We start from the raw sequence: 123,924 nt of genomic DNA, 5'->3' as shown, positions 1-123,924 counted from the left end.
ACACACCCTTTTTTAAAAAAACAAAAAACTCCTTTCCAGTGCAATAGGTGAGACATTCTAGTTTATTTCCTACTACTCGCATGGTCTGCAGAAGAAATCCACTGTGCTACGGTTTTGTAAAAAAAAAAAAAAAGGGAGGATGGGTTAATCCAGCAAGTTTCCATTTTTTTTGTAAGCTATTTTTCCTATGATACGAAAAAACTGGAAACTCGCTGGATAAAGTGTGTAGCCTTCAATGGAGACTATGTTGTGTAACTTGCTTTTTTACCAAACTTTTAAAACCACCCTCATACATCATTCTCAAATGTCATCAAGTCTTAGAATGATACTCATCATAGCAGGTGCCTCACACAAAAACATCTCTATCTATATGCTTCCTATGCACCCACATCTACCCAAACCTTACACATTTACTAACCCACAAACACCCATAATCAACTTCTCCCCAATAATACAACTTTTATCCCATATATCCCAATTCTTATACTCCCCCATCCTTTACACATTCCTGCAACACACACTGACTACAAATTCTGCAGTTCAGTAAGATAGCTAAGAAGTCAATTAGAGGAGGGGGGAGTTGTAAGAATATATACCTGCTGTCCTCAGAGAACACCTGCTACAGGTGAGTAACTTAGCTTTCTCTGAGGACAAGCAGTCATTATATTCTCATATATGGGACTCCTAAGCTGCCAGGATCTTGCCCTGAGAAAAATATTATTGAGAACTACCATGAGTCCAGCAAAACCAAAAAGGTTAGAGACTTTGTACTAGGCAGGGAGGGGGGAATTTTTAAGAAGTGGGAGGCAAAAGGATTAAGATGCTTTGGCCAAATAATTGAGGAAGTGGAGGTAAAAGCTTTTATTGACATGCAGGGTCGATATCAATTAGAAGCGAGGGATCTTTTTCCTTATTTACAGATAAGAAATTATATATTGACATATAAGGGGAAGAGAAATGGAATCCTAAAGAAATCTGAATTTGAAAAAAGACTAGGGGAACCAGTAGTAAAAGGGTGCATTTCCTGGTTATATAAAATTATAAATGAAGACAAAGTAATCAAAACCTCATATATGAAAGCATGGGAAAAAGACCTGGGGAAGGAATGGTCTATAGACGAATGGGGGTAATTGTATCACATCTTTTTCAGATAACTAGAGCTGCTACTTTGGTGGAAAAAGCTTTTAAAATTTTAACATGCTGGTATACTACTACGGTTTTAATTAGTAAATGCAATAAGCAGAGTGATGCTACTCTGCTGGAAAGGATGTGGCAGAAGAGGTACTTTCTATCATATGTGGTGGGAATGCCAAAGGGTACAGAGGTTTTGGGTACAAGTATTTGGCTACCTGAGCAGATTAATCCAGATTCCACTTAAGTTGAATGCTGAAATGGCACTGTTGGGAATAAAAATAGAAGGCTTATCATGTTCTCAATCTAAACTTTTGGATTTGGCATTTATAGCCGCTAGATTAACATTGGCTCAGCAATGGCGCATGCGAGATGTACCAATGTTAAAAGATATGAGGGAACGTCTGGAAATAGTCTGTGAGAAATATAGACTGTCGGCCCTATTAACAAATCAATGGGCAAAGTTTAATGATATATGGGAAAGTTACATTCAAATGGAAAAAGAAGTTTAATGAAATAATTGAAAGGTATATTGTCTTATTCTTATAGACTGGGGAGCCAGGTCTCCGGGGAGGGGGGGAAAGTAGGGGGTTAGGATTGTTTTAATAGTAGGATAGATAAGTTGCATTATCTTCATTAGTGTATTAAGATTGTGAATCACATTCAATGATGATTATGTGTTGCAGCGATATAGGATTCCTTTAATAATGAGATAGATAAGCTGCATTATCTTTACCCTTATTAGTTTACTAAGATTGTGAATCACATTCTTTGTTGATTTGTTTTGTGATGAGATCACTGTATTAAAATAAAAATTATTAAATAAAGAATTTAAAAAAAATCACTCAAAACCAAAAGGGTTGAAGGTAATTTGGCATTTAAGTATAGAATACATTTTGTAGAACTGCTTGGCTAAATCGACTATCCCATCTGAAATAATAATCCAAACAGTAATGGGATGTGAAGGTATGAACTGAGAACTAGGTGGCTGCTTTATATATGTCCTTAATAGGTGTGAACGTAGATGGGCTACTGAAGTCACCATTGCTCTTACTTTATGTATAGTGACACGGCCTTCAAGTGGGGGAAGACAGGTAGAAATACAGATTGGTTCAGATGAAATTCCCAAGACAATCTTCAGGAGGAACTTGGGATGTGTGTGAAGAACCACTCAGTCTTGTGTAAAGTGTGGATCTGACACAAGTACTTGAAGTTCACTGACCCGGCATGCAGATGTAAGAGCTATGAGGAAGACCACATTCCAAGTGAGATTTTTGAGGGATAAAGTTGAGAGATTCCAAGAGAGACTTCATTAGAATGGAAAGCACAACAGTAAGGTCCCAGGCAACAGCAGAAGGCTTGAAAGTAGGCTTGGTATGGTAAAGATCTTTTATAAATCTGGAAATCAAAGGATGTACAGGTAATGCTTTCATGTCTAATGGTAGATAAAAAGCACTTACTGAACCAAGATGAATGCAACTGAAGTAGTTTTGAGACTAGATTTGGAAAAGTGTAGGTGATAATCTAATCAGGTATTTATGGGTTGCGCTATGCCTACATAGGTTCAAGGCAACTTACAAAATGGAATAAGGAAAACTGAAAGGAGCGGTAAAAGGAATCTTAAGAATACATTACAGCATAAATAAACATAGGATAAGAAGATTATTGGGAGTTGAAGACATAGAGAAGACGTATTGTACAATTAAGGTGATGCATTAAAAGAACATAAGGGGAGGAGCACGTGCAACAGGAGAGCTAGTATAGTTAGAAGCAAGTCTTGAGGTAGGTAGAGTCTGTTTCATTGTGGAGTCTGACAAGGAAGGACGCTGGAAAAGAGCTTCTCTATGAACCCTTGAGAAAGCTCTTGTGGGCGAAACGGGTCCCGTCGGGGCATGCTAGAGACACTGCATTAAAAACTATAAGTAAAAAGAAACTGTGCTGTCAATTAGTTTTTATTTCTGAAAAAATAATACAGAAGTACATAAATAAGCTGCATTTGACAAAGGAGGCAATGATAAGAGCCAAGTCAAAACATCTACACTGGATTTTTGTATTGATGTAAATGACTTTGGGAACCTTGTTGCCATCCTATATTTTGATCCTGTTGAGTGAGAATTGCTGCATTGTGGGTGGAACTGGAGTATCCCAGCCAGTTCTTGCTGCAACAGTGCTCAAAGCTGTTCTTGCAGTGATGGTGCCAGTACCCATGTTGGGTACTGACTACATTGGGTGACTACATTGGGTGTTGAGGCATTGGGTATCTCTATGTCAAGGCACATTTCAGAAGAGACACCAATTGAAGCAATAGTAGCACTGTGTAGAAGGTTTTCTAGAAGCAGATAGTGCAAAAGCATCTACTTGCTGAGAGATACCTTACTGTGAGTATTAGTGAATGTAGATTTGGATGATGGAGAGAACCTTCATTCTGTTGGCAACACTTCACATGTGACATGTTTCCATATACTGAGTTTTAGAAAGAGAGAGAACCATGGCTGATGTGGCCACCGAGGTGGCCTGTTTTTGGTGAAGTTTTAGTAGAGTCTTCTCAACTAGAGGAAATGGAAAGAAAGCATATAGAAATGTGCTCTGCCAGTTGAGGAAGGCATCTGACTGCAGACGACTGGGAGTGTAGAGTCTGGAATAGAAGAGCAGAAGACTGTGGTTGAGAAATAAAGATGCCTACCTTGGGGGTCCACCAATCCAAGAATGTTTGTTGCAAAATGGTGGCATTGAATATCCACTTGTGAGGTAGGAGTCTGCTCAGCTTGTCTGCTAAAACGTTTTGTATTCTTGCCAGATAAACTACTTTGAGGCGACTTACAAAATGGAATAAGGAAAACTGAAAGGAGCGGTAAAAGGAATTGCCCAAGTCCAGATTTGTTATGTTATGTTAATCAGGTTTTCTATTATGCCTTTACCTTTTCAGTTCAAAGTTGGATTACATTAGAAGAGGTTGGGTCAGTTACCGAAGAAGTTACAATGGACAGTTTGACACAGACATTCAATAGGGTTGCTAGTACATCAAAATAATATAACATACTAAACAGAATAGTATTTGAAATGTTGAAGAAGCATGTGGCCTGATACCAATGGAAGCAGGGAAGATTCTGGTCCATGGTCTTCACTTCCCAACCTCCCCCCAGGCTACCAGTTGTACTTTATTATAATTTTTTTTACCACATGACTTTATTATAATTTTTTATAATTTATTATAATTTTTTTACCACATGACTTTATTATAATTTTAATTAATACCACATGACAAAATATCAAAGAATCAAAAAACTGCAATACCACGCAATATTGTATTACACAAGAACAATACGACGGTGTACTTTTGTTTTATATGTCCTTCAATCATATCCAGACCAAAATAATGATGATTGCAGGTTTATCCTTCTCTGCAATCACCAACTTATGTACAGGAGTAAACATCTATGTCCCACCATCCATTCCTCCCCCACTCTACCAATGGTATTTTAATATTTAACTCCCAGTCAGCCCTAGTTTTCCACTCCAGCATCGTTCTGTTGGCCATGTAAACAGTAGTGCTGCCCAATTTGCTGATTTGAATCGATCTGTTTTCTTAAAAAAAATCGGGCTTTCCGATTCACTGACCAACCATCCTCCCCGCATACCTTCGGGCCTTCTAAAGCAGGAGCAGCAGTGCTCTGGCAGCGAAAAGCCTGTCCTAAGCACTGCCTCTTGCTGGCTGTCTACTGCCTTTGCTGCTCCTGCTTTAGGAGGCCTGGTGTCAGAGCTCTTAGTGGGGGAGGGGGGGTGGAGGGCCAGTCAGGAAGTGCTGCATAAGCACCAGTTTATTCAGTATGCATAAAACCATCATTAACAGAGGTACTAGGGAGAGGCAGCTCAGAATGATCAGATCTTTAGCAACCATTCTTGACCCTCACTCTCTCAACATTCTAATTCACTCCCTTATTATTTCTAAGCTCAACTATTGTAATTCCTTATATAAAGGTGTCTGTCAAAAACACATCTGAGATCTACAATTAATATAAAACACTGCCATAAAAATTATAACAAAGAAGAAGAAATTTGATCGTTACCCCCTTGCTAAAGAGTACTCACTGGTTACCAATCCCTCATCGAATTACATATAAAATTGCTTTAATTTCCTTTAAAACCATGAACACCAAAGAACCTGCCTTCATTCATAAACTTCTTATCTCTCATTATCCTTTGAGAACCTTAAGATCAGCATCTCAGCACCTTCACGTTCCATCTTTAAAAATCATTGGTACTCGTAGGGCTTCTTCATTTGCAAATATAGCCCCTATAATTTAGAACTTGTTACCTTCACATTTAGATAAATTTAAGGGAAACCTTAAAAGTTTCCTCTTTAAAGATGCCTATAAATGCTAAATGATCTCTGGGTCCACCCTTGCCGATTTATGTATTGATCCCATTCAACATTAATATGATTTCTTCCACTGCCCTCTTGTTTTTAACCTTAACTGTACTCTTTTCTTTTTAAAATTGCATTTTCCCCTACTATCCTCTTGTTTTCATGTACGTTACGTCTTGCCAACACCCTCATAACCTCAGGCTCCTCCGCACTTTTTAGTTGGGCGGTCTGTGGGGATATTCAGCAGCACTCTGGTTAACTTCCACTTAATATCCCCACTTAGGGAGCAAGCAATGATTTAAACAGGCGGAAGAGGCTTCTTCCTAGTTAAATCACTTTGAATTTCAGCCCAAAGTGCTAACACTTATTTATCAGATTCAATACACTTCTGCGCCTTGGTTTTTCTCTCAGATGTAATAAGTTTATAGTCCAGCATGTTCTGGATATAGCCACCGCCTTATCACTATTACAAATCTTGGTATCATCCACAAAGAGGCTAACCTTACTTTCTAACTCTTCAGCATGGTCAGTTCCATCGCGTTGCTTATGTAATTTCATCAATTTTATTTACACATATTACGGTAATAAAGAAACTATTCTTAGCCTATATCCCATCAATTTTAACATTTTTTAATAAAGAAACTGTTTTTAGCTCTTATATGTTTATTTTAAATTGATGTATATATATGTTTATGAATGGTTTTCTCTATTTTAGTTTATTATCTATTTGAATTGCGGTTTATTTCAAAACCTTATGAACCTTGGTAGGTCTCTTTTTCTTATCCCAATTTTACTCATTCTTTTTTCTTACTATTTCATTTTTTATTATTTTGTATCATATCATTTTGCTTATTTTGTTTTACTTATTAGCTATCCATATATATTCTTCATGTTCATTATATAGCATTTTGCACATATGCACTTTCACCTCACATGTATGCACCGCTTTACGTCAACTTTCTTATATGCACTTTGGTTGGTCTTGCAGTTTCATGAATCAGCACTTATAATGCATTCTTATTATGTTTTTCTCACCATGTTGTTTTTATCTATCTTTGATCACATCACATACAGCCTCTTTTACAAAGCTGTGCGGCAACAGCCCCGAAGCCCTTTAAATCTCTATGGGCTTCGGGGCCGTTAGCGCAGCGCAGCCACTAGCACAGCTTTGTAAAAGAGGCCGATAGTTTATCATCTTTGATTGTCGGTCTCTATTTCACCAACACACCACATGTCTAGTTTTTATGTTTTTATATTCATATATTTGTTACAGTATTTCTTTAGCTATCTTTAATTACATTTGTTAGGACCCCTGAAGAAGTTTTTATCGAAACACGGATCATGTCGGGTCCTTTGGTTTGCTGTAAGGTGGTATTATTAACCGCATTTAATATTTGATATAATAAACATAGCCTGCATCTTGTACATTTTGTCTGCAGTTTTCTCTTGTTTTTTGTAGAAATTATCTGTGGCCATGTAATGCTTCCAGTTTACATAAAATTCTTAGGTGTCTGATTAGACTCAACTTTATCTATGAGAGAGCAAGTATTAACTGTTGTTAAGTCTGCTTTTTTTCACATGCAGCTTCTAAGTACAGTAGAGTCTCATTTAACCAGGACTCACACAACTGGCAAAAAAAAGCCATTTAAAAAAAAATGTCCTCCAAAGCACCAGTGGCAGCATCCTGAGCTGCAAATCCTCCCTCCCTCAAGCCCCCAAACTACTAAGAACCCCCCTCCCTCCTGCCCTGAAGCTCCAGCATAGCAGCGGTCCTAAGCCACAAAGCCCTCCTCCCTCAAGCCTCAAAGTGCAGAAGCAGGCGGCGGTCCTGAGCTGCAAACTCCCTCCCTCCCTCGCTCTCTCTTCCTTACCCAAAGCACAGCAGTCAGCAGGAGGCACAGGCTGCTTGCGGCCATCCCTGGCAGGGCTTTTCCTCTGACGTGTCACTTCTGACACATTAGAGCAAAGGCCCTGCCAGGGCTGGCCATGAGTAGCCTGTTTTGAAGCTGCCTCCTGCTGACCACTGCACTTTGGGTAAGGAAGAGAGAGAGGGAGGGGGGTTTGTGACTCAGGACCACTGCTGTGCTGGTTCTTTGGGGTGGGAAGGAGGGGGTGGAATTGAGAGTATGTTACACAAGGTTTCTAACACACTCTCAATTAAGCAGAAAAACAGTTATCCGGTATCCACCAATCCCCTTGGGTGCTGGATTACTGAGATTCTACAGTGTAGATTGAAACCAATATTATCACCTTATGATTTTTGGCTTGTAGTCCAAAGTACAGTATTACAGGGACTAGATTATTGTAATGCCTTATATTTGGGGATAGTGTCGTCCAGGTGCAGAGCACTTCATGTGATTCAGAATGCTGTTGAGCATTTAATCTATGTCACCCCATTTTACAATGACTGCATGGCTACCTATTAGATCTCACATAACATTTATAGTGCTGGTGTTCATTTTTCAGGCTATCCATCAAGGGATGCCTTGATATTTGTCAGTTGTTATGACCTCGTATCATCCACATTGATCATTGAGATCTGAGGTACCAATGTGGATAGGATGCAGCATATTAAAACCAGAGCCAATGCCATTTCAGTGGTGGGGTGAGTTTGTGAAACAATCTGGTTGGACAGCTATGACTTGATCAAAGATTTACAGACATTTAAAAAGCTTTTAAAAATATCTCTATTTGTAGAAGCTTTATGTTTAGACGGGTGAGAAGCAGTGACTAAAAGGATGAAGTTGATGCAGGATGAGTAGTTATTATACTGTCTAGTATTTTTATGTCATGGATTTTATTTTGTTGTGTTTTTAATTTTGTATATATTTTTGGAACCTGCTTAGGTTTAGGTGGGCTAAAAGCTTTTCAAATAAATAAATAAAAAAAAATTGTTCTATGTATATATATTCTATAAGATCTTTAGCTCCTGACTCCATGATGTACAGTTTCCAATACATAAGTTCCTACAGATCAGCTATTGAGCATGGAGGCATTTTCTTGTTTTTACTTAAAATGGGTAGAGCTCTTGCTGAGGGTTATAACTAAGACTGCCAACTGGATCCAGATTCATAGGACAGGGTTGATTCAGTCCTGGTTTACCCCAGTGTATTCTGGGACTTGTAATCTTGCTTTTCTTAAGGAATGCAATGGGAAAATCAGAACTACAGTGCAATGGCATAAATCCAGGACTGGATCAACCCTATTTTATTAATATGTTTCCAGTTAGCAGCTTTATACATAACCTACTTGTAGGAACTGGTTCCTTATTTGAGATAGAAATAACTCTGCATCTCATTTATTAATGTTTTTATTCCTGGATAATTTATCTCTATCCTTCTTAAAGTGGATAACTGCCATAGTCATTAGCTCTAGCACATTAAATAGCTATTTCAGGTTTCTGGTTTACATATATCTGCGAACTGTGGGGCTGTAGTTCTGATAACAGTAAGTATCCTTTTACTCATTAATATAAGCATAACTGAGAGATCTGCACTGAAAAATTTTATTCCAAAACTATAAGTGTGGGGACTGCACATTGATGGTTTGTATCTCATTCCATTTTCAGTATGAGTTTCAGTTTCTTGTAATATACCTTGCTGATCTTTTCACTCACTGATTTGTGCTAAATATTTATACATACCATCCTATACAAGGTCCTTATATTATTTCTGTTTATGAGATTTTTGTTATACCGGCTTTCTGTGGTACAACCAAAGTGGTCTGATGGCAACTGGTGTTGTGTGTCTTTACACTAGAACACTAAGGTTGTGGGTCTGAGCACTATTTAAATTATTAATTAATTCTTTTAAATTGTGATATGAATATTGTCATTTAAGTTATTATCACAATTGAAAAAAATATATATATCCCTATATTTATTTATTTAATATAATAATTTGGGATAATATGGCCTCCATAGGATGGCAATCTAAATCTGGTCTATCAGATGATCATATAGCCAATTTAATGGCAGGCAGCAGACTGCTGGGAGATGGGACTGATCTCCCTCCAGTGAGTTGGAATGAAATTAAGAACATTAATAGAGCCTTAATTAGAGCCCAGCTACATTCAGCAACATTGGTTGAATATTGCCATTATCAAAGAATCCCACGGGGGTTAAGAATACGTAAGGAACCCATATTTATGGATAATGAGACATATGATGTAAAAAATTGGAATGAAACACTATCCCGTTGTTCTTTAGACTTGATGTTGCTAACAGTGGATGCATTAGCACCAATTATTGATGAACATCAATAGGATTTACAAAATAAATTAGATCAAATGAAGCAATTTCAAGAGGGGGAGGAGTTTCAACAAGCACTACAGGAACATGAATCACAAATGGAGACATATATGAAGGAACAATGTGGGCTTAAAATCAAGAAATTTCAAAGGGACGAAAATGATTACACTAAAGAGTATGTGTACAGCTGGATGAATAAAAAGGCCAAAGTCTGTAAAAGCGGACAGATGGGCAAAAAAGTGGCATTTAATATGTCCACTAGTGAATCCTCGAGTGAAGAAGGTTCAGGAGCGGTTAAACAGAATAAACCAATGGAAGTTTTACCGGTGTTGCTATCGTCTTTTTTAAGGATAAAATCAACGGACAAGGAAGAATTAGCAGTATCATGCAAACCCAAAGAAACCAGGGCAACCAAACCCAAGAAAATGAATATGCGCAAGTAAATAAAGGAGTGTTTAACTTGTCCTCTCGTTTGTTAACTTTTGAGGAGGAACAAGTTTTATTTAAAGGATTGTCATTTGTTCCTACCAATAGATATGACAAATTTGACACCCGTGTAGCTTTGCATCGTTTTTGTCGTACCTGCAATTGAGATCATTTTTTCAGATTAAAGATGGTGATGAACATACGTTATATTTGAAATCTAAATGGATTCCTTCGGGTCCTCCAGATGTGTCAGTGGCTGCATTCGAACGATTGGTTATGTCAGACTTACATAGGATGGAGCAACAAATATCACGTACCAAGTTTAATTTGTCTAAACAACAGCTTCATATTCTGAATTCATTGAGAGATGACCAGTCCATTATCATTCATAGAGCGGACAATGGGGGAGGCATAGTTCTTCAAGATTATATACGATACAAACAGGAGGCTTAAAATCAGTTAGATAATGAGACCTTTTATTTAAAATTAGATAGCGATCCAACACAAGAGTTAAGGGTAAAGGTAGAAGGTATATTAATATCTGCAAGGAATAATAATCTGATTAGTCTCAAGGAATTTAGGTATCTTAGCAAGGAATATCCCATTGCTCCTTTTATTTATTTTATTCCTAAGATACACAAATCACTATGCAACCCCCCCGTGCCAACCAATTGTGGATGGTATTGGTTCTATTATGGAGCCGCTTTCTAAATATATTGACAGTTTTCTTAAAAAATATGTATCTGAAGCTGAATCGTATGTCCAGGATTCCTCTCATTTTTTACAGCTAATTGAGGATATGGGTCAAATTAGAGAAGACACAGTGATGTGGCCGTGCTATATACGAACATTCCCCAGCAAGCAGCCATTGAGGTGGCCAGCTACTATTTGGACTTGTTAGGTATAGCTAGAGATAAAGTATCATTCATTAAACAGCTAGTAGACATCATAATTCAATGTAACTACTTTAGCTTTGAACGACTGTTTTATGTTCAAATAAAGGGGGTAGCTATGGGGTCAGCAGCTGCCCCATCAATAGCCTGTTTATATATGACCCAATTTGAAAAAAAAGTATGTATACCAGTCTGCTTTGTACGAGGGGGTTTTATTATGGAAAAGGTATATTGATGATGTGATATTTTTTGGACGAGAACTCAGGATAATTTACATCTATTTATGCAGGAGTTGAATGGGTTCGATAGTAATATCAAATTTTCATTTAACAGCAGTAAAGAAAATATATCTTTTTTAGATCTTAGGCTGATTAAACATCAGGGAGCATTAAAAACTACCCTGTATAGTAAGCAGTCGGATAGAAAGTCTTTGTTACAATTTCAGAGTTTCCATCCGAAGCCCCTCCGTCAAGGCATAGCGGTGGGGCAGTTTCTCCGATTACGGAGAATTTGCTCAGAAGATAAGGAATTTCATAATCAAGCTAAAAAAATGTATTACAGGTTTATACAAAGAGGATATCCTCATAAAGTAGTTAAAAAAGCATGGAAGAGTGCTAGCAATTGTCATCATGAGTGGTTACTACAGCCTAACATGAAAGGGGGAAATGGTAACTCTACGGTATGCGTCCTCCCTTTTTCAGTAGATAGCTATAGGATTTGCCAGATAATTAAACGGCATTGGTCAGTGTTGCAAGTTATCCCTAATCTAATTGAACCCCCTAAGTTTGCTTACTGTCGTGGCCGTAATGTAGGTGAAATGTTGCGGCATAGGGGTAACCCGTGGGAAACCAGAGGAACAGACAGAACTGGAAGTGAACATAAGCCATGTGACCGCTGTGTATATTGTAACTATATTAAGTTAGGTCAGGAATTGGAGATCCCAAATGGAGGTAGATATAAGAAAAAGTTTAAATTGCTTACGGACACCAATTGTATGTCTAAGGTAGTGGTATATTGTATTATATGCCCCTGTGATAAATATTACATTGGTCACACTAAAAGAAGTATTAAAATCAATACTTCTGTTCTGTGTTCACAGAAGAAAATCCTGGAGAAGGACCGAGATTGTCTGGCAAAGTTACACGAGAAAATGGAGTAGATTCTGCGCCGTTCACGGAGGAGGGTGTTTATGAGCAACTTGAAAAACTGAAGGTGGACAAAGCGATGGGACCAGACGGGATCCATCCCAGGATACTAAGGGAGCTCAGAGAGGTTCTGGCGAGTCCTATTAAAGACTTGTTCAACAAATCTCTGGAGACGGGAGTGATTCCTGGGGATTGGAGGAGAGCGGATGTGGTCCCTATTCATAAAAGTGGTCACAGGGATGAAGCAGGAAACTACAGGCCGGTGAGCCTCACTTCAGTTGTTGGAAAAATAATGGAAGTGTTGCTGAAAGAAAGGATAGTGTATTTCCTTGAATCTAATGGGTTACAGGATCCGAGGCAACATGGCTTTACAAAAGGTAAATCGTGCCAAACGAACCTGATTGAATTTTTTGATTGGGTAACCAGAGAGCTGGATCGAGGACATATGCTAGATGTAATTTACTTGGATTTCAGCAAAGCCTTTGATACAGTTCCTCATAGGAGGCTGTTGAACAAACTTGAAGGGCTGAAGTTAGGACCCAAAGTGGTGAACTGGGTCAGAAACTGGCTGTCGGACAGACGCCAGAGGGTGGTGATTACTGGAAGTCGCTCGAAGGAAGGAAAGGTGACTAGTGGAGTCCCTCAGGGTTCGGTGCTGGGGCCAATCCTGTTCAATATGTATGTAAGTGACATTGCTGAAGGGTTAGAAGGAAAAGTGTGCCTTTTTGCAGATGATACCAAGATTTGTAACAGAGTAGACACCGAAGAGGGAGTGGAGAATATGAAAAAGGATCTGCAAAAGTTAGAGGAATGGTCTAATGCCTGGCAACTAAAATTCAATGCAAAGAAATGCAGAGTAATGCATTTGGGGATTAATAATAGGAAGGAACCGTATATGCTGGGAGGAGAGAAGCTGATATGCACGGACGGGGAGAGGGACCTTGGGGTGATAGTGTCCGAAGATCTAAAGGCGAAAAAACAGTGTGACAAGGCAGTGGCTGCTGCCAGAAGGATCCTGGGCTGTATAAAGAGAGGCGTAGTCAGTAGAAGGAAGAAGGTGTTGATGCCCCTGTACAGGTCATTGGTGAGGCCCCACTTGGAGTATTGTGTTCAGTTTTGGAGACCGTATCTGACGAAAGACGTAAGAAGACTTGAGGCGGTCCAGAGGAGGGCGACGAAAATGATAGGAGGCTTGCGCCAGAAGACGTATGAGGAGAGACTGGAAGCCCTGAATATGTATACCCTAGAGGAAAGGAGAGACAGGGGAGATATGATTCAGACGTTCAAATACTTAAAGGGTATTAACGTAGAACAAAATCTTTTCCAGAGAAAGGAAAATGGTAAAACCAGAGGACATAATTTGAGGTTGAGGGGTGGTAGATTCAGGGGCAATGTTAGGAAATTCTATTTTACGGAGAGGGTGGTGGATGCCTGGAATGCGCTCCCGAGAGAGGTGGTGGAGAGTAAAACTGTGACTGAGTTCAAAGAAGCGTGGGATGAACACAGAAGATTTAGAATCAGAAAATAATATTAAATATTGAACTAAGGCCAGTTACTGGGCAGACTTGCACGGTCTGTGTCTGTGTATGGCCGTTTGGTGGAGGATGGGCAGGGGAGGGCTTCAATGGCTGGGAGGGTGTTGATGGGCTGGAGTAAGTCTTAACAGAGATTTCGGCAGTTGGAACCCAAGCATAGTACCGGGTAAAGCTTTGGATTCTTGCCCAGAAATAGCTAAGAAGAAAAAAAAAAAAAAGAATAGCGGAACATTTAAGTAACATCCGATGTGGTCGGCTGTCAGCTCCTCTGGTTTCCCACTGGCTAGATATGGGACATGGGAGTGAAGAATTACGATATACAGTGTTGTTACATTTACCTACATATAAGGGAGATGTTACACAGATTTTAATGGAGAAAGAACACAGGTTTATTTTTAACTGGCAGACCATAGGCGGCTCAATAATGAGATTGATTGGTTTCAGATGTAGAGTACCGTATCTCTCTTTCACAAGGCAGTAAGATTGCTGACTAGTAATGAGTTAGAGGGAGGGGTTTGGACATGTGACTCAGAACTCCCTATTTAAGTTGAGGTAGGAGGTCAGCAGCTTGATGTCAGTTAGTAGCCTGTTCTGATGGAGCAGGTCGGATGGGTCCTTCTTTGGAGGCTGTTTCTAGGTAATTTATGGAAATTTGTATTATGTATTGATATATTTTATAAACTGCATTAGTGTTAATGTTTTTGTAGTGAGATGTTAAATTATATTATATTATATGTTTTTTGATAGATAATCCCTTCCTGACGAAGCACAAGGCGAAACTCAAGTAAAAGGGAAAATATTTGTAATTTTTGGCTTCCAGAAGTTATTTATTAGCACATGCACAAGCACTTTATGACACCAGCTGCTTATTAAATGACCATCGGAGAAGCAGTAACCACCATAAAGATAAGTTTATTTTATAGTAAATGGATGTTGGATTGTTATATGGTGGTACAGACATTAATAGTGCCATGATGGTCTGATGGCAACTGGTGTTGTGTGTCTTTACACTAGAACACTAAGGTTGTGGGTCTGAGCACTATTTAAATTATTAATTAATTATTTTAAATTGTGATATGAATATTGCCATTTAAGTTATTATCACAATTGAAAAAATATATTTATTCCTATATTTATTTACTTCAGGGGTGCCCACACTTTTTGGGCTTGAGAGCTACTTTTAAAATGACCAAGTCAAAATGATCTACCAACAATAAAAATGCTAAACATATATATAAATATATATACACACACCGAGTGTACTTTGTATTTATGTTCAAATATTTTTTTATTATACAGCCCCCCTCCCCTGAAGGCCTGACCCCCCCTGAAGGTCTGCACATTCCCCCTCAAAGGTTGACTCCCCCCCTGAAGGCCTGCACTACCCCTTTTAAGGACTGCACCCCCCCCCCCGAAGGCCTACCCTCCCCACATCCATTTACCTAATTCCAGCAGAGAGCAGTCTGCAGAGAGGATCGCTGGTACTTTAGCGATCCTTGCAGGTTGCCATAGGCCTCAGGAGCTGTCTTCCCTCTGTCCCAAGCCTGTCTCTGACTTAGAGAAGGGGCAGGACCACGGCAGAGGGAAGACAGCTCCTGAGGCCTATGGCAACCTGTAAGAATTGCTAAAGTACCACCTGCCACCGGCCGTCTCCCATTCGTCCCCTTTGGAGATCCCCACAGGAATAAGGAAGTTAAATTAATAGAATACTTAGGCACAGAAAAACAAAGAAATACTTCCAAGAACTGCCCCATAAGAACTGCCTGTCACAATGCTCATTAGTGGAACTGAATAAAAGACAAATACAATGGATTTAGAAGGGGGACGATCCGCCCGGGTGCACGGCTTGGAGGGGTGCACAGCCGGCCAGGTCCGGGTCATCCTGCCTTTCTTTTCCCCCAGTCCGCGCTCGGGACTCGCGCCTGCCTGGTCCCGCGCCGACGCTCGAATGGTGCCGTCAACTCCCGCGAGTCTCGCGATAACCAACAGCACCATTTGGGCGGCGGGTGCGAGCCCCGTGCGCAGACCGGTGGAAAGGAAGGGCAGGAGGACCCGGACGGCTGTGCATCCCTCCAAGCCGTGCACCCGGGGCGGGGGCGGACCGCCCCACCTCGGTACACCACTGATTGGGAGGCCGATTTTGGGGTTTTTAAAATTGTATATCGGGCAGCATTAAGCCTCGCTCTTACCTCAATCATTACAGGCGCTTCTATTTCTTGTGATGCGCTGAGCTCCGTCCCCCACCGACCTTCACCCCGCCCTTCTAGCACTCTGATTGGCCAGCGTTCTTTAAGAGGCGGGCCAGTCAGGAGGGGAAAAAAAGAGAAGGGAAGAAGGGAACCTGCTGTGCGATCGACTGGGGTCACCTGAGCGAACGACCTGTCGATCGCGATCGACGCGTTGGGCACCCCTGATTTACTTATTATATACAGGAACAATAAATATTTTTCTTATACGTTTCAGTCAGAGTGCTTATTCGTTCTGCTTAGTTTTCTTTAAACAAAAGTCCTACTAGCACCTTTGTCTAACTCACAGATCATCCTAATGTTATCTGAGAAGCTCTTTACTACTCAGAATTGTTCTGCTCAATGAGCAAATGAATGTTAAAGCTTCAGATCATCTCCAAATAATATATGCTATGAAGAATAAGATGAAGACAAAAATCCATAGCTCAAGAAGTTAACAGTCTCACCAGTATGGAGTTTATAGTGCTTTGTGAGGCATACTTTTTGATTGAAGCTTTTGCCACATTCAGAACATGAAAACGGTCTCTCACCCGTGTGTATTTTCTGATGTCTTATGAGATGTGTTTTCTGACTAAAGCTTTTCCCACACTCAATACATGAAAATGGTTTCTCACCTGTGTGGATTTTCTGATGTTCTGTAAGGCTTATCTTACGTCTGAAGCTTTTATCACACACACTGCATGAAAATGGTCTCTCACCAGTGTGTATTTTTTGATGTCTTGTGAGATTTATCTTGTTTTGGAAGCTTTTGCCACACTCATTACATGAATATGGTCTTTCACCATTGTGAATTTTCTGATGTCTTGTAAGGTGTGTGTTTCGACTAAAGCTTTTTCCACACTCAGCACATAAAAATGATCTCTCACCGGTGTGGATTTTTTGGTGCATTATGAGGATTATCTTCAGACGAAAGCTTTTGCCACACTCATTACATGAAAATGGTCTCTCACCAGTGTGAATTTTTTGGTGTGTTGTGAGGTGAGTTTTCCGACTAAAACTTTTGCCACACTCATTACATAAAAATGGCCTCTCACTACTGTGGCTATTCTGGTGTTTTGTGAGATCCATCTTTTCAGAAAAGCTTTTATCGTATTTAGAATATGAATACGGTCTCTCTTCTGGGTTAAATATCTGGCATGTTTTAAGGATTTCCTTATTTGTAAAGCTTTTCTTATACTTTGTACATGCAAACAGTTTCTCTCCTTTGTTAGTTTTTTGATGTTGCATTAGATCTCCTTCCCTACTGAAACCTTTTCCACATTCAGAACAAGAATAAGGCACCTGTCCTGTGTACATTTTTTCTTGTCCCAGCAACTCTTCCTTCTGACTGAATGATTCCCTGGAGCTTGTACATTTAGGTAAGTCTCCTTTTGAATTCTTTCCTCTCTTTTCTGAGATGCATTGATTTATGCAATTTCCTCTCCAATCAGAACATGCCGTATTTTCTTCATCTATTTCTGTGAACCTTTTGTTTTCTTCTGGATTTTCAACAAGCTCCCAGTGATATGTTTCTGTATTGTTTACAATACGAGTTCTTTGGTGCTGCATGAACTGGTTTTCATTGCTTATGCTCTTCTCAAAGTCTGTACCTGCATCTTGCCTCCCTTCTTTAGGGGCTTTGTGCTGAACAAAAGGGACAAGCTCTTTCTGGAGGTCTTGAGGAAGTCCAGCATACTGAGGCAAGTTTGATTCTAAAAGATTCTCCAGGCTTATGTTTGCATTTCGCCAGTGACTGGAAATTCCTTTCTTTTCAGACCAATGAAAGACTTCAATCTCGCCTTCCTTTGACAGTGTCTCAAGCAGCTTCGGATTCTCAGGAGGCATATCTTTCTCATTGTCCAAGGCTGCTGTATTAAGAGGAAAGTGCAATCAATATATGTACTATATATTCTCAATGCCCCCAATGCATTTCACATTCAGCAATTTTAGAAGTAGGATTACATTTTAACAAACTTGGGAAGTCATGTTAAAAGAGTCTCCTTATGGAAGCAGCAATGTTTACAGGTGTAGATTGGCTTTACATGTAAATGGTAATTTCAGAAAGCTGATGTTCACAAGGAGGAATGGGTGGGACATAGAGATTTAGGCCCGGATTCTATTAATGGCGTCCCGATTGTAGGCGACCAACTGCTGCCTAACCAGCCAATCGGGATGCACATTTTCTAAAAAAAAAACAAAAACCAAAAACTTTCCTAAGCAGGCCGCCTACATTGGAGGAGCCTCCGGGAGCCTAGGGAGGCGTGCAAGCCCGCCTAAGCTCACCTAAGGCTAAGTGTGAGTGTGACTTAGGCCGGAAGTAGCCTTAGACAGACCTAAGCAGCCATACGCGTCTCCCTAGGCCAGCGGTAGACGCATACAGTGTAGGCATGCAAAATGCTGGCCTACATTGTAAGCAGACGCGGCCACTGAGCTTATCGCGGCAAGGGATCTCTCTACAGGAATCCCCTCCCCCCTTGAATGTTTGCAGCAAGAGGAATGTTCTGTTTCTGTGGATAACGCTCTCATCATCCCTGTCTCGTCAGCTCGCAACATCAGGGTCATCTCGCCTTCTTGTCACATATCCAACAGACTGCAAAATCATGTCATTTCTTTCTGTTCAATGTTGCTAAAATCTGATCTTTCCTTTCTAAGCACACTGCTGAGACCCTCATCCACACTCTCATCACCTGTTGCTTAGACTACTGCAATTTGCTTCTCACAGATCTTACACTAAATCATCTCTCTCCCCTTCAATCTGTTCAGAATTCTGCTGCACACCTTGTATTCCACCTTTATCCCAGGACAAGCAGGCAGCATATTCTTTACGCATGGGTGACGTCACCGACGGAGCCCCGGTACGGACCTTTTTAACTAGAAAGTTCTAGTTGGCCGCACCGCGCATGCGCGAGTGCCTTCCCGCCCGACGGAGGAGTGCGTGGTCCCCAGTTTCTTCGTTTCCGCGGAGCGAAGAAGACGCATGTATTTCAACGATCGTTGAATCCAACTTTTTGCCTTCCCGCTCGCGATTTTCTCTTATTTTTTCTCATCTGCCCTTCGGGTTTTTTCTTATTTCATTTTTCAAAAAAAAAAAAAAATTTTTTTTGCTTTTTTTACTTTGTTTTCGATCCAGCCCCGGCGGGGCCTGTTGTCACCATACAGGCCTCCGGGTTTGATTTTGCCGAGGCCGTGTTTCCATTCATGCCCCCGCAGCTGGGTTTTAAGAAGTGCCAGCGGTGTGCATGATCCCACCTCATTAGCGGTGGAAACTGTACTGGACTATTTGCTCTCTCTGTCCGACGCTGGCCTCAAGTCTACCTCAATCAGAGTCCACCTCAGTGCCATCACTGCGTTTCATGAGCCTATCCTCGGAAAACCTCTCACGGCTCATCCACTGGTTTCCCGGTTCATGAGAGGCCTCTTCAATGTCAAACCACCTCTGAAGCCTCCTCCTGTCGTCTGGGACCTGAATGTGGTTTTATCAGCCCTCATGAAACCCCCTTTTGAGCCTCTTGCCACAACTTCGCTCAAACTTCTAACATGGAAGGTGCTTTTCCTCATTGCCATCACCTCTGCCAGGAGAGTTAGTGAGATGCATGCACTGGTCGCCGATCCACCGTTCACTGTTTTTCACCATGACAAGGTGGTTCTGCGTACCCATCCTAAATTCCTTCCCAAGGTGGTCTCGGCTTTTCACCTCAACCAGTCCATTGTGTTGCCTGTCTTTTTCCCTAAACCCCATTCTCATCCTGGGGAACAGGCATTGCACACGCTGGATTGTAAGCGTGCCCTGGCATACTACCTTGACCGTACCAGGGCTCACCGCTTGTCCCCTCAGCTCTTTCTGACCTTCGATCCTAACCGTCTGGGCCGTCCTGTCTCTAAACAGACGCTTTCCAACTGGCTTGCTGCCTGTATTGCGTTCTGTTATACTCGGGCCGGTCTCTCACTGGAAGGTGCTGTCACGGCCCACAGGGTCAGAGCTATGGCTGCTTCTGTGGCTTTCCTCCGTTCCACGCCCATCGAGGAAATCTGCAAGGCTGCCACTTGGTCCTCAGTTCACACGTTCACTACTCACTACTGTCTGGATGCCTTCTCCAGACGGGATGGACACTTCGGCCAATATGTGTTACGAAATTTATTTTCCTAATGGCCAACCATCCCTCCTTCCCCTCTGTTAGCTTGGAGGTCACCCATGCGTAAAGAATATGCTGCCTGCTTGTCCTGGGATAAAGCACAGTTACTTACCGTAACAGGTGTTATCCAGGGACAGCAGGCAGATATTCTTACGTCCCACCTGCCTCCCCAGGTTGGCTTCTTAGCTGGCTTATCTTAACTGGGGACCACGTACTCCTCCGTCGGGCGGGAAGGCACTCGCGCATGTGCGGTGCGGCCAACTAGAACTTTCTAGTTAAAAAGGTCCGTACCGGGGCTCCGTCGGTGACATCACCCATGCGTAAAGAATATCTGCCTGCTGTCCCTGGATAACACCTGTTACGGTAAGTAACTGTGCTGTGTTGTTATGCTCACATTACCCTCATTGGCTCCCTGTTTCTGCATACAGTTCAAACACCTCTTATTGACCTACAAGTGTATTCACTATGCAGCTCCTCAATATCTCTCCTCTCTTGTCTCTCCCTATACGCCTCCCTGGAAACTCCATTCATCAGGTAAGTCTCTTGCCTGTACCCTTCTCCTCTACTGCCAACTCCTGACCGTCCCTTCTACTTTGCTTCACCATATGCCTGGAGCAAACAGCCTAACTCAGTATGTCAGGCTTCATCTCTGGCAGTATTCAAATCCATGCTAAAAGCCCTTTTTTGAAGCTGCTTTTAAGTCCTAACTCCAAGCTACTTGTAAAGCACTCATATCTGTTTTCATTCCCTCTACAGTTCCCCACCGCATCTGCCTTATCATTCCCTCTGTATTCCCTATCTGAGCAGTGTGAATAGATTCATCCTTTGTTGACCTGTTTGTCTGTTACAATTAGATTGTAAGCTCTTTTGAACAGGGACTATCTCTTGCATGCTAATGTACAGCACTGCGTGCGTTTGGTAAAACTATAGAAATGATAAGTAGTAGTAAGGCAACCCCAGACTCTAAATATGCCACTGAGGAATCAGAGCTGCTTTAGCCAATGCAGGATGTCTTGGGACACATAGTCACCACAGATGGCAGCTTGAATTAAAACTACCATTGAAGAGAATGTCTGTTTAAGAGGGTGTTTAACCTTATATGCCTCCTTGAGGGGTGATTTTCTCTCTTTTACGGGGATTGCAGTCTTAGTCATAGTAGTGATGAGAGTGTATACTTTGGGAAGCTGCTGATATTTGTCAATATCCTTAACTAGTAGGTAATATAGCTTCTAAAGGTTCTTTGTTCTCCTAAAGTCCCCCTCTGGGGACTTCTACTCCACCAGCATCTTGCATGTGAGCACTTTGTGGAGAGGACAAGCCTTTGGAGGTCCAGAAGTGGTTCCCGTTCATCTGGCTCCAGCACAGAGACAGAAGACAGCCACAATGTCTCCCTGATGGCATCAAATAGGGTGGAAAGCTCTTCCTTCCTAAATAGTCAAATGACCAGGTAATGTGCCTCTCCCTCCACCCGAGGAGGTTTAGGTCCAAACTCATATCTGACCCCTAATCATTTTAGACAAGAGGAAGTGTCTAGGCTGTCCAGTGCCCTCCCTTCCAGGGATGCTTTGCCCAAATAGCACTGATCCCCCAAAGACCCTTCATCTCCACCGTCTTGAAAGGGGGGAGGGAGTAATGCCAGCAACTGTTCAGGAGGAGGAACTGAGGACAAACTTTTTAACGCTCCTACCCTTAATCTCCTTCATGTACCCCGGAGCTGTTTCTAATAAGGGAAATGACCCATTGCAAGTTGGGTAAAGGAAACCAACAGCTGTATGCCCCTGCTTGCCTAAGTGAGACTTGGCATTCCCTGGACCCTTGTGGTCCCCTGTACTTTCAAGACAGCTTAGCACTGCTTTTGTGATTGCTCTTTTTTTGTTAAAAGCTTTAAACAGGTTTGCTCTCTCCTTTTTTTTTTTTTAAACTCTACTTCCCTGATCAAGCTGGGAGGGAGGGAAGGAGAGCAAGGGGGGAGGAAGGGGACCCACACCTCTGCAGGAACCAAGCCAGAATGTCACCTAGCAAGTACTGGCAAGTACCTAGCAAGAACTACATCTCCACACTTGACTGGCCAGCTGATGGACTGGGGGCCAGGAGTGAGGCCATTAGGCACCAGGGAGCTAGGCCTGGGACCAACACCAGGCTAAACAACTTTACCATCTGCTGGAGGTAGAGAAAAACTGGAAAGTTCCAGCACAGCATCAGCCTATAGCCAGTGATAATACTGGAAAACTCAGCTCTCTACTTCCATCTACTGGCAGGAAAGAGATAGAACCCAATTGTACAGATTCATGTGGCTAGGATTCTACAGAAGAGTTTTGTAATTTTGCAGATTGGCTGAGCAGCTCATGTTTTCTGAATAACAACAAAGGGCTGGGCAAGATTATGCTATGTTCTGCCTCAGGTCTTCCAAGCGTCTTAATGAGGTTTATACTCACTTGCAGGGTTGTCAATTAATCCTCCAATTCTCCCCAATACATTTTGCTCCCCAAAAGAGATTTCTTCCTCTTCCTTTATTGGGAGTAAACCATCAGGGTTGGCAGTGGAAATACCTATTAGTGAAAGAATATGTGTCAATATTCAGTGGGCAAGCCACAGGGTACCAGGTTTTACACTAATGCAGAGAAAACCAAAAAAAACTGTGGAGTGACGATGTTCCTAAATGGACTTTATTTGAAAGTATCAAAGTTCCAAAGATACACTAAAATCATCCACCTAAAATAATTCCATCCACATAAAAGTAAATCATCCACATAAGAGCCTTAAAGGACCTAGTCTGCTAGGGATACAGGACCCAACACGGTCCGCGTTTCGACAAAAAGTCTTCTTCAGGGGTCCCTGGGGGTCCTATAAAGGTGAGTACGTGAGAAACAATTGTGTGGTGAGCCAGAAGTGAGACACTGCTTGCAACCAGATGTCAGGGTTTATAATCAGGATTTGGGATTCTGTACAGATTGACTGATGAGAACATTCTAAGATACTATACAAAGTTTGTGTTTTGAATTAAGGTGTCTTAAAAATGAACCCACATCATATGGTAACATTTATAATCTGCTTTTGGTTGTTGTAAAGAGATTGGTTGATGACAGTAAAGTCAGATGTTACACCCTTAGTGACAGGCAGGACAAACTACCAGCATAAAAATAGTAGACGTTCCTTAAGGGAAAAACCTCACAGAATCTTAAAAGTCTATAGGCACATCAACTTTTAATTCTCAAGACAAGACAATCTGAAAACTCTCAGGCCTAAGACACTGTTTTTCATTTATTTACATGACAGCTAATGAATAGGGGGATGAAGACGTTACAGATAAACCCCACTAACATGCATGTTCAAAATATAAACATGTATGAAGTTTGGAGAGAGGCAAATCATAGTGCACAGTAGCTCCTTCTCTATTTTAAAATATTGGAATCTTTTCTGAATATAATAATGTATGTTTCATTTCCTTATTTCCCATTATGGCAAATCAAACGCACCTTGGGAGGATTTAAACAACTAGTTTTTAACTGCTCTAATATGTCCTCATTTTTCTGCATCCGCATGAACAACTGTATATACAGTAGATCCAAAAATACTTACAGTACTAGATCCTGAAGATGAAAGTCAAGAAATCATTAGAACTTTAGGCTTAATAGAATGGAATCAACGCTCTCCCCTCTATCACAACCCCACTGGCGGCATATGAGAAAATAGCAACCAACTGACTCTTCAGCATTTTGGATATCATAAACTGATGAATCAATACAGATGGGCTCCCTGAAAATGTGTTTTTCATTAGTGGGTTTTTTTTTTTTTTTTCATTTTTCAAATGAATGTTGTTAAAAGTATGCACTATGTATACCCCCAGCTTCTGTATAGGTTACCCAAATTTGTGCACAGACCACAGATCCACACATTAGTCAATTATGTGCTAACAATCAATTTTTGGCATTAACAAGCACTTAATTGGCAGTGATTAGTTACATGTGGATCTGCCCTACACCCTACTCTATAAAAAGCACACCTAAATTACATGCAGTGCAGCTCAAAAGAGGATGTGGCCATGGGTGGATCATGGGTGGGTCAAAGGCATTCCCAAATTATGCACAATGTTATAGAATACCTGGATTTGGGTGCCTAACTGCCATCAGTTGTGTATTAGCATTTATACCAGCTTTTGGCAGGCATAAGTGTTCACACCCTTTACAGAATACTTTCTTAGGGTAGATCATAACTGTGTCTAACTTTGGGCACCATTTACTGAATCTGGCCCATAGGGCACACTCTTCTTAAAGTAGGTGCACTATTTGCACATAGTGTGAGCTCTTTTCCCAGACATGTCAAAAGAACAGGAGACCCTGAAGAAAAGTAGAAGAGAAACACTAAGGGCTCCTTTTACTAAGGTGCGCTAGCGTTTTTAGCACGCGCTAACCCCGCTATGCGGCTAGAACTAACGCTAGCTCAATGCTGATGTTAGTGTCTAGAGTGCGCGGGAGTGTAGCGCGCACTATTCCGTGTGTTAATGCCCTAATTCAGCTTGGTAAAAGGAGCCCTAAGACCAAAGCAATGCTCAGACAACAAAGGTAGAAGAAAAGTATGTTTTTAAAATTTATTAATTGTAATATATCAGTTTTGGGAAATGTGCATCCTCCTCCCCCCCCTTCTCCCTACTACCTTGGGATCAGTGGTGTTATAATAATAATAATAATCAGTTTATATACCGCAAGGCCGTAAAGTTCTATGCAGTTTACAAAAGTTTTTTAAAAACCCAATAAAAGAAATGGAATAGAACTAAAAAAGTTACAAGCCAATAATTAGAGAACTAAAATGATCAAAATAGTGCATAATAAAATTTTTACGAATTAGCTGCCTAAATACTTCAAAAACAAACATGTTTTTAGATGTCTCCTAAATTCCCCATAAGTGTCTCAATTTTTCTGCCCAGGGCCCATTCAGTCCTGCAACTGTTAGAGTATGTCTATGTTTTCTGGATCTCTTACACACATAACCTGATTTGTGAACCTATACAGTTGCAATGAGAAGCTAAAATGAGGTGGCAGGACCCAACAAAAGTGCCACAAAACACTAGTGATGTCAGACTTTTGTCTCTCCTAAATAATCTTATTAGAATACTGAGAAAATCACTGTCAAAAATAGGAACTCCCTACACACACCTAAGCTCTTCTTATAGACTACAAAATGGGTTGTTTTTTTTCAGGTTTAATGTTCAGTTTTGTAATTTTGTAGATGGGTCAGGTAACTCAAATTGTCTGAATAACAGCAGAGAAAGGCTTCATAGGAATAATCTATTCCATCCCAGATCTTCCAAACCTAAAGCAGTTCATACTCACCCAAAGGGTTGTCAATCACCCCGCCTTCTCCCTCTGATACCTGTTGCTTCCCAAAAGAGATTTCTTCCTCTTCCTTAATTGTAAATAAACTATAAGGACTGGCAGTGGGAATGCCTATTAGTGAAAGAATATAATGTGTGTTTAAATATCCAGTGGACAATCCACAGGATTGACATCAAGATCTGACATCAAGAGTTAGATCAGTATTAAACACAGTTAAATAAACGTTGCTACTAAAGTATCTCAACAGCATTTGACATGGTGAACCATACTCTACTGCTAAATAGACTAGTTGAAATAGGAATCTCAGAAATGGTATTACAATGGATCCAGGGCTTCCTGATGCCAAGATTTATATACCAGTGTAATCAGATAAGGTTTCAAATCAGGTTCTGGGTACAGTAGTGCATGATAAACACATCCTTGGTAACAGGCTGGTTAAATTGCAGTAAATTACACATCACATTTTGATTTGAGGTGTCTTATTATACTAAATAAAACTAGATTTTTGCTGACACAACAGGACATATCTAAAAGAAAAACAAGCAATAAACTTAGGGCTCCTTTTACTAAGGTGCGCTAGCGTTCTTAGCGCGCGCTGAAGATTAGCGTGCGCAAACCCCGCGCTACACGAAAAATACTAACGCAAGCTCTATGGAGGCATTAGGGTCTAGTGCACGCGGCAATGTAGCACACACTAAAACCACTAGCACACCTCAGTAAAAGGAGCCCTTAGAGGCAGAAGATATTTGGCTGTTCTTGGATATAGATATATATATATTTTTTTTAGAAATCAGTTTCCACATATCTATGTTTGTCAATTCAGTTCTTAAGCACTGTTGGTTTTATTTTATTTTATGATGTTTTACTCTATGCTGTTTTACTTCATGCAATTTTATTGATCTATTGATGTTTTTTTATATTATTTATATACCTTTGAGTTCATTTTGCTTTGTATTTTATCTATGCAGACATTTTTTTCATGTAAAGTGTACAGTACTCCCCCGAAATTCACAGGGGTTACATTCCAGGAACCCCCGCGAATTTTGAAAAACCATGAATATGGTTTTTAGGCAGGAGAGAGCAGCTGGAGTGCCGAGCTGCGTGTCAAAGCTGCCCTCTCCTGCCTGGTCATTCAGGGTCGGAAAATACCACGAATGATCAGGACCACGAACCGCCGACCACGAATTTGCAGGGGAGCACTGTATTTCTTTTAGACCCATAACCATACCCCTGAGGCCAAAACACGGACCATGTCAGGTCATCAACTGGATCCTTCCAAAATAAGGACATTTCATTTATGGGACCTTTTATTTATGTGGTTTTATATGTATTATATTTTGAGTTCATAGAAATAAAGATTGTTTGCCTCAAGGTTGACGTGGTCTATCTCACTCCCCACTTGTTTTTCTTTCATAAGATATTTTTCACCTTCACTCTGGGGATCTCCAGGGATCTATTCTTACACCCACCCTCTTTAATATTTTTCTCACTCCTCTTTTACTGTTATCCAAGAACAGGGCTACTGCACCCCCTATTGCTATGTTGACAATATTCAAATTCTCTGCCAAGTTTCTGACCCATCAACATCACTAAACTCCTTTGAATACCTGTCTCAACCATGTTTCTAAGTGGCTGAAGGATAATCCCTTCCTGAAGTCATCCAAATGCAAATCTATCCTCTTTCCTAACCCCTACTTGTCCCTATGTTGATGGTCACTCTCTCTTCCTTTCAAAGACTTCATTAAAATTGTGGGTGTCATCTTTGATGCAAGACATTGATACTGTTGCTTGGTCTTCCTTCTTACAATGCATTGCATTCACTCTGTTCACCCTTTCCTCTTTTCATCTCTTCTTCACATCCTTCTTCTTGCTCTAGTCATATCCCACCTCAACTACTATAACTCTCTATATGCAGGACATCCCCTCTTTTACCTCATGTCTACAATCTACCACAGTCAGGCTATGTCATCTTGCCCACTGCATTTATTTATTTATTCACTTTTCTATTCCGTTCTCCCAGGGGAGCTCAGAACGGTTTACGTTAATTCATTCAGGGATTTAAGCATTTTTCCCTGTCTGTCTCTGTTCCAAATGCTGGCTACCCATGGCTCCACTCATGTCAAACTCAAAATCCTTCTTCTTGTCTACAAAGGCTGCCTACCAATTGCCCCAGCCTACATCAATAACTTGCTCATTCCATACACCCCCCTCCCGTACTCTGATCAGCTGATAATCGCTTCATTCTCCTGTCCTAAGCCTTCTGTTTAAACATTTCACGTGAAACATAATTTAATTATAGACCCCAAACTTTGGAACTCCCTTCCCCTCTCCTGAGGAAAACAACCCTCTGTGCATACATTCAAAGTATTGCTTAATATTTAAGATATTTCTGAAACTTTTGACCGATTCTTCTCCAATCCTATACCCAGAGCTATTCCTCCCTGCTATCCTCTTTTTTTTATTATTATGGCATAAACCACATAGATGCCTTTAAAAGGCCCCTTTGTGGTATATCAAGTGCAGTAAATAATTATAGAACAAACCTAATTTGCTAAAGAAGAAGTCTTCTTATACTGAATATATTTGACAATTTGTGATTTTTTGATTTTCTGAATAGCTCAATATATATATTAATTTAGAAAGTGCAAAACTGCAAGCCCATTATCCTATATAATAAAAGACTAAGCGCACATGCGCACTTAGGATTTCGTGTTGCCTGCCGCTGTGGTGTGTGATCCGTGGCAGCCAACCCAGCGGCAGGGAACATTCTGGCCATTCCCCTCCTCCCGCCCTCACTCACCCTGGAAGCCAGGCAAGCTGTCTCCCTGCCCGCGTCCTCGGTAGGGAACACACCTCGGCCCTCACTCGCCACTGCAGCCGCCGCTGCTGCTGCTGATCCTCCTGTAAAGAGCAGCCTGCGATGGTGGCTGGCTTTAGCGAACCTCACAGGCCGCTCTCCAACTCGGTAGCACGTTCCCTCTGACGCTCCCATGCGTCAGAGGGAATGTGTTACCGAGGCTGGAGAGCGGCCTGCGAGGTTCGCTAAAGCCGGCCACCATCGCAGGCAGCTCTTTACAGGAGGATCAGCAGCGTGAGAGGAGCCGCCGCCGGCACTTTTAAAACTTAAAACAAAAACCTTCGGCTGCAGCAGGCCAGCCCGTGGAAAGGGAAGGGGGAGGGGCCGAACAGAGCAGGCCAGATCGCAGGGAGGGGCCGAACGGAGCAGGACAGCTCAGGTAAGAGAAGGGAATTGCTTCAGCAGGGACCTGGAGGGGAAGGGAAATATCACTGCTGCTTCTGCAAAGGAAAGTGGGGGGGGGGGGGGGAGAGAAGGGAATGGGGGGTGGGGGGAAATACTGCTACTACTTCACAGGGACCTGGAGGGGAAGGGAAATATCACTGCTGCTTCTGCAAAGGAAAGTGGGGGGGGAGAGAAGGGAATGGGGGGTGGGGGAAATTGCTGCTACCACTTCACAGGGACCTGGAGGGGAAGGTAAATACCGCTGCTGCTTCTGCAAAGGAAAGTGGGGGGGGGGAGAGACAGAAAGAAATACAGACAGACAAAGAAGGCCAGGGAGAGAGACAGACAGAAATAATGACAGTCAGGGGACCAGAGAGACAGACAGAAAGAAAGACAGACAAAGGGTGCCAGGGAGAGAGAGAAAAAAATAGCAGGAGGGAGAGAGACAGAAAGAAAGGAAGAAAAAGACAGGAGCAGGGAGAGAGACATAAATAAAGAAAGACAGACAGGCATATATTCTAGCACCCGTTAATGTAACGGGCTTAAACACTAGTAACTTGGTATAAACAAACAGAAAAATAATTTTAAATCTTGAGCCTGTCAGATATATTTTTGATTTGTCCAGAATGAAGGTATATCCAGATAATGTTCCACGGTGCTGTAACAGTGCAAATCCATTTGTATGGGCCAAATACATTAAAATGTTATTAATGTAAAACGATTTTATGGGAAACTTACTAGCACCTGAAATCAAATATCATAATAAACTTGAAACTTCATACATAGTCTGAGTCAATAGTTCAACTGACAAATGAATTAGTATTGATCATCCCTGCTTAATGCCACTCTAAATCAAAACAGATGCATATTTGAGCTCGATGGCATGAATATAAGAATGACAAAACAAAAATAAAGAGGAAATGGAGAGCAATGAACAAATCAACAACTATATAATCTCCAGCATTTAAAGTGGAGATTATATAGTTGTTGATGAATATAAAAATTGCACACATTTTATAAAAACAAGCTGTAAGCAAAACCTTCTCAATTCATCAAGTAGATATGACCAAAATATATTGTCAAATACCTTAATAGCATCAAGGGCCAAAATATAACCTGGAATTCTGTTTTTTGTTTGCTATATTTATTAGTATAAATAATTTCCTAGCTTTTCTACTAAAGTTTAAAAACCTCCTCTTCATCCTGAGTTGTACAAGTTTTGCTTTGATGCACTTGTATTGATCAAAGTAGTTAGCGTCCCTGGGTTTAAAAAAGGTTTGGACAAATTCCTGGAGGAAATATCCATAGTCTGCTATTGAGACAGACATAGGGGAAACCACTGCTTACTCAAATAGTAGCAACATTCCTTGCTACCAATCCCAGGGTTTCTGCCAGATACTCATTACCTGGACTGAACGCTATGGAAACAAGATACTGGACTAGACAGACCATTGGTCTGACCCAGTATGGATATTCATATGTTCTTATGGGTCTATACAACTTAAAGTTTAGCATCCTTACCCCACTACCTTATCTACTGTGAATCAGGGTAAAAATAGTTATTTAACCAATAATAAAAAAACAGGTTTTCTTTCTAAAAATTAGAAAGAAACTGCCCCAAAACAGATACAGTGGCCTTGAGCATGCGCAGATGCTCAAGGCCCAGCGCGAAGGAGGCAGATCTTCGGGCACCGGCACCAGCATGTCCTGTGCGTTGGTGCCGGTGCCAGTGCCAAACGGGGGTAAGACTACTTACCTGAACATAACGACTACTATACCTGACAAACGGCCCAGACGCTGAAACACTGTCAGTGTCGAGTCCTTGAGCTCTTGCAGCATATACATCAATAAAGTGACTCCTGTACTATTTTACCTGTGGCTGATCTTTTGACATCTGATCCTCACGACTCCATTGTTTTGTGTGCTCTCTTCATCGTTGAGGCCTTCTTGGGCTTCTTCTTCAGTGACAAATATGATTATCCCAGAATTGGAAAGACACTTATCTCCATTGATTAAAGAATGTCTTAAAATGATATGTTAATGGGACTTCCGGTGGAAGCATGGAGCTGTGAGCAGCAGGGGTTTACAGCTCTGATATGCCAGACACAGATCTGCAATTTATCGGCATTTTAGTCCAACTGGCATGCATGAAAATATGGCTTTGGAGCCATATGGCAGCCAAGATAGTGAGAAAAGATTGAGAAAAGTCTAGGCCAGCCGACCTTAAAATGGTGACTCCTAGCTCGGTGTGGGTGGTCAAGGTGACAGCAGATGTGCAGGCTGCCTTGGAGAGTACGATAGAAGATAAGCCTTTCTTACACTTTGCCTCTAACTTCCAAAGTGTAAGAAACTCAGTAGTGCATTAGTAACATTGAGGATACAGTATAGTGACTTTCCCAGGAGCAAAGAGCTCATACTGCAACATTGGCGGACCTGAAGGCGAAGCTGGAGGACTTAGAAAATAGGCCCCACCGGAATAACCTACGATTTGCTGGTCTCCCGGAATCAGTGGATGAAAAATCTCTGGGAGACTTTTTGGAAAACTGGCTGACAGAATCATTACAGCTACCAGATACAGTGGGCCTGCTCTGCATTGTGCGGGCACATCGACTAGGCCAAAAACGGGAGCCTTCAGGGAAGCCAAGAGTGGTCATTTGCTGACTCATGAACTACCGGCACAAAATGGATGTGCTAAGAGTGCTGAGACTAGGTCGCAAGCTGCAATATGACAAGCAGCTCTTATGCTTTTAGGATTACTTGGCGGAGGTGTCTCAAACTCGTCACCACTTTTCTCCACTTTGTTCTCGACTGATACAACGTCAAATTTCCTTTTCTCTACTATACCTGGCACGACTCAAACTGTTTCATCAAGAGAGAGCGCACCAATTTGATTCAATGGAAACTGCTCTTAAATTTGTGGATGAATATTTGCCTGAAGCCACTGCATGAGACTTAAGTGTAGATCACACGAGTTGGGTAAAAAATCTCTCTAGAGGAGTCTGCTTGATTGCAGCTCTCTGCCATCAAGCCCTGAGCATTGAGGCTGTGGGAGTTTCACCATTGCTCTGGCTCCATGTGCAATGAACTGTTTGTGTTCTTTTTGGACTTGGTTTTGGGGCCAGTGTTGTGCTATTTTTTTTTTGTACATAATCAAAACTCAAGTGTGGTAGGAGTGTGTGTCACCGAGTATGAATGAGATATTTGGAATGTGGAGGAAGAGGACGATAGTGGGAGCCCTAGCTATGGTGCACAACAGTTATATCTAGTCTGTATTGATTGATAGATGTTTGGGGCTGTCACAATACCTGGAAAGATATCTGGACAACACTGATGGGGTCTCTGTGGAGGGCATACACTGTTTCCAGGAAGTGACACCCAAACGGGTGAATTGTTCCTATGGGAAGGGGGAATTGGGAGGGGGAAGGGGGGATTCACTAGGAGGGCAGGTAGGAGTGAAGAAACGATATAAGGGGGGCGGAGGCTGGGACGCTCCTTAGGCGACACTATAGGTGACATGTTTTACAGAAAACCTTCTTGTACCTTGATATCTCTGGAGTTTAAATTGACATCTTGGAATGTGGGGGGTATACACTCCCCTATTAAACACTATAAGATCCTGCAGCTCTTGAACCGTATCCAAATGACTCTAGCTTTTTTGCAGGAAACCCGATTAACCTCAGTGGAACATGCTAAGCTCTATACTTGGTGGGTGGGCTGGTATTTTGAGGCTCCTGAACGGACTTTCCAAAACCTGGCATTTGTCCGGGTTTTGGAAAGCCCTGACAAGCACCATCCGCATCTGGAGGGCCTCTGAGCATGCACAGATGATATCACACATATCCACGCATGCTCCAGGCCCCCCAGACGCAGCTGGAGTTCATCTGGAAGAAGAGAGGAGACTTTGTGGGTGTGGAACAGGGCAGGTTTGGAGGCAGAACTGGGCAGGGCTGGGGTAGAATGGGGTGGGGGTCGGGCCTGGGTCATGTGTCCAGGGTTTCCCGGAGAAAAATATAGTAACCCTACCTATTCTCATTTGTTTTCTATGATAAATGAATTAATTTCATAGAGGTAGAATATTCAACTTGTCAGGTTTTTTATTTTCTTTTGGGGGGGAGGGGGTGTTCTAGAAAAAAAGATGCTGGTACTCTGTTGCAAGCCTATCCTAGGGTGGGAGAGGGAGAGTTTGGGCAACTGCTTACTGCCCTGTTCATCCTCCTAGTAATGCCCTACAAATTGTTGCAGAGCTCAGTCACAATAAATCCTCCCTCTTGTCCTTCCCTTCCTGCTGATTGGAGGCATACCAGTGCTTTTCTCAGATTCAGGGATTTTTATCAGCAGAACAAAATGTGTAGATGTGTTGCCAAAGTAATACATAATTAAAAATACATACTAGTACCGATAACAGTAATTAACATTACAGGGAACAGAAATGGAACATACAGTAGTATGGACAATTAGCAGTTTCTGGAGCTGTTCTGCATTGTCTGTGGCAGGGCCGCCATCAGAAATTTCTGGGCCCCTTACTGAGTAATCCTATTGGGCCCCCCACGCACTCCTTCCCCCCCTTGACACCCCCCCTTTCTTCCATGGGCCGAATACACACATACTTATTTCTGTCGCCGCACTCTGACCAAAAGATTTGTAAGCCTGGAACCACGTCAAGGTAGACTCTTTCAGCAGCTCCCCTCCCTCCCCCTTATCTTTGTGGCCAAGTCAAAATGATCTACCAACAATAAAATTTTAAAAACACAAAGCACGCTGTACGCAGAGAAAATGTTAATTATCATTTATATTCCGCGGGTTTTCAAAGAGGTCAAGGCAGATGACTTTATGCAATGTCACCTCAGTAACAACTATACAAAAATAGACAAATATTCCCCCTCCCTTTTTACTAAACCGTGATAGCGGTTTTTAGCGCAGGGACCTGCGCTGAATGCCCCACGCTGCTCTTGAAGCTCATAGGCTCCCTGTGCTAAAAAACGCTATTGCGGTTTAGTAAAAGGGGACCATAGTGCAAAATATAGACAGCATATATAAATTCTCAAAACGGAGACATTTTGATCACTAAATTGAAAATAAAATCATTTTCCTATCTTTGGTAATTTCATCAGTCTCTGGTTGCACTTTATTCTTCTGACTGTGCATCCAATATTTCTTCCCTTCTTTCAGCCTCCTGTATGCTTCCTCTCCTCCAGACCTCATTCCCTCCCCAAACTTTTTCTTTGTTTCACCCTGCCCCCTTCTTTCTTTTTCTCTCTCTTCATACCCCCTTTCATTCTGTATGTCTGTCTTTCTCTCTCTCTCCGTGCCCCATTTTCCTTTGTTTCACCCAGCCCCCTTTCTTTTTTTTTTTTTTTCTGGCTCCCTGTCCCCCCCTTTCTTTCTTTCTCCTTGCCCTCCCCTATGCCACCACCATTGGGAAAATGCTGCCACCGCCACTGGGGAATAGGCTGCCACTGCCGCTATCGGGAACAGGCCGGTGCCGAGTTCGTCCTGCTTCTCTTCCCTGCGGGGCCGACCAACTCTCGCCACTCGACGTCAATTCTAACGTCGGAGAGGACGTTCTGGGCCAGCCAGGCAGCGATTGGCTGGCCCAGAACGTCCTCTCCGACGTCAGAATTGACGCGGGTGGCAAGAGTTGGTCGGCCCCACAGGGAAAAGCAAGGAGAACTTGGCACCGGCCTGTTCCCAATGGCGGCGGTGGCACTCAAGTGGCTAAAGAGACGCAGTTTGCCAGCCTAGGGAGAACACTGGAGGGTGGCCAGCTGTGCACCCCCTTGGGGCGTAAACCCGGGGCAGACCGCCCCCACCCCCGCCTTGGTATGCCACTGTCTGTACCTCACTCCCTCCCTATGACCAAAAATTCTCTTTTCTTCTATTCCCCGTGTACACAACCATCTTTTTCCCTCCCTTCCTCTCTCCCAAGTCCTTGCCTTCTGTGTCCAAAAACACATTCCCTCCCCCACCTCAGCATCTCTTTCCCTCCCTTCCTCTCTCCTAAGTCCATGCCTTCTGTGTCCAAAAATGCATTCCCTCCCCCACCTCAGCATCTTTCCCTCCCTTCCTCTCTCCCAAGTCCATGCCTTCTGTGTCCAAAAACCCATTCCCTCCTCCACCTCAGCATCTATTTCCCTCCCTTCCTCTCTCCCAAGTCCATGCCTTCTGTGTCCAAAAACCCATTCCCTCCCCCACCTTAGCATCTCTTTCCCTCCTTTCCTCTCTCCCAAGTCCATGCCTTCTGTGTCCAAAAACCCATTCCATTCCCCACCTCAGCATCTCTTTCCCTGCCTTCCTCTCTCCCAAGTTCATGCCTTCTGTGTCCAAAAATGCATTCCCTCCCATACCTCAGCATCTCTTTCCCTCCCTTCCTCTCTCCCAAGTTCATGCTAGGAGGAAAAGGTGATAGATTGGAGCAGACAGAATAGAGCACTAATACAGTCCCTCCCCCCCCCGTCATTTTTTAGGGGCTGAAAGATTTTATTTATTAAAAAGGTGCCTCTCTAATACCATCAAGTACATGCAAGAAAAAGTGCTACAACTTATATGCATTTTCTTTTAATCTAAGGCACCCTTATCAGGCAAGAAGAGACTATGGTAACTTCATTCATGGTAGGATAAGTGGAGGAGGTTAAATGGGTGGATTTTTAAAAGGAGTAAAGGAGGAGAAACTCATGATTGGCTGATGCCTTTAGCTTTACATAAGACAGAAAAGTATTATTTCTGGGGAAGCAAAACACAAATTCAAAAGTATCAGCATTTTGTCATCTCCAAAAATGTTCTTGCATTTAAGCACTACTTACTTACTTGTTATACAACTATTTGGCTGTTCTCTTCTTTCTATGTCACAGTACTGTGTGGGATGGATCTCTTCCTCTTGTTTAATGCTGAATGGATCTGAAGGTTGGAAAAACAAAAGTAAATCACCATATTAAATGATACTGCAGCTTATTACATCAGGCCCTGCATCTCCTTTCATCGTCTAATGTTTAATGCAACAGGTTTTGATCCTGGTAAACTGGGTTCAATGCCCTCTGCAGCTCCTTGTGATGATGGGTGAGTCACCTAACCCTCCATTGCTCCAGGTAAAATACTTAGATTGTGAGCCACTAGGGACACAGAAAGTACCGACATATATTCCTCTAATTCTATAAAAAGTGCCAAAAATTGCATGTGCAATTTTGGTCACTACCGACATTGCATGTACAATTTAACTGAACAAGCTAATTAGCACCAATAAGTGGCATTTTAACAAATTATCGGCATCAATTAGTATCAATTAATTAGTATTGGCATTAATTAGTATCAATTAACTAGTACCAATGTTCTTTCTAGGCAGCGCAGCTGCGCACCTTTCAGCAGGAGGCTGCATAGCTGTTCAGCCCCACCACATAGCTGGAGAAGTTGGGACCAGCATCCCTCTGGTACCACTCTTCCATCTTGTGCCGTTGCTACTGCTTTCCCAAAGCAGCAGCAAATTGAAACAAACCGGCTGCAGGACCTTCCCATACATACCTGTGGCTGCTGGCCCGCCCTCTCCAACGTTAGCTCTTCTTCCGGGGCAAAGCTGGCAGCTTTGTATATTTATGGGAAGGTTCCACAGCCAGTTTATTTCAGTTTGCCACTGCTGGTTTGGGAAAGCAGCAGCAGCAGCAGCAGTGGGGATGCTAGGGGGCAAATGCTGGTGAATGTGGGATGGGGGGAGAGAGAGGGGTCAGGTGCTGGTGGAAGTGGGTTAGGTGGGAGAGAGGGGCAGATGCTTGTGAAAAAGGGGTGGGGAGAGAGGGAGTAGTCACTGATGGAAGTGGATTGGGAGGATAGAAAGGGGTCAGAAGCTGATGGAAATGGGTTGGGGAGAGAAAGGGGGGTATATTTTGTATAGAGATGGGAATACAGATTCTAGTTAGAAAAGGAGAGAGAGGGCAGATGTTGGGGGAGGGGGGTAGAGAGGAGGGAGATGATGGAATGGAGAAGTGAAAAGGGAGATGCTGGATTGAAGGTAATGGGGAGAGAGTTAGCAGACTTAAGGAAAGGGGAGAGATACAAAAAGGATGGAAATATTGATGGGAGAGAGGGGAGATGCTGTATGGAAGGGGAGGGGGAAATAAGCTGTATAGAAAGCCTGGATGGAAGAGGGGAGGGAGTTACCGATGGAAGGGGAGAGAAGGTGTGGAGATGCTGGATGGAAAGGGGGAGAAAAGGCATATGCTGTATAGAAGGGGTAGATGCTGGATGAAAGAGGGGAGAGAAATGAGCAGATTTTTTTTTGAGGGGGAGACAGAAAGGAAAGCGATGATGAAGAATTTTAGGTGAATGTTTAGTTTTGTATTGTTATTTTGATTGTGTATGTATTATGTGAACCGCTTAGATTTAAGCAGGGTACAAGTTTAAATAAAATAAATACACTTCTCCCTCCGTATTTGCAGGGGATGTGGGCGCAAATAACTTTTTATATGTTATTCGCGTTTTTTTGTGACAGCCAGCGTTTTAGCTATTGAAACCGCAGAGACTCTGCAGCTGAAGGTACCTGGTACGTGAGCAGCTCTCTCTCTCTCTTGCTGGTTGGGCTGGCTGGGCTTTGTGCAAGCTCTGCTTCCGCTCCGTGTCACAACGAGAGGGGGCGGGGCAGAGGCCTGCATGAAGGACGCATCAATTTTCAAAGCGCTCAGCACTTGCGTTTCCTGCGCTGTCTTCTTCAGTTCTGTGCTGTGAGAGGCGAGAGAGGCTGGCGGAGGAGATGATGCACTTATTGCTGTCAGGTGAGCCCTCCAAAAGGCATTGTTTTTTCTTTAATTGCTCTTTGATTAAGAAAAGGAACTAATCATGATGTAATTTGGGGAGGCGGAGTCAACATCAGAAAAATCACGAATAAGCGAATCCGCAGATATGGAAACCGTGGATATGGAGGGAGAAGTGTAAGGGGAAAGGGCAGATATAGGTGGCAAACACAGTATAGAAGGGGAAGAGAAAGAGAAAGACAACTGCCAGTAGACCATAAAAAAGAGGGAACTTGAAGACTAGATAGTAAAAATGAGTTATATGTGGCCATAGAGGTAGAAAAATAAATTGAAGAAAATCTTGAAAAGAGACTTAGACTGAGGAAAGCAGAAACCAGAGAAGTGAATGGCCAGAATATAAAGGTAGAAAAAGAATTTTATTTTTAATTCAGGATATGTGGTACCTATATTTATAAAGGTTAATAAATATAAAATAGAATTAAAATGATATCTTTTCACTGAACTAATTTTAATATATTTTTGACCAACTGTCAGAGATCAAAACCTCCTTTCTCAGGTGAGGATAGCTTACTTTCTTGACCTGGGAAAGGAGATATTGGCTTCTGAGAGCTAACTGAAAAATATTTTAATCTTATTTTCAATTTTTTCAATTTATATTTTTAATTCTTACCCACCCCCCTTTCTTACTAAGCTGCGGTAGAGGTTTCTATCATGGCTCAGAGCGCTAAATGTTGATGCTGCTCTGACACTCAGAATTCCTCTTCTGTGGCTTAGTAAAAGAGGGCCTTAATTTGTAATGTACAGTGTGTATGTAACACCATCAAGGTAATGTAATGGAAAATTTTTGCTCACATCAATACCCAATAATTCCATAGTGAAATGGTAAAACCAAAAACAAAGGGATACTGTGAGAGTAGATGTTCTTGATTCAGGTTTTTATTCAGTCAACAAAATGATGCAGTCAACAATTCCAAACAAAGGAATTTACATGTGCAATTGGTGTTGTGAACCCAACATGATTCGTGTTTCGACTTAACCGCCTTCTTCAGAGATCCAAAGATGTGTGGTTACACTACAAAAACAAGCAAATGTGGGTCTTCTCTAAGTTTAAGAGATCAATGTGCTGTCTGAGTATCCCACTCACATCCCCTATGGGGCACGTCGATCTCTTGAAAACACTGGCCTACATTTCCAGCATCTACATTTGGTGGAGGTGCGATTCTCTAAACGGCGCCATCGTGTAATTGGTGGACGCTAACAATGGCACCATTTACAGAATCCAAGCTTTTTTTAAATCTGAAACAATATAACACAAGATAAATTGTAATATTCTGGCCATATGATTGAGACTCACTGTGTGGGCATTTATGTTAATGTTGACAAGTATTCGTACTGGCACATTTGCTCCGCCTTTTTCAGAATGTGTCATGGACAGTGCAGCAACTGAATGGCTTGTTGAAGTGCATCCTGGTTCTGGGATTTTATCATTGCAATGAGTCAGTGTAATATATGATTGGATAAGTTAGCTGTGGTACATATGTGTGTTTATTATCAGTGTATAACGTATCAAAAACATAGATCTATAGGAATAGAAAAAAATTACAAGAAATTCCAGAAAAGCATGGGAAAACGTTCATTGTACAGAAGTGGAAAGGACAACATGCAGAAAAAAAAGGAGAATGGGGAATGATGCAGCTAAGCAAGGGAGATAGACTTGGGTTGAGTTCCACTGAAGAGAAATCTCATGCAGCATTCACATCTGTTTACAAGTGTTCACTTTTTTCTTTATATATTGAGAGAAGGCCCACTGATATACTGGTAGTGTTACTGAATAAGAGATAAGGATAGTATTCATTGTCCCTTCCGAGTCATTCAAGAGCTCTTCTGCATCTCTCACCTTCCGCTGCAATGGGACAATTATTCACATTCCATCCCTCAGATATATGCTGAGATGTGTAATATTCATTGTTCTCTTCCTTAATCCTCAACAAAACATCAGGAATGACACCTGGATAACCTTACATTAAAAAAGTACAGTTACCCAATGCACACATCAAGGCTGATTTTATAATACAGGGAATAAAACAGAATGCCTACATTCGTTCCCCCCTCCCCCCTGTTTTTTTACCACAATGTGATCTACAGATTATCTACAGCAGGAGAGAGAGATAGGCACCAAAGTGTTAGGGCAGGCTAGCCAGGCAGGTTCCTTATAAGAGGGTGCCCTCCCGGCTACAGACTTCTGACCACAGTCTGTGTCTTCTCCCAAGCACAGCTGTCTCAGTCCTATTGGGAACCTCTAGAGCACCACAAGCCTCACAGTTCGGATGAAGATCCAAATATTAAAAAAATCTAAATTAGAGCAGATCAGAAAGACACCTTCCAACTTGCTTGCAGAAGGAAAAACTGAGGAGATGGGGCACAAACTCACTAGTAAAGGAGACTAGCCCACTGGTTATAGACTCACATGTCTTTTGCTCTAGAAGTGCCTGTTAATGGCAATTTTTAGTATTGATTGCCAATTTAGTGTCAATTAGTTAATTATTTTACATGCACAATTGGTCCTGTTCTATAACTGCTCACCCAATTACATGCCTAACTTTGACCACCATTTACAGGTTAGTAGAGATATTGTATGTTTTTCTGCCCAAGACAGTGGTCTACAAAGGGGGAAGACAAACAACTGTTCTGGATGAGGAGAAATCATGCACGTTGCCATGCTTTGTGACTCAGTAACAAAATTGTAGGCAAAATCATGCTAGTGCCTATGGGATTTCAGACCCCCTCCCCCAAGTATCATAACTCGCTGGGTTCAATTCCTCATTCTTCCCAATGTGGCAAAAGCTTACTTATATTTTAATTTAGTTTTCTTATTTCATAATTTAAATAGTTTTTAAATAACTTAGCTTTTCAACATTTCAGCAAAATTCTCCCCTCTACCAATGCGTTTCGCTTTGTCTTTATCAAGGTTGGGGAAACTAAGCGTAATGTGGATGCTGGCAGCACAAGAAATGAAATAAAGTTACACTTAGGGCTCCTTTTACGAAGCCGCGTTAGCGGTTTAACGCGCGTAATAGTGCACACTAATTTGCCGGCCATGCTAGCCGCTACCACCTCCTCTTGAGCAGGCAGTAGTTTTTCAGCTAGCGCGCGCTAAAAAGGTGTGTGTGATAAAGCTGCTAACGCGGTTTCGTAAAAGGAGCCTTTAGTTTCCCCGACCTTGATAAAGACAAAGCGAAACGCGTTGGTAGAGAGGAGAATTTTGCTGAACAGCTAAGTTATTTAAAAACTATTTAAACTATTTAAATTTTGAAATAAGAAAAATAAATTATAATATAAGTAAGCTTTTGCCACATTGGGAAGAATGAGGAATTGAACCCCAGCGAGTTATGATAACTCAGGGGGTGGTCTGAAATCCCATAGGCACTAGCATGATTTATTCCAGCTTATGATTTATCTTTAATCTTATCTATTGTTTTGCCTTTTGTCTTTGTTTTGTTCTATTTCTATCATTTAAATTTCTCCAGAATTCTACTGTTCAACGGCTCCCCCTTCTGCTTCTATTCCTTTCTCTCCTCTCTTCTACCTTCCAAAGTATTTAGATCAATGCTGTCTTGTTAAAATGTTTATTTTATTTTTATTTTTCCTCTAACTCTACTTTTCACTTCTCTATTACCCTCCAGGTACTTTAGTTAGATTGTGAGCCTTCGGGACAGTAAGGGAATTTTTCAAGTACCTTTCCTATTTCTAATCTTAATGTATATTTTCTGTAAACCGCTTAGAACCTAACGGATGTAGCGGTATATAAGAAATAAATTACATTACATTACATTACATGATTTTGCCTGCAATTTTGTTACCGAGTCACAAAGCTTGGCAACGTGCATGATTTCTCCTCATCCAGAACAGTTGTTTGTCTGCGTTACTGAAAATTGTTACTGTGTTACATTGACTAGAATGTGAACTAATTAAGGGAAGATGGCTCAGATGCTTTGTGACTGACAGCTGGGATGTATGCTTCGTGGGTGCACCATAACTGGGGAGAATGAATGGGCTGGCTGGGTCTTTGTTGCCATTTCTTACTTTTTAACAATGAAAAGCAGCCCCTGTAGTTAATAAGTTATTCACTTATACACTGGAGTAAAGCGTAACTTGGACAGTCAGTTTTGTTTATGTTTATTTGTCCATTTAATATTTGCATTTATGCCAGGACAACCAAAATGGTTCACAATAAAAAGGCAATAGAGAAAACCAATCAAAATAGCTCTCTATAAAAATGCAAAAATAGGGAAGAAAACGACAAAGACAAAAAGAATACAACCAACAATCATAAAAACCATCTATAACACAGATCACACGTGCTTTATAAACTATGCACAAACTGAGACTTAACGAGAAATGAATAGCAACCATCAGACAATATTTAAAGCCAGGAATGGCTGCCAAGCAGTAACTCACTTGAATGCGGCTATCCAGTCTTTTTCAGTGGCAATTAGTGAAGTGTTAGGGCTGAACTGGAAACTACATTGGGGTGTTCTGGAGGCATTTCAGAGGCGGTTAGCTCTCAATATTTAGAGCCAGCCAGCCATGTTTAGTCCATAAATAGCTGTCCTGTCTTTATGTGCTAGCCCAATGTTTCTCAATCTTTTCAAGCCAAGTACCCCCTAAGCCTAATAAATACCAACCGAGCTCCACCCCAGACCCGCCCAAACTCCACCCCCCATAATAATAGCACTAATTGTAATGTCATTTCTTCTATTTATTTTTATAAACAACCAATCTCAGCCAAGGTCTTGGGAATGCTAATTAAACTTTTCATACAACATTAGATACATAAAAAGTACTTGTACTGATTAGTCACTATGGGCAAGTTCTCTCACACACATCCCCTCCCCCTTCCAGAGGTCTGACATCTCCCCTTCCATCCTCCTTTCTGGCCCCCCTCCCAGTCCAATATTTCTCCCTCTCTCATCCCCTGGATCATGTGCATTTTTCACCACTGCCCACCGACCCCATATCCATTCCTATCACCCCTCTCCAGCACCATTTCACATTTCTCCCTCCATTACTATGTTCAATATTCCCCCACCTTGCATCCCTTTCAATCTGTCCCTCTGTTCACCACCAGATCTAACTCAATAAACAATTAATCTGTGGAATTTCTTGTCAAATTATCCACCCGTGTCATGCCCGCTAACATAAAAGGCACTTAAACCACAGCAGAACCAGGTTTGATTTCCATTGTGGCTCCTTGTGACTTTGGGCAAGACACTTAACCCTCCACTGCCCCAGATATAAAACTTGGATTTAGAGGAAGTACCTGCATGTAATATAAATATGCAAATCACGTCAGCTGCAATGTAACACAAAGCTCTGTTTCTAGTAGTACTACGTTAATGAACCCCAAACGGTTGCAAAACATCATGTCCCCCTTACTTATCTGAACTGCACTCGCTCCTCCTTTGGTCCTCAGCCCCCAGCAGCACGTCCGCAATGGATGGCGCAAGCAGCAACCTACACGCTGCTCGTGGCTGACCCAGAAGCCTTCTCTCCGACGTCAGAGTTGACGTCGGAGAGAAGGCTTCTGGGTCAGCCATTTACGTGCAGCGTTTGAATCGCTGCATGCACCGCCCACCTCAAGGAGTGCTGCCAAAGGCTGAAGACTGAAGGAGTGAGTGCATCTCCAAGAAGGTTGTCGCGGGAGTGGTGGTGGTGGTTGGGGAGTAGGAACATGAGATCCCGGGCAGTGGCAGCTGCAGCAGAGGATGGACGGGCGGGAATTGGCAGCCAAGCCGTGTACCCCCTAGGGTAAGCGCACCGCGGGTTGAAAAACACTGTGCTAGCCCATGGCTGGTTGAGTGAGTATTGACTTAACTGGGCATGTGGCTTTTATAAAACTGAAAATTCAATGCCAAAGATCACACTCAGCACTGAATTTCTGGTTTTAGTGCTGGCAGTGAACAAGAAAAAAAAAAAACACGCAGTCTGCTGCCGGCTGAATATCGGCCAGACAAACTATAAATGCCTCAACATTCAGGAATCCTGCCTAAATTCAGCCGCTAGATACCTGGTACATATTTTTTCATAAATCCCTCTGTACATACTTGTGGTACATTCTTTGATGCCTTTACTTCTCTCCGAGTCATCAGCCTTGAAACACATTCCACTTTCTTCTCTTATTCTGAAATAAACCTCTGAATTGAGGATAGTATAGCCTGTGTTGAAGATAAACACACCTGCATTGTGAATATTTGCTCCAGAAATATTTTCTTTCTTGTTATTTTTTTATATGAAATGGGCTTCATTCCCTGGCAGTTTCTGCATGCACCAATGCACCAATGTCTGTAGATTTAAACAATTTTCTGAACTTGTAGCAGTGTGACTTTAAATAGCTATGAGACATGCAGAATACTAGTGAAAGGATAATTCTCGCAAGAGTATACTGGGATGCAGTTCCAGTAAAGAGGTAGCTCTTCTGATAATGCTACAGAAATATACTTAAATAAAGGTGATTGGAGGCAGGACAGTGCCAAAACACTAAAGAGCATTTTGGAATTGCTCAGATGCAAGCAAAAATAGAGATAGTAAAATTTTAAGACTTTCTTGAGCAGCACAGACTGAAATATCATGCAGCAGCCCAGGTGGACTGAGAGTCTTTCACACATCAAAAGGATCAGACTGCGGAAACAGGACCAACCAGAGTTCTCTGACAGTCTCAGCAATTTTCTAATTATTCCCTTAACAGAAGGAAAGCAGATTCACCAAAGGAGCCAACTTTTCAAAATGATTGGGGAAGCTAAACCCTCTGGAAATGAACCTCCCTGGACACCGTCAGTGAGTTTGCTCAATATTGGGGGTGCTCAAACGCCCACAGAGCCAGCTCCTATGAAATGTACATCTTTAAGTGTGGATGTTGTTATTGGCACTCTGAACTGCTGGTAGGGAAAGAGTGTGCATCTATACAGCTTGTGAATGAATTCCAATTAACCAACATATTTTTGAACATTGACCTTCCCCTGTAGTTACTAGCCCACTACGTAATTCTATAAAGTTTACCACAAGTTGAGCATCAGTTAACTTTAGGAACTCAGATGGAAGTTAGGTACCTAATTGCACTTAAGTGCTATTTTACAAAGGGGTGCTGAAAAGTTCTCGGCCCAGCCAACAAGAGGATGACGTAAATATGGTCTGAAACAATGTCAAAAACATAGGATTTCATTTCTGCAAATTGGCACTTAACGAAATAAGATAACACTCTTTTTCAGCTACAGTGGCAAGATAATGCTCAGAATTTAGGAAGTTGGTTGGTTGAGCTGAGAACTTTTCAGCACTCCCTTGTAAGTTTGGCACCTAAGTGTGTGACCTGACTATGCTCTGCCATATGCATTCCTCCTGTGCAGTTAGGCACTCACTTATACAGGGGGGGGAATGCTATAAAGTTTTCAGCCCACCCAACCAACCAACTTCCTAAATTCTGAGCATTATTTGGCCACTGTAGATGAAAAGAGTGTTATTTTATTTCATTAAGTGCCAATTTGCAGAAACAAAATTCTATGTTTTGACATTGTTTCAGATCATTAATTGAACCATATCCATGTCATCAGTGGCGTAGCGAGGAAGGTTGGTGCCTGGGTCGGTGGCGCCCAGCATCGCTGCACCTTGTGCCCCCTCTCTTCCCCATTGGACACCCCTGTGTACCTCTTGAAGTGTGAGCAGCATCTTCCACCCTGCTCGTGCTGGCCTTGGCACCCTTCTGACATCACATCCTGACACCCCGACCAGGAAGGGATATCAGAAGGGAGGTGAGCAGCAAGTGGAAGATGCTGCTTATGCCAATGAACATTTAAAGAGGTAAGCGGGGGCGGAGAGGCACTGTTGCCAGCGCCCCCCATGAAAATGGCACTCGAGGCAGTGCGCGCCTTACCACGCCACAGCACATCATTCTCTTCTTAGTTGGGCTGAGAACTTTTCAGCACCCACTCGTATAGTACACCAAAAGTTGCACATCTAGGTGCCAGTATTTAGCACTAACATTCACACCTGCCTTTTACGCGGTATAAGTGTCGGCACCTGTGGCGTAGCGAGGGTGTGAGGTGCCCCTCCCCCACCTTCTTCCCCGTACCTTTTTAATTTTCTCGGCGCAAGCAGCTTTACCAACGTGCTGCCCGCGTTGGCATCGGCTCTCCCTATGATGTCACTTTCTTGGCGTGGGACCCAGAAGTGGAGTCAGACAGCCAACAGCGAGCAGCAGATAGGCGTTGGTGCTCATGCCAGTGAAGAGCTAGAGGTACGGTGTGGGGGGGGAGTAGAGATGTGCACACGGTGGGGAGAAGCATGGGAAGGAAGGGGGGTGGAGAGGAGGACAGGTGCCAGCACCCCCACCAAGAGAGTGCCCGGAGCAGACTGCCCCCCCATTACTATGCCACTGGTCGGCACCTAAATATTAGCTCAAATGCCATCGTGGGCTCTATTCTGTAACAGAAACTGGGAGTCTAGTTGTTATCACAGGAAACTACCTTAGCACACAGATGATGGGCACTTAATTTTGGCACCTTTTATAGAATTGCCCCCTACTTGTCTATACTATAATAAATGCAAGTGTGAAAGCCAAAGCAGCGGCCTTACCCAATGAGATCAAGGCTCCATGTATCTCCTTCATCACGTTCCTGTACAGCTCCTTCTGCCATTCTTCTAACAGCTGCCACTCCTCTTCAGAGAAATAGACTGCAACATCATGGAATGTGACTGACATCTGAAGCAGCAAGAGGGACAGGCTCAGGGCTCCCTATTCCAACTGCACCACCATAGCAAAAGTACTCACATTCCATTTTTATTCACATCTCTCTTCACGTTTCAGATCACAGTAGCCAACTATGCACAGAAGAAAACCAACAAAAGTTGTTGAGCAGGGATCTCAAAGTCCCTCCTTGAGGGCCGCAATCCAATCGGGTTTTCAGGATTTCCCCAATGAATATGCATTGAAAGCAGTGCATGCAAATAAATCTCATGCATATTCATGTGGGAAATCCTGAAAACCCAACTGGTTTGCGGCCCTCAAGGAGGGACTTTGAGACCTCTGTTGTTGAGTAAAGAATTATCAGTAAAGGGATGGAAAACAAAGATGAGAATGTTATAACCATTTATGTTTTTACTAGTTTTAGAAAACTAGTAAAAACAAACTTGTACAACCGATTTGTAACCTAAATTTTGTACCCATCTTCGCTGATTGTCCAGCTCCTCTTATTGTAAACCGCCTCGAACCACTACTGCTTTGGCGGTATATAAGAATAAAATTATTATTATTATTATTTGTATCGGTCCATGGTGTGGCTGCACCTCAAATACTGTGTGCAATTCTGGTCACTGCATCTCAAAAAAGATATGGCAGAATTAGAAAAGGTACAGAGAAGGGCAACAAAAATGATAAAGGGGATAAGACGATTTCACTATGAGGAAAGGCTAAAGCGGCTAGGGCTCTTCATCCTGGAGAAGAGAAGGCTCAGGGGAAATATGATAGAAGTCTATAAAATGATGAGTGGAGTGGAGTGGAACGCGTAGATATGAACTGCTTGTTTACTCCTTCCAAAAATGCTAGGACTAGGGGGCATGCAAAGAAAACCACTAAGTGGTAAATCTAAAACAAAGAAAATTATCTCTTCACTCAACATGTAGTTAAAGTCTGAAATTCGTTGCCAGAGAATGTGGTGAATGCAGTTAGCTTAGAAGGGTTTAAAAAAGGTTGTTCTGGTCGCCTATCGACATCTCATACACAAAAACACATTGACAGGGCGGATGCCTTGATTAGAGAAGACCAACGAATAACCGTGTCTCAATTGGCTGCAAATTTGGATATCAGCTTTGGATCTGCATTTACCACAATGCATGATGACTTGAGATACTGGAAAGTCTGCAAAAGATGGGTTCCCAAAAAGCTTACAGATCTGCACAAGCATGTGGAGTTTGCAACCCAGTTCCTGAGACAGTATGAAGAAGATCTGAGTATTCTGGAGAGAATTGTCACCAGCAATGAGACACGGGTGCATCACTGCAATCCGGAGAGCAAAGACAAAGCATGATGAAGTAAAGGAAGCAGCCATTCTACAGGAATGCAGAAGCTAGTTGAACGATACAGCAAATGCATCGTCTTGCATGGGGACTATGTGGAAAAATGATATGTTCAAATTGCTCACAGTTATTTCTATTAAAGCCTTTAAATGTATTTTGCCTTTACTTTTTTTTTTTACACACTACACAACTCCAAAGAAAAACTGCCACGGATACTTTAAAAGACATGACTATCAGGCAGAACCAGTCTATGGGTTCTGAGAGTGATAACTACAAGTAGAGTACACCTGTGCAAAGTTAACACACTTTCAAAAACAAAGTGAACAATGCATATATTAAATATTAATGATGTGGGTAACCTTAGTGTGGAGGGTCAGCGAAGGGAGAATTTCTCCAGCGCTTCACACAGCAAGGCAAAGGCAAACATACCCCGCCTGCACACCATCATCGGGTACCTCACGTGTGCTTAAATCAAAATATGTGATAAACCACAGTGAAATAACTAATAACACACAGGTGTAAATCAATCATAGAAATTACTCTGAGAAACCCCCCCCCCCCAGCCAACTCCCCAGAAAATTAAATACAGCCGACTTATCTTCAAAAAGTCTTCATGAGTCTTGCTATGAGAACACAGGGGCCGTGGTGATCCAGTACCCCAATGCATGAAGACTTTTTGAAGATAAGTCGGCTGTATTTCATTTTCTGGGGAGTCATCTGCTGTGACCTCTTTGAAAAAATCTTGGACTAGGAATGATAATAAACATTTTCTATGCGTACAGTGTGCTTTGTGGTTTCTTAAAAATTTTATTGTTGGTAGATCATTTTGACTTGGTCATTTTAAAAGTAGCTCGCAAGCCCAAAAAGTGTGGGCGCCCCTAGCCTAATAGTTAGTGAAGTGGCCTGAGGGGACCAGGTTCAATTTCCACTGTAGCTCCATGAGACTCTCCAATGGCTCAGGTACAAAATAAGTATGTAAGAACATAAGAATAGCCACACTGGGTCAGACCAATACTCCATCTAGCCCAGTATCCTGTTTCCACAGTGACCAATTCAGGCAAAAATCTGATGCTACCAATCCCAGGACAAGCAGTAGCTTCCTCATGTCTGTCCCAATAGGAGATTATGGACTTTTCTTCCAAGAAATTCTCCAAACTTTTTTTAAACCCAGCTATACTAGCTGCTATTACCACATCTTCCAGCAATGAGTTCCAGAGCTTAACTATTTTTTGAGTGAAAAAATATTTCCTCCTAATTGTTTTAATGGTATTTCCTTCTAGTGTCCTCTATAATTTTTGAAAGAGTAAAAAACTGATTCAGTTTTACCTGTTCTACACCACTTAGGGTTTTGTAGACTTCAATCATATCTCCCCTCAGATATCACTTTTACCAAACTGAATAGCCCTAACCTCTTTAGGCTTTCCTCATAAGAGAGGAGTTCCATCCCCTTTATCATTTTGGTCACTCTTCTTCGAACCTTTTCTAATTCTGCTATATCTTTTTTTAAGATATGGCAACCAGAACTGAATGCAATATTGAAGGTAAAGTTGCAACTTGGAGTGATACAGAAGCATTATAACATTCTTAGTCTTGTTTATCATCTCTTTTCTAATAATTCCTAGTATTGTTTGCTTTTTTGGCTGCTGACACACATTAGACAGATGGTAAAAACAGTGCAAATATGTTTTGCACAGATACATTTATTGTACCAATGCTATCACCATCTGACTTTCGTGCTGTTGTACAAGCAATGGTCTTGTTATGTCTGGACCACTGCAATGTCCTGTACCTGGGAATAACATTGCATTGCAGGTGGTTCGGAATGCCGGGGCGTTACTTGGAGAGAGACTTGGGAGTGCTGGTCGACAGGTCGATGAAGCCATCCACGCAATGTGCATCAGCGGCGAAAAGGGCGAATAGGATGCTAGGAATGATTAAGAAAGGGATCACAAACAGATCGGAGATCCCTCACCTGGAATACTGCGTCCAGCACTGGTCGCCATACATGAAGTACACGGTCCTACTCAAAAGGGTCCAGAGAAGAGTGACTAAAATGGTTAAGGGGCTGGAGGAGTTGCCGTACAGTGAGAGATTAGAGAAAGTGGGCCTCTTCTTTCTTAAAAAAGAGGAGACTGAGAGGGGACATGATTGAAACATTCAAGATACTGAAGGGAATAGACTTAGTAGATAAAGAAAGGTTGTTCACCCTCTCCAAGGTAGAGAGAATGAGAGGGCACTCTCTAAAGTTAAAAGGGGATAGATTCCGTACAAACGTAAGGAAATTCTTCTTCACCCAGAGAGTGATGGAAAATGAACGCTCTTCCGGAGTCTGTTATAGGGGAAAACACCCTCCAGGGATTCAAGACAAAGTTAGACAAATTCCTGCTGAACCAGAACATACGCAGGTAGGGCTGGTCTCAGTTAGGGCACTGGTCTTTGACCTATGGGCCGCCGACAGAGCGGCCTCTGGGCACGATGGACCCAGAAGCGGCAATTCTTATAACTGGAACATCAAGATATGAGCATATTACCCCATATCTTCGACAATTGCATTGGTTGCCAGTTGTGTTTCAAATTCATTACAAAGCAATTAGGTTATGTCATCAATTTTTATATGATACTATGCCTGAAATTTTTAAGAATATGATCTCTTGTTATCAACCACAAAGATCCCTGTGTTGTGAAAGTGCCACATTGCTTAAAACAAAGGCTAATGCTAAATATTTGGAAACAAATGTCATGACTTTCACATGTGCAGGAGTCAAGCTATGGAATGGCCTTGTTGGCCAGATTTTAAAATGTGGAGAGAGGAATTCATTTAGGAAAATGTTAAAGACTCAACTATTTGTAGATGCATTTCTTTGAGCGACTGATTTTATGTAAGACTGAATTTGTCTGTTTTTTATTTTTATTTTGTATAGACTCATAATATTTTATGTATGTAACTCCTTGTAAACCGTTTTGGAAAACAAAGGTATAGAAATTTTAAAAATAAATAAATAATGTACTGTATATGCTCCTGACTGCACAGGATTACCCGTGTTATTTGTTTTTCAATAAGGTTCTCTACATTTATGTACCATAACATCTCAGACCACTGAGGAAGGAGTGTTTTCCGAAACACAGACCATGTCGGGTCCTGTGCTTTCACATGAGAAACCATTATTTGGATTGCTACATTGTATTTTTTCCAATAAAGATTTTAAACCTTATACATCACATCTGCAGTTTTTTTCATCTTCTGGCTTTTTACTGCAGATTTGTTGGATTGTTCTTTTGTGAGAAATAGGGTCAAAGAGAATGAGTGAGATAGAGTTACCAGATTTCTTCTTAAAAAAAAAAAAGGCAAGTGGCCCCACCCCATTTCACCCCAGCCCTGCCCCATTCAACCCTACCCTACCCTGTTCTGCCTCCAGCCCCGCCCCCTCTTATCCTTTCCTGAGCTTGGGGCTGCGTCTGGAAAGCCTCTGAGCATGTGTAGATGCGATGCAATGATGTCACACATATCATGTCACAAACGAGCATGCTTGGAGGCCCTCCAGATGCAGTGCCGAGCTCAGGAAACCTGGACAAACTACCAGGGTTTGATAATCCGTCCAAGCACTAGAACAGTCCTCTAAAAAGAAGAGATGTCTGAGTTTTTCGGGACATCTGGTAACCCTAGAGTGAGAGAGCTTGCAAATCTTTTTTTTTTTTTTAATATCAATAAAATATCAATATCAAGAAATCAAAGACCATTTAGAGTCACAATCAGGATCAACAGTCAATAAACAATAGACACAATCAAAATACAAGGTCCATCCCTCACACCAAACCCACCAATTAATCCCCAACAAATGTCAAGTCGGCTTGTATCACAGAAACCCCCCCACCCCCCGAACAATACTGCCAACATGTTTCACCCGAAGGGGTTTTATCAAGGCTCATATCCCTTTCTCAAGCTTACCACTGCTATAACCGACCACTGAACTGTTAATTCAATTTTTTTTTTTTTTTTTAATTAACAGTTCAGTGGTCAATTATAGCGGCGGTAAGCTTGAGAAAGGGATATGAGTCTTAATAAAACCCATTCGGGTGAAACATGTTGGCAGTAAATATCCCTGAAAGCATGACCACAATTTTAAGCTAAGTATTTCAACTATTTATACACTAAGGTCCGGATTCTGTATAGGACGCCGATCCTGGGCGTCCTATACAGAATTGGGCCTACACCCGCCCAAAGTTAACCCGATTCTGTAACTGACGTCCATGTTGCAGATGCTGGTTACAAAATCAGGTTTAACATGCCCAACCCCCCTCACTGGACCCCCCCAACGGCCCCTCTGAAGATCGCCGGCAAGAGGGTGCCTAACTCCTCCTGCCGGACCCCCAATGCCCCCCCTAAGATCGCCGGCAGGAAGGTATTCAACCCTTCCTGCCGGCAGAATCCACCCCCACATCGCCAGCAGGAAGGTGCTCAGCCCTTCCTGCCGACAGAACCCGCCCCCCGACGATCGCAGCTGGAGGGTACCCAACCCCTCCTGCCAAACCCCCCAATGGCCCACCCGACAATCACAGCAGGAGGGTACCCAACTCCTCCTGCCAGCCCCCCCAACGGCCCTCCCAACAATCGCGGCAGGAGGGTACCCAACCCCTCCTGCTGGTCCCCCCAATGCCACCCCCCTAAGATCGCCAGCAGGATGGTGCCCAACCCCTCCTGCCGGACCCCCCTAACAAACCCCCCCACCCCGGAACCCCCCTTGGTCTTACTTTCAAGTTGGACCGGATGGCTCCTCGCACATCCGGCCATCAGGCCCGCCTCCGTCCAAATGAGGTGGGCCCGCCCCTCCCCTGCTCAACCCACAGAATCCTAGGGCCTGATTGGCCCAAGCGCCTAAGGCCCCCATCGCCAACCTCGCCCTGTCCTCACAGACTCTATCCTCATTTGCACAAGCCTCAAACACTAAGGGCTCCTTTTACAAAGGTGTGCTAGCGATTTTAGCGCACGCTAAAATGCCGCACGCGCTAGCTGCTACCGCCTCCTTTTAAGCAGGCGATAGTTTTTCGGCTAGCGCACACTATAGCACATGCTAATTGTGTGCGTGCGCTAAAAACACTAGCGCACCTTCGTAAAAGGAGCCCTAATGAATTTATATTTAAATCTTTTTATTGAAGTGTGAAAAAGGACAATATTGTGTACAACTGTTGATAAAATCACAAATAGAGCAGGTAGGGGAAGCCCCAAAGCCACTGATGGCTTTGGGAAGTCCTGCGGCTGAATTGGATCAGGGCAAGGAGAGCAGCCCGACAGGAGAAAGGAGCTGTGCCTAGCATTTGAGATCTTCTGAGCAAGTGCCAGGCACAGTTCCTCCCCCTTTTACCAGCGATTCTCTGCACGAATAGCATGCATATAATTTGCATATTATTATGCTGAGCATCGCCAGTAAAAAAAAAAAATTTCGCTCCCACCACATTATTTTTTACCATACTGTTGGAGCTTTGTGCATCTGGGCCTCAGTTTCTTGTCTCAGCCTTCTCTCTCCTACCCCTTCTGTTCTTCCTCACATTCTCTCTCATTTTCTACCTCTTGTCTTCCTTTTCTACGTGCTTCCCAGGAAGTTTTCTTATTCCCTTGTCTGACTCTCAACAGCATCTCATCCCTTTTCTTTCTGCCCCTGTGTCTCACCTCTCATAAGTATTTGTGGCTAATTTTCAGGGGAAGGGGTAAAGGGTAGTTAAGTTATATTGGGGGGGAGAGGAAATAAGAACCATGTTAGCATTAGCCCCTGCCATATTTTGGTGGCCCTTTCCATACCCACCCCAAACTACACCTTTGCCTATCCTCCTTTCTCTGTAAATCAGTTGGACATCTTACCCCTTCAGGCACCCCACCTGCTGCTCTCTTCAACTCACTTTTAGTCCTGTATCTCCTCTCATCCTCAGTTCTACCCTTACCAACATTTCTCTCCTCAGTTCTCCACCACCCCCAACAACTTCCTGTATAAATTGCCAAGCACCTATCCTGAGAATGTTGATAAGGTAGATGTGAATACACTTACCATCTTTGTAATGGTCTACTGCCTTTATTCTTTGCACCTATGCCAACTTTTGAAAGCAGATACTGCAGACAGAGGTATGAGGTATCCACCCATGCACTGTCAGAAAAATAGAAAAGGACAAAAAGAAAGAAAGACTTTCACAAAATGCTGAAAACGGTGGCATATATCTGTGTGTATTTTATTGCAATGCTACAGGTAACTAATAGCATGCAAATCACTATCAGGAGTAAAAATTTGTGTAGCATATGCATGAATGAACTGTGCACTGAAGCTCAGCACAGTTTTAGGTTTCAACAATTTTATTAAGGATTGCACAACAGTACAATAAAGAAAGATAATTATACAAAGCATAGCATCCATTTTTATATCCATGAGTTTCCAAGTTTATTAGTAATTTGATATACCGACCATCGACATGTATCTAATATAAAATATTAGAATAAAAAAAATAAAAGAAGAGCGGGGTAGAGACAGAGTTGTGGCAAATACACTGACATAAATGATACAAAAGGAGTTTGGGGTGGGGAAGATTAAACTATCCTGAACATCCCAAGAGTCCAAGCCCACATTTCTCCCCATGAACTCTCAGATCCCCACAGTCTCTGGGAGGTAGCAAAAAACGAAGTAGTTTGTGTGCTTCTGAAATAGTAATACCCTCACCCTGAAAAAATTAGTAAATCACCTCCCGAGCCCCAAGCATAAACTGGGAGTGTGTGGTGCAGTGGTCAGAACTACAGCCTTAGCACCCTGAGATTGTGGGTTCAAATCCCTTGTTACTCCTTGTGACTCTGGGCAAGTCACTTAATCCCCTCATTGCCCCAGGTACACTAGCTAGAATTTGAGCCCACCGGGACAGATAGAAAAATATGATAAAGTACCTGAATGTAAACCACTTAGGATATAAATGGTATATATATAACTAAATAATAAATACTCTGATCTAGAGATCTAATGTAGTGCTTAAGTTGGCAGTAAGCAAATCTATCCCCCCATCCCAGTGACAGCAGACAGGGCTATCAAGGTATGTGCAGGGTCCCAAAAATCCTCCAAAATAGTATACCCACAATTAGTCCATCTACAGCAGTGGTCTCAAACTTGCGGCCCGCCAGGTACTATTTTGATCACAAAAGTAAAATAAAACAGTTTCTTGACCATATGTCTTTAGCTATAAATTACAATATTATTATTAAGACTTAGCCATAAGGAAAGATTTATAAACCGTAAAGAGTTTTACCTCATGCAAAATTGTCATTTCTTTAATAAGACATAAACTTTTTTTTCCGAGGCCTTCCAAGTACCTACAAATCCAAAATGTGGCCCTGCAAAGGGTTTGAGTTGGAGACCACTGATCTACAGAATACCTTGTTGTCCCAACCCAGTGGGAACTCCTTATTCCCCAAAATAGGAAGCTGGTCTGAACCGTAGAATTCATGCCCCAAACTTCAACAGTGCTCACCAACCCAATCTCAACGGACTCAGAATCAAACTCATCCAGTTCACTCCACCACAGATGACTTCCGACCCCTGTGCTGCTGACCAAATCTGGAGCACATTTATACCATTAGAAAATTATGACACAGCTAAACTACTAAAGAAAATCTCCTCCTGCAGCAGCACCCTTTACAAATGCCCAGCTGGTTATTTGCTAATGCCCCGAATCACATCATTGCTTGGATCACTCACTTTCTGAACAATTTGCTACACCACAGCCAACTTCTGCCCCAAATGGGTCAAATTGTGCTCACCCCTATTCCCAAGACACCAAAAGCAGATCTAACAAATCCTACAAATTACAGGCTTATAGCTGGCATCCCAATACTCACCAACATTTTAGAAACACATGTAAGTAACCTATATCGAAAACTACTCCTGCCTTCATCATACACAGTTCGGATTTCGCCCACAACACAGCACGGAACTGCTTTTGCTAATCTTAACTACCAAAGTAAAGCAAGCACTAAGCAAAGGATATCAAACCATCCTCCTCTAATTCGATATTTCAGCAGCATTTGACTCTGTCAACCACCAAATGCACCTAAACATACTCAATAAAATAGGCATAGTGGGCACAGTATACAACTGGCTCAAAGATTTCCTAGAGAATAGAAACTACCTTGTCCAGAAAGACAAGGAATTCTTGCAAAGCTGGCAAGCATTCTGTGGTGTTCCCCAAGGATTCCTCCTCTCTCCCATACTCTACAACCTTTTCAAAAATTCCCTAGGCAATATTACTTTAAATAACAATGAGAGCCTCCTATCATATACAGACGACATACTTCTTCTCATCCCCATTAAATGCAACTCCAATGACATCCCTCAGAGGGCCATGCACAAAAAGCTCAAACTGAACACAGCAAAAACAAAAGTACTATGGTTTCACAGTTCCCTATAAACATTCCCTACAACCATTTACCCTGCCCTCTGGAACCAAACTAGATATCAACAAAACCTCCAAAATACTCAGGGTCATACTAGACTCTACCCTCTCCTGTGAACCCCAGATCTCCAACTTATGAAAGAAAACCTATAGTATGAGACAGCTCCAACAGGTCAGACCCTTCTTCCATAGTCACCACTTTTCAATACTGACACAAATGCTAGTACTGTCTCAACTGGACTACTGTAACTCACTTTATGCAGGCATAAACACCACCCTCATCCAAAACTACAACTGATTCAAAACACAGCAATGCAGCTAATCTCTAAGCTGAAAAAATTTGACTCCATATCGCCCTATTTCAAAAGGCTTCACTGGCTACCAATCACTGCATGCATTAAATTCAAAGTGTCATGCATAATCTTGCATGCAAGCTTAGCTAAACCTCTCATAAACCTTTTCATCAATTCTTTGTCCAATTTAACCAGAAATATCAAGAAACTTCTTCTGATCCTCCCATCCCCTAAGGAATAAAGTACAGGTGTACATTCAACTCATTCATCACCTACATCGGGCAAAAACCTATAACAGCCTCCCGATAACCATCAAAACTGAACCCTGCTATCTCGGATTTCGAAAGAAACTAAAGGCTCTTCTTTTCGAGACGATATACTCTATTGACAATCAATAGCTTGTTCAAACTCAAAGATTTCTTCCTCACTCCAATGTAAACCGTACTTCAAATATCTCCTCTCTGCTTCCTCGTAGAGGTCTCTTCACCCCTCCCTCTCTTCCTGCCTTTATCTGGCTACCAGCACTGATATTTAGAGGCTGGACAGCTGGCAAATGGTGAAAGATAGACCTACTTTTTAGACGGGTCTACCTGACCACTAGATTTAGCTGGCCAGTGGCTGAATATTGGCAGTGACCAGCTATGTAGCATGATATAGCCAGTTACCAGTCCAATCCAATGAGCCAGATATTCAGCGAGAGATAGCTGGCTATCTGCCACTGAATATCGGCAGATATCCAGTAAAGAATCTTTAGGGTGGTCCAAGGTAGTATGCAAAAAACAAAAAATCAACCTTGTCAAATCTTGTGGGGCAGAAAGGTGGAGGTATTGCCCTATATGTTTGGGAAGGAATAGAATCTGTGAGAGAGACTATGATGGAAGAGAAAGACGGATAAAAATTCCCAGACACAATGGTGCTGACACAAAAATTGGCCTTTACTACCGACCGCCAGGACAGAGGGAGGAGACAGACTCGGAAATGATAGAAGAAATTAAACACGAATGTAAGACAGGTAATGTCGTAATCTTTGGGGATTTCAATTTCCCGGGGATAGACTGGGACCTGGGAACCTCTAACTGTGGCAAAGAGGCAAAGTTCCTGGAAGTGCTAGGGGACTGCTTCCTGGAACAATTGGTGGGAGAGTCGACATGAGGAAACGTCACCTTGGACTTGGTCCTAAATGGCATTACGGGGCCGGCAAAGGAAGTAGAAGTCACGGTCCCGCTGGGGACGAGCGATCACAACATGATCAACTTCAAACTCAATGTCGGGAAGGGGAAAGGTACTAAAACCTCAACCATGACTTTAAACTTTAAAAGGGGAAGATACGATAGCATGAGAGCCATGGTGAAACAACGAATCATGAAAAAGATGGGCAAAGTCAAAATGGTAGAACAGGCATGGTCCCTTCTGAAAAATACTATCACGGAAGCACAAAGCCTCTACATTCCGCGGATGTCCAAAGCAAAGTAAACCAAAGGCAAAAGAGAGCCGGCGTGCCTTACTAAAGAGGTGAAGGAAGCCATAAAAGAAAAGAAGGACTCCTTTAAAACATGGAAAACCCACAAAAACAACCAAAACTTGGAACAAACACAAAGATGATCAGAAGAAATGTCACAGGGAAGTGAAGGATGCCAAAAAGGACTATAAGGAGAAAATAGCGCAGGAGGCCAAAAACTTCAAGCCCTTCTTTAGGTACGTGAAAGGGAGAAAACCCGCAAAAGAGGTGGTGGGACCGCTGGACGACCAGGGAAGGAAAGGGTACATCAAGGAAGGCAAACAAATTGCAGACAGACTAAATTCCTTCTTTGCGTCTTTCTTCACGAAGGAGGACGCTGCAACAATTCCAGAAGAAGTGAAAGTGTTCAAAGGAGTAACAGAAGACAGCCTCACCACAGTAGAAGTGGACTTAGACCAGATTTACCACCAGATCGACAAACTCAAAAGTGACAAATCTCCTGGACCAGATGGAATTCATCTGAGAGTCTTGAAAGAGTTAAAAGTGGAAATCGGAGAACTATTGCAAAAACTTGCTAACCTGTCAATCAAAACAGGACAGATACCGGACGACTGGAAGATAGCGAACGTCACGCCGATATTTAAAAAAGGATCGAGAGGAGTGCCAGGCAACTATAGACGTGAGTTTCATGTCAGTCCCTGGGAAGATGGTTGAGGCGCTGATCAAGGATAGCATAATCCGGCACTTAGACACACACGACTTGATGAGAGCCAGTCAACATGGATTCAGGAAAGGGAAGTCATGTTTGACGAACCTACTTCAATTTTTTGAGACAGTGAACAGACAAATTGATAATGGAGAACCGGTGGATATTATATACTTGGATTTTCAGAAAGCGTTCGACCAGGTTCCACATGTAAGACTTCTCAGGAAACTACAAGGCCATGGAATAGAAGGAGATATACTAAGATGGATAGGCAAATGGCTGGAGAACAGAAGGCAGAGAGTGGGAATAAATGGGAAGTTCTCAGACTGGGAGAATGTGACTAGCGGTATGCCCCAGGGCTCGATACTTGGGCCCATCTTATTTAATATTTTCAATAAAGACCTAGAGGATGGAACATCCAGTGAGATCATCAAGTTTGCAGATGACACAAAGCTATGCCGAGCAATCAAATCACAGAAGGACAGCGAGGAACTCCAGAGCGACTTGAGTCGATTGGAGAAATAGGCAGATAAATGGCAGATGAAGTTTAATGTGGAAAAATGCAAAGTGATGCACTTAGGCAGAAAGAATAAGGAACACAAGTATAGTATGTCAGGTGCAACTCTGGGAAAAACTGAACAGGAAAAGGACCTGGGTGTACTAATTAATAGGACTCTGAAGCCGTTGGTGCAATGCGCGGCGGCAACAAAAAACGCAAATAGAATGCTAGGCATAATGAAGAAGGGAATCACGAGTAGATCGGAGAAAGTAATAATGCCGCTTTATAGAGCAATGGTCAGACCATACTTGGAATACTATGTCCAACATTAGTCTCCATACCTAAAGAAGGATATAAATCTGCTGGAGAGGGTGCAGAGACAAGCAACAAAGCTAATAAAAGGTATGGAGAACTTGGAATACGAGGAATGACTTAAGAAACTGGGATTGTTCTCTCTTGAGAAGAGGAGACTGCGAGGGGATATGATCGAGACTTTCAAAATACTGAAAGGAATTGACAAAATAGAGCAGGAAAAAAAATTATTTACAATGTCCAATGTGACACGGACAAGAGGACATGGACTGAAGCTAGGGGGGGACAAGTTTAGGACAAATATCAGGAAGTTCTGCATCACACAACGAGTGGTGGACACCGGGAATGCTCTCCCAGAAGAGGTAATTGCGGAATCCACCGTTCTAGGATTTAAGGGTAAGCTAGATGTACATCTCCTTATGAGTGGCATAAATTGATACGGGTAAGGGTAAATTAGATGCACATCTCCTTTGAGAAGCTTAGAGTGATATGGGGACCAAAACTATGCCAGGGTACACCTGGCGGGGCCTCCGCGTGTGCGGGTCGCCAGACTTGATGGACCTAGGGTCTGATCCGGACATGGCAATTCTTATATTCTTATGTTCTCTTCCTTCCAGCGTCTGCCCTCTCTGTCTCTTCAATCCAGCATCTGCCCCTTCCATCCACTGTCTGTCCTCTCCCCCTTCTATATGGTATCTGTCTTCTTTCTATGCCCCTCTCCCCTTTCCATCCAGCTTGCACCCCCTTTCTCCTTTTTACATGATTCATTCCAGCTTCACTGCTCTCTTCATTTTTATCTCTCCTACAATAGATCTACCATCATTGTCCCTCTCTGCTTATTTTTCTGCTCACCCCTTCCCATCATCAATCTCTCTACTTTCTCATGCCTGTCTCTCCCCTTCCCCTCCTCTAATCTACCTGCCAGCTGTTTCCTTCCTTTTTGCCTTCTCCCTTCCCTCCTCCACCTGTCCAGCAGTAACTCTCTTCCCTTCCTCCCCTCCCAGCAGTATCTCTCCTTCTCCTTCCCTCCAGGTCCAGTAGCAGCTGTCCCTTTTTTTCCCTTGTCCAGAAGCTTCCCAGACTCCTTTCCCTCCTCCCCTCCCAGCAGCATCTCTCCTTCTCACTCTCCAGTAGCAGCTATACCTTTTTTCCCTTACCCAGCAGCTTCCCAGACTCCAATAGTGGCTTTCTCCCCTCCCAGCAGCTCTCCTTACTTGCCAGCGCAGTGATTCAGGAAGACAGCCTCGGGTCCTTTGTTGGGTCATGCCGCCTCTGAAGAAAGAGGAAGTTGCATCATCAGAGACGGCCGCGACTCAGCAAAAGCCCCAAGGCTGCCTTCCTGAATCGCTGTGCTGGTAAGTAAGGACAGCTGCAGAGAAGGGAGAAAGCCACTGTCGGAGGCTCCCCATGATCTCTCCTGCCTAGCGCAGACCAGCTGAAAATATCTCGATCTTGCCGGCCCTGCGCAGACTGGCAGGAAATTGAAGTTAATCAATCTCGCCGGCCCTGCATGAACCGGCAGAAATTTCCTGCGGACCGGCGGTTGAAGAACAGTGGTCTAGAAGACCTAGGACTAGGGACTGGACCATGAGCTGGAATTGTTTTCTGTCGAAGAATTTTCAAACTTGCCTTAGGTTTCTCATGATCGCGATTGATTTCTGTATTGTTTTGTTGATTTGTGGCTGCATGGTACAGCATCTGTCTATCATCAGAGAAGTTTTAGAGTGGGTTGAAAGGGGTATGTGATTGAGTTTATTACTAAGTTTGTTATGGTTGGTGTTTTATTTTTTTCGAGAAGTATGAATTTTGTTTTGTCTGGGTTCAGTTTTAGTTTGTGATCTTTCATCCATGTTGCCATTGTTTCTAGTGTTCTGTGTAGTGTGTCTCTCATGGAGGGGGTTGGTTGATCAAAAGGAAGGAGAATGGTAATATCATCTGCATAGCTATAGGAGGTTATGCCTAATTTGTCTAGGCAGGTACCGAGGGATGCAATGTAAAGATTGAAGAGTGTTGGGGATAATGGTAATCCTTGGGGTTGAACCATGGTTCTGATTTTTCTTTGTTTGTCTTTACTCTGTATGTCTTAGATTGTAGGAAACCTTGAAACCATGTGTGTACCTTACCTGTGATTCCTATTGTATCTAGTATTTGTAGCAGGATGTCATGGTCCACCAAGTCAAATGCTGCGGTGATAAGACAGAAGGTTGATTTCTGTCCAAGCACCTAGGAGCACTTGCATTTTTTGATGACAGAATTGCACCAGAAACAAAGCTACATATGGTGCAAAACTTACAGCATCCACCAGTGCCAGACATTTCATGACATCTCATAGGTATAAATTAAATAGAACCCATGACCTTTGAAAGTCTTGTAACACAGAGAATACAGTCATTTTTTTAATCTCTTGATTGAAGGAGGATCAACAAAAGCAAAAATATTCCTGAAGAAACATCCCACACAATGGACCAACGATCCAGTTTTCAAGGAACTTTTTAATTGGGCATCCAAACTAACTGTTAATGATGCAGTAGAACAAGGGATAAACCTCATTGAAAAATACGATACTTTGACAAAAGATGAAGAACAGAAGCAATTTGTTCTTCGGCTAGTGGTCAGCCACCAAAAAATGTTTGCTTCTGCATCAAAGGTGGCTCTTATGTCATAGACCGTTGATTATTTACAATATACTGTTAAGCTTAGTGGTGTTTTAAAAACAACAACGACCCCTAAACTTTGTTTAAAATAAAATTTTGTGTTTTTCATTTTTATAGGAATAGAAAGGAATAAAATTAGCCTTGTGGACAAACAAAATGTGTTAATTATTTTGGAGCACCCTAGTGAGTTATTCCCAGCCAGCTAGGTATCAATAAATACGAGTATCGGGAGGTAGGTATCTGGGTTTTCAGAGATGTTCTAGGAAGCATTAGAGGTTGTGGGGTGCATGGAACATAACTTTTCACAAAGCTATAATGGACTGCCATACAAGAACATAACCTTATGTTTTGCCTTGAAATTAATAAAAATATCCAAACACAGTTCCACCTATTTTGAAGTAAAAATATACAAACTGCGTGTATCTGAAAACGGAGAGGGTAGAAGCCTCTCACTTTGCTGGTTTTCATTGCATTTATTACAATTTATATTCTGCCTTTATCCAAGTTTTCAGTTTTAAACTCTATGTTCAACATACGCTTCACTTTCAGACCATCTTTAGCAAGTACATTAGACAGGGAAGAGGATTACCTGATCAGGCATTGTACTTTGTTTTGAGTGAAGTGACTGAAGTTCTGGTAAAATTCACTGTAGACAGACCCTCGTTTCCTCCTATGCAGAGGCCTGCATGGCAAAAAGAAAGGCTTCAGAAGGTTGTTCACAATGACTCACTGCTATTTGGAAATTAAACACCAGAGTCCCTAATGCCCCAATCCTTAGAGTGAAGGGCTCCTGCACAATTCAAATATTCTAATGTCTGGCATATCCATAGCTTTCTTGGCTCCGTAAATTAAAAGCAAGCTTATACAACTCCCCAGAGTAATAGTAATAGAACAGGATCACCTTATTTTTTTTTCCCCCTTGCCAAAAAAGTAACCTCAGCGCCTACTGTTTAAAACAAACAGCAAATATTGACAAAGAGCAGAACCCAATCTGCTCCTAGACATGCGCAGCAAGGATAGGCTTAAAGAGCCACCCACTGTGCCACACAGCATGCTGGGATTAGTCTGACATTCCAATTAAGCTGATTCAACTAACCCAGACGACCTGAGCTACTTTTTATTAAATAGGTTTTCTGCTTCATACTGCTCTGTAAATAGCTGCCCTTCATTCCTACTAGTCCACCAGCACTGCTGATTTCATGGTGCACTACTGTACATTTACAAGGGGGTGCTGAAAAGTTCTCAGCCCAACTAAGAAAAGAATAATGTTGATATGGTTCAATCAATACTCTGAAACAATGTCAAAACTCAGAATTTTGTTTCTGCAAAAATTGGCACTTAACGAAATAACACTATTCAGCTAGAGCAGGGGTCCCCAAAGTCGAATCCAGTCAGGTTTTCAGGATTTCCCCAATGAATATGCATGAGATCTATGTGCATGCACTGCTTTCGATGCATATTCATTGGGGAAATCCTGAAAACCCAACTGGATTCGACCCTCAAGGAGGGACTTTGGGGACCCCTGCACTAGAGTGACAAAATAATGTTCAGAATTTAGAACGTTGGATGGTTGAGCTGAGAACTTTTTAGCACCCCCCTCGTATTGAGAGGTTACTTGAATTGTATGACATATTCCACCAGAGTCGCTATACTCACATCACATCATCACCCCACTCCTCAAGTCACTTCATTGGCTTCCTATCCATTTCTACATACAGTTTGAAACTCCTCGTTCACTTACAAGAACATTCAATCTGCAGCTCCTCAGTACAAGGGGCCGCTGAAAAGTTTTCAGCCCAACCAAAAAGAGAATGATGTGGAGCCATAAAACTTAAGTTTTTCTACACTTTTCTTGACACTTTTCGTTTCTTATCATTGATTTTGTACTCGGTGCTGTCACGTGATTGACCTGCGATCAGCGGTCGCTTTTAAGGTGGCCGCTAACAACAGCGCCAGTTACAGAATCCGGGCCTGTATGCCTGTGAAAAATAATAATAGACTTTTAATTGAGCTTTGAATCTTAGAAAAGAACTTTCAGCGCGAAGATATAGGGGAAGAGAGTTCCAGAGAGTGGGGCCATAATTGAGAAAGAGGAATTTCTGTGAACATCTAGAAATAGTTGCCTGAAGGAAGAGTCAGTAAGTACTGACATGAAGACCAAAGAGTTCTCAGCAGGGAATATTGAACTAAGAAACTAAATAGAAAAGATGAAAGACCAGTGAATAAAATTTGAAAGGAGAGAATATTGTATTTAAATGGGATCCGATAAGAAACAGAAGAATATGCTCTGCCTTTAAAAGAGGTGTAATATGGTCAAATTTAGAGCAACGGTAGAGTAGTTGAACTGCAGTATTTTGAACTAATTGTAATCAGTGAAGCCGATAGTTTGGAAGATCAGTGAGAATGGAATTGCAATAGACAAACTTTGAAAGAACTAGAGAATGTATAAAAGTCCAAATAGAGTTAAGCTAAAGGAGTGAACAAATAGAGCAAATCTGATGAAGAGCTAACTCTTAACTCCCAAGCCTGAGAAACTCCCTAACCCCCTAATTGTCCTGTTTGTGTGTTTGATTAGATTATAAACTCTACTGTTTTCATGTACAGTGCTATGTATATCTAGCAGCGCTATAGACAAGAAAAGTAGTAGTAGCAAAATTAGGCAGTATTATACTGATCAACATTCCTAACAAATTTCCTATATGATTTTACCATCTAGCTATAGAACAATGCCAGTATATGTTTGTTAACTAACCCCCTTTTTTACAAAACTGCGATAGCAGTTTCTAGTGCGGGGAGCCGCGATGAATGGCCTACACTGCTCCCGACATCATAGGAACTCAATGAGCTATGGGAGCTGTGCAGGCCATTCAGCGCGGCTCCCCGTGCTAGAAACTGCTATTTCAGTTTCATAAAAGGAGGCCTTAGTTGGCAGAAATCTTTGTATTCAATCAAGTCATCACCTATTTGGTGAGACAATAATTGCAGCTTTTTTAAAATGGGGACACAAATTCAGATATTGTGAGTGTGTAGCACACGCACATCTGTGTTCATTTAAAAAAAAAAAAGAGCAGAATCTTGAGACAAAGGGTAGGTTGGACACAGGTCTAAAGTTGCCGGGTACGTTAGGGTCGAGTGTGGGGTTTTTCAAGATTGGGCTGATGACTGCTGATTTCCAGTTTGCGGGTACTATGCCTGTTTGTAGAGAGGTGTTGATGAGATGAAGGATGATGTTTACAAAGACATCTTTTGACAGCCACTAGGAGATGTGATGGACAGGGTGTCTAGGAAGGAGCCAGAAGGGCGCATAGTGTCTTGTATTTTGGTGATGTCATCGTAGGATACAGTCTTGAAGTGAGTTAGGTTCCCAGTTGTAGTTTTTTATTATGATGTCTGAGTCAAGGGGGATGATGTCTGTAGCATGGCGGAGTTGAGGTGAGACCGTATTTTGTCTATTTTGTCAGCAAAGTAGTCAGAGTGTTTCACTGTCGAGTTCGATGTTAAGGCATCGGTTGTCTCCTTGTGATGTATCTTTTTTGTTAGATCAAAAAGGTTTGTTGATCTATTGGGGGGCTTTAATAGTTGTTGGAAGTAGTATATCTTTTTGCCTCTAGGGTGGCTTTTTTATATTCTTCATGCAGTTCCTTCCATTTGGACTTGTCACTGTTAAGCTTGGATTTGGTACCATTTCCTTTTCGCTTTTCTTAGTTCTCTTTTCTTGGTTCTTAAGTTGTTGGTAAACCAGGGGGAGGAGTATTTTCAGGGCTAGTATTTAATTTCTTTGATTGGCGCTAGCCCTTCGTATAGGGTTTTTACCTAAGTGTGCCAGTCCTTAGCAGCCTCATCAACAGATTCAGAATTGGGTTTTAATGTTCCCGTGAGGTTGGAAAGGCCTGTGGAGGGATCCTCTAAATTGATAGCGTCGTTGTTGTATATCTTCTTATGTTGGGTTTGCTTCCTGGTTGATGGTTGATTTGTTGTGTACATTTGGTTGAATATGATCAAATGGTGATCAGACCAAGGTACTGGTCTGGTGGTACAGTCAGGAGTTCCTGTGGTGAGCAAAGTATCTTTTCAAATAAAGATTAGGTCTAGGATGTGCCCTGCTGAGTGGGTCAATGAAGAGACCATTTGCTGGAGACCTAGGTCTGAGAGTGAGTTGATGAAGTCTGCTGGGGATCCAGTCTCATTTGGGTAGCTTGCAAAGTTAAAGTCTCTAAGTATGATGATCCGGTTGTATGTGATGACCAGATTGCTAAGGATGAGTAGTAGGTCATCTAGGATGGCCATTGGAGAGTGCAGTGCTCTGTATATCAAGGCGAAGGTTAGATCTCTTTTATGACCCACCAAGATAAAGCACTCTTGTGCATCTAATGTGATAGCTTCTATCAGTCTTGGGTTGAGGATAGACTTAAATGATAGCAGCTACACCTCCACTTCTAGTGCTCTGTCGTTGTCTTTAAGCCTGGTTTCGGTATTAGGAAGATGTCCCAGTTATTGTCTGCGAGGAGATCATTTAGTATAATGTCTTTGTTGTTTACAGAACTTGCATTTGCTAGTGCAATTTTGAGGTTTTTGGGTATTGGGGAGGGGGTGGTGGTGAGGATAGGCCCAGGTCATCATATCTAACCTGGCTTGTGATGACTGGGATGGAGGAATACATGTTGGCTAGGAGAGCAATTTATATGAAATTGGAGAGCATAGACTGTGGCATTGGTATTATCAAAGTAGTGAAGTTATAAGGATTGTGGTGGTTTGGGTTACAGAGCCTTTGTCTGTATCTTTGTTGTAATATTCTTAAGGCTATCCTAGCTATATGTTTTAGTATGACTCGTGATAACTGTATACTATAGATGGTCCCCTTTTAACCTACATATATATTTATTATTATTATTTTATTTTTTTTATCATGTTTATTAGAGAGTCAACAAGAGAAACAAGCAGAACACATGATAAAAATAGGCAAACAATGGCAATCAGAGGAAGAGAACAACAGGCATCACCAAGAAAACATAATACATCATGATACTGCAGGACTGCCCAAAAAGCAAAGACAGCCTGTCTCTCGCATCAGCTCCACAATTTTTTATTTTTACCCGTGGAACAACATGGCAAAGAAGACCTCAAAACAATCCCCCCAATTCACTCTTTCAGAGGAAACAATACAAGATATCCATCCAATAACATGAAATGTCAAGAATATTCTTAAGTCCCTGCAGGCCCTGTGTTATTATTTTAGAAGGTCTTTTCAGAATCTCTTTTACCTCCAGAAATGAACAAAGTACTCAAGGGTGAGGGGGTCCTTACAAGTGATACATACTGTACTGTGGTAATATAGCCTTTTTATAATACCTCTATTTGTTCAACTTAAAAGAATCAGCCTAACCCCCCCCACCTCCCCAAGCCCCCCTCCAATTGCATACTAGGAAACAAAGGAAGTAGAGAAAGATAGAGGAAGAAAAAGGAACGAAGAAAGAAAAAAAAACAAACCACGGCAAGCAAGGCAGATGAGACTACCCCGTACCTTTTAAAATTCTTCCTTCCCTCCCTCGACAGCTCCGTACTATTTCCGGGCAGCAGTCGCAAAGTCAGGGGCGCGGAGGTCAGGCACGAGCTTTCCGTGTTTCCTCCTGGCCACGTGCTGTTTTCTGAATGGCTGCAGGCAGTTCTTGCGAGTCCCACGAGAACTGCCACCAGCCATTCAGAAAGCGGCACGGGTCCAAGCGGGAGTGCAGAAAGCTTAGTCCTGACCTGTGTGCCTGCTGCCCTGAAATAGTATGGAGCAGTCGATAGAGGGAAGGAAGAATTTTAAAAGTTACGGGGTTTATAAAAAAAAAAAAAGGTACAGAAGGGGTATGATTAAAAAGGTACAGGACCACCAGGCTGCTTGAAAAATGGATGGCGGTGGTGTCGGCGGGTGGGGTGTTTGTTTTAAAAAAGTGGTCCTGTGGCAGCGGCGAGCAGACGGTGTTCAAAAAGGTGGTGCAGCTGCGCCTGGCGGTGGGGTTTGTGCAACTGTATTGGAGGGTAGGGGGTACAAATTTTGCATCTTCGCTCCATAAGACACACCAAGATTTCCACCTACTTTTGGGTGGAAAAAAGTGTGTCTTATGGAGCGAAAAATACGGTAGATAAATTACCAGTTATGCACATTGCATAGTACACTTAGGGGTGGCCATTTACACCTGCCATAGACCAGATATAATTGGTTGCAGCCAATGAAGGCCCACAGGCTGTTGTAGAGTCAGTGGTCAGTGTGCTCCACTGGGTTGCCTAAAATGAGGTGCCAACCTAGAGAATTGCTCGCTAAAGAATTAAAGTCCAGAGAGCTAGAGAGTTTATAGGAAAAAAGCATCTGAACTTTTATTTTAAAAATAAAAAAGAGCAGTAGAAAACTATTACATACAATAAGAACACAACTGCAATATGTAACAACTATCCAGGATGCTAGGACTAAACGATATAAGAAGTGAGATACAACAAATTTTAAATTGGAAGTAAACAATGGGGCTTATCCCCCCATCCCCATCCACAAATGTTACTTCTTTAAAGAGGAGTTAAAGACTGGCAGATGAGAGATTCAGAAAAAATATTAATAAAAAGGGGAGAGGTAGGCATAACCTCAACAAAATCTGCCTCCTCTAGGATTGTCTGATCATAGTTCCTCAAAGTAGTAAGGAAAGGGATACAGAAACAGATTCTATCATAAGACCTGCCTGCTAACAGGAAATTGAGAGTGCCCTACACACCAGCAAGACATCCAGCCCAACCTTCTGAAACAGCAGAAAATCATGCCAGACAGATTCATAGGTAAGACATCACATTTTCCAGTCTAACATCAAACTAGTTCGGAGATAACTGGTAAAGTTAAAAAAAAATATGGAAGGGTTAAATTAATGAACAGGGCAACTAAAAATGAAACAGAGGTGTATCAAACACAAGAATCCAGAAGCTGGATTCTCTTAAGGTACATGACAGCCCCCTTCCCCTTTCTTTCTACCTAAGAATAGCCCCATGATAGTGCATAATAACTTTTTTCCTATAAATACTAGAATCTAGATGTTGATCACTGTAGATAATTTTGGCGGGCTACCACGGTCTCTGTCAGCTCTCCTAAACTTCCATGTAAAATGTCCCAACACTTTTTTCTCTCCCTTCCTGAAAATAAAAGTTTACATTAGCCTTGGCCTCTGAATAATTTGTCAATTGGGTTTCTCATGAAGGGATGCTCACTTAAACTGGATTGCTCTCAATTACATATCCAATAAAACTTCGACCATGGGTTCTAACATGCATCACTAGTAACAAGAGCTCAAAATATTACATCAAGAAGTTGAATTTGTGTAGATCCACCCCTCATTCCTATGTGACATCACAACAGAGTTGCTTTAAAGTGTTCTAGCCACTGTAGATGGAGTAATGATAGCCTCTGCTGTAAAGTCAGGTAGGGGGTCTCTTGGACTAAAAGGATGTGTTTCTCAGTCCTGGTACTCTGTGTACTTCTTGGCTGACCCCTGCACTTTGCTGGCAGGGTACTTGCAGGCGTTGATGGCCATCTTGGCAAGGACAGCCTTTGGAAGGTCCACACAACATTTCTCAGCCAGCTCTACCAAATAGATGAGGACATCACTTAGTTCATGTGCAAGGGATTCGCGCTCCGATGCTGTCCAGCCTGGAAGCCCTGGGGCCACTTCTCCCTTCCACTGACTGCATGGGATCAAACAGTAAATTAAAAAAATTATTTACCTGCCATGTGTGTTATGTGTCAACCCCACCTCCTCCCCAACCCTGATTCTTTTAAGTTGAACAAATAGAGGTATTATAAAAAGGCTATATTACCACAGTACAGTATGTATCACTTGTAAGGACCCCCTCACCCTTGAGTACTTTGTTCATTTCTGGAGGTAAAAGAGATTCTGAAAAGACCTTCTAAAATAATAACACAGGGCCTGCAGGGACTTAAGACACTCAAAAGATACTTACTGGAGGAAATACAATAGAAACATTCAGATATTTGATAGGACTGGATTCATATAGGGAAGGAAAATGTTCCATAGAAAAGGAATTTCAAGAACAAGAGGCCATATTACATGTCGTTGTAGGGAGGAATGGACAAAGAAAACATGAAAAATAGTGAATCCCTGGAATGGCCTACCAGCAGTAAAGACAGTAAGGGCAAGTTGGAAGAAATAGGTAAAAGAAATGAAGGAGGAGGCTTGAATATTTACTCAGTCACATGAAACTTTTAGAAAGCCAAACAAAAATGCCTGCCAGTGGTACAATTGCATCAGGTTTCCAAGGAGATTGGGGTGTGCTGTTTAGCGCAGCCATGGTTAAAATAAATTTCAGTGACTTTGGAGAAGCTTCATATTTTAGACACATCCTTACAAATTTTTGGTGAAAAGACATGGAAGGATCCTTAGTGTGTATGATCATGAAAAATCAAAACAGGAAAGACATGGGTTGAAATAGTTTACTAATAAAGACCAAGACTGAAACATAATTTAGATATGCTTTGAACTGATAATGGAAGATAAGAGTAAGAACAGGGATGAGAGGTAAAGAGTAAAACTAGAGGGTACCACTGTTACAGAAAAAAACTGTATCCAAAGTATAGAGAACCAGAGAGGACAAATCTCTTCTGAACAGACTATATGAGCCAATTGGTCATTATTAATCATCATTTATTCTGTTACTCTTAGAGAGAGTCAGAGAACCAGGTTCTTAAAAAAGTGTTGGTTACTCACAAAAGCTCAGCCACTTCTCCAACTTCCCCAACCAGTGCTAGCAGCAAGTTGCGTGGCTGATGATACTGGTCCCAGTCCCTCTCTGCAGCGAACTTTGCTTGCAGCTGCCGACTAGCTCCAGTGAGAAAGAAGAAAAATAAATCAGAAAGAGGACAACCAGAGGAATTATGTAATGCATTCCCCATTTACACATAAATCTTTCACATGCTGTGATATCTCAAGAAATCAACCAAAGATGGACACATATATAATGTAGTCACATTTTGAAAAAGGATCTATATATAGTCCTGAAACTTTATAAAACAGTATTGTGTTAACACGCTTACTTTGATCCAATGTAAGGTTTTACACATCTCTATTTACTATCCCATCATTGGCAGTTAATGGAGAGTGGAGCAACTTATACCTTGAAACTTTGATAAGACAGAAAAGGGGGAAAGAGACCTACCCAATTGATCCTGCCCTCCTTTCTACTTACGATTCTTCAGAAACAAAAAAATTAACTTGGTACAGTATTCAAGCCAAAATCTCCTCAAGGGTCAGCATCATAGCCCAGACTAAAAGACGAATTCATAGCAGGATGCAACTGCATTCCTCTTTCCCTCCACCCTTAAGGGTTCTTAATACCCCTTTTCTTCCCAGTCAGCAAATACAGAGATAAAGATTAGCACTGAAGCACAGAAATAAAATGACTTGCCCCAAAGTTGCAGCCAGTGCCAGGATTGGGACTAGAACTTATTAGCTTTGAGAGATTTATAAACTTGCTACATTTGACCTTAAATGCTTTCCCCCTCTTCCTTACATGTCCTCAAGGGAGGGAGAAGCACTGAACTGAAAGCCTTCTGAAGCATCTTTTTCATTCTCCATTGTCCCATTGACACCAGCTTCCTTTAAGGCCATCATCTGGACTTCCTGATGCCCCTAAGTTGAGCAAAAGGATAAATCAGATCAGTGAAGACAGAAAGGCAAGGCAGGACAAAAATAGGGCCAATAAATGTATACAGTAACTGCCGAGAAGGTGAAATTTATTCAAACCTGTTAAATTTCCTTTCCTTGAATCTAGCTAGACTAGTTGAAACAAATGGGTAGTGTCCATCTTCTACCAACAGATGGAAGAAGAGGTAGAAGGCTGGTATAGTCTAGAACTCACCAAGGAGACCAACAAACTCAAAAACTTACACACTTACAGCATCTATGAAACAAACATGTTTTTTTCTATTACATAGATCTTTTTGAACCCCTGTTAGGTTGAATAAGTTAGATAGTTCCAAGTCTAAATGATGCTGACACTGTCATTTAGACATTGGGACACTGGATCATCTGTTGTTCTGTCCTTTGATACTTGGCTTTTGGAGGTCAATATAGGGTAAAATTAATAACATTTTGGAATCATCAATTCCTCTAACATATGAGGTAGTCATTTGTGGCACAATATTACATGTTAAGCCCCCTTTAGATCAATATAGAGGTCGTCTTTTCCTTATAATGACTGGTATAACCATCCAGATGATCACTCGAAATTGGAAGAACTGTGATCGTTTAAATTTTTCGTTCTAGTGGGCAAGTCTTTGCTCCAGTTATAGACTTGAAAAAAATGAATGCTGAGAATGTGGGGCATGGCAATTTACATAAGTTGATATGGGGCCCATTAGCATCTTATATTATCTCATTATAATTGATAATAATTGTGTGTTGATTGGAGTCAGTTTTTTTGTTTATTTTGATACATATCCAGGGAAGGGTGAGAGGTGATTTCTGAATTTTCACACTTGAATAGGAAAAATCATTACTTAGATTAGGGTAAGGTTCTTATGGTAATATGTTTTTGTGTTTTATTGAATAATTATTGGGAGGGTGGGGGAAAATGGTTGATTTTGAACATGCAAAAATTAAATGTGCTCTTATTGTATTATTATGCTTTTATGCAATGTAAACAGAATTAATTTTCCCATGAAATGTAATTTATTATGTTATGAAATTCCTATGTAACGTTATTTCTTATGAAATGTAATCAGAAATAATTTCCTATGTAACATATCCAGAAATAATCTCTGATATATTGTATCTATGTCTTTATCTATTCTATCTGCTTTATCTAATAATTATTTTTCTTGGGTTTTAGCTAGATTGTGAGCCTTCGGGATAGTTAGGGAATTTCTAAGTATCTTTTTTCATTTTTTTCTATTTTTATTGCATATTTATGGTATCTATACTGTAAACCGCTTTGAACCTCACGGTATAGCGGTATACAAGAAATAAAATTATTATTATTATTATACGTTGAATTTGTTGTATTGCACTGTTAAAGTATTAAAAATCAATAAAGATATATTTAAAAAAATCAAACTTACACACTTCACAGGTATCCTCTGAAGAACTTCTCATCACCGCTAGCTCAATGAAGTATCTGAGAGGACTACCAACATCTAGAAACTCCACCCCCCCCCCCCTCCAAGTACTTTAGATAGATTGTGAGCCTGTGGGATAAACAGGGAAAAATGCTTGAGGACCTGAATAAACTCATGTAAACCATTCTGAGTGCTCCTGGGTATAGAAAATTGAATAAATAAATAGATAAAAAGACCCTGCCAAAGGATGCTATATCCTGGGCTAGAAAATGAACCTTGGAGGCTTGGAATGTTTTATCAGGGAACAGTATCAACTAGGTTACTGCCTAGTATGATGCTTGTTGTAATATGTTATTTGATATTTTTTTTTGATTTGGTGTTCATATATGCTTTTATCAGAAGTTTATATATTTATATTGTTATTTTTTGATTTTGTATGTAAGAATCTTTGGAAGGAGAAATTAGGTCCTTACCTGCTAATTTTCATTCTTTTAGTCCCTCCAGACTGGCACAGAAACAGATGGGACATACCAAAGCTGCACCAATCAAGGGTGAGACCCCCGAAGGGCCGCCACTAAAACCCGCTCACCGAACACCACACCTCGACACGCCTGAACATCCATATGGTAGTGCCGCATAAAGGAATAGAGAGAAGACCAAATTGCAGCTTTACAGATCTCCACCGGAGGTACAAGAGAAGACTGCCCAAGAAGCTGCCTGACCCCGAGTAGAATGAGCTTTGAGAAATTCTGGAACAGGCTTCTTTTGAAGAAGGTATACCAAAGCAATAGCTCCTTAATCCATCACACAATGGTAACTTTGGAAGCACCATCCCCTTTACAAGGACCTGCTAAGACGATAAAAAAACAATTCGATTTCTGGAATTCCTGGGTTCTCTGAACATATGGGTGAAGGACCCTACGGACATCCAATTTGTGCAACTGTCTCTGCTCCAGAGCCCTCCTGACTACCGAAGACTGGGAGGACCAAGGACTGGTTGACATGAAAAGGCGAAACCACCTTCGGCAGAAAGGAGGGAACCTGCTGCAACATAACCGAGAGAACTCCAGGAAAGGCGGCTACAAGAGAAAGCCTGCAGTTCAGACACGCATCTCGCGGAAGTAATGGCCAGCAGGAAGACTGCCTTAAGGGTAAGGTCCTTCAATGTATAGGAACTGAGAGACTCAAACAGAAGATGAACGAGCACAGAGAAAATCAGATTGAGGTTCCAGGCAGGAACCGAAGGCCTAACAGGTGGTCGGAGCAATTTCACAGCTCTCGGGAATCTGATCACATTCGGAGAAGAGGCCAACCGCCAACCATGCAAGAGACAGTGAAAGGAAGACAGCAATCTACACCCTAAAAGAGGACCAGGTGAGGCCGCACTCCAGGCCATCCTGCAGAAACAACAAGATATGAGGCAAAGTAGCATGGAGGGGCTTAACCTGCTGCGAAGAGCATCTCTCCTCAAAGAGACATCAAACAAGAGGATGAAAGTCTCCAAGACCCTAATAGAGTGGAGATAATCTTATCTGAATATCCCTTCTTCCTCAGGCGAGTCCTTTCAAGAACCAAGCCGTAAGACAAAAGGGACCCGGATCGAACATTTGAATGGGACCCTAAGACAGAAGATCGGGTGACAGGGGCAGTGGGAGAGAATCTGCCACGAGTAGACGAAGCAGATCTGCGTACCACGAGCGCCTGGGTCAAGTCTTAGCCACCAGGATCACGGGCAATCTGAAGATGAACTCTGCGCCCTCCGCTCCCTCACTCCCCCTGCCGAGCTATGCGTGTGCAAAGCAGACCCCAGTATGTCGACACCCAAAGCCGGATCTCCCTCGAGGCAGCTGGAATATTTTGTGCACCTGCCAGCCGCATCCACCGATCGGTGCCCACAAAAAGGGCACTTTTTCTGCTTTTTTAAGCACTCATAATGAAAGTGCCAAAAACCCACGCACAACAACACTGTGTAAAAACGGTGGCCTCAGGACTCTTTGTAAAATTTATTTTTAATATAACGCTCCTTTATTTCTTGTGTCTTTTATTTTCTCTTTTTATTTCTTCTCACAGCCAACCAGCTGTATTAAGAAAAAGCAGACCCCACAGGTGCTCTAAACTGTAGTCAGGGCAAGGCATACCTGAGGGTCCTCAGATTCAGAAAAACCTGGGGAGGTGGTGGAAAAGGGGGGAGGGACTCGACCCTTCCAAGTGTGACACCCCAAGAGGGTCCCCCAAGCTCAGTTTGGACAGACAAAGGGACAAGAAAGATTCACTAACCAGATCCAACAGGCCTTAACAAACCTCAGCACAGACTGCACAAACGGACCACTCCACCTACTGGAGACTGAGAAAAGACTGATTGTAAGAGGGGCTGCACAGCACACTTGTACTGATGCCAAAAGTCAGAGTCTCAGTCTCCACCTCCTGGCACATGAGCGTAAACCTATCCATTTCTATGCAGATCTAGAGGGACAATAAAGATACAATGTATATTATTTATTTTATTAAAGACTTCTGAAGAAGGTACTGTGTATTGTACCAAAACGCTTGCTGCGTTAGGTCTTGAATCTTACCCACAGTAAAAATCTGGCTTGGAACATACCTCAATATACCCACTTGTTTATTTTCTGATAACTGGGAGAGCCATTTTAACAGACTTCTCAACAAGTCTGATATGTTTAAGTGCCCCAGGTACATTCACATGTACTCATAGTTAAATATCCTCTTTTCTTTCTTTTCTTTTTTTTGGGTGGGAGGGGGTGATTTTTATGGTTTTTGAAAATTTGGTCTATGCTGTATTATTGTTCTTGTGGTTTTCGATTATGCTTTTGACCAATAAACAGTTTTGTACATAAACATTTGTACATGTGGCTTCCTGAGATTATTCATGTGCAAGAACAGTTTATGCACATTACAAACACAAATCAATATCATACAAAATGTTAATTGCTGTCAGCCTTATTTTCCAAAAAGGTGATAAAAATTACTTTTAATGCACCTTAATGGCGCATGCATGTGATATATCATCTCATCTGCCCCGTATAAAAAGAACTAGCACCCCGAGGTTGTGAGTTCAATTCCCACTCCAGCTCCTTGTGATTCTGGGCAAGTCACTTAACACTTCATTGCCCCATGTACAAAGTAAGTACTTATCTAAAATATGCAAGCCATTTCGATTGTAACCACACAGAAAAAGCCTATATCAAGTCCTTTACCCTTTACATCCATTTGACAAAAAAAATACATGTAGCTGGTTTACCTCTGACTGAGCGTCCTTGCTCATCTTAGTAGCTAAAGGGAGGAAACAAGGAAAATATAATAAAAATGCTAAAACCAACAAAGAGAACCTCAGTAACTCAGTTCTCCTCCATTCTCAGCCACATGTCCTCCCTTATTTATTTCCGACTTCCCAGTCTCTCACCGACCTAAGCAATAAGCATCATGTAATTATACATAGCCTTCGCAAGCACTACAAAATGAAGTGTGTCTTCCGCCCTCCCATCACAGGAAGCTGTGATCACAGGATGGGGGTGGGGAAAATTATAGCCAATCATAATCCAACATCAATCCGCTCTTTTCTTTTAAAGACACACAGAGTTTAACACGAAAACTTAGCAGACAAGTCAGTCTTCTGCTATTGGATCTGGAGAATGGAGAGATAGACGTGCATTTAAATTTGATACCACAGAGGTTGAAAATATGGAAGGAAACTTAGACAAAATACGTCTTAATATGTGTATAGTAAAACTTGCAGGGTTACCATATGGCTAAAGAACAAAGAGGACGGATTGAGACAATCGGGTTTTACTTCCATTGAAAGCAATGGAAGTAAAACCCGGATGTGTCAATCCGTCCTCTTTTTTTTCTGGAGCCATATGGAACCCCTATGAGGAAACCTATTTGCTATTTCTGAGTTAGCAAAACATGTTAAAGACCCCTCATGTGGTAGTTAAGTGATGGCAAAATCAATTTTTATCCTTGGGAAGATAAGTAAACAAAAGTTCCTAGGCGAAACCTGAACAACCCAGAAACAAAGGGTTTATTGTGGGCTGCCTACACTCTGTACTTTAAACCCTGCCAGCTCTCTCTACCCCCCACTCTCTTTAAAGTTTAACTCTTTCATTACTTTTGCAGTAGTTCCGCTGGTAGCCCCTGAATCAACAGGCAAAGTTTTGAATTTTTCTGGAGTCGTTTCCCAGTACTTGTAGTCCTTTCATTCTCCATTTTGCTTGAGTCTCCTTTAGTATTTTCAACCTCTGCGCATTCAGGTAGAAAATTTTCATACCATCAGAAAACGTCCAGATTGTACAGTAACAAAAAAAAAAAAAAGGGAGGGGGGAGGGAGGAATTCAGATAAGACTCGGTTAAAAATCCAACACAGGATCTTTGTAACTTTTGTTCCCCGTCGTCTGGACTTTGTACTTGTTTTACCAGAGAAAATAGCACAACATTATCCTGGTGGGGTTTTGTGTTTGTTTTTACAGCAAAATGGGACAATCTGCAGAGACATTTTGACCAAGAAGCTGAAAAGGTAAGACAGCCATTGTCACGCTGAATGTAAAAATTTTGTCCTGGGTCAAACTTTACCAAATGGAATAATGGCTAAAAATCCCTTACTTGCATACTGTAGTAACATAAATATGTATAAAACAAGTCTAAAATATTAACCTTGAGAAAATTAAAAGAGTTTTGCTAAATATATACATTTGTTTCTTTTTAATTCTGCAAGTTGAGGAACAGTAAGTTAAGAAAATAATATAAAATCTTCACAGTATTAAGTGAAAATTGTACCAGGAGAAAAAGACAAATATATAAAATAAGGTCAGGAATCAAACCTAGCTTCAACTCTTTTTCTGTTCACCTTACTAACTGAAAATACAATTGTTACATTATTAAATTACTAAGAGGAATTATTTCCATGGAAAGGGACATGCTGTGGATAGTGAAAGCATCTATTATTTACCTGTCTGGAATTTGTCTGCCCTTTCCACAGGTACAGATTAGAGAGTTGCGCGGGGATAGAAATCCCGCCCGTCCCAACCAGAATCCCCTCTGACCCCGTGAGGAATCCCTTCCATCCCCGCCCGACCCCGTGAGGACTCCCTTCCATCCCCGCCCGACCCTGTGAAGAATCCCCTCCCGTCCCTGTGAAGAATCCCCTCCGTCCCTGTGAGGAATCTCCTCTGTCCCCGCCCGTCCCCCTAAAAGTTTGCTGTCCCCATAAAAAGCAGCAATTACTTCTGACAGTTTTAAATTTTTTTTAAGTCTTAGTTTATTTAAACCAACAATAAAATACAATATAAACAAATAACAGTGAACAGAAATAAGAGATGCATACATCATTAGCATGTGACTGTAGGGTCCACCATTTCTTGTTACAATAAATGAATTGGATTTTATAAAGCTCATATCTGTAGAGCGAACAAATCTGGTTCCACCATCTGGTATAGGTAACTTGTGAGAGGCCCATCCAAGATCCACATATGGTTTTTAATGTAGCAATGAGTAAAGAATAAAACAATACAGCATCAAAATGATTTAAAACAGAATTGAGAAAGGCACTTTTCAGGACAATGGATGCATAAGAAAAATGTGCCAAAACTGAACTCAGCAAATACTTCATTTTGTACTAAACACAATTGGTGGCATAACCATGAGAGTGGGCTGGGCCTCCCAGTTTGAGCTTAGCCACCTCCCCCCCTCAAAATTAACATCTCCTTGGTGGGACATTTTGTTTTTCCATCACCTTGGTCCCAGTTTCTGCTTTTGTCTATCTTCTACTAATTCTCTTTCCAGGCCTTGGGAACCCCAGTCCCATCCTCATGGGAGTCCCATGAGCCTGGGGGGGATCCCTGCAGGAGTCACATAGACCTGGGGGGGGGGGATCTCCGCGGGAGTCCCGTAGACCTGGAGAGGATCCCTGCGGGAGTCCTGTAGACCTAGGGGGGGGGGATCCCCGTTCCCGTACAGACCTCTAGTACCGATACAGGGATCAACAACACATGAATTTTGCCCAGGAATACTCAAGGCTTTGGTTGTTTGAGGGCTTGAGGCAATAATAGTGCATTTTCAAAACAATGCATGTTGTTTTAAAAGAGCAGTTCCCATAGAAAAAGGGTGTGAATTCTGTGGGCAAGAACAGGGGAACACCTTTGTTGCTAATTCTCCAAGCTACCTATTTGTTGATGCTGGGGCAAAAAGTTGTCTCAATGGTTTACCCCATTCTGATGCCTGTATCTGTAAGAGCCTTTTCTCCAGGTGGTTTTAAAATGGAAAGTATGTTAGTGCTTTCTCCTTCAGAACTGGTGCAAAGTTCATGGGGAAAGGGAAAGGGATTGGAACTTTTGTATACCGCCTTTTTCTATTTATACAACTACACCCAAAGCAGTTTACATATATATAGGTACTTATTTTGTACCTTGGGCAATAAAGGATTAAGGTACCTGCAGCTACAGGGGCTGTTTTTGAAAATTGCACACAAGCATGTACCTCAGATTCTATAAACTTGGGTACGCGAATATCTGTCTAGCACACAGATTTGGGTGCACAAGTTATAGAATAGTGCCAGTTATGCGTTTAAGTTAAATTAAGTGCCAATTGGCTTTCAATATCAAAAATAGCCCTTAAGTGATGTTAATTGGTACTTCTTCCAGGCAAGAGTGATTCCCAGTTGCTGTTGCCTCAGACTGTCACGGGAGGTCACAGCAGCTGAAGGGTCACAGCAACTCTTATACCAGTGTATCGCAAACTGTGTGCCGCAGCACACCAATGTGTCTCCTGAGATTTCAGGTGTGGGGAAGAGGAGAGGTGCCGGCACTAGCTGACTGTCTACAGGACGTGCCTCTCGCAAAGAGAGGCATGTCCTGTAAGCAATCTCCCGACGCCGGCACCTCTTCTCTCTGCTGGCCCTTCTCTCCAGCACAGGTCTTTCTCTCGGTGCAAGGCCCATTTGAAGGGCCTATGTGCATGCGCTGACGTTGGCGCATTGACGTCACACATGCATGTGACATCATCATGCAGATACCAGCACACTTCCGGATGTCTCGAGGTGGGGACATTAGGTTTAGTGTCGAAAAAGTTTGCAAGACACTGTCTTATGCTTATCCATAAGTTATTGCATTTATGCAACCAATTTCAAACAGAGGAACTAGTCTTGCAAAGTGGGTCCCAGAGATGGGCTGCAGTCTCCTACTTAGCAAATGCCAAGCCCGTTCACCTCAGTCTGCACTGTCATTTAAGTCCTCTACCAAGTCCCAGATCTAATAGGCAGAACTTGGGGTCTTTCTGGATTGTGGACCCCAATCTAACATAATACAAGAACATAAAACTTGCCATGCTGGGACAGACCGAAGGTCCATCAAGCCTAGTATCCTGTTTCCAATATTGGCCAACCCAGGTCCCAAGTACCTAGCTAGATCCCAAGTAATAAAACAGATTTTATGCTGCTTATCCTAGGAATAAGCAGTGGATTTCGCCAAAGCAATCTCAATAATGGCCTATGAACTTTTAGGAAATTATTCAAACCTTTTTAAAGCCCACCAAGCTAACTGATTTCACCACATTCTCCGGCAACGAATTCCAGAGTTTAATTACAGATTGTGTGAAGAAATATTTTCTCCAGTTTGTTTTAAATCTACTACTTAGTAGTTTCATCGCATGCCCCCTAGTCCTAGTATTTTTGGAAAGAGTGAACAAGCATTTCACATCTACCCTTTCCACTCCACTCAGTATTTTATAGACATTTATCATATCACCCCTGAGCCATCTCTTCTCCAAGCTGAAGAGCCATTTAAGCCTTTCCTCATAGGGAAGGCGTCCCAAACCTTTTATCATGTTCGTTTCCCTTCTCTGTACTTTTCTTATTCCGCTATATCTTTTTGAGGTACAGCAAACAGAACTGCACACATCATAGAGCAATACAAAGGCATTATAACATTTTCATCTTTGTTTTCCATTCCTTTCCTGATAATTGCTAACATTCTATTTGCTTTCTTAGCTACAACTGCCACACATTGAGCTGAGGGTTTCAACGTATCCTCAACAATGACACGTAGATCCTTTTCCTGGACAGTGATTCCTAACATAGAACCCAGCATCATGTAGCTATAGTTCGGATTCCTCTTTCCCACATACTTCACTTTGCACTTGCTCACATTAAACTTCATCTGCCATTTTAATGCCCAGTCTTCCAGTCTTTCAAAGTCCTCTTGCAATTTTTCAGAATCCTCTTTCAATTTAACAACTTTGAACAACTTTATGTCATCAACAAATTTAATTATCTCACTAGTTATTCCTATCTCTAAATCATAGAAACATGATGGCAGATAAAGGCCAAATGGCCTATCTAGTCTGCCCTTCTGCAGTAACCATTATCTCTTCCTCTGTCTAAAAGATCCCACGTGCCTATCCCACACCTTCTTGAATTCAGACCCAGTCTCTGTCTCCACTACTTCTTTCAGGAGACTGTTCCACATATCTACCTCCCTTTCTGTAAAAAAGTATTTCCTTAAATTACTCCTGAGCCTATCACCTCAACTTTTTCTATGCCCTCTCATTCCAGAGCTTCCTTTCAAATGAAAGAGACTCGACTCATGCACATTTTTGCCACATAGATATTTAAACATCTCTATCATATCTTCCCTCACCCGCCTTTCCTCTAAAGCAGGGGTGTCTAACCTTTTGGCTTCCCTGGGCCGTATTGGACGAAAAAAATGTTTCTGGGGCCGCACAAATGCGCAAACGCTGCAGCAAGACAGAGGAGGGAGCCGGCAAGACACCTGAGGGCAGCAGAGGAAAACACTGCATCACCCTCGACCAGGGCCGCACAAAATATTTCACTGGGCCGTATGCAGCCCTTGAGCTGCAGATTGGACACCCCTGCTCTAAAGTATACATATTGAGATCTTTAAGTCTGTCCCCATACACCTTATGATGAAGGCCATGCATAAATATGTTAAAAAGTAGTGGTCCCATCACAGACACCTGGGGAACCCCACTATTTAAGTAAAAAAATATAAACAGATTGAGAAAAAAATCAAAATATCCACAATAAATCTCTCTCTCGCAAAAAAAAAAAAAAAAAAAATCTAATTTACCCCTTCCCCCTTTTACAAAACCATAGCATGGTTTATAGCGCTGGCCGCAGCAGTAACAGCTCTGACGCTCATAAAATTCCTATGAGCGTCAGAACTGTTACCATCGTGGTTGGTGCTAAAAACCATGCTACAGTTTTATAAAAGGAGAAGGGGAGAGTATCCACTACACTATGAGGGAAACCACTTTTAAAAGGAAGAAAAAGCCTCAGATCCCTGTCTGCTGCCAGAACTTATCTTGCTAGCAGACTTAAAAGGGGAAACACCTCATCAGCTGAAAAAAACCTCCTTCCACCCAATTTTCTCTTATAATATTCTGAAATGTTCAAGTTTAACTCATAGCGTCCTGTACACACACTTGACGCTTACAAATCTATACATTCTTCATGCATTGTGCAACGTGCATCAGAGAACATTTTACTTATCTTATGAAGTGTTCTAAAGTGCAGTTGAAATTCTTAGAACACTTCATAAGATAAGTAAAACGATCTCTGATGCACGTTGCACAATGCATGAAGAATGTATAGATTTGTAAGCGTCAAGTGTATGTGCAGGACATTATGAGTTAAAATTGAATATTTCAGAATATTGTAAGAGAAAATTGGGAGGAAGGAGGTTTTTTTCAGCTGATGGGGTGTTTTCCTTTTTAAGTCTGCTAGCAAGATAAGTTCTGGTGGCAGATTTGAGGCATTTTCCTCCTTTTAAAAGTGGTTTCCCTTCAAAAGTAGTTTCCCTCATAGTGTAGTGGATACTTCAAGAATTAAATGAGATCATTTGTTTTTTTAGAGAGAGAGATTTATTGTGAACCCCACTATTTCCCCTTTTCCATCGAGAATATTGGCCATTTAAACCCACTCTCAGTTTTCTGTCTTTCAACCAATTCTTAATCCATAAAAGGACATTATCGCAGGACAAGCAGGCAGCATATTCTCTACATGTGGGTGACGTCATCCACGAAGCCCTGTAGCGAACAGTCTCGCAAGCAAACTTGCTTGAAGATCTTCAAAGTTTGTGAGTACTACACCACGCATGCGCAAGTGCCCTCCCGCCTGAGTCAGGGCGCGCGTCTCCTCAGCGTGGCCTCAGTTCTTAGTTTTCCATGGAGCCAAGAAGCCCTGTTTCTCAGCTCTGCGCATTTACTAAGTGCCTTCTTGCACCGCGGCTTGCTTTGTTGTTTTGTATGGGTTAGTTGCTGTGTGACGCGTCTAAAAAAAAAAACCCAAAACCACCTTTTTGTTATTTTCTTCCGGGACCCGGGAGCCTCCGGGTTTCACCCAGGCTGCCTGGCCTCATTCGGCCGCGGCTGGCCTTCTTCTCTATGTCCCGGCTGTCACCGGGTTTAAGAAGTGCACACAGTGTGGTCGGGTGATCTCCATTACTGACCCTCATCGTTGGTGCATTCAATGCCTGGGTTCCGACCATCGGACCGAGTCCTGTCCGCACTGTGCCACTCTTCAACCGCTGGCCCTTTGTAGGCGGCGTGCCCGGATACTCGAGCTCTTCGGCGCTATGGAGCAGCTGGAGGACAAGACCTCAACTTCAGCCTCATCCTCGGTCCCGGTAGCGACCTCAGCCTCAAGGGCCTCAACCTCGATCAAGTCGCCCCTGGCTTCAAAAGCCCAGTCAGCCTTGCCCGTTAAGACCCTGTCTTCGGGTAAGTCTCCTCTTCCTCTTTCAGGTTCACTACCGAAGAAGCCTTCCACGGAGTCACAGGCAGTCCAGGCAACAAGTGCTGTCATGCAAGCCACTAAAAGACCTCCCTCCAAGCGTGCCTCCAAACATAGCAAATACTCTTCCTCGAGGTCACCCTCATTGGAGCGCACTGTTGCACCTGTCTGACCAGATTCATTGGTCTCGGTGCCCATGTTCGAGGACATGCTGAAGGCCATCATGACCACACAAATTTCGTCTGTCTTGGCCCAGCTTGCCCCTGCCTTACCCCTGCTCCCTGCGAACCAGCCTGAGCATTCTACCAAGGCTCCTCGGAACAAGCCTTGCCGGTCTCGCCGGTTGTCCTCGAGTGACTCCTCATCCTTCAAGGCCTGAGTCACCGGCCGTTAAGCCTCGATCGAGGCAGCATGCTAAGCTTGCCTCGTCCTTGAGGCACCTGCCCTCTAAGCAGCTGAAGGACTCCCTTCCTCGGAGGGGTTGGTCTCTAGTGCCTCAGGTCTCGAGGTCCGTCGAAGCCTCTGTGCAGCCTGGGCATGGGTCTTGATCTCGGCAGTCTTCCATGCCTCCTAGGTCTCCGAGTAGAGGCAAGTCGAAGTCGAGGACCCCCTTATCAAGGCCGTTCGGGAGAGTTCCTTCCTCCCCGGGCTCTCCGAGGCATGCCCCATGGGTTTCCATTCCTCGGACTCCTGGGTCTTCTCCTTCGAGGCTGCTCAAATGTAGGCACTCTTTGACTCCTCCATCGTTGCATAGCAGAGCATCCTCGGTGTCCCTATTACTGGACACGGATATGCCTGCTCAATATTCTAGGGAGGCTTCCCCTTCCTTCTCAGCTGATCCGAGGTCTAGATCCTCTTCGCCTCCAGAGGGGCCTTCCTCTTCCAAGGCTTCCTCCTTTACCAAGTTCGTCTTTGACATGGGTAAGGCTCTTCAGCTGGATCTCCAGTCTGAATCCCGATATACCCCAGAATATTTGGCGGAGATGGAGCTTCCTCATCTGCCCAGGGAATGTTTGTGTCTCCCGCTGAATCCAGTCTTAAAACAAACTGTTTTCAGGAATCTGGAGACCACTTATGCCATTCCTGCTATCCCTTCAAAGATGGAATCTCGCTATCGGACGGTTTCTTGTAAGGGGTTTGAGAAAGCGCAGCTGTCCCATCAGTCCTTGGTTGTAGAGTCTTCTTTGAAGAAATCTAACCCATCCAAGGTCTATGCTGCTGTCCCTCTGGGCAGGGAGGGGCGTACCATGGACAAGTTTGGCCGTCATCTTTACCAGAACTCAATGATGGCCAATAGGGTCCTAAATTATAACTTCAACTTTACGTCCTACTTTAAACACTGCATTAAGACCATGCTGTCTTTCCATTCTGATTTGGCTGCTCACTGCCTGCCAGAGTTCCGATGGCTTCAGGAGACACTTTCTCAGATTCACCTCTTTATGCTCCAAGCCACATATGATGCCTTTGAGTTGTCCTCTAGGCTTACGGCCTTTGCGGTGGCTATGCACCGCCTGGCCTAGCTGGGCATAGTGGATATAGATCCCAACTTGCAAGATCATCTGGCAAACTTTCCTTGCTCGGGGAACGAGTTGTTTGATGACTCCAACGAGGCGGCTACCAAACGTCTCTCGGAACACGAGCGGTCCTTCGCCTCCCTGGTGCGGCCTAAGGCGAAGGCTCCTCCAGCGATCCCAAAATTGTTGTATCTGATCACAGGTCCACCAGATATGATAAAAAGTTCCTTGTTCCCTTCTGCACTTCCAGCATAGGTCTGTAACAGTAATTGAAAATATTGCTTTCAACTTATTAGGAGTGAGATACCAGCAAGTGACCACTTTGTAAGCATTTTCACTAATTAAAACACATATAGAGCCCTTTTGTATTTTCCTAAAGATATATTTCCACTCCCAAGTGCTTAATTCTCCCAAATCCCTTTCCCAAACAAGCATTAATTTGTTTTTTAAACTCTTCCCTCTTAAATACCTATACAGTATGGGGCTCATAATCAAAATTTAAACACGTCTAAAAACCCACCCAGGTCGTCCAAGTGCCGATAATCAAACCAAATTTATGGACATATCTAGGGACTTTTTAGGCCTCTGAATTCTGCTGTGTGCCCAGATCTGAAAGGGATATATCTGGAGGAGTGGTTAGGGTGGTATTTGGGCAGGATGTGAGCCGACCTAGACTTAGTCGTCCTGCAGGGATAATGTTTCATGAGACTTCCTGGACTAAACATTTACGTTGTGACTTAGACAATGTAAAAGCAGGTATAAGTAGCAAAAAGGTATCCAAAGTGACCAGATTACAACTGCAGAGACAGTGTAAAGACCCCCACACACTCCTCCAGTGTTCACTGATCCCCTCACACTGCCACAAATATCAGAATAAAATAGTACATACTTGTCTCCGGAACATCAGCACCTGCTATAGGAAAGCCTAGTAGAGCTGTATACAGATGTCTTAAGTAGCCTGGGGGTGGGCTAGTGAACCATAGAGAGGAGGACCCAGGCCCATAAGCCACTCTAACCACTACATTCATGATGGAAAATGTGAGCCCACCAAAACCTCCCCAAACCCTAGTCTACTGCCATATAGTTGCCACCTGCAGCCATAAAGGCTATTGGGGTTGTAGACAGATAGGTATAGTGTGTTTTGGGGGCTCACCATAACCTATAATGGAGTTCTGGTAAGATGTTTATGTAGCACCCTTTTTGTGAAGTTCACAGCAGTGCCCTGTAAGGTGCCCCACTGCTTTGTTGCCATGTCTGGGTGGCCAGTCCATCACAATGCTTGCTCCTCTCATGTCCAAATTATCTTGTTCTGGGCGTTTGGGACTTGGACAAATTTTTGATCGACAGTGTGGTATATAGAGGTACTGGCGGTCTGGACATCCAGATAGACAATTTTCAAAAAAAAAAAAAAAAATTCTTGACGTATTTTTCGAAAATGGACATTTTCCCCCTGCTGACTTTGGGCATCTAGCACCATATGTCTGAATTGGACTTAGACATATCTTTTGATTATGCCCTTCCACAGGTATAGGACCTTTTAACGTACCTAATGCTAACCACAAATGTTGTGTCCTCTGGACCCACTTTCAGTCATCTCCTGGTAATTATTTAATGCTTAATTTGTAGAAAAGGAAAACAATCCTAGAATAGGGTGTTATTAACCATTTTGATCTAATTTGCTCTTTTTGAGCATGACAGGGACTGTAACTTGAATATTGGCTTATGTTTTTCAGTTTGCAATACCCATGGCCTCCACTAGAGAACTGTGCCATGTCCTTCACCCTGTGTCTTTGAAGAAGCTGGCTCAGGACTGGCTCCAAGAAGACACACCTGGCTTTGATCATGCAGGATATGTGGTTGGTGACAAGGAGAAGACTGCAGTCCTGCTCTGCAAGTCCGCTGGGGTGTTGGCAGGAGTTCCATTCTTTAATGCAATTTTTCAGGAGCTAGATTGTTCTGTTGAATGGCTGCAGTCTGAGGGGGTATGGCTCGAACCTGTGACCACTGTGGCCCGAGTGATGGGCTCAGCTCGGCGCCTGCTGCTTGGGGAGCGGGTGGCTCTGAATTGTCTGGCTCGCTGCAGTGGGATTGCTACAGCCTCTCGCAAGGTGGCAGAGATGGCCCAAGCAGCTGGATGGGATGGGGAGGTTGCTGGGACTAGGAAGACGACACCTGGTTTCCGGCTGGTTGAGAAATATGGTATGCTGGTGGGTGGAGCTTCCACACACCGTTTCAACCTCAGTGGGATGGTGATGTTGAAAGACAACCACATTTCCTGCATTGGGAACATGACTCAGGTGAGAAAAAGCACATCGGGAATAGGGATAAAACCTGAGAGGGATGCAATCCACACTGGATAAGGTAAACAGTGCTAACAGGAGAGGAACACAGTATGGCAGGAAGGGATCAGTACTGAAACAGTATGATAAAAAGTCACAGGGGAAGGCACTGGATTAGAAGAAAGTGTATGTACTGATACCCCAATGCTCAAAGATCTGGTGCTAAAACCAACATTGCAAACCCCATAGGGCAAGAGCAACACAGAAACCTAGTTTTCCAATGCTCAAAGCAAATGGCATTCAAGTTATATGTGTGTTATAAAACTGAAAGCAAGGAGGAGAAATGTGCCTGGCGCACATGCACAAGAGTTTTGCAGTAAGCGCAGCTCGTATGCGTATGCAAAACCGGAACTGCAAGCACACATTGGTGCTGTTCTTCTGAGCCTTTAATATAAGCTTTCCAAAATTTGTTTTCACTTGAGAGGCTCAGGGTTAAGTGCAGAAAAACAGGTGTCAATGTGTGCTTGCACTTGAACACATTTGTTTCTCATTATCAGCATTTATAGCTAATTGAAGACAAAACCAGCCGTTTAAAGTGAGAAATTCTCTTTTCAAAATCTTCAATGGCTTTTCCAAGCTGGCAGTAAGTTTCTGCACTGTTCTCTGAGCATTGGGTGGGGATACCAAATTACCTCATTAATATCCATTTGAGTACATTTAAATATGATTTGTGGTGATCTTTGGTACCCACATTGTTTGCCTTGCTAGAATCCTTTGAACATTCTGCGCACATTATCGTGTGCACTAGTCAGGCACTAATTGCCCTCTAATGCTGGCATTAGGTTTTGAGCATCGGCCCCTGAGAAAGAGTTAGAAAGGCCTGCAGGAAGGGTGAGAGGGTGGGGAACGAGGGCTGCAGTCCAATTGCATATTCATTGGGGAAATCCTGAAAACCTGACTGGATTGTGGCTCGGGAAAGAGAAATCTCTTTTAGCTCTCTGGGAGGTAGAAGGGTAGAGACTCTAACATTTCCTGCCTCCCTCTGTTCTCCTCATAGGCAGTTCAAGATGCTAAGAAGGTAGGAGGCTTCCCCCTGAAGATAGAGGTGGAATGCTGTTCCCTGGAGGAGGCTCGAGAGGCAGCACAAGCTGGAGCTGACATTGTAATGTTAGATAACTTTTCTCCACAGGTAAGTATGTGTCTCTTCCTCATCCTAGGGCAGTAGTTCTCAATCTTTCTTCTGTTGTGACACGCTTGACGGCAGGACTATTCCAAGCTGGAAACACACCATGTGCACCATGCTCCCTAGAGCTCCTATCTCTCCCACTGCGTTGCAGCCAAGCAGGAAAGGCAATGGACAGGACACAAAGTCTGAGCCCTTACTTCTGTTGTACCCTGTGTGGCCACACTGCCTGCACATAGCTTGCTACAGCCCTACCTGACAGACAATATTCATCTGTGTGACACACTAAACACTACTATTTTCAGCTGAACAAAGACAACCCCCTTATGTTTCATTAAATTGTGATACAAGGGAAATACAGACACAATGGTGGTGACTGCCAGGGTGGAAGAGAGGGGTGAGCTGCAACATTTTGTTTTGAATCTAATGACAGAAGTAGGGACCTGTTATGGAGATTTCTGATTCTCAACTCTTCCCAACCTGCAGCACACAGGTTGTTAAGAAAAGCACAAGCATGCTGTCTGTCAAATTTTTGGTGACACACCTTTCAGCTGTTGACAACATACTGGTTGAGAACTGCTGTCCTAGAGGGATCAGAAGAATAGCTTGGCTTAAGAGTAAAATTGAGAAGATTGGGTTTGGTGTTGAAACCTCTGAGATTCTACATAATTGTAAAGAATTTATGAGATAAGGGCCTCTTTGCCCACTGCCAAGTTTCCCCTACCTATAGTGTCACCAGGCCCAGATTTAGGCCCACAGCAGCAGCTCTAGTAATAAAATTCAGTATGGGCCTGTGAACCATCACCAGAGAAGCTGTCTCATTATTTAGGAACTAGTTGTTTAGCCCGTTACATTAACGGGTGCTAGCAGCCCTTACCTCCTCCCTGTCCAGCAGCACCCCTCCCTATTCCCTGCTCCCCCTATGGCCGACATCTGCCTCGGGGGGGGGGGGAGAGTTTATTTTGAAATGTCATCCGTGCTCGGCTAGCGCAGCCTGCAACCGCCGACAGCCGTAGCGGCCTGCAGGCGCCGCGGCTGACATCTGCCTCGGGGGGGGGAGAGTGTTTTGCACGCATGCGCACTCCTATCTGCGGTGCCCTACAGTGAATGGAAAACGGAACACGCGATGGGAGTGTGCATGCGCGGCTTAGGCTTTTATTATATTAGATGTGTCACACTTATTTGAAGGCTATATCACTCTTATAATTGGCCATTTCTCTCACTCATCAGGGTCTAAATGCCATTGCCCTGAACCTGATCACTGTTTACTAATATTTACTAGACGAGTATTATGCTGACATTATATTATATCTCTGTTATTTCAATTTCAGTGCTGTTAAATATATATATTTTTTATACTGTTTCATGATAGTCCTATTATTAAGTTTCAATTTGCTGATTTTGAGTTTACCTCACTCTTTCTCTTTATGTTTATATTTGATCATTTTACTATTGTTATGCTTTTAACAAAATTGTAAGTTTTATGTTGAACTGTACTGCTGTATATTGCCTTGAGTGAGTCTCTTCATAAAGGCAAACAAATTATGAATTCATTAATTAGAGGCAAGTCTTAAGGGAGAAAAGCCAGGCAGCCCCACCAGTAGGAAGAAATTTGTCATCTAAGGTCTGCTTTCGCTGCATCCCAAATTGTATAAATACAAGTGTCTTTATTACGATTTAATTGAATATACTCTAACCAGGCAGCTGTCAACTTTTCCTTATACAAAGGGTTAGATCAGGAGTTCTCAATCCAGTCCTCAGGACACACCTAGGTACTCGGGTTTTCACAATACCTACAATTAATAGGTTTGCATGCATTGCCTTCCATCGTATGCAGATCTATCTCATGTATATTCATTGTGGATATTCTGAAAACCTAACTTACTAGGTGTGCTCCAAGGACTGGGTTGAGAACTCCTGGGTTAGATAACAATGGCCTCTTAAAGGACCACTATCAGGAAGTTTTTTCCCTGTTTGTATCCTTTAGTTGAAAGATAACAGCTGCATGATCTCAAAGATTAATATATCCAATAGTACTGTGTTCCACAGCATACAGAAAGCCAAACCAATCTGATTATCTACGCTGAATATGCATGAAATATAGTTGCATGCACTGTCTCCATTGTTTGCAAATACATCTTATACATATTACCTGTGGAAAACCAGGCTAGCTTGGGGTTCCCTGAGGACTGGGTTGTTTTGATCAGCTGAATGAAAGAAATGGTTTGCTCTCATCATGTCAAATAAATTAATTCTTTCCTGAAATACAAAATTGCTTTTGCTGAAACAGTGCAGCTAAACTGTACATTTAATTTGTCTCGTTCCGTAAATACAGTCTCCTTCTACACAAATTGAATTAGTAATGTGCAACTTTAGGGATTTAAACAGTTTATGAAATAATTCAGGAGAGCCATTATTAGGAACATCTAGATTAACTAGCGTAAGCAACTTTCCAACTATATATCATAAGAATAACAAATCTTCCCTCCAGATCAGAAATGAACGGTAAAAGAGGAGAATAACATGGCTTCAGACCCTGCTTTAGCACTGAATCCCTCCTAGTTTCCCTAATTTCAAAGGTACAACAACTACACTCACGTAACAAATTCGCTGTCCTACTACAATTCGATCTTTCCGCTGCTTTTGATGTCGTCCATCACGACATACTACTTTACCAACTTTCCGAGATTGGAATCGACTCCACCGTCCTAATGTGGTTCTCAAACTTCTTACGCTCCCGTTCCTATACCGTCAACACAAATGGCACCATGTCCACTCCTTGGACTCCATCTTGCGGTGTCTCTCAAGGATCACCCCTTTCCCCTATTCTCTTTAACATCTACATGTCCTCCCTGAAACTCTTTCAACTATCCCCCCTGGAAACAATCTACACTTATGCAGATGACATCCTTGTCCTCCTTGAGATTGACCAGAACCTCACCAACCTCCATGAAAACATTACAGCTTGCATAATGAGACTCCGTGCCTGGTCCCTCTCGGTACAGATGAAACTAAACGAATCTAAAACAAAACTACTCTGGCTCGGCCCAAAATTCGAACACCTGCCCACACTTTTCACACTACCCACAGGCGATACACTACAGCTCGAGTTCTCATGCAAGGTCCTTGGTATCACTATCGATTCTTCTCTCTCCCTCAATGACCACCTCAACTCCTTGGCAAAATCATGCTTTTTCAGCCTTCACATGCTGAGGAAAGCTAGATCCTACTTCAGCCAACAACACTTTGCCATCCTTGTCCAATCCATCATCCTCTCCAAACTAGATTACTGCAACGCCATCTACTTAAATCTATAAAAAAAAATATTCTAAGACTCCAGCTAATCCAGAATACTGCAGCCAAACTGATCTTCTCAAAACGCAAGTCTGACCATGCCTCCCCACTCCTTGCCAAACTTCATTGGCTCCCAATAATCTCCAGAATCCATTTCAAATGTTCCTGCCTGGCTTTCAAGATCATTCACGGAATCCTGCCTACTCTTATCCCACTGTCTTTCAACTCCTCCAGTCCCGACTCCTCCAGAACTGCCCAAAGGCTTAAACTAGCCTTCCCCTCTCCACGCGGCATCCACTATTCAAGCAAACTGGGAAAATCCCTTCTCTTCAAAATCACAGGTCTTTGGAACGACCTCACCACCCCGCTGTGGAACCTGAGCTCCCTTCAGTTATTCCGCAAACAACTGAAAACCTGGCTTTTCAGCAAATTGTAGCTCTATCCTTCCCCCCTTTCTCTCCCCCCTTCTACACATAAGTTCATGTAATCCTTTTTCTTCTTCTCTACTCACTATTTTAAGTTCTTGTAAACCGTGTCGAGCTCCATTCTCATGGAGATGATGCGGTATATAAACTTAAGGTTTAGATTAGATTAGATTAGATCCATCCATCCCCATTTTCAATTTCAGATGTTCTGAAGGAATCAAGTGTGTATCTGTAGAAAGACAGTAGAAGGCTTCTCCCAGCAACTAAAGACAGGGGTTCATAGTCATTTGCACGCAAGACAATTGCGCGCAAGTCGTAGCGCAAGACAATAGCACAAGGTAAATGGGTGCAGGTCTATATTGTGTTTGCAGTATTGTGGTCTGTTGCCCCTAATGCCTTCTTCCTATGCCCGCAGTGTCTATTCCTCTGATCCAAGCTAACCTGCTTCATCCCTCTGCAAAACGCAATCACATATGACAATAATGTTCCTTACATCTTTACGTGAACGTCTTGTGCGTGATTGTGTTGTTAAAATTTCCTGCGCATGTGTTCCTGCGCATGTGTTCGCTGTGCACAATTGTCCTGAGCTAAGTTGTCCTAAGCTAAGTTGTCTTGCGCTCAATTATCTTGCACTGAGGTGTCTTGTGCTCAATTGTAGTTGCACTCAAGTGTCATTTTGCGCAATTGTCTTCCGCAATTGTCCGCGCGCTTTTGTCTTGCGCACATTTGACTTGCCACCAAAGACAGGCTGTCTTTGGCTAGGCCTTGGGTCTTCACTCTGCCACATCACATCTTCTCTGATACAGTTTCCTGTGGGTGATATGCAGCAGAGGGAAAGCTTAGGGCCTGAGTAAAAACAACTTTTCAGACTGCTGATGCCACTACTGCAACTCACATAGAGATTACAGGATTGTGGGGATGGAGAAGAGTGATGCAGGACCCTCCGGGAGGGGGTGCAGAGGGCATGGGGAGAGATGGGAAGAAATGCTGGACCTGCAGGAGTGGAGGGAGGGGGGTTAAGCAATGTGAGGGATTAGGCACACCAATGTAAGCTGGCTAAAGGTACCACAATTCCTTGAATTCCTCTGTCTCTCTCATTCTCCTGCACCCTGCACTCACACAATTTCTCTCTCTCTTTCTCACCTGTCTATCATTCCTCTGCATCTAACCATCACCCAGTATTTCTCTCTCATGATTACTCTACCACTACCCTCATGCAGTTTCCATATTTCACCCCCTTTCCACCCCTCACACCCCCCCCCTCCCGCGCACCCTGCCCTAATCCTGTCATTCCCCTGCACATGTTCTCATCCTGTCTGTCTCTTTCTCAGGCTTGGTACTTGTGATCTGAATTGGCCACTGTTTGAAACAGAATATTGAGCTAGATGGACCATTGGTCTGAGCTAGTATGGCTATTCTTGTGTTCTCATGTTTTCACAGTCTTTCTTTCTCCTCAGCAGACATAACCTACCGTTCATCCCCACCAGTCCCAACCCCCTCATGCTCTACCTTAGACAGCCATCAGACCTGAGCTACGTCCTCTTCTGTCTGAATGGCATTTTGCCATGTCTACCACCAAAGAAAAATGAGTTCCTCTTGTTTCTACCACTGCACAAATGACTCTCATTAGGTTTCGGCTACATGGAACAAGAAGAACTCTAGTGCAAGTCTTGTGGTCTCAAGTTTACAAAGCCTTAGACTGTGAGACAAGCACCAGAATTCCTGTACCACATTGCACTGCAGAGTTTAAATCTAATGAGAGCTGCATAGCTCAGATGTAGCAGAGAGACCTTGTTTCTTTGGAGTTGGCAGTACCAATCAATTCAGGCTTGAGAACCAACCTTGGGGGACATAAAATCCAAGATTCCGCAGTACAGTTTTCAGATGTATGGTGACTTGATGCCTGGGATTTGCCAGGCTCTGTTTTTGAGATATTTAAATAACTATTATATTCTCCCTCTTCCTCCTTTCCTTTAATGTATACATATTTAATTTGACTATTACTTTTGGTAGCCTTTACCTGGACCATCTCTAGCCTTTTGAAGTTATGTCCTCTAGAACAGGGCACATGGAACATCTTTTTCTATGGGAAGACCAAACAAACCAAGCTACGTCCCTGCCCCCCATCTCCTTGATTGCTGATACTATGAAGGTCAAAAAATCAGTAGGGCTATGGCCCCTGTGGCCCACCCCATTCAGGTGTAACTGCTCTAAAATGTAATATATTCTGAGGTCACTCTAGTGCTATGTACTAAGGCAGTGGTTTCTAATGTCCAGTGGCCACTGAAGTCCTCCATTGTAGCCATCAAACAGTTGGCTGAAATGTTCCTCAAGACCTGCGTATTTGTTAAGTTCAATCTTGCTCGCTTGGATAGTGCATTAAATGTCTGAAAAAAGGATTGCCATAGGCTAGGTGTGGACAAAGGTCGGCTTAGGGCAGGTGTAGGACCAACTGTACCTGCGCTATATGTATATACAGCTGAAGAACACGTCAGCGGTCAGGATTAATATTTAGATGCATATGTACTGCAGCAGTATGACAAAACGACAGAAACCATGAAACACTTGTGTTAAGAGAATTATGGAAACCATACTGAAATTTTGCTAAAACACATAAGATTGCATGATGAAACCATAATTTTCAATAATGTATTTAACTAGTATAGGCTTAAATGTGTAAGCTAGAAATCTCTTATTCACATTGTGAAATCTTTTGGTGGTCCTCAGAACTTTCTCTTATTCATATTGTGGCCCTTTACATGAAAAAGGTTGGAGACCACTGCACTAAGGCATTATCACTTCCTGTTTATTACTGGTTCTGCCTTCTTTAGTTCTGGCTGCTCCTTTATCACAACTCTTGCTGCTTTGAGATCATCAGATGCATTTCTCCATGTCTTCAGTGAAGTACATCAGGCACTTATTCCCTCTACTGCCTTGCTTTTCCCCATTAACCCCTCTTTAATGTTATATATGAGCGTATCAAATGTGACTGTAGGACTGATTCCTTTCTGCTCTTTCTCTTTTTGTTCTATGTACCTATTTGTCACTTTCTCTGGTGCAGGCGGTTCATGCAGTGGCACAGGCTCTGAAGCTGGAATTCCCTCAGTTGGTGGTAGAGGCCAGTGGAGGAGTGTCAGAGAAGAATATTTCACAGTTCTTTGGTCCCTACATAGATGTGGTCTCACTTGGCTCCCTCACCCAGTCCTTCAGTGCAGTGGATTACTCCCTGAAGATCCTTCGGGTTCCCGGGGATGGCAACAATTTCAACAACAACAATGATGTCATCACCAGTTCAACAGCAGGAGCCGTGTCCCCATATTCTGCTACTAGCACCTCCCTTGTCCCCGGAAGGCATAACTTTGCATTCTGATACCAGAGCCACCAAGAGCAGCTGGGCCTGGGATAAAAGTTGTTAAGGGGCCCATCACAGCCATAGCCCCAGTCCCCTGCTCCTCTACTGGCCTGAGGTCATTGAATGGCAGGCTGCTCTGCTGGCCACAGCTCCTTCTTCCAGCCATGTCCTGCCTATGCAAAAATAGGTAGTTACTTCACAGGGGGCAGGACACAGCAGGAAGAAGGACCTGTGGCCGGCAGAGCGGTCTTGTTGCCTGTCATTCAATGACTCCAGGCAAGTAGAGGATAATGGAAGGAAGGGAAAGACGCTGGATTTCACCCTGGGCTACTGCCAGAGGGTCTCCCCCCTCTGCGGCCCTGTCTGATGCCAGAGCTTGTGAAGAGCAGTTGGTTATCTCTCTCTTTCATTTTCTCCATCTTTTTCTTTGTCTCCCTCATTTTTTTTTCCTGTCATTTTTCTTTGTTTTCTTTTTGAATAAATGGAAAAGAGCATAACATTTATCTATTAAATCAAATATTTTTGTTCTTTATACTTAACATGACTATTTATTTTTTTCCTCAAATACGGGACAGGACCCCCGGATCCATTCCCCTCTCTGCCCCACCCCACCCCCAGATCGCAGATCCTCTGGATCCCATTAAATATAGTGCAAAATATAGACAGCAGATATAAATTCTCAAAAGTGACACATTTTGATCACTAAATTTAAAATAAAATCATTTTTCCTACCTTTATCTGGTAGGATTTCATGACTCTCTGGTTGCACTTCTTTCTGATTGTGCATCCTCTCTTTCATTTCTTTCTCTTTCTTTCTGTCTCCCTGCCCTTCCCAAGCTACCCAGCTTCCCCAACGCAGCCTGCTTCCCCTGCCCCCCGACAAGCCAAGCCACCCTGTTTCCACGACACAGCCTGCTTCCCCTGCCCCTCGTCAAGCCAAGCCAGCCTGCTTCCCTGACGCCACCTAGCCAAGCCACCTTGATTTTCCGATGCAGCCAGCTTCCCCTGCCCCCCGACACACCCTAGCCAAGCCACCCTGCTTCCCCAACACAGCCTGCTTCCCTTGCCCCCTGACAAGCCAAGCCAGCCTGCTTCCCCTGCCCCCCAAAAAGTCAAGCCACCCTTCTTCCCCTGCCCCCACGCACCCTGCTTCCCTGACCCAGCAACATCAAGGCACGTGCAGCAACTGCACTGCACAAGCGCCAGGCCTACAAGTCTTCTCTCTGCCCCGCCACCCCCCCCTCACCAACGTCGCTGCCTGGCTGGCCCAGAACTTCCTCTGATGTCAGAATTGACGTCAGAAAGAAGGCTTCTGGGCAGCAAGCATCAGCAGTGGCAGACTTTGGGGGAGGGGGGGGGTTTAATCGGCGCTGGAGGGAGGCTAGCTTTGGCACAGCAGGGAGGGAGGGGAAGCGATCACCTGTCCCGTTGTCCATGCTTACAACTTAGGGACGCTGTCCCTGAAAACGGGACATTTCGGCGTCCCGAAGTTATGTGTGTGGACAACAGGAGAATCCAAAAACGGGATGGTCCCGTTCAAAACGAGATGTATGGTCACCTTATTCATACTCCTGAATGAAAGGAAGCATAATTCAGGAACAGTGAAGTAAGCAGTGTGCATTTATGATTGCAATCTGTCTAACCCAATATTCCAAACAGAATTAATTGGAAATACAAACCCCAGCGGGGATACTCCAAAAGTTAGGAGTCCTTTTACTACATTGTGGTAAGAAATGGACTTGCATGGGTCTTTCTCACGTGCTAAGGCCATTTTTACCATAGCCGTGAAAATGCCTTTTTTCTATTTATTGAATATATGGCCATGCATTAATATTAGCAGGTGTAAACTAAACTAAACTAAACTAAACCTTAAGCTTATATACCGCATCTTCTCTATAAAGATAGAGCTCAGCACGGTTTACAGGAAATTTAAAAAGGAAAAACATAATAAGAATTAGTGAATGTATAGAGAGCAGCGAGATTTACATTAAAATACCTTCAATAAAAAAAACTTTATGTGTTTCCTGCAAGTTGACTACAGTGGAGAGCAGGGCCATAGTAACTTCCATAGCCTCCTCTTCAAAATTAATTCCCAGCTCCTCCCCCCTCTTAGGGTTACCAGACATCTGGATTTCCCCGGACATGTCTTCCTTTTGATAACATGTTCGGGAGTCCAGACGGCTTTTCAAAACCCAGCACATTGTCCAGGTTTTGAAAAGAAAAACAAGCTGCAGGGGCGGAGCTGGGGCATAACAGGGTGGGGGATGGGTGGAACTGGGCGGGCCTGGGAATTTATCATTGTCCCTCAGGTGCCAATATATAGTAGCAATAAGTCATTTAATACCCGTAAAGTCTTCAAACAGACCCTCCAAGAAGGTATCTTCTTTCCCAAGAATTTTCCTAAACCTAGAAGCAGATAGAAAATAAATCAATTGAGTATAAGCATACTAGTCTTGAAAAGGTAGGTAATAGTCATGAGAAAGAGTGGGAAATGATACAAGCTGAGTCTCATCTCAAAGCTGACCCCACGCAACTAAACCAAGTGCTGCCCAGAGCCTAAAAGGTCCAAGACCAATCCCAGAAGCAAATAATGGATGAGAAGCAATAGGAGTAAAAAGAGATGGGTACTGATCTGGATCCCCCTATAAGTGATCCCAGTGATGAAAAGTACAACTAATGGGCAAAAGTCAACAGGTAATTTACGTAACTTGGAAGGCAGCCACAAGAGATGAACAACACTGTGGGTACTCAGAAATTGGCTCAATATCCACCCACCTCTGTAAGAATAGTTTTGAAACCAGTTGACAAATAAATGTTGGGCACCCCCAAGCCTCTCTTCTTCCTGTCCCTATACAGGGATCCTTGTTATCCCAGATAAATCTCAAAACTTTACAGTGTAACCTAATAAGCTTATACTCCTGGGGACCTACTCGCAAACTACTGTTCTGCCACACTTCTTCTGCAAAGTGTTCCATGACCTGGGGAGAGCAGACAGCTCTGCCTAGTACCCTTCCCCAGAGAGAACATCATGAAGTTGTCATTAATCTGAATACACGCTCTCAGAGGAGACATACAAAGCCTACGCCTAACTTCAAAATTGGGGGCCCACCCCAAACTTGCCAAGAACACGATCCAGAAGCACGAGTGCACCCTGTCAAAAGCCTTCTCTTCATCTATACTTAGAAGGCACACTGTCAATTTATCACACCTGCACTTGTACAGTAAGAACATAAGAAGTTGCCTCCGCTGAGGAAGACCATAGGTCCATCCAGCCCAGCGGTCCGCTCCCACGGCGGCCCATCAGGCCCATTGTCTGAGTAGTGGCCTATACCTATCTATACCCTTCAATCCCTTTTTCTTCTAGGAATCTATCCAAACCTTCTTTGAAACCATTTAATGTTTTCTTGTCTACAACAGCCTCTGGAAGCGCGTTCCATGTATCCACCACCCTCTGAGTGAAAAAGAACTTCCTAGCGTTTGTTCTAAACCTGTCCCCTTTCAATTTCTCCGAGTGCCCCCTTGTACTTGTGGTGCCCTTTAATTTGAAAAATCTGTCCCTGTCTACTTTTTCTATGCCCTTCAGGATCTTGAAGGTTTCTATCATGTCTCCTCTAAGTCTCCGCTTTTCCAGGGAGAAAAGTCCCAACTGCTTCAATCTGTCGGTATATGGGAGATTTTCCATTCCCTTTATCAGTTTAGTTGCTCTTCTCTGTACTCCCTCAAGTACTGCCATGTCCTTCTTGAGATACGGCGACCAGTACTGGACACAGTACTCCAGATGCGGCCGCACCATTGCACGATACAGCGGCATGATGACTTCCTTCGTCCTGGTCGTAATACCCTTCTTTATGATACCCAACATTCTGTTTGCTTTCTTTGAGGCTGTGGCGCACTGCGCCGATGCCTTCAGTGTTGCGTCTACCATCACTCCCAGGTCTCTCTCCAGGTTACTGACCCCTAGTGGTGTTCCCCCCATTTTGTATGTGAACATCGGGTTCTTTTTCCCCACGTGCATGACCTTGCATTTTCCTATGTTGAAGTCTAAAGTCTGAAGTCTAAGTCTAAAGTTGGCAGAGGCCTGCCACTTAGAAATAAGGCTAACCTGATCTAGGTGCACTATCTGCTGCATGGGTCCCGCTAACCGATTGTCCAACACCTTCACTATGATTTTATCATCAAGTATGGAAATAGGATAATATGAAGAATATTCTGAAGGATCTTTCTGTGGTTTAGGAATGATGGCAATCCAAGCATCCTTCATGGAAGGGATTCCCCATCCCAAACTGAATTTGCCACCAAAGTTAAGAGTGAAGACAAACTGTTTAGCAAAAGTCTAATAAAATTCCTTACCTGGGAGCTGACTCCTTCCTAATAGTCACCAGAATTTCTTTTGAAGTAATGACCCTTTCCAAAGCTGCCAGCTCACCTGGAGTCAAAGTAGGCAAGGTCACCCTCATCATTCATAAGGGTATCTACTTGATATAACTCATGATAGTAAGACTGAAAATGCTCCCTAATCTATTTAGTTAGCCGACGCTGGCATGACAGCAGGTTGGGGGTTGCTGCTCATGCCAGGAACATTACAGAGATATGGAGGAAGGGAAGCAGCATGCGGGCACCAGGAGGGGGCAGGGAAGAAGCATGTGGAGATAGGGGCAGAGAAGAGGGTCAGGGAGGGGCACCTCTCACCCTCACTAGACCACTGTCATCACCTATAAAGAAAGCTCCCTGAGCAAAACTGGCAAGATTGCAACAGACTCCTGTAAAAAGAAGTTTGACCTGAGTTTGGAGCCCCATGCCATCTTCTTCTTGTTTTTCCACTGCTGCTGTTGCTTCTCGTGAGAAGCAGCAGCAGCAGCAATGGCAGTGCAATGGTGGCAATGGCTCAGTGGGAGAATTTTCCTCTATGTCAGAGTGCAGGAGATGAACCATCAAAGCAGGAGTCTCCTGCTGAATGTGGGAGACTTGGAAGATCTGGAAGCAGGTTTCAATGGGCAGACTCAGGGATTACACTGGATCTCAAAAGACCAGGGAAGGTTCCAGCAAAACACAGAAAAGTCAGCAACTAGATATGGATACACCACAACTGCCAGCTTATCAAATTCCAATAGGGATATTTTAGGCATTGTGAATTATGGGGTAGGCAGCACTGATGAGGAACCACAAAAAACACATAGCACAGTGAATGTACATTGAAAACCAGGGTTGGTGTAAAATATTCCAACTGAAAAAGGGTACGTTTGCACCTCAAAAAAGTTTTCCATGAATCGGGCAGCTCTACTGGGCAAGTCACTTAATCTTTCATTGCCCCAGGTACCAGTTAGATTGTAAGCCTATTGAGACAGATATGGAAAATACTTATAAGTACCTGATTACTAGTCAATGTATTTTCAAACCACTTTGTGTGAATCTCTTAATGAAAAGATGATTAGTAAATCCCAAAGCAGCAGTGTGGGATTTGTAGTGCCTGATCCTGCCCACTGAAATCAGTGCTGCACCAGGATGGGGGTAGTCAGAAATCTAGGATTGTCCCAAAATCTCCAGTCTGGAACTGGGTAACCTGGCATCTTTGAGTTAGTGTTGCAATCTCATCCCTGGACCCAGATCTACAAAACAGACTGAGGCCTAGATTCTCAAGAAGTCACATTAAAAACCAATGGGATGCTGTTGCAGCCATTATAGTAGCGATTTTAAAAAAGCTCATGCAAATGAAGGCTTGCTAAATTTGCATGAGCTCATCGCTGGTAATAGCGATGGGCACATGCGAAGAATAAACTTAAAAAATAAACACCCATCAACAAATCAAGCTGCCAAAGTCAAGCAACCCTCCACCTGACAGCAAGAGAGATTCCCACTCTCTCCCACCAAGCAAATGCCCCCCTAACATCTCGTTGGCAGCGGGAGAGATGTCCACTCTCCTGCCGCCAAGCAATACACCCCTTTGGCAGTGGGAAAGATGCCCACTCTCTCCCTCCACCACGCCCCCCCCCCCCCGTGCCTCTGATGACTCCCGCCCTCTTCCCCTTACCTTACTTAGATGGCAGGCCAGAGGGATGCCTACTCCCTCCAGACAGCAGGCCCACCTCTTCAAAATGGCGGGCCTTCCCTGGGATGGTGGGCCTCCCCTGGGATGCACCGGGGAGGGGCCTGAGGCTCTGATTGGCCCAGGTTCTTTAATGCCCCTTCTATGGGATGGATCAGCAAGGAGCCTAAGGATCTGATTGGCCCCATAGGAGGGGCCTTTAACAACCTGGGCCAATCAGAGTCTTAAGCCCCTTTCCAGTGCATCCGGGGAGGGGCTTGAGGCTCTGATTGGCCCAGGTTTAAGGCCCCTCCCATAGGAGGGGCCAATCAGAGCCTCAGGCACCGGGGAGGGGAAGGCCCGCAGTTTGAAGAGGCGGGCCAGCTGGCCGGAGGGCATAGGCATCCCTCCAGCCAGCCATCTATGTAAGGTAAGGGGGATGGGGTGGGGGTCATCAGAGGCGGCAGGAGAGAGTGGGCATCTCTCCTGCTGCTGGCGAGGGGGGGGTTGTTTGCGGCGGTAGAAAGTGGGCATCTCTCCCGCTGCTGAGGGAGGCTATAATACACACGCTCAAGAAATGTGCTTTTACCACTCCTGAAAAAAAAAAAAAAGACTACAATTTATGAGAATCGTGTAATTTTTTTTTCATTAGCCACAGTCAAAACATACGCCACAAGATGCATTTTTAACAGTACTGCCACTGAACCTGCACTCATGGACCAGTTGCTGATTTTTGTTGCCAAAAGTCGCCACCGCTCTTGGAGAATGACTCGGCGATGTTTAAGAATCCACAAAGTGTTCGTTTCAATATTCAAGAGCCAATTTGCATGGCATTGTCAAAGACTGCAATAAGCCATTTTGATAATCCGCCGCTAAAATGCATGGAGGCTAAACTGTCTGGAATCAGTTTAGCAACCACATTAAAGGCAACCTTAAATTTTGAGAATCTGGCCCTGAGCCATAGAAAAAAAAATCAGATCAAAGATCTTTAGTTGCTCTGCAGCAGGAGTTCTCAACACTGGGACACACCTAGTTAATCAGAATTTCAGGTTACCCACAATGAATATGCATGAGAAACATTTGCATGCACTAACTCCATTATATACAAATTAATTTACTGCGTATTTATTGTGGATATTTTTAAAATCTGACTGGCTGAGTGTGTCCTGAGGACTGGATTGAGAACTCCTGCTCTGCACTGACGTTGCAATGTATTGGTCTCCATAGCAACTGAGCTTGTCTGGGCATAGCGTCTCTGACACAGCTTTAACATGGGGAGGGGAAAAACTACAACTCCCAGCATACTTGGCCAACAAAGTGGGATTAAAAATCATGTTTAAGGAAGGATATCTTGTTAGTTGTACTCACAGATCTATTTAGTGTTTAACTGTTTGCTTTTCTGAGGTTCTCTTATTGCAGTCAGAGAATCTGTCAGTGTGCTCTTTGGCATGCTGGGAGTTGTAGTCCAAAGTCCAGGCTCAGGCCTTCACAAATAGGCCACGTTCAGTGAGGAATGACTGGCATACGGTATGATTTTTTTTTTCTCCTTGCTAGGGGGATGGGCATTGGAGAGGTAGTTCAGTGAGGGAAAAAAAGAGCATAGCCTTTATATTTTGAATATATACAAGGTTAATTTTATTTGGCTTTTCTGCTTCATGTCATTGCTGCCTTGTGCTGCAGCTGTTGTAATCCTGGCCGATCCCAGAGCAGATAATATCCACAAAGCCAGGCCCTGGGCCAAGAGATCTAGAAGGACACACAGGGTGACATGGCAGGATTAACCATTGGAGGGCTAGGTAAATAAGTGTTTTGGGTCCTCTTCTTAATACAAATGCATAAAACTCACAAATGGATCCCTGCCTGGTTCTGAGCACAGAAAAAACTGTCATGGGAGGAGGAAACAACAGGTAAGATGAAGGACCCCTAGCTGGAAAACATTGCAAAGGGGATGGGGTGGAGAACAGACAGTCCTCCCCCACTCTTCTTCCTGCCAAGCTGCTGACTTAACCAGGGCAAACATCTGCCTTGTAAACCACTGAATTAACACATTTGAGAGGGCCCTCTTAAGCATTTGAGCCCTAAGCACATGCCTTGTTTGCCTATTTCTTAATCCTCCTCTGCAGGGTGCTCTGAAGTGTGTGCAAGAAGACAGAGGGACACAGCTCATCAACTTTACTACACTCCTAACTGCATCCTAGTTATCATAAGATAATTTAACAAAGGGTTCTTGGGTGGCCCTGGGTGTGCCCCTTCCACCATATCACTGCAGAAAATGAGATGGAGAGACCAAAAGAATACTATATACATCTTTGTATATAAATGTTTATTAGTATAACTGGAGAGAAGGAAAGATAAATGAGGTGACAGTGAGAATGATATGGGGAAGGAGATACAGGAGGGAGGGAGAGGAATAGCTCTTATTCTTCCTCTCTCACAGTGCCATTTCTCTCCCCTCTCTGCAGCATCAGTAATGGCCACAAGCCTCGCTGTCCTTGAGGTGGAGCGAAAGTTCATCTACAGTTCGGACGTGGAGGATATGCTGCAAACCCTGGGAGCTACGCTGCAGGGCAGACTCCTTTTCCGAGACACCTATTATGATACAGTGGACCTGCACCTCACTCTGAATGACCACTGGCTTCGTGACCGTCAAGGATCCTGGGAGCTCAAACTCCCTTTCTCCCTGCATGGAGGTGATAAATCCAGCAATCCGGTCACTCAGTACCAAGAGCTGACACGGGAGAAAGAGATCATAGCAGCTGTGGGGGAAGTGCTGGGCTGCACGCCTCTCAGTGAAGGCATGGAAGCATTGGTGGCAGAATTAAGGCTGCAGGCATTTGCTTCTTATGTAACAGACAGAAAGAGCTATGAGGTGCCCAGGGAGGGCCTGCATGTGGACCTTGATGAAGCTGACTTTGGCTTTGCTGTTGGGGAAGTGGAGAAGGTTGTGTCCACAGCAGAGGAGGTACCTGAAGCCCTGGAAAGGATCAATCACTTCTGTTCACAGTTAGGTGAGTTCCCAATACCTGGTTCTGCTGTTCGGTGTGTGTGACATAAAGTGGGGTCACAGTCACTTGATACCTCTGTGTCTCATTTCTAATCTTCAGCTCTTTCAGTGACTCCGGGGAAATCACTTTTATCTCCCAGGGCTATGTTTTTAACTCCAGGTTATATCACTGACAGTGACATAGCAAGGGGTGGGAGCTGCCTAGGGCGTTGGCACCCCTGCGCCCTCCCTGACCCCCACCACACACACATCTTCCCTTGCCCCCTGTACCTTTTTAACTCTTCATTGGCACAAGCAGCATCTCTATCCTGCTGCCCACACTGGCCTCAGAGAGAGAGCCAAGGCCAGTGCAAGCAGCAGGTTGGATATGCTGCTTGCACCGGTGAAGAGCCAAAGAGGTACCGGGGGAGGGGGAGGAAGGAGAGGTGCTGACACTCCCACCAAGACGGCGACTGGAGCAGTCCGCCCCACCTTACTACGTCACAGATGCTCTGAATATGAGACTGTGGGAGTATTGTTCCCTTTAAACTGAGTAGGTACCCTCCATATGCATTCCTGCCAGCTGGGGTGGTACAGCAATACCATGGCTTCAATACTGAGAAACAACAGTGTTCTCCCCAGAAATTTTTTCCAGCTGGGTGGCATGAAAAAGTAGCCGGGTGGGGCGGGGCAGGGAAATTTGGTAGTGGAGAAAATTAAATGTATACTATTTTTATTAGTTAATTATTATTATTTTCCAATGCTCGATATGACTTCCTTTTTTAAGGTTTGACACTTGTGCCAGAATATTTTTACTAAATCTAAGAAGTATCCAATTCTAGAAGTGAATAATTAGATATTCACCCTCTTTCAAATGGTATAGAGGTTTAAAAAAGGGAAATGCGTTAATGAAGTCATTAGGTTCAATCTAACCATTTATTTCTGCATGAATTTAAACAACTAAAAAAAAAAAGATAAATATAGCTCATCCAGTCATACAAGAAATGGCTGTACAACACCTCTAATAATGTTTTGATCACTAGGTTCCTTCCTGAGGTCTCACTGAGGATATAAAATAGATGCTATCCCCACTTCCAGACCTCTTCCACATAATTTATGGAGAGGTGTTACTGAGCCTTGAAGGGCACCTGTGTGATTAATCTTTATCTGCTTCTTTTTTATTTTGTTATAGTGCAAAGTAAAAGCTAGGGCAAAACAGTATAGGTAAAGATGCAGGTAATAATTAGCAATGTATTAAAAATATTTTATTTTTATTTGCTTATAATGTCATTTGAAAGCTGCTTGATGATAATACAACTTTAATTTAATTCTTTATAATGTGTGTGTCTATGTGTTGGGGGGGACAACACCTACGTCAACAGTAAAGTTAGAATAGGGTCATTAAATCCAGTGGTGTACCTAGTATATATGACAGCCCGTGCTAATCATTTTTTTAACAACCCCCTCCTCTATATAAAAAAAAGATATTTTTAGTAATAATCCATGAGTCACACAATAAGGGTGCATCTAGGAAAAGGCAGCATCTTAAACACTGCAGTGAGCACTAGAACACCAACACACGCATTGTAAAACTAAACAAACCAGATCCTACACAGTCAATTGATCCTGTAGTCGATGCTAACAGAAAGCCATGTCCTTTTCATACACACAGAACACAGATACACCCTCGCCCAATATGGAATAATCACAAACTAAAAATAGAAATATGTAGTCAAAAGTTAAACTGAACCAAGAAACCAGACTCTGCATACAATGCAACACCACAGAAACAATGACACATATCCCCTAATACTGTGCAAAATATAAAGACAGTAGATGTAAATTTGAAAAAAAACTTCTACATAACAGTCACCACTTTACAAATTAACAAATAGAAATAAAACAAATAATGAGAAATATGAAAATACCATTTTATTGGACTAATCCATTTTTCAATTAGCTTTCAGAGGCCAAATCTTTCTTCAAGACAGTACAGTAAACAGCTGTTATGGTATCCTGTCCTGATCTGAGGAAAGGGGTATAGTCCCCCCCCAAAATTGCCTTATTTCCATTTCCTGTTGATAAATTTTAATCAATACAGTTACAATACTACTTGATTCTACGTAAAGCAAAAAAAATATTTTTTTTTCTAACTTTTGTCATTTCTGCTTTAGTCATCTTCTCTTCACTCTCTTCAGCATTTGTCCTCGCTCCCTTCCAGGCAACATCTGTCCTCTCTCTTTGCCCCTTCCACCAGCCTCTACCCTCTGTCTACCCCTTCCATCTACTGTCCACCCTTTCTGCCTTTTCCATCCAGTGTCTGCTCTCTCTCTGTTCCATATGGTATATTCCCTCTTTCTATGTCTCTTCAGTAAACTCTATATCCTGTGCCCTTTCTCTCCTTTGTACATGATTTATTTCAGCTTCAACCCCTCTCCATTTTTTGTCTCCACCCCTCCCCTATGCTCTGGCATCTCTCTCTTCTCCTTTCCTTCCTTCCTTCCTTGCCACTCCTCCCCATGGTCTGACATCTCTCTCCCCTTCCCTCCCCCCCCCCTCTCCAGTATCTGCCTCTCTCTTTCTCTCCGTCTTTCTTCTGTGAGGAGATCATGTTGATCTTGAACACTGAATAATTCTTCCATATTCCCCATATCACTAAACTGTAGTCTGGTCCAGCAGACTGCTTTGGCACTATTACATGGGTAATAGTAAATTCATTATCCATCAGCTTTCCACACAGAATGCCACAAGTCTCTATTTCTTGTGCTGTGTTTACATCTGCCAGCAGCAGAAACTTGTGAGACAGATTCCTTGGCAATACTACACTTTGGAGCCCTTTGACCATCTGGTTCTGTATGTCTGCAGGCTTTAAAGCTCTGTTTACTGGAGGAGACTGTCCAGCATACATAGTTGCATCACTCTTAAGGATCTGATCAGAGATTACATTAGACAAGGTGGTATTTTTAGGCATGGAAAAACAGGACATGTTCTCCTCAATCTGCTCAGATGCCCTTTAATGTTCGTCTGATCTCGGGCTAAATCTTGCCTCCTGAGCTAATCTTCAAAGGAGAGCGGAGTGAGAGCCATATCGGCAGTGAGATCCGTTTTGGGCCGCATGTTGTGCAGGGCTGGACTAACGCAAGTTGTAAGCTTCCTTCCATCGCTGACCTAACTTCCATAAATCAGCAACGGAGGGAAGCTTACAACTTGCTGTTCTTGCTTGCTTTGGGCCTTCCTCGTTGCCGGGTCCTGACTTCACGGAAACAGAAAGTAGGCAGGACCCGACAGCGAGGAAAACCCGAAGCAAGCAAGAGCAAGTTGTAAGCTGACCTGTCTCCTATAGCGAACCCATGCTCCGGGGCGTGTGCATGCCGACTTCCCTTCTCTTCCCCCCCTCGGGACGTGACTTCCGGTTTCGGAGGGAAGAGGCATGCACGTTAGAGCCCCGCCGGGGAGCATGGGTTCAAGTCGCTTGCTGGCGTTAAAAACTAAAAAAAATAAAATAAAAATGTCAGGCTCCTGCGATTCAGGCTGTGCCGAGTCAGCCCGGTAAATCTCCAAGCAGGTGAGAAGGTTTTTGTTTTTTTTAAATGTTGAGCAGAAGGCGGCAGCAGCAGCAGGATTGCGATCGAGATTACAGCCGGGCGCTCATCTAAATTAGCTGGGCGGAGCGCCCGGCTGAAAGGCCCTGGGGAGAACACTGAACAAGTATGTTCCAACTGCCTTCACATTTGAAAACACAATATCAGAGATGTCAAATCACACTCATTTCAATGCTTTCTCACTCTCACACTCTTTGAACCCTAATTCTCACTCAGCAAAGCTTTAGCACCCTGATTACTTCTTTCTTGAGGGAAGCCTTAGAGCAGTAAACCAAGGGGCCCAATCATTAGGAACAAATCTGAGCATACCTTCCTCTTGCCCTGTCCCTTTTTCCTTTATGTATTTATTTTAATAATTTATACACCTATAACTAGGCATTTTACAAATAACCATACATATCATAGGTCACAAATACAAACAAACACACAATCCAGCATACTTACAATAGGATTGCCGGATTTTACGACTGTAAAATCCGGACATCCTAGACCCGCCCCAGTTCTGACCCCAGCTGCCCGCTTTGGTTGGGCAGGAGGCAATCCGTGCATATGCGGATTGCCTCCTGCCTGACGCGATAGAGAGCAGGCTTTTCAAAACCCGGACAAAGTGCCGGTAAAATAGCCAAGCAATTGATGCACTAACATTGCTTGGCTATTCCAAATCGGGTTTTAAGCTCTTTCAAGAAGGGACTTTTTTTCTTCTTTGTGATTTTGTACAGCACTGCGTAAGTCTAGTAGCGCTTTAGAAATAATAGTATTAGTAGTAGTTTTAGTGATTGTAAAAACCAACTGGGCTAGACATGCTGTTTTGCTGTGGGAGACAGGGGTCAATCGGAATGGTAGGAGGGAGTGGGCATCCCTCCTGCCATTTTTAGAGGATTGGGGGTTGGCGGTGGCCTGGGGGTGCTTGGTCCAGGAGGGACCATGACACGGGGAGGCTTTTTTCTTTTTTTATTGGGACAGATTGGGACACAAACAAAAGGCAAGAACTGTAGAATACAATGTTCTTGAGAGGATCTTGGTTAAAAGCAAGTGATCTTTATTCAAATCAAGTACATTTGCTGACCCAATGAACGTCCTTGTTTCAGCTCACTCGAGCCTTCCTCAGGGGTCCAGGTCAGAGATAGCTCAACACAAATGTGGATTCAAAGCAAAAGAGAGATACCTCCCTATTCACTCTCCTACCAGTGGTATTTTACAAGTGGATATGTGGATGTACTTGATTTGAATATAGATCACTTGCTTTTAACTAAGATCCTCTCAAGAACATTGTATTCCAGTTTTTGCCTTTTGTTTGGACTTTCCTCTATTTCTGTGGAAACCTTGGGCATTTCTTTTTGTTTGTATAACATACACACACAACATCTGTCATTAAAAACAAACAAACCCTAACAGCAGTGCTTCCCTTGTCACTGCTGTTAGGGCTCTGCGCATGTGTCAATCGCTCATAGCGATTGATCAGTCGTGTTTGCATGCAATTGATTTGCATGCAAACTTGATAGTGAATTGATCGCTGCTGGAGAATTGGTCAACAGCGATCGAACTGGTATCTTTAGTGCATCTAGCCCTATCACTGGTCTTGCTCAAAAGACCACACCTAGAAAGCGTTAAGTGTAGTGATTGCACTCATAGCCTTAGCATATCCCATGTCTCTTGTAAAGTGAAAATGGTGTAGTGCTCAAAATATCACACTCCCAACTAAACTGTGCTAGTAAATCCCAAGAAGTGACAATAACATTGACCATTCAAATTCCAAATCAAAATCAAACTTAGCTAGAAACTAAAATGAATACAGCTTCCTGAGGTTTGCAATAGTGCTTTTTGAGTCATTTAGATTTGAGAAGTGTTTTTAATTAGTTTGTTTCAAACAATCTCTCCTCTCAGGATTTTTGTGTATGGAAGGATACGGCTGCAGGTTAAATTCCTAGGCTCTGCTAGGGACTTTTCTTATGCAGGAAGCTAGCAACAAACTTTCAATACTATCTTCTTTCCACAGGGGTGACCAGTGTGAAAAAGGTTCCAGGCAAAATGACCACCTACCTGCATCAGTACCGTCCGGAGCACTACCAGAAGCTCAAAGAGGCACATGTGCTTTGATCAGGATGAAATAGGTCTCATGACATAATGGAAGGGTTCCCAGGCAGATGGAAAATATAACTAGCCTAACCAGAAGCCATGGCTAAACCCAACTTCTGATCTCTTGAGATCCAGCTTCCAATCCTACTGTTATCCTAAACTTATTCAGAGACCCATCTTCCAATGCTGCCTCTAATCCCATTGTTAGCAATTTAACAGATGGCCTTTAGACACATCCTATACCTCTCTGGGTGCTATGGTGAGAGACGCCAGCTGCTTGAAGCCCGGGCCTTGTGAACATGAGACTGATTTTGAATGATGCTGTACTGATAAAAGTAATAATAATAAAGAAAATATCTTGATTTAATGATTCAAAAGACTAGCTCCATCTTAAACTTCTTCAGAAAACACTTGCATGGGTGTCTGGGAAGAACTGTGATGAGGCATGCAGTTCTTTTTGATGTCCTACTTATAAGTCATAAATTTATCTACTATTCTCAGCAGTTAAATTACATATTCAGTCACTGTTTCAATTGATGTGGAGGGGCATTTTCGATAGGATGTCTAAGTCTGAGTTTGTCAGCAAACAGTGGTTGTCTCAATTATTCAATATATAGGCTTACATATGGTATAATATAACCAGAATATTCATATTTCTTGTATGGACCTTCAGACCACCTAATGGGTACACACCCCAGGCTGTTATACTCTTCGTCAGTCCAACTTTATTCAAATTTTATTTGTTTTTATTTTAAATTATGGTCATTTTAGAACCAGCACAACATCACTTAGCTGTAGCTTATAGTGATGCTCTTCAATCTTCACCCCTCCCGACATGCATGTTTCACACACAGAAACTTTCTTCAGGGTCGAGGGATACTATAAAAAACAACAATAGCAAACAATTGCCTCAATTTCACCACAGCCTTAATTTCTCAAAATTTTGCGACCAACTATCTCAACTGAACGGCCTCCCTCCATGGTAGTTCGTAAAATGACAACCCTCCGAGCCTTCCCAAGTACATGAATAAACAAGGTAACTGCAGCCAGGGGGGAAGCTACAAAAATCAGTGAAGTGCCAAAGAGGTTTAATCTGGAGCCCCTTATGGGTAGGAGTCCAATCAGGAATTGCAAGTTGGACTACATTAGCAGTGTGGGATACGTTTGACTCTGTCAACCCTCATTCTATAATTAAACTGCTGAATGCATGTAGGCCAACAATAGCATCTGGTGATCTATGTTCCCAAAATTGTTACAAGAATTGCACAGTCAATTAGGTTCTACGCTTACAAAAATAATGAATCTTAAGTTTGTGTGAAGGGGCGATTCCTCTGTTGTTAAAAATCTCAACAGTTAAGCCAGTAATGAAAGATGTAAAAGTTGGGAAGAATGAAATTACAAGTTATAGACCTTTTGCATCAGCACTAGCTTTGGCAAAAATATTAGAAAAACTGGTGTATATTCAACTTGATGAATACATCCGGAGGTACAATCTTTTGGACCTTCATCAGTATGCCTTCTGTTCTGGACATATTATCAAGACTCTGTTGGTATCATTGGTGGATGAGATAAGGTGCAGATTTGATAAAGGAAATAAATATGTTGTATCCCTGGACATTTTTGCTGCCTTTGATATCCTTGATCATAAAATCTTGCTGCAGCAACTGAGTTGTTGTGGGATAGGAGTAGTTTACTTGTGGTTTAAGTCTTTTCTTTCTGACTGGAGACAGGAAGTTTACATTAATGGTCAAAGCTCTATGCAGAGAATACAGACAGGAGTTCCTCAGGGATCTTCGCTGTAGGCAGCATTGCTCAACATATATCTTCTTCCATTGTGTGCATTATTGCGAGAGCTGGGGGTATCATATAGGATATATTCTGAAGACCTGTTGTTTTTTCTTCCTTTGGAAAAGTCAATGATTTTGACTCAACAGAAGTTGGATACTATCTTGGCTAAGGATAAATATTAGATGTGTGAGAATAAATTGATGTTAAATTTACAAAAAACTAAGGTGCTGTATCTGGCAAGAACACCAGATTGTTAATCTGCCCAGAACTCTTTTTTTTGTTTAAATCTTTATTAATTTCCAAAATTAACAAAAATGCAGTACAGTATCTACACAGACACCATTATTCATATATGCATTTATAATCAATCAAAAACCCCACAGCAAGAAAAAAACAAACAAACCACCCAACCAATACCTTGCAAGAGAATAAAACCATGATATAAATATCCCTCCCTCTGGGTGTGTGTGCAATATACCAACAGGGTCAAAGGAAAAAACAATTACAACGCATCCATAAAAGATACCAAAGGGCCCCAGATTAACTTAAATTTCTTAGTATGACCCATTATATCTGCGTTCATTTTTTCAAATCTATAAGTTAAGCATAAACTTGCCCACCAAAAATTAAAGTTAAGGTGAACCCAGTTCTTCCAGTTGCGGTCATGATAAGGAAAAGCCACCCTCTATATATGTCCACTGAGGGCTTCAGATGTAACATCGTCCCACATATGACTGCCTCATATGTCAAAGGAATCACTTAAGTATAGCATTAATCTGTCCCCATATCGACTTCCAGAACTTGAGTATTAAAGGACAATAGAACAACAACAATAGAACAACAATAGAACAACAGTGTCCCTATATCAAGATGACAATGCCAGCATCTATTAGACTTAGAACTATCTAACTTTTGTAAATGAACAGGGGTCCAAAAACTTCTATGCAATAAGAACTCTGAGAATACTAGATGCTGTTGTCCAGATGTTCACAGAATTCCGGTATCTTGGAGTGATTCTGGATCCTTAATTAACATTTAGACATCATGTGCTAAGTTTGATTAGGAGAGTGTACTATAAGATACACTTGGTAAGTAAACTGTATCATTATGTGTCATGGGGGAATTTTAAAATCATTCTCCAATTGTTGGTGCTTCTGGTTCTTGATTATTGTAATGTGGTTAGGTATTCCAATGAAGGTGCTAAAATCTCTGCAGGTGATGCAAAACTCTATTTTGCGAGCATTGTTCCGGCTTCAAAGAAATGAACATGTATCAGATCAGAGTATTATTGTAAGCTGTATTGGTTAAAAATTGAGTTTAGAATTAAGTACAAATTATTGCTGTTGGTTTACTCAAGTGTGCAAGGCTTGATGGATTACATATGACCTTATGCTGGGATGTAAAAGCTTCGTTCGGCAACACAGAGGAACTTGACTATACCTTCTAGAAAGAAGTTAAAGTCTGCAGACTGAGAGAAAAGTTTTTTTCATATAGTGGTTCAGATGAGTGGAATAAGCTTCTTTCTTTCATTAAGCAGCAAGAAAGTTTGCAGGTTTTCAAGAAACTTAAAACGTCATTTGTTCTGTTGTTTGAAATACACAGTATGACCATCAGCTTTGTTATGACTACTCCATGTTTGCTCACTGAATAGATCCTTTTGAGATGGCATGGCAGGGTTGGTTGACGATGTTAATCCCACATCCCTTAAGTTAACTCAACTTGTACGTCAACTCAACTTGTACCCCACTAATCTTCTGTAAACCACATAGAACTTAACGGTATTGCGGTATATAAACTGTTATTATTATTATTAATGTTGATATGTCAGTCTGTTTATGTAATTTGGTGTTGTCATTTTTATCTTTGTAAAATAATTGAAATGTTATTTATATCTGTTTATGAATGTGTTGATGTATTTCACCTTGTATAAGGAGGATTATAAATAAACCAAACCAAACCATGGTGTTCACTGTGAAATCCTTCCTTATGGTATCCTTCATGAAGGACTGGTAAAGCACGGCTGAACCCAAGCTTATGCTTCTACCACCAGCAACTACAGGAGTGAGGGAGTGGGAAACAGAAATAGACTATAGTGGATTCCTCTAACACCAACAATTAAGACAACAGTAGGACCACCATCTAGCCCTAACAGGACATCGGGGCCTGCAAATGAGGTATGGGTTTGAGGAGAAAAAAAGAGAGAGTTTCCACACCAGAGAGTTTCCAGGCTGCTGATGGACTTCAAACTGTGGGATGGAGAGATCACAGTGACCAAGGGAAATGTCAGTCAGGTTCATTCTTCTCCACTGTTTTATTGAAGTAGCAAACATCTTTTTGGACAAAGAGAATCAAATGGCACTCAGTCTGGAGCGTAGACCATCTTTCCAGTCCTTCATACTCTGTTTCTATTCTTCACCACAAGAATGAACGAGGAATGGAGTATTACTTCCACCTCCGAAACCCTGCAAGCAAAATACACAACGAGAAACAACAATGAGGAGACAAAGTGGCAAGAATAGTGAAAGAGCCACAAAGAGTGAAAGAGATAGGGAATAACAACAGCATCTAAGGGAGAAAGAAAGCTGAAGACAAGGTGGAGAAATGTGTTCCTTGCCCAATTCACCTAGAACCCCCGTGGGAATATGTCACACACTCAGCTGACTAAGTTTCTCTCACCTTTCTTTTTCTTTCCTCGTTTCAGTGTTTTCTTTGATCGCTTTACAGGGGGTACAACCTCCTGGTGAGAGAGAGAAAAATTAGCTTTCCAGAGCTGCACAAGAGAAACCCATCCACCCACCACCATACTGACTAGCTGGAGTTCAGATTCCTGTACTAAGCCAGAATTCAGAGGCCCAGAGACATAACATGCATATAACACTTGGGGGTCCCAGTACAAAAACAAGAAGATGACCATAAAGCCCAGAATTATGGTACTGAATAACAGAGAAATTGCACTCCTTATGCAGACTACAGCAGCATAGGGAGTGCAAGAAGATTTCTCTACTATTCAATGCCACGAAATGGTGTTCACTGCAGCCAGACTCGATACAGTTCATGGTCTAGAGTGACCTGGATGGGACTATGCACAGATTTGTAAGAAAATACAGGAAAGTGTTGGATGTCAGACATTTTCAGATGTCCAGGGGCTACAAAGAATTTCTGCTACTTGCTTAGGTCCCTCCTCCTCGTTTCACTGAGACATCTACCCTTCTCACCTCACCAGGGTTTCCAGTTCCTCCCATCAAGGCGCTGATGTCACCAAAATGCGTCAATGACTGCAACTGTGATGTCATGGCCATGGATCTCTTCTTCTGGGCCTTCTCCTTCCGGGTCAGGTTTAGGCGTACCATCATGGATTCCTCATAGCTAGTTCTGCAAATAATGAGAGGACATTGGATAAATGAGTGCTATCCTCTCTCTACCACAAGGATAGCATCTCCCTGGCTCTGACAAGGACTATGAAAGCCATCTCACTGCAGCTCATCATCCCACAGACCTGCGCTGATCCTCTTGGCTCTGCCGCATCATGTGGTAACCACGCCCCTCCCGGATCTCTTCCGGTGCTTCCGAGTACTGCTCCTTCAGCTCCCGGATAACAGAGCTGCTCAGGGCTCGCTTCTTAGCCCGCTCCAAGATCTTGTGCTCCCGTTCTGCTTCTGTCTCATCTGTAAGAGGTGAAGAGAGAGAGGAAGAAAGTAGAGTAATTTCTCCTCAGAGCCAGCATCTAAAGAATACTTCATGATGCGAAAGGTGAATAAGGAGTCTATCCAAGTACTGGGGATACAAAGATGACATCTCGTCACCATGATCTCACCAAAATGCATTGGGGCAAGTCGTGGAGGCACATATTTCCTGATCTTGCCAGGGTTCTTCTTCCCAGAAACCTTTGCTCCACTACTTTCATCATTCTCTCCCTCCTCTTCAGATTCACTTAGCTATGGAAAAAAAAAAATATTTTCCAGAAAAAATTTGTCTAAACACACTTTTGCATATAAGAGCCAAATTCATAAAATAAATGGTATGTTGCCCCTTGCTATAAGCAAGCTAGTCTCTGAAATGCTTTGGCTGTGAAGTTCACCAGAGTGTCGCACTGGAAATCTGCCCCTCCACTGAAGACCTGGTGTTTACAACTTTTTTGAGATTAGCTTTTCAATCAAGGTAACATATGCCCTTAAGGAGAAATCAGACCAGTATGACCTTATTTAGGGAAATTTTAGGGCTATAATGCCATCCTTTACAAGGCTCTTCTAGGATGTAGACAACATTCTCTGTTGGCCGACTCCACCCCTGGGACTCCCCCAACATAGCTTTCAATTAGGCGGTAACTGCAAATTTCTCAGCAGCAGTACTTAGCTGGTTAAGTGCTGTGGAAAATTAGCAGCTAACTCTGATCAAGCCATTTAACCAGTCAACGGCTGGCTAACTTACTTAAAAAAAATAGAATATACTGAGTGGTGTGCTGCTAACCAAAAAGGACAAGATCTAATTAGTGTGCTACTGGTTCATTCAGATGAAAGCATTTTCTCAGCTGATTCTATTCTTTAGCACATATCAAGAACCCATAACAGCAGCATTCTGTGATAACCAAGATATGAATATGGCAGGCAGAGCTAAAATGAAACCCTAACGGATAACGGATGAGGCTGTAGAATTCTTACCTTACTGATCAGGTTATCTGGATTTGGCTTGAAGCGCAGAGGATCACTCTCACCTATATGATAAAAAGGAAGAGAATAAGAGCATCCCTTAATGCTACTATCACAGAAAAGTTTTGGTCCATCCTTTCTTGACCTTGGGGCCGCCGCATGAGCGGACTGCTGGGCAGGATGGACCACTGGTCTGATCAAGCAGCGGCAATTCTTATGTTCTTCGCATGTTCACCCAGACTACAGAGGCCCTTTCCCTTCCTCACACTCACCCAAGCTGCCAGTGACAGATGCTTTTACCAGCTTGTCTATTTGATACTTCAGTTTCTGGTCAATGGGACGCATTTTTTCCAAAACCTGTAGCAAGGAGAGGGGAAATGGTCAGCAGAAAACCAAGATCAATGAGGTAAGAAAAACAGTAGAGCAGAGGAGATGGAATATACTCCAATTCCTTCTTCTAACTCATACCGTACGAGTCTCCACCAGGCGCAGGATAGATGAATGCTCCTTCAATGACTTTCCAGATGTCTTCTCCAGTATCAGATAAGCAATATCCATCAGGTACATGAGTAGAAGCTGATCTTTCATCTCCAGGAAGCTGAGGCCCTGCGTGCAAGAAAAGACAGTGCAGAGGACAGCTGAGAAATAAACGAGGATAAGAGAACACTAGAAAGGGTAACAAGATACATAGAAGCAGAACACTGTAGATCGGTGTCTCGCAAACCTTTCCAAGCCGTGGCATACTAAACTCAGGGTCGTGGCTGGAGGGTTCGTGCATGTGTGATGTCATCATGTCGATATCTACGCTTGCGCAGCAGCCCTCCAGATGGGGCTCTGAGCTTGTTAACCCTGAAATTACTTCACCAATGGGAAGGTGCGGACAGCAGGGGAGGCGCCTGTAAGGAGGAGATATGCCGACAAGGAGAAGAGGCACTGGCACACTCACCTACACAATGTGCCTCTCAAAGCACACAGTTTGCGATAATTGCTTTCCATCTGCAGCAGTGTAACTGTGGAAACAATAAGAGCAGCAAGCCAACGTGAAGAAAAAAGGTAGATTTTTATTCACTTATCTTGCTCTAGATACTAAAAACAAATGCCCGAACTTGCCTTGTTTCACCTAGGGCTGCTTCAGGGGCATTATAAAAATGTCAATTGGTGTTAACATGCGGTTTGGAAAAAGAATGGCCATGTTGGGCATTTGTTTTTAGTACCTGGAGCAACATAAATGAATAAAGTCTACTTTTTATCCTCACATCGGCTTGTTGCTCTTATTGTTTTCATGTTGGATTTTTTTCAGCCAATTGCCCTGTTGTTTTCTGCTTTGTAGCAAGTTTACACGGAGACCGTCGGTCAGCAATTACCCTATATTTACACAGGCTCATGTTTATTTTTATTTGCTGTTTAATTTGAAACCTTATCAACCTTGGACCCCTGAAGAAGGCGTGTTAACCGAAACACGGACCGTGTTGGGTCCCTTGGTTTGTTCAAAGAGTGGTAACATTCACTGCACTTAATTATATATTAATAAACATAATCTGCATCTTATACATTTTGTCTGCAGTCTTTTCTTGTTTTTCGTGTGTTCTAAGAAATTGTAACATCAAGAGAAACCTACATTGCAGCACACACATAAATTTAAAAAGACACTGCTACCTTTCTAATATTAATACTACCTATTTCTATAGTGCTACTACACATATGCAGCGCTGTATATCAAAACATTAAAGAGACAGTCCCTGCTCAAAAGAGCTTACAATCTAGTCAAGACTGACAAACTGGACAAGAAGGTGCATCTATATACAGTGCTCAGAAGGGGTAATTACAGAGGGAATAATAAGACAGATATTGGTGCTTAGCAAGTGAATTGCAGTTTGGAATTGAAAGCAGCTTCAAAGAAATGGGCTTTGAGTCTGGATTTAAATACTGCCAGAGATGGATTTTGATGTACTAACTCAGGCAGTTTGTTCCAGGCATGTGGTGCAGCAAAGTAGAAAGGATGGAGTCTGGAGTTGGCTATAGAAGGGTACAGATAAGAGAGACTTACCCGATGAGCAGAGTGCTCGGAGGGAAATGGGGAGAGATACTAAGGAACTGAGAAGCAAATACACTTGTAGATCATTAAGAGGAGTTTGAACTGTATGTGGAAACCGATAGGGACCCAATGAGGTGATTTGAGGAGAGAGGTAAAGTGGACATAGCGACACTGACGGAATATGAGGCATGCAGCAGAGTTCTGAACAGACCGAAGAGGAGAGATATGATTTAGCAAAAGGCTAAGCAGGTTGCAGTAGTCTAGGTGAGAGGTGATGAGGGTCTTAGCAGTGCGCTTAGAAAGGAAGGGTCTGATTTTAGCAATATTGTAGGTAAAGAACCAGGTTTTGGCAGTCTGTTGGATATGTGAAGAGAAGGAGAGAGATGAGTCAAAGATTACCCTGAGGTTGCAAGCCAACGAGACAGGGCGCATGAGGGCGTTGTTCACAGAAATAGAGAATGGGGGAAAAGGAGAGATGGGTTTAGGTGGAAAAATGCATCCCATTTCCCATGAAGTGGGCCCTCGCCCACTCTTTTCTGCCTACCTTCTCTGTGGGGAAGGCACCTGCCCGAACCTTCTGCAGTAAATTCTGCACATAAGCTGTTGCTCCTACCACCTGCACAAAACCAGAAATGTGAGAATAAGACTTTAGAAGAAGATGGGATACCAGGACTTTCAATGCCCATGAGGAGCTGAGTACATCTCACTTCCATCCACCTACATTCTACTGGATAGCATAACATGAAAAGACTCTGCTTCAGAGAACTATAATGTTCAAGAAAGAATGCCTGTCTTTCTCAAGTCAGACATTTCCAAGGATCTAAGATCCAGAGTATCAGGGCTAGGATCAACTTTCATGCTAAAGCCACATACCAGGATTATAACCTTGAATTTTCCTGATCAAACTGAATAACTGTACTGAATTGAATAATTGGCAACTGACTAGTTTGTTTAACTTCTTCTACTCCACATAATATGAAATTGTTAGTACCGGCAGAGATTGACAATGCCCCTTCTTATTTTATGAGCATTCTTGTATTTTCATCAGATGATGATTGTTCTCTGTAAGCTCCCATGTACATATTGGCTCTTAACTTTGTAAATCGCCTTGAACCTTTATAGGCATAAAGCGAACCACAAATATTAGATTACATTACATTAGTGGTGTTCCCGACTTCAGGAAGTGAAGTGAGTCAAGAATTTAGTGTAGGTTTCCTACAGTGTTAACTTTGCACAGTTTTCTCTGTTATTTATTTATTATTTTTACCTTTCCTAAACATTCACAAGTTAAAGCCTCAGGCAGAAGACCAACTTGCAGGCTTTTGTGCTTTTCTTTTTAATTTTGCTCTATACTGAAAGCCAGATCTTAAATAGGATAATTTAAGGTTCAGGCCAGGGCATGGAAAGATGTCAATTACAGATTTATATTACATGGTAATATCCACTCCCAGGATCCTCCTAGTGCACAGGAAAGTAAAATAAAAGCACAGACACCATGCTAGAACCAAGAAACATCACCTGGTCTTGTAAAGTGCTCAACAGCTCTAGGGCTGCTGGGAGATCCTCCATCACTCTCTCCTGCAAAATTAAGGTAGATAAGAAATAAGATAGCACAGATTAACATCACAGCACCCTCCTAACCCGAGGCAGTGACAAAGTCAATGATACCACAGTGCCTTCCCCTACCTCTAACCTGAGGCAGTAATGAAGTCAATGACATCATAGTGCATTCCTTGAGGCAGTGATACCTCCCCCCCCAAATATCAGAGTTGCATCATTACGTGAGAAGGGGGGGGGGGTAAGGCGCGTGATGTTTAGGTGCTTCATTACCTTAGGATGGCAGGGGAAGGCACTGACATCTTTGGGAAACATGATGGCAGATAAAGGCCAAATGGCCGATTCCAATCTGCCCATCTGCAGTAACCATTATCTCTTCCTCTCTCTAAGAGATCCCATGTGACTATCCCAGGCTTTCTTGAAATCAGACCCAGAAAGCCTAGGATAGTCACATGGGTTCTCTTAGAGAGAGGAGAGATAATCATTACTGGCCTTTATCTTCCATCATGTTTCTATGTTTCTTTCCCAAAGATGTCGGTGCCTTCCAAAAGGCAGTGATGCACCTAAACATCACAGTGCCTTACCCCCCCCCATTCTCATGTAATGATGTACCTGATCATGTCAGAGCATCTTACCCTATCCTACTCTGAAATAATGATGCACCAAAACATGTCAAAGTGCCTCCCCTCCCCAAAACAGTAAATCCTTCCTCCAGTGATATCATGATATCCTCAGGCTACATAGTTGTCTATTTTCACAATGCCCAAATCAACTTTGATGCACCCAAATATGTAAGAGCTAGGGCTACCATCAGACTAGGTCATGACACACAAGATTATCTTGTTTTCATTTTGCCCCCTTTGCAGGTCCGGAACCTCTAAATAACTTGATGCAATAGATAATGATGCCATTTCTCTAGGATATACATAACCATTAGGAAATGAAAGGCAACTTCACACTCATATTCACTACTAATACTATATCTTGTAGGTTCCCAGCCCCCACCTCTAATTAGATCCTGGTCTTCGCTGATGTCCCAAGCACATGTGCTGAAAAACTAACCAATCAGATCTAAATATTTTCTACCCTCTATGTTATGACCTATCAAATTCTTGTGCCCATGAGAATGTCACAAACAGATAGCTAAACAAATCTCAGCACCCCCACCCCCATCCAATAGGCTGAATCCCACTTCAGTCTCTGAACTGTTTTTGGAGGAACTTCTGTGCCAAGGCCTTGAAGGGCAATCTCTGCTTCCCCCAAGGAGAGTTTGGTATAGTGGGTAGAGCTACAGCCTCAGCACCCTGAAGATGTGGGTTCAAACCCTGCACAAGTCACTTAATCCTCCACTGCCCTGGGTACATTAGATAGAATGTGAGCCCACCAGGACAGATAGGAAAAATGCTTGAAGAACCTATATGTAAATCGCTTTAAATGTGGTTGTAAAATGACAAAAAGGCAGTATACGAGTCCCTTTCCCTTCCCATAACCTGCTCTTTTGGAGAAGAATGTGTGTGCTGACAGATATTAGGGGAGAGGACAAGAAGAAATAAGTATTCTGTGAATCCAGTGAAGGATCACCCCAAGATCTTAAAAAAACATATTAAAAAAAAAATCTCAGTTTGCAACTTTAGATGCATGGATTTTTCGACATCTAAAGTATGAATATAATGACTTTGCAGACACAGACAGAAAATAGACCAGGAAACATTTCTAAGGATGTAGGGTGTTTGGAATATAACTTTCCACAAAGCTAAAATGGCATGTCATAATTTGTTTTGAAATGAATAAGGATTTTTTTTTTTTATTTCTTTATTCATTTTTAAACTTACATCAAGTGTATAGTAAATATCAACCAAATATAATACAACATCACTTGAAAAATTTTCAATATCATACACCAAGAAGATTTAACCCCCACACCCCCTCCCAAATTCATATACAACTAATATATACTACATGAAAATAAGGATATTGAAACACAGGACTGCCTCTTTTGAAGTAAAAATATGAACGGTGCGTGTATTTGAAAATCAAGGGGGTAGAAGACCACAGCCACAAACACTATTAAAATTTGAGCATAAATGCATAATTAAGGCTCCCACTTTGCTGATTTTCCTTATTAACCACTATGTTCAACATTTCCTTTAATTTCAGTCCAACTCTAGGATGTAAATTAGACATGGAAGAAGGTTACCTGATCAGACATTGCACTTTATGAGTGAAAGCACTTGCAAATTTACTGTAGTCAGATCCTTGTTTCCTCCTGTGCAGTCCTACATGGAAAAAAGAAAAAAACAACCCCAGAACATCAGACATACTGTACCGTGAGAGGGTTGTTCACGTCTTACTGCTCATCGTTGCTTAAAAACCGGAGCGAGTGCCAAAGTAAAGGGCTCCCGCACAATCCAAATATCATAAGCAAGCTTAAACAATTCATGAAATAAGGTTACCTTACTTTTTTCCCCCTCCTAAAGAAGAAAAGTCGACTGTAATGTGCTCCCCACACATGCTCAGCAATTAGAGGCTTGAAGAACCACCCCCTGATCTTGCACAGTATGCTGGGTAACAGTCCTCACATTCGCAGCAGCAGATTCCAGCTGGCCGAACAACCTGACCAGGCTGTGGCCGATTTACTCAGTTTTTGTTGACGTTGTTCAAAAATATATCTTGCTTTGTTTTGAAATACATTTATATTGAAAAGGTGTTTACTACAGTCACACTACTGCCCTCAAATACTGCTGAATATATTATTATTATTTGCAGGGAAATCAAGGGGGACCCTTCCCAAAGCTGGAGATTTAAGGCTGATGAGTGGGATTTGTTTTGCAAACTCCAGCCTTATCTTAAATTCTAGTGTACATTCCAAAAATGGATATATTTTAATCAATAAATAGAAAATAAAATTCCTTTTTCTACCTTTGTTGTCTGCAGTGGTGTAGTAAGTGTGATGGGGCAGGGTGAGGGGGGGGAGGCAAACCACCCTGGGCATTGTCTTCATGAGGGGTGCTTATCTTCTCTGCCCCCATATACCTCTTTAAATGTTCGCCAGCGTGAGCATCTTCCACGCCTCCAGACCAGCACAGAAACAGATGGGTTTTACCCTCCTCTGCTAACTGGTGGAGACTGAGACATTGACTTTTTGGCTTCAGTACAAGTGGGCTGTGCAGTCCGTTTTACTGTTCTCAGTCTCCAGCAGGTGGAGTGGTAAACTTGTGCAGACTGTGCTGAAGTTTTGTTAGGTACACACAACTGGGGGCAAATGAACTCAAGAATTTTTTAAACTGGAGTGATTAAAGAGAGTATCCTCAAAAGCAATGGAATAATCACTCATAATAGATGTCAACATCAACACTTTCAATCTTGCATACTGATCTCGGTGCCATGATAGGAGGAAGCTTTAACATTTTTGTTCGATTAGTAAGAAAAGAGTGTTTGATGTGTGAGTTTGCACCGCTCATAATCAAAAATCTTTTGCAATATTGTGGGTTCCCTGAAGCAG

General features: G+C 42.7%; 5 protein-coding genes across 12 annotated transcripts; 2 read left to right on the top strand and 3 right to left on the bottom strand.

The window, feature by feature from the left end:
• Positions 1-3,073: 3,073 nt before the first annotated feature.
• Positions 3,074-76,188, bottom strand: LOC117360749 (zinc finger protein 2 homolog). Of its 5 annotated transcripts, XM_033945048.1 has the most exons (13): positions 76,167-76,188; positions 71,362-71,480; positions 70,560-70,674; positions 62,405-62,497; positions 53,516-53,611; positions 46,038-46,164; positions 43,517-43,627; positions 39,310-39,429; positions 35,482-35,571; positions 25,434-25,547; positions 22,539-22,652; positions 16,606-17,838; positions 3,074-3,766 (listed from the first exon to the last, which is right to left on the bottom strand). In XM_033945048.1, exons 5-13 carry the CDS (start codon positions 53,516-53,518, stop codon positions 3,681-3,683), a joined length of 1,998 nt encoding a protein of 665 aa, XP_033800939.1. In that variant the 5' UTR covers positions 53,519-53,611; positions 62,405-62,497; positions 70,560-70,674; positions 71,362-71,480; positions 76,167-76,188; the 3' UTR covers positions 3,074-3,680. The 5 variants fall into 5 exon arrangements, with proteins under 5 accessions (XP_033800939.1, XP_033800935.1, XP_033800938.1 ...); XM_033945044.1 differs by lacking the exon at positions 3,074-3,766 and having other exon boundaries at positions 16,077-17,838; XM_033945047.1 differs by lacking the exon at positions 3,074-3,766 and having other exon boundaries at positions 16,077-17,835.
• Positions 69,291-71,459, bottom strand: DCTPP1 (dCTP pyrophosphatase 1). The gene is made up of 3 exons (XM_033944005.1): positions 71,362-71,459; positions 70,560-70,670; positions 69,291-69,519 (listed from the first exon to the last, which is right to left on the bottom strand). The coding sequence occupies exons 1-3, from the start codon at positions 71,457-71,459 to the stop codon at positions 69,291-69,293; spliced, it is 438 nt and encodes a 145-aa protein (XP_033799896.1).
• Positions 76,189-76,834: 646 nt separating the features above from the next.
• On the top strand, positions 76,835-96,252 carry QPRT (quinolinate phosphoribosyltransferase). The gene is made up of 5 exons (XM_033944347.1): positions 76,835-77,175; positions 77,392-77,438; positions 86,914-87,477; positions 88,517-88,648; positions 95,423-96,252. Exons 3-5 carry the CDS (start codon positions 86,926-86,928, stop codon positions 95,729-95,731), a joined length of 993 nt encoding a protein of 330 aa, XP_033800238.1. The 5' UTR covers positions 76,835-77,175; positions 77,392-77,438; positions 86,914-86,925; the 3' UTR covers positions 95,732-96,252.
• A 6,887-nt stretch (positions 96,253-103,139) lies between these two features.
• THTPA (thiamine triphosphatase) lies at positions 103,140-112,665 on the top strand. 2 transcript variants are annotated; one of them, XM_033946284.1, is made up of 3 exons: positions 103,140-103,262; positions 104,198-104,743; positions 110,317-112,665. In XM_033946284.1, the coding sequence occupies exons 2-3, from the start codon at positions 104,206-104,208 to the stop codon at positions 110,415-110,417; spliced, it is 639 nt and encodes a 212-aa protein (XP_033802175.1). In that variant the 5' UTR covers positions 103,140-103,262; positions 104,198-104,205; the 3' UTR covers positions 110,418-112,665. The 2 variants fall into 2 exon arrangements, with proteins under 2 accessions (XP_033802175.1, XP_033802174.1); XM_033946283.1 differs by lacking the exon at positions 103,140-103,262 and adding an exon at positions 103,274-103,642.
• A 1,800-nt stretch (positions 112,666-114,465) lies between these two features.
• Positions 114,466-123,493, bottom strand: NGDN (neuroguidin). Of its 3 annotated transcripts, none has more exons than XM_033946282.1 (12): positions 123,342-123,493; positions 122,620-122,698; positions 120,384-120,443; positions 119,410-119,481; positions 117,299-117,436; positions 117,103-117,187; positions 116,843-116,895; positions 115,999-116,119; positions 115,681-115,849; positions 115,400-115,556; positions 114,861-114,921; positions 114,466-114,646 (listed from the first exon to the last, which is right to left on the bottom strand). In XM_033946282.1, exons 2-12 carry the CDS (start codon positions 122,629-122,631, stop codon positions 114,627-114,629), a joined length of 948 nt encoding a protein of 315 aa, XP_033802173.1. In that variant the 5' UTR covers positions 122,632-122,698; positions 123,342-123,493; the 3' UTR covers positions 114,466-114,626. The 3 variants fall into 3 exon arrangements, with proteins under 3 accessions (XP_033802173.1, XP_033802171.1, XP_033802172.1); XM_033946280.1 differs by lacking the exon at positions 123,342-123,493 and adding an exon at positions 122,876-123,017; XM_033946281.1 differs by lacking the exon at positions 123,342-123,493 and adding an exon at positions 122,881-123,002.
• Between the last annotated feature and the right edge of the window lie 431 nt (positions 123,494-123,924).

Source organism: Geotrypetes seraphini, chromosome 5 (assembly GCF_902459505.1).
Source record: "Geotrypetes seraphini chromosome 5, aGeoSer1.1, whole genome shotgun sequence".
NCBI classification, from domain to species: Eukaryota; Metazoa; Chordata; class Amphibia; order Gymnophiona; family Dermophiidae; genus Geotrypetes; species Geotrypetes seraphini.
This window is presented reverse-complemented; position numbering and strand designations above follow the sequence as displayed.

Excerpts from the sequence above, each read along its gene's own strand:
- LOC117360749 (XM_033945044.1), bottom strand. Across the intron at positions 39,430-43,516 it reads CATCAAAGAATGTACCACAA|GTTATCCAGGTGTCATTCCT; the intron begins GTATGTACAGAG and ends TTTTAATGTAAG. Across the intron at positions 17,839-22,538 it reads ATTAATTGACAACCCTGCAA|CAGCCTTGGACAATGAGAAA; the intron begins GTGAGTATAAAC and ends CTCTTAATACAG.
- DCTPP1 (XM_033944005.1), bottom strand. The coding sequence starts at position 71,459 with ATGGCCTTAAAGGAAGCTGGTGTCAATGGGACAATGGAGAATGAAAAA. Across the intron at positions 70,671-71,361 it reads TCTCCCTCCCTTGAGGACAT|TCGGCAGCTGCAAGCAAAGT; the intron begins GTAAGGAAGAGG and ends CACTGGAGCTAG. Across the intron at positions 69,520-70,559 it reads GGAGAAGTGGCTGAGCTTTT|TCAGTGGAAGGGAGAAGTGG; the intron begins GTGAGTAACCAA and ends GATCCCATGCAG.
- QPRT (XM_033944347.1), top strand. The coding sequence starts at position 86,926 with ATGGCCTCCACTAGAGAACTGTGCCATGTCCTTCACCCTGTGTCTTTG. Across the intron at positions 87,478-88,516 it reads GCATTGGGAACATGACTCAG|GCAGTTCAAGATGCTAAGAA; the intron begins GTGAGAAAAAGC and ends TTCTCCTCATAG. Across the intron at positions 88,649-95,422 it reads TAGATAACTTTTCTCCACAG|GCGGTTCATGCAGTGGCACA; the intron begins GTAAGTATGTGT and ends TCTCTGGTGCAG.
- THTPA (XM_033946284.1), top strand. The coding sequence starts at position 104,206 with ATGGCCACAAGCCTCGCTGTCCTTGAGGTGGAGCGAAAGTTCATCTAC. Across the intron at positions 104,744-110,316 it reads TCACTTCTGTTCACAGTTAG|GGGTGACCAGTGTGAAAAAG; the intron begins GTGAGTTCCCAA and ends TTCTTTCCACAG.
- NGDN (XM_033946282.1), bottom strand. Across the intron at positions 117,437-119,409 it reads GTGCCTTCCCCACAGAGAAG|GGCCTCAGCTTCCTGGAGAT; the intron begins GTAGGCAGAAAA and ends TCTTGCACGCAG. Across the intron at positions 117,188-117,298 it reads GCCTGGTGGAGACTCGTACG|GTTTTGGAAAAAATGCGTCC; the intron begins GTATGAGTTAGA and ends TCCTTGCTACAG.